Raw genomic sequence first — 115,079 nt, forward strand, 5'->3', positions numbered from 1 at the left:
AGTAGTCATTACTTTAGTTAATAGTTTAGTATTTTATTTTGTCATATAATATAAGTAGCCATTACTTTAGTTAAAAATTTAATATTTCCCTTCCCCAATAAAAATAATTAGCTATTACTTTAGTTAAACGTTTAATAATTATTTTTGTCACTCAAGATAAGTAGCCATTACTTTAGTTAAACTTTTAGAATTTCCTTTTCCATTCAGTAAATTATGTATTTCTGTATTTTTTCCGTTTAAATTTGAAATAGTACAACGGATATTGGAATATCGTTAAATAGTCTCATAGACACTCATTTTACGACTTTCTTTATTCTATTTCAAAATTAGATTTTGGTTATATATTCTTATTTTAATCGCAATATGTACATTAATTCGCAAGAAAGAACTATGAAATTGTCTTCCATGCTTTTCAAAACTATTTAGCAAAAACAATTATAATAACTAAATTCAATGAAATATGAACACAACAAAAACATTCATGTACATATTTTAAATTCCAAAACTAAAATATGTTTAACATTAAAGACATAGAAACACATGAAAGTGTACTAATCCAAAAAAACAGATTACCCTACTAATCCAAAACGCATAAACTCCTTATATTTGACTAATCAGAACATATCAAAAACTAATCTATTTACCTCCATCAAAACATGCATCCAAAAAATGTGCCCCATAATTGTTTTCTCTTCTTCCTAAATCAACCTACATAACACATTAAAACACATGTCACTTTTATTATGAACAAAAAGTTTAAAGGATGTATTTACTAACAAACATATTATATATAGTGGACATACCAAAAATATTTCATATATATATATATATAATAATTACCTTCATCATCAAATGTTGATTTCCACGCATGCCAAAAGTATGTAGCATGTGGTATTGAGATGTTTCAAACTATGTAACGAATTACTAATCTAACAATTTAAATTAGTTTGTTAATTAAGAGCCTACCCGAATGATTGCATAAATTTGTGCCACTTTCCCTGGGTGAGGGAAAACTCACCGGACATGGATACACCTGAGTTATCATATATCCTCATTAATATTGCCAACTGCTCACTCATTGCATTCATTTTTTGGTCACACTCTTTATTCTCTTTCGTAAGAATTTCTTGTTTGACCTTTAAGTTCCCAATCTCTTCGTCTTGAGCGGTTATCCGTTCCTTGTGAGCTTTAATTTTCTCTTCTTGAGCTACAACTTTCACTTCTTATGTTGCAATTAAAGCTTCTTTCTCTTCATTCCATGTCTTCAGTTGGAAAACCTCCAAAGAAAGTTCAGTGTTTGATGGACCCGAGCTCCAACTTCTGTTTTTCCCACAAAACTTAGTCCAAACACTCTTTCATTTGTGGGAACTCCAGACGCTTCAATCCAAAGATCATAATCGCTTTTTCGTTCTCTTTCTGACAGTGATTCTTGAATTTGTTTCACTTGCTCAAAATTTTCCTAAATCCAATAATTTTCAGAAAAAATAATTAGTGATGTTATTCTTTTATGTATTAGTAAATTAATCGACATTTAATAATAACTTTGTGAATACAAACCACCAACTCTTCTGCTCTTTTACCACTCTAACCCCCAATTTTCTTTTGAAATGTCTTTCGGAAGACCTTTAAGACAGTGGGATGTCTTTTAAGTTGAATAGACTATATTTTAGTAAATAAATGTATATATAAAGTGAAATCACCATAAACCTTAAATATAGTGAATGAACTGTTTTAGTTACCAACCAATCTTTTCCGATGCTCATTGGCATTTATTGATCCCCACAGTATGCAACTCCACCTTCTTTGGTGTACTTCAATCTATGAGTCTGCACCTTTGTACACTTCTTCATGTACTCATTTTCCATGAAATTAACTTTTATTAAATCTCAATCTTCGATTGTCACGTGTGAGGGCTTCTTCATTTTTTTCTTTGCTCGATTCACAAAGTTTCTAATCTTGGCACTTGCTTTTTTTCGAAATAGTTTATTGACAAATTGTTCCATGGCTGGTTCCCACCGAAAAGTGTTCTATAAATGTAGTGAACAGGGATAATAAACGAGTGGTTCATACAATTTTGTATGTAACTGTTATTAATCGAAATAAGGTTTTTTGACATACCGCAAAATGTCTCCACCAAACATCTTTAATGTCTTGGGGGACCTGGTTCCAATTGAAATAAGCACCCCTCCATAAATATGTAATAATTCGATTTATATCTCGGGTGATGTCTGGCTCAAAGCTGCATTTTGAAGAAAAAAAATTGTAAGTTCATAATTCAAACAATGAAATAATGAAATGGTAGTCTTCCTACTCACTTATCTCCCTCTATAGAAATAAGAGGTTGGAATAATTTAGGCTTATATAATTCGAGTTTATGTAATTCTGACGAACTCCTACTCCCAATTGGGCTAACATTCAAGATTAAATAATTCTTAGATTTCTGTTAAATATGATTTTAATAATAATAGGACACCAGAACATTAAAATTAGCCACACACAAGAACTACAACATTATATTCAGCCACATCATTCACCCCTGCAATTGTTAATACATCATAAACTAAAATATCACCAAAAATATACTGTTAATGTATTACTGGATTAATCACTATGTACTCATAAGTCATTCAACTAAACTTATTTTGTGACATGAATTAAATAATCGCATAATCATCAAACAAATATTATCTCAATGTCACTAATCATATAGCATTCAAAAGTAAGTGGAAATTTGAAAAGTTACGATTGAATAGGTAATGTTATAAACATTATTTGTCGCTATATTCATAGAAGATTTACTATTAAAATTAATTAATCAAAAAATGGGGATAAATATTATAAATTTAATTTAATAACGTCTTTAACAATATTTTATATTTTTTTCAATGTAATCAATTTGAAGCTGAAAATCTAATCGCAACATTTCCAACAATGTTATTATCCAACAATCATTTTATTCTTATCAAGTAAATTTACCCATATTCGTAATTTAATCGATAAAATGTATCGCAAATCAAACTTTTTTGTTGATATATATATATATATATATATATATATATATATATATATTGAGATGCAGAATGTAATAGAAAAAAAAAGGTCAAGAAGCCTTACATAGGATGACTTTCTTGATCTTTGAAGGGCTGGCCAAAATCCCCTTAATCAAGAAACTTTTGACACAAACCTAACTAGTTTGGTGTTCTTGCTTAAGGTTGATGATGGTAAAGCACTTGGGAAGCCTAAGGGCAAGAGGGAATGAAAAAGAAGGGGTTGTGCAAGTGTTCTAGGTTAGTTTATATAGGGAATACTAAAAAATCCTAAAAGTCCAAGTCCCATTTAAAATCATTGAGAGTTTGTTATCTATTTGAATTTCTTGGAGGTGGAGACTTGGCTCCCTCCTTCACATTACATCAAAGTATTGTTTTTAATGCTTTTTCCTCTTGACAGGTCAAGAAATGAGGTGTGATGACATTTTTGGCCAATAGAAATCAAGCATTTCTTGGTTATGATGTCATTAGTTATCCATTTAAATTTTGAACCAATGACAAGTATTTCCCTCATTCCTTCATGACTCACATAGAAGGTGAAGATCCATGTGCTCTTCTTGGTTGGATCTTGGGTCGGGTCACCGGTTAGGTCCCTTGGCTGGATCCATGCCTTGACTTTACATTGACTTTAATTTCAAAAATGGCACGCCCTTTCTTAAGTAGATCTTGGCCTTTTCTTTTGATCTTGAAATGGATCTTAGTCTTTTCTTTTGATCATGAAATGGATCTTGGCATTTTCTTTTGATCTTGAAATGGATCTTGGCATTTTCTTTTGATCTTGAAATGAATCTTGGGCTTTCTTGATCTTTAACATAGATCTTAACCTTCTTCCACCCATGATTCTCCATATTTTGGTTTCTTTAAAATTCCCTACAAAAAAACAAAAAAAAAGAACAATATTATTTATAAAATTAATTATGAAATTAAATTAACTCTTAACTAATCTAATTAATTTTATAAGAAAACTAATTAACTTTCTAAAATACATACTAACTAACTTTCCAAAGTAAAAAGTAAAAGCTAACTAACTTTCTTAAAAAACCAACTAACTTTACAAAATTAGAAGCCAACTAACTTTCTAAAAGTTAAAAATAACTAACTTTTTAATTAAACAAAAAGTAAAATAGAAAGAATAAAACCAAGTCTTATACCCTTAACATTTATAATTTAATTAATTAATTAATAAATAAAATTTATATATATACAATGATGCTTAATTTTAAAAGTGTCTGGATTGCTGGGTCGAGAGTTGTGGTTAATTTGGATATATATGTGAGAGTAAATAGATACTTGGGTCGGATTGTGGGTTGACTCGCCCATAAACATTTTTACCGTAATATTTTTTTCACGGTTTTTATATTATTACTCATGCAAATGCACGAGATACATGTTAGTTAAACTAACTATAATTAATACCAATATTTCTAAGTTGAAAAACAATAGACCTAGTTTTATATCTATATAAGCACTAAAATTTTATATACCCATTTTATAAATTTTAAAATGATTATTTTAAATAAATAAATTTTAAATAATAAAAATAATTTGGGATAAATAATTATATTCATTTTATCTTAAATTAATTTTAAAATAATCAAAGGATTAAAATAAATAATTTATGATAAATGTTGTTATCCATTTTATCTCAAATAAATTATTTATTATAATCCACAAATATACAAAATATAAAATAAATTGGCAAAATAAATGTCATATTTATTAAAAATATTTTGAATATTTTATGGATAAAAAATAAAGCTAAAGGGATAAAAGAAAAATCAAGTTTCAAACAAACTCTTAGGTTGAAAATGGAGCATGATCCTGTGTGGCCGAAATCTGGACGGATCGCTAAAGCAGAAGCCACAGCCTTCGAATGAGCGTTGGATCATCATCTAATGCCCAAGAGCCATCCGCGTAGCCCGCTGCAACAAAAGTGAGACGTTTTCGTGCAGTAGGGGATTAGCAGACGGACTCCTCCAACGGCGTCAGCCCAGACCATGCAGGTCACTCATTGCCAACTGAGCGCTAACAGAACGTCCAACGTCCGCGCTTAGGCCTGAAACGTCGTCATTTTAGCCTTCCCTTGATGCTCAAACACAGAAGCTCAAAACAACGTCGTTTCACCCTGCGTCTTCGTCTTCTTCGCAACAACGAACAAATAAGAGCGATAACCATCTTTGATCTTTCAAAAATGGAACTTTATTGTTTCTCCACATTTTGACTTCGTTCAAAATGTGAAATGATCACCCTACTCTGGTGATCATTTTCCCTACACTTAGGAGCATCATCGATGCATATATCGATAATTGACCGGAGAACAACCAAAATTCCATCAATGACTATTTGACTTATTCCGATCCACTTACTTCACAAACTGACTTCGGGAGGCTATAAATAGCCTTTCTTGAGAAAACCGAAGGCAAGAGATCCACTCTCAAGCCCTCAATCAAGTTTTGGAAAAATCCGCCATTAAAGCTTTAAACATTTTTCTGGAATTTTGGAATTTTTAAACAAGGCCTCGAAATTCCTTGAAACTCTAATTCAAGCAGTCATGAAGTTTTCTTAAGAGTTAAGGAGTATTCTCCAACTTTCAATAAGTTTCCAATCACCCTCTGTTTTGAATTACCAGTTTATATTGAAATTTTTATGTTTCAATTTTTCCAATTTCAAATATTACATGCTTGTTCGATTTCTTAATTGAGAAACGGTCATAGGATCATTTATAAACTTTCTATTGAAGTCAAACCTGATCAATCAACCTAAATCAAAAACCCTAAATTTGAATTTAAAAATTGGGTTTTCTATTCTTGAGTTATTTCTCAAGAGCAGCACCCCAAAAAGCTTTCCAACATGTTTTTAATTATATTAGGAACCTATTTTGACTAGTTCCAATCCAACTCGATCATGTTTGATCAAAAATTAATTTTTTTATAAATAATAGAAATTACAGTTCTTGAATTGGTCAGAATGAACAGTCCGGACCCAAACAAAATCACCAAACCTGCAATTTGGTGTTCTTGAGGAGCGAGAAATCTAGCCCAGGTTTAGCCTCAACCGAAGGAGTTTGACCGATGATTCTAACACCACGACTAAGAATCTTCGAACCTCGACCTAGGGATCCGACCAAGGACTTCAGCACCTCGACCGAGAATTCTCAAACCTCAACTGAGGACTTCATCACCCCAACTGAGAATCCTCAAACCTCGACCGAAGGGGTTCCAACCCAAGACCAAGGACCGATAGCACCAGTCCTAGAGTCGGTTTAGTTCTACTTTTTAATTTTCAAATTATTTTTATAATTTTGAAAACCTAACCATTTTCTAAAAATGACATATTTTCATAATTTTTTTTATAAGAGATTATTTAGATTTATTTTTAAACCCTAATGACTTTAAAACTGATATTCAGATACATTCTTCTTCAATAATCGTAATTAGCTACATATACCAATATTTAAATATTGTTGTTAAAAGTTAAAATACACGAAAATTTGTGAATGTTTAAGACTAAATGAATAATTGGTTAAAACAAAACATTATACAACAAAATTTCCCAAAGCCATGATTTTATAAAGTAGAGATAGTTTTCTAACGGGTACAGAGGATATAACGCAAAAGTCTTTCTCGAGTATTATTAAACTACGAACCAAAATGAAACTCTGGTTAAAAATATGTTTGTATATATATTTATGAGATAAATAATTTTTTTAATTAATTATTTCTAATTAATTTAAATACAGATTTATTTGAAGATCATATTTTAATTTAATTATTCTAAATTTAAAAAATTATTTAAAATTTGACCATAAATTAATTATTGTTATTACTAATTTAAAAAATTCAGCACATATTTTATAAATCTTTAAAATTAATAATTTTAAAAAAAAAAATCTGACACACAAAATTAAATTAAAATTTCTCGAATTTCGAACTTTTCCGTAACATGAATTTTTCGGGAGTTACAATCCCAAAAAAATTTATTTTTTAATTAATATAGGTTGTTAATAAACTAACTAATCTAATTAAAATTAATTATATATATGCATATAAAATCTGAATTATATATATATATATATTATCATTTTTAACATTTAAAATAATTTTAATTAATTAAAACCTTAAATATCTTAAATATAATAAAAGTCATAGTATTTTTAACTTAGAAACTTAATTACTTCAAAATTAATTGATAATTTTGGAAATATAAACTATAAAATTTAGATGAGAAATGAGTGTCTATATTATTGATTTTGTTTTTATAGAATGTAATTTAATTCAATTAACATATTATAGATTTAATGATGGAAAACACCCTTTAAAAAAAATGGTGGAAAAAACAAGTAAGCTAATAAATGACAAGATGAATTAAATATTTGATAGTGGGATTTCGGGTCCAAAGCTCATTAAATTCTTGCGGGGACCCGGCGGGACTTCTCCACCTGCCCTTCATCAAGCTACTTAATATTGAGTATATTTCCAAAATATTTTGTTTATTTTATATATACATATATTTATTTAAAAATATAATTAATATATTATAAAAAAAACAACTCTTTTGTCTCTTTTAAAGTACAAAATTAATTTATATTTAAAAAATGAACCCAATACTATTATATTTAAAAATGACATTTCCTCATCTAGATGTTGCTTCTTTTTTAAGTACAAAACACACAGTTTCTCTATTTCTCTCTTCAGGATCGTGGCTATAATATAATATGACAACCCCAGTAGCGGCTACCGATGTGGGTCTGGGATATGGGATCGCCATTGCCATCATGATTCTGATCCTCATATCAACAATTACTCTCACTTCTTACGCTTGCTTCCGGGCATATGGAGTTGCTGGTCATGGTGCTGGTGAATCCGGCCGTGTCCTCCCTCTGGAGCTGACTACTGCAGTTGATAATGTTCATGTGGTGGGAGAGAGCATGAGACTTCCTCCGGCAGCGGCAGTGAAGGAAGGGCCTTGTTCGATTTGCCTCGCCGATTACCGTCCCCTGGACACAGTACGCTGCATTCCAGACTGCAACCATTGCTTCCACGCAAACTGCGTCGACCACTGGCTTCGACTGAGCTTCACCTGTCCCCTCTGCCGGAACTCCCCTGATCCTTTAACACTAGTGTCTCCACCTCACTTTTAATTTCTCTAACTACTTTCATTTATTATTCTCATCAATTGCTAAAGAAAATAGTTCACCATTCTAGGGGACAAGAAAGAGTATCCAATTAGAAGAGCCAAAAAGAAACATTTGCATGCATTAACAAATTAAGTATGGATAAGAAGGAAATGAAGATTGCAAAATAGTAAGTGGATATCAAGAATTAAAACCTACTTAGTGACCAAACTATAATATAAGAAACAAAATGACCAAATTAGAGTACTTAGACACAAACATACATACATCGAAGAATGAATCATTTTTTTTCTTAAATAAGTGATGTAGCATACACCCATTTCAACTTAAAGCGTTTTAAGTGAGAATCGAATCTGTGATATTTGATATTAGATTATCTAGGTGGGAGGAGTTTCGAATAGTAATATTTGATCTGATGTATTATGGGTTTTATAATTTTCAGGCAGGTAATCATATTTTATAATTAAAGTTGAGGCTAGTTGCAGATATTTATGAAATATAAATATAATAAACATATGGTAGTTTGATGAGACTAAAATATAGGAGGAGGGAGGCAGCTAAATCATCTCCATCACCCCCTCTCATCTTTCTCCTCCTTCCAAATGTCCGTTCTGTTAGTAGATTTAGGAGTCAAACTCGGCATTCAACAACCAACCATGGTTTGTTCAATCTTTCGCTGACGCAAAAAGAAACAAAAGAAACAAAAATCATGAGTAAAAACCCCATTCTTTTCTTCCATTCCCACCACCTTCTTCTGCTTTGCCACCACCAATCCCTAACATCATTCATCTTCAATTCCATAAACAAATCACGGTCGGCCTGATTTCAAATGGGTCTTGATCTTGTCTAAGAAAAAAAAAAAGGATTATTATGTCAGCAGAGCTGTTTTTTCAGGCGGAGAATGAGCAAAGAGCCGGTCGGCATTCCAAAGGCGTGGGAATTAACAGTAAGAAAATCACAAGAAGCTGCAAAAAACAGAACAAACAAACAACAATCTCCTCCAACAATAATGTCCGACGACTTATCACCAATGAAGGCCTTATCTAATGGCGACCTTTACAGCGGCCAGTTATCGGACAACTTACCCCACGGGCAAGGCAAATACCTTTGGACTGACGGTTGCATGTACGTCGGCGAATGGAGCAAAGGAAAGATCATGGGTAGAGGAAGATTCAGCTGGCCCTCAGGCGCCACATACGAGGGTGATTTCAAATCAGGCTTTATGGACGGAAATGGAACTTATACAGGAGGAGAAGGAACGTATAAAGGGAACTGGATAAAGAACCTTAAACAGGGTAAAGGTACTAAGAACTACGCCAATGGCGATTATTACGACGGGGAATGGAGAAAAGGTGTTCAAGAAGGACAGGGGAGGTACCATTGGGGGAACAACGGTAACCATTACATCGGCCAATGGAAAGGAGGAAACATGAACGGAGACGAAGGTACGATGATCTGGTCGAATGGGAATCGATTTGATGGCAGTTGGGAAGATGGTTTTCCCAAAGGGAACGGTACGTTTAAGTTTGCAGACGGGAGTTTGTACTTGGGAGTTTGGAATAAGGATCCCAAAGAACAGAGTGGGACGTTCTATCCTTCCACTGCATCCGATTCGGGTAACCAGAATTGGGATCCGCAGAGCATTTTCACCAACGATTTGAACGGATGCACGGTTTGCCAAGCCGAGAAAGTTTACATCTTTCCTTGTCAGAAGACGATTAGTTGGCCGGGTGTTGACGCGGTTAAGGAGGCCAAACCTAGGAGAATGTCGGTTGATGGGAGGGTCAACGGTAATTTACACGGTTTCAACAATGTCGATGGAGAAGGCGGCGATTTGGGATTGGAAGAATCGGATTTGTCGAAACGAACACCTTTGCATCCCTTAAAATTCAAGGCGGCTAAGAGACAGGGTCAGACAATATCAAAAGGACATAAGAATTACGATCTTATGCTTAATCTGCAACTTGGAATAAGGTTGTATTCTTTTTTGTTCTTTACAAAGTAAAGGGTTTTGATTAATTCTGTTGATGTGTGTTTTGTTTGCAGACATTCGGTTGGAAGACCAGCTCCATCTACATCGCTCGATTTGAAGTCATCGGCTTTCGATCCAAAGGAGAAAGTATGGACAAAGTTTCCGCCTGAAGGATCAAAACATACTCCGCCTCATCAATCTTGCGATTTCAGATGGAAGGATTACTGTCCGTTGGTTTTCAGGACTCTGAGGAAACTGTTCAAAGTAGATGCAGCAGATTACATGCTCTCCATCTGCGGAAATGACGCCCTCAGGGAGCTTTCATCGCCTGGAAAAAGCGGAAGCTTCTTTTATTTGACGAACGATGACAAGTACATGATCAAAACCATGAAGAAAGCCGAATGTAAGGTGAGACATGCAGACTACATCTTCAAAACCAATACAAATTCTTTCATTCTGCGTTTTCCCTATCTTACTTACGGATGACAGGTTCTTATAAGGATGCTCCCCGCTTACTATAAGCACGTTAGATCGTTCGAGAATACTTTAGTAACAAGATTCTTCGGTCTTCATTGCGTCAAACTAACAGGTCCTGCCCAGAAGAAGGTAATAAATAACAATGTGAAGATGTTTGGACACTAAGTTTTTGGACCTGTGTATGTAATAACGTTTAGCAAATGGCAGGTTCGGTTTGTTATAATGGGTAACCTGTTCTGCACCGACTATCCTATCCACAGACGGTTTGATTTGAAAGGGTCTTCTCTTGGGCGTATAACGGATAAACCCGAATCTGAAATCGATGCAAACACCACTCTTAAGGATCTTGATCTCAACTATATCTTCCGACTTCAGAAAGCCTGGTACCAAGAGTTATGCAAGTAAGAATTTGATTCAGAGCATTTTACCTTCTTTAGAAATTGGATGTATAATGATTGGATTGGATCGAATTTGCAGGCAAGTGGACAGAGATTGCGAACTTCTAGAGAATGAGAGAATTATGGATTATAGTCTTTTAGTCGGCCTACATTTCCGCGGTGTCACTCCATCCATTGAGCAGCCTCGAACGTCTGGCTTTCGTACTCCAACAGGTTTTTCACTAGCAGTTTCTCTTTATTACACAATATTCATTTGTACTAACTTCTTAGTTCTTATCAGGATCTGAAAATGGAGGACAAACCCCACCTCGTCTTTCGAGAGTAGACATGGATCATTTGCTTTTGGAGCCCACAAGGTAACACACATCTTAGTTTCTCTTTACTCAGGATCAAAATTGTGGATTTTCTTAACTTTGTTGATTGTGCAGACGGCCACCGGTGAGCTTAGGTATTAACATGCCAGGGCGAGCAGAAAAGACAGTAAGAAAAAATGAAGGTGAGGCTCAGCTAATCGGAGAACCGACAGGAGAGTATTACGAAGTCATTATGTTTTTCGGTATTATAGATATTCTTCAGGATTACGATATAAGCAAGAAACTGGAACATGCTTACAAGTCTTTCCAGTACGACCCAACTTCAATCTCAGCCGTGGATCCAAAACTGTATGCGAAACGTTTCAGGGATTTCATTTACAAAGTGTTCTTGGCGGATGAGAGTTAAAAAGAAGAAGTTGTCTTCTTGGCTGCTGCATGCCAGTAAGATCAGATCATCGCCCATTTGATTCATAGGTATATAGATAGATAGATATACGGACAGACATATAGACAAGACAGGCGAGGTCAAATTGTAAATGATGATGATTTATGTATTCTTTTTTACCTGGTCGGACCTTGTGTCTGCAATTTTGGTGATGAATAAACTTGAATGTACAGTACAAGGTGTAAAATTGATAAAGATTACTTTTTTTGACTTGAAGATTAAAAAGAACAAATGTTTCACTTACAAGGTAGACTCAATCTTTCCTCGTCTTCTTCACCCTCGTCCAGGTCTAACATTGGAAGCTCACTAACATTAGAACCGTGATCAATCCTCCTGCTTTTGAGAATAACATAAGATTTCTTCATCAGGGAAATGTATTTCTTCCTCACATTCGAAAGAGGATGAGCTTCTATAGCTGATTTATCGCGATATGCTTCTTTTAGAATCACTGTGCAGGTTTTGTTCCTCAATGATAAGTAGAATATATGGGGATGTCTCTCATATGCTTTATGAACTTTCTGAGGCAACCCCATGTACTTTTTAAGCAATAGTATTCTCTTCCTCTCAACAGCATTTTCCACAAACAGAGTTTGTAATTCGTGAAGAACAGCCACAATTCGTTTCTCTGATAAATCACTGTCGGTTCTCATGTCTGAGTAATCCTCGTATGGTGATACGTATGGAAGCTTCTGAAACTCATTCAGCCAGTCTTCAATCTTAGTCCTCAATCTCATTCCCTTAGATGGGAACAGGGGAAATGCAATTGTCTCCGATGAACCTCTTTTTATAGCGTTTTTCTGTAATGTTGAAAGAATTTTACCATCGTTTTCAACCGCTAATCCCTTCAATCCATCTTCTATTTCCACAATCTTAAAAGAACCGTCGAGATTCTCTTCTGGGTTTTGAAGAAATTCGTCGGGTAGACCTAAGTACCATTGAAAACCCTTAATAATCTTGAAAGGAAGCCTCTTGTCGCGGCTCATCAGAATGAACTTCTTCAACCTTTCAAGAATGTCAGCCTTGAATGTCCTATAAATATCTGTCTCTTGTCGATCGAGCTCGATGGCTTCTGGAGTGAGACGAAACCAGGGGTGATTGTATTGGGGGCCGACGAACTCCTCGAACACAGATGGGTATTGTCTGAGGAATCTAGCGACCTTAACAGGAACATCTAATTCATATACACGTTTGGAAACGTCGGAGATAGGGATGCAGCCGTCGGAAGAGGCGGTAATGCAGTTCTTGAGAGAAATCAAGGGCTTCAACACGTCGGACTTGTGGATGGATTCAATTGAGTCGTAGAAAGGATCCTTCTTCCATTTCATGTAGACATCTACATAGTTGCATTTGTGGGTGTAGTTGTAAGCGGGTCGATCTTTGCTTAGGTGATAGAGAATTGATGGTTCGGAATATGATAATTTACAAAGATTTTTCGCTCTGAATCGTCTAATGGCCATAGTCATCGTCACCAACACACCAACAGCTGAGAGAGATTCTAGGGTTTGTTAAATGCCCAAAGGTTCAAACTTTAAATATTTCCCGGTTCATAACAAATAAAAAAAATCATAAATAAGATACTTTTAAAGTAAATAAAAAAAAAAAAATCTTATTTATGAATTTTTTTAAAACCGGTTCGGCCTGTCAGTTTCACCGAATCGAGCCAAACTTCAGATCGGAAATGCACTCACAGCTAACCGGAATCGGGGTTTCTTTAACTTGTCGTGGCCCTCTAAGTTATTATTATTTAAAATAATTATTTTGGTTGAAATGATTTTGTTACTGGTTAAAATACTTGTGTTATTTATGATTTTATAAATTTGTTTGAAGTTTAAAATTTGATGAAATTAGATGAATTTGATAAAAAGAATTTTGTTAGATTTTTCAATCTTATGCAATTTTAAAAAATTAATTTTTATAAAATTCATATTATATATTATATATAGGTTCTTGAAAATTTGTGAAATAGAAACCGGGTCTGAATCATGCGGTTCTGGTTTTGAACATGCGGTTTAACTGTCGACCCTTAATTTAGTGACCCGATACCTTTACTAAGTCGAGCACCGGTTTTAAAACACTGTTTTAAACTATACTTTTTTTTTATCTGAAAACTTTCCTTTAAATATTTTTTCTAACCCTATCATTTCTATTCTTTAAATTCAAAGTTTAACTAGTGGAAAATAAATTATATTTATTTATTTTGAATTCTTTGAATTTAAGAAGATATTCAATAACATACAAAAATGAATTATTGATTGAATTGAATGCAATCTTTTCTAAATTGCTTTTTCAAACACATCCATTAACAATTGAAAGAAGGGTAAATATCTCAAACACACAAAAAAAGGTTTTTCAATTACAAGTTGAATAATTTATATTATTTTATTTGTTTTCAGTATATAGCAAAATGTTAGGTGATTAAGAAGAGTTATTGTGTTAGAGTAACACATTCAAGTTCAATTTCCAGCACTCCCCTCTCTACATTCTGCAACCGGAGCGCGATTTCTTGCTTCACTCTCCCATCCACAACGCTGATCGCCCCGTCTCTCACCGTCGCATTCTCTTTACTCGCCGCCGTGAATTTCTCCAGCTGTATCGGCACCATCTCCGACGTACTCTCCGATGCTTTAGCAGCTGCCAACAGTGGTTGCAGGTCTATTTCCGCCTCCCCCATAAAGTCGTCTGCTTTAAACGTATCTTTATCGTACACAAGCTGAAAAAATAAACAAAACTCATTTACAATTAAGAACAAATCAGTTTTACCCTCCTCTTTATTTCAATCACTTACCACTTTCAGGGGAGGAATGTGCTCAGGAATCGACAACATTAGCTGTTCATTCCAGACGGGATTTAGGTTATTCTTAATCACTCGAGTCTTCACAGACTGCACAGGGTTATTGGTTATTCATTACTCTGTTTAAATCTGCAAATTAAGAGAATTTCCTTACTTGTCCTCCCAAAGAGATGATAACATATGGATCACTGGTCATTACGTCCCTGACTGCTAAGTTGGTGCCGCGAACGACATTAACCTTTATCAATCCGACGAATTCCACCATGCCTGCCTGTAATAACATGATTAAAATATGTATATATATGACAGACTCATACAAGTTAATTATTACCATTGACATTGACATTGAGTTGGATTTCCTCTTGTGTTCAGGATCTTTCCTTCTCCAGCTGTTGCGAAAGACATGTCCGATTCCATGAATACCTTTACCTGTCGATTGTTTCTCCAAATTCTTCTTATTATTATCTGAAGGATCTGATTTGTTGTTGCTGCTAGACGTTGATGAACATGCGCCAGTAGGTGGGAATGGGCACGACATGGGCTCTTCTTCATCCGAGCCTGCGAATTGTTGAGACTCGTATTTTCTCCTGAGGTTTCAAAACCATATATAATAAGATGGGTTTAAACCATATCAAAATTCCACAAAGAGAAAGTCCTGACCTGATGAAATCAAAACGCTCTTCTATAAGGGCATCTGGTTTTGGTTTCGTGAGATAATCTGGAACGGAAGCTTCATACTTTGTGTTCATTACATCGTTTCCACCCATGGCTATTAAATCATCAACTTGTTCGTCTGTCCATTCGTCTAGCTTCACCGAGAAAACCTGCCATAAAGAGATATTATCAAAGATGATAGATTATAAACAATTGGAATATGAGAATTATAGGAGTAGTTTGTAATTGTACCTTGGAGATATGAACTCCTAGGCTTCTGTGTACTCCAGAACATTTTATGCATATAAACACTCCCAGATTCAATGACCTGTTTTTGGTTGTTTTGATGACCGAAAATTATGAAAAAAATTGAAGAACAAAACAATGGATAAGATGATGAAAGATACTTACACCCATTTGGGATCTGGAGAGCCACAATCTGCACAGACCTTATTGCCTGGTTCAGCCAACAAATTCTCAAGTCTCCTTTGTGGAGCTGAAACAAAAATGGATTAATTTCAAACCAAAACCAAAACCAAAATCAAAATCAAAATCAATCTAACATTTGTATTAAACCTGGAAAATATATCTGTCTTTCCCGTTGGCAGCAGCTTTGAGTCCTGGCAGTGTCCTCACATAAGAGGTCAAAGAGACACGAAGCTGACCCTAAAAAAAATGTTTTCATTGAAGCAAATAATCAAACAGGTGGTGTGCATATGAGATCGAATGAAGAAAAGAAACACCATTGATGATTAAAAGCACCAATTTGAAGAGAAATATTACCAGAAGAAGAAGAATTTAAATCCGGGTCCTGTTCACAAATAGACATTTTATCTCTTAAAATGTCATACCCAGAACAAGACCAACTATAGTTTCAATTCAACCATATAAATTCAGGGCTTTCCTGCAATTAACAATATAGAATCAAGTAATTTGAAAAACCAATTGAACCACAGAGAAATAGAGATGATGATGATTACCTTTTTTGGCTAGTAAATGCCAGAAATGTAGATTTTGAGATTGAACGTGATTTACAATATATATATATATAATGGAGCTTTCTTTATTATAGAAACACAGACAACAGAGATAGATAGATTACAATAGAATGATGATGGAAAGAGATGAAGCCATGGACGTGGGGGAAGAAATTATAGCTTGGATTGTTGGTTATCCCTAAATGAATATTTAGCTATCTTCTTCCTCTCTCACCCCCCTTCCTTCCTCTTTCTCTCTCTCTCTCTTTCTCAATTTGATTCAAAACCCAAGAAAAAAAAGCCAAAGAGGTGGATGATCCGAATGTCAAAAGATGTTTGTTTTAGGTATAATTAGTTGGGCAGAATCATTTTACGCTAATTCAGCCATATCATATGTGTTTGTGTTTCTCTCTCTCTCCCTCTCTCTCTTCGTGGAAAAATCAAGAAATATCTTTGATGCCTTTGGCCCTATACATACGTGTACAATTATATGATAAACTATTCATGTGAATTGTTTTTTAACATTTTCTGTTTGTCGCATAAGTGTGTTGTCACAATTATATGACTTTTTTTTTTATTTAAAAAATATTGCATAAACTAATTTTGAAGAAACAAAATAATTCATGAATTGCAAATGTGTAATGGGATAGAAATGTTGTAACTTAAATGTTTAATATGAATATCTGAAAAAAAATATATGTGGCATTAAAAATGAAAATAAGGTGAACAAAGAGTGATCAAATTTAATATTGGTGTTTACATATTGTTGTTAGGACAACCTATAACAACCCAAATTTTTATAAGTTATAACATGAATTATTCAAATATTAAACATCAAAAGCACATTCAATCAAACTAAAAAAAATACTAAAATCACAACATAATGATACATATATGGATAAAGATGAAGTCAATCAACCAAAAATGAATTAGCAATCAACAAATATCTTGTAAAATTATGATAGAAAATATGTACTCACCAAAACAAAACAAAAATATGAAAAAAAAGTAAACGCTACACATCATGCCTGACTTGCAATGCAGATGAAAATCATTTGTTGGATAATATGTATTACAAATTTGTGTTTAAATTATAAAAAAAATCATAATCACTAAGATAGTTTATGGGGTAAAGTGTTTTGTAAGAGACAAAATTTATGATTATGTTTAAAAATACCTTAAGTTAAAATCAATGTCATGGGAGTGAAAATCATTATATTATTCTTTAATAGAAAAACAAGTGAAAAGTAATTCATAAATAGCAATATCAAGAATTTTATGATTATGTTATCTTCTTATATTAATAAATAACATTCATTATGCTAAATACAATCAAATTCAAACGTTTTTATGCAACTAACTGCATTCTAATGCATACTACCACTAATTATAATTTTCTTTTTTAATTATTCAATCAAATCAATGCTTCTTCAAATCTTCATTGTTTGAATTCTCAAATCAAATTAACAACTTTCAAATCTTAATATATATATATACATAAATAATTGAATTCAAAATAATTGATGTGGTATAAATAATGATAGAAAAAATGAATTTGGGAAGGAATGAAATTGTAAAAAAAAAAATCTCATTTTTCTTTCTTCACACCTTTTTTAATCATTCTCTCTCATATTTCCCTTCTCCTATTCTGAGTTAAATATTTTCATAAACATAATCTTGTTTTAAATTGATTCTTATACATTTATTTTTGTTTGAAACTGTTTTTTTATATTTATTTTGTTTAAAATTGTTCTTTATTATATTTATTTTTGTTTAAAATAGTTTGAATATTTTAAATAATACAAATAAAGAACCTAACTTGAAATATAAACAATTATTATTTTTTTTTTCAAAATTTAAATACTTTTGATAACTAATTCAAACAATTGATTGCATCAATTCAAATTATGTTGTGTTTTTTAGATTTGGATTAAAAATTATTTTGACTAGTAAACTGATTTCGTCTTCAAATAAAATTACATTTATTCTCACCTTCAATTCATTATCACTGAGATGTTCATCATGTCTAACTGACCGATTCAACCATAATTTTATATTACGATATCATATTTTATATCTTTCAATATTTATCGTATTATTTACATTTTAATTATTTAATTATCGTACATCTTTCTCTTATTCAAAATCAATATTTTTTATCGCTTAGATGATTTTTGGAGCACAACACAAATGACGAATGAGTAACAACCTCGTTGTCTAAAAATATAACATAATAGATGTGTCGGTATTTGAGAATTGAGTTGAAAAATTATCTCAAGACGAAATTGAAATTTTTTATCACAATATGATTTAGAAATTTCTATATATTTTAAACACAAATTAACGAATTTATAATATTTTAAATGGTTCTAGATATTTACAATTTTAAATAAGAATCGATTCGAAACATTATTAGGAAGATATTTAAAAATTAATTGAAAGTATTAACCCAAAACTTTTGTTTATAAAAATGAAAAAAAGTCAAGTTAGTTTATATTTGATTATTGAGAAGAATAATTAAGATATTTACAAGTTTATCCATCTCAATTCTCAATGTGAAAGAGGCGGGAGAGTCGTCTTCCAGAGATCAGAAATCCGCCATTGTTATGGACCTATGGTGATAGAGAAACAGTAGTTCATTTCTCAACTCTCATCAAACATCAATGGATTCCTTGATTCTTCAACTCCACGACATTTCCGCTGTCAAATTTGGTAATTTCAAGCTCAAATCCGGCATCATTTCCCCAATCTACATCGATCTCCGTCTCATAGTCTCCTATCCTACTCTCCTCCGCAATATCTCCCAATCTTTAATCTCCACAGCCCCTCCTTCCACTTCCTATGACCTTGTCTGCGGCGTTCCCTACACCGCACTCCCCATTGCCACATCCGTCTCCGCCGTCTCCGGCGTTCCCATGGTCATGCGCCGAAAAGAGGTCAAGGATTACGGTACATCTAAAGCAATCGAAGGTGCGTTCAAGCATGACCAGTCTTGCTTGATAATCGAAGATCTCGTTACGAGCGGCACGTCTGTGATCGAAACGGCGCGGCCGCTTCGAGCGGCGGGAATGAGGGTTACTGATGCAGTTGTAATGATTGATCGTGAACAGGGAGGAAGAGAGAATCTGGCTGATAACGGGATTAAGCTTCACGCAATGGTGACATTGACGGAACTGGTGAGGATTCTGAGCGATGAGGGGAGAGTTTCGAAAGAGATGCAAAAACTAGTGATTCAGTTTTTGAATGAGAATCGGAAGGTTCCAATTCCTGCAATTCCGGCAAGGAGAGTGAGAATTTCGTATGGAGAAAGGGCAAAGGTTGCTAAGAATCCGGTAGGGAAGAAGCTATTTGAGGTGATGATGCAGAAGAAGAGTAATTTGTGTTTTTCTGCAGATGTAGCTTCTGCATCTGAATTGCTCGACCTAGCTGATAAGGTCAGACAGAGTTCAAATCATTTCCATTTGGATCTTGCTTTTAAATGTGCTTAGTTTAGCTGATCATAGCTGATGAACTCAAATGTATTTCCTTGAATTGTGTTCTTTATGCTGCAATAGGTTGGTCCTGAAATCTGCTTGTTGAAGACCCATGTCGATATATTACCTGATTTTACACCAGAATTTGGTCCTAAGCTCCGAATGGTATTCCTTGATTCATTATTTGCCAATGCAATGAAAGGAATATGATCATCTGCTATAGTTTAACATAGATATATTTCTTGTAGATTGCTGAAAAACATAATTTTCTTATATTTGAAGACCGGAAATTTGCTGATATTGGGAATACAAGTGCAATGCAGTATGAAAGGTGGGATAGATTGCACTTTCATTTGTTAAACCAGTTTGATCACACTCTTGATTCTGTGCTTGTGTGTGTGTGTTTGTTATTTTTCCAGTGGCATACACCGAATATTGGATTGGGCAGATATTGTAAACGCGCACATAATCTCTGGTCCTGGAATCGTGGATGGATTGAAATTAAAGGTTCTTCATCTCAATTCTCGTATGTATTATATATATTATATGCATTCAAACATCTGAAACTGAAATGTTATGAAATTAGGGGTTGCCTCATGGAAGGGGTTTGCTCCTGATTGCTGAAATGAGTTCTGCTGGTAATCTTGCTAGGGATGAGTATACATCTGCGGCTGTTAAAATTGGGAAAGAACATTCAGATTTCGTGGCTGGCTTCATTTCTGTGAATCCAGCATCATGGCCTGATGATGATGGAATAGGGAACCCGGAATTCATTCATGCAACTCCTGGAGTTCAGATGGCGAAAGGTGAAGACAACTTGGGTCAACAATACAACACTCCTTACTCTGTAAGTCTTAAATTTTGGTGATGGCTAGATTTTTTTTCTCTTATCAGTTAATGTAATAAGAAAAATGTGGGGTAAATGAACATCGTCTCAGGTGATCTCGGAAAGAGGCAGCGACATAATAATTGTTGGACGGGGAATCATAAACGCAGAAAATCCTGTGGAGGCAGCAAGGGAGTATAGGGTTCAAGGATGGGATGCTTATTTAGCCAGGTTGAAATGAAACAACAATTGTTGTTTTCATGCTCTTTTCTACACTTTTCATATCTTAATGGGAATGAAAATGAAATGAATTGAATGATGATGGTAAAAATCTTATATTGGTGAGCTATTCCTTCATTTTTTTTCATTTTGTTTTGAATAAGTGAGAATATTTTTCGATATTGGTTTAGATTCACGATGTATTCGGTTAAAATAGTAATATTTTGGTTAATAATTAGAATATTTATTTAGAATTTATTATGATTTTAAAGTGACATCAATTTACACTGCTGTTGTTTGGTACCCAATATTTTTGAAAAGGAAAGGTATAAAAGAACAGGAAGACTTGCAATTTATTAAGGCCAAATCATTAAACTATGACCTAATGTTTTACATTATATTTGGACATTAAATCTAAAATTGCAATAGATTACATTAAAACCTAATTTAAATATTCCAATTGAAAGCAAAAACATGTCCCAATTATTAGAAATGAACAGCCGAGGAAATCAATTTTTTTTCAGAAAAAAACTAGTCCAAGTGACTATATTGTAAGTTAGGGATGGATTTATTGTCAATATTCTAATTTAACACTTTTTTATTATTGGTATAATTGTTTATAATTGTGGAGACTCATATCTTAATGATGATAAAGTCAATAATTCACGTTTTCATGGTCATGACTCACGAGTTCAAGTCTTTACATCTGGACAATTTAAAAAATCGAAGAATTGTATAGATGATTCACACATTGAAGTGTAATGTCGGTTTCATTTGATTGCTCACATTTGATTCTCTACTTTGTTTGTAATGAACATTTGAATAACTTCATATTTCATTCTCTATTTTGTTTGTAATGTTGATTTTAAATTTTTATGTTCATTATAATAGAAATTATTTTTATTCTTAAATTTTATTCAAATTTATAATTTAACGTGAATTTTCCGTCTCTCTCGAGTTTGTCTCAATTAATCACTTTAATTTAAGACGTTTTTAATATAATATATATATTTTTTTTAATTCTTAAAGAAAAAAATTTACTCAGTGTAAACAAACGTTCTATTAAAAAATATGGTTTTTTCTTACATTAGATTCAATTTAAAATTGTACTAATTTCATGTCTCAATTTCAAATTTTAACTTGACAAAATATGAAATATCAGTCTTTGTTAAAACCAGCCATGTTTAATAATTTTATATTTTGAGTCAACACCAAGACACTAATTATTTAAACGTTTTAAAACAGAAACATGGTACCCATAAAGTTATATAACAGAATATTTTTTAAAGGCTATATATATATATATATATATATATATATATATATATATTTATATTTAATTAAAAAAATTACACATGACCCTAAAATAATGTCCTAATTTTAATTTAAAATATTTTTAGTAAAAATAGAACTAGTAATCTTTAGTTAACCCTTTTCATTTGAAATTAATGAGACCGTCCATACAAAGTTTTAATATCTCAATGACATTGATTTATTTTCTCTTTATTTACACGAAAAAAATATATAAATGTTCAAATATAAGATGTATTAAAAATCTTAATTTGTAACATAATACCCATTCTAATTATCAAAGATTTTCTATAAATGTAATAGACGATTATTAATGGTTTATAATTAATCACGTCCACAACATCCAACAATTCATAGGTATCGAAGGTATTATTATTATTATTTTTTTATTTTAAAAAATCAATATAAATAGAGGTGGTACAAAACAAAAGGTTAACATACCCCACGTAATGTCCGCCCTATTATAAAATATCTTCGAGGCTTACAGCTATAAATTAATTCACTAAGTATTTTTGTTATTATTTAAAACTAAGTATTTTGTTCTTGTGATGTAAATGTTTTTTTTATTATATAAAATACTATGTTATAGTATAATATTAATTTTCAAATCTTATTTACTCAATTTATAGGTAAATATAAGTAAATTGGCAAACTTATTTAAAATGAATTTTTATATAAGTTATGGCATAAGTATGATCTCATTAGAAATTTATTTAAATTTAAATTAACCAAATTTGGTGTAATGTACACAATCGAGTTTATAGTTACTGTAATGTATATTTGTTATTTGAGTAATCTTAATTTTTTTTATAAACATTCAAGCATATTAAATAAATTTATCCGTTTAATTAATCAAAATATTATTTGAGAATTTTGACATTAATTCTTGAATTGTGGTTGACAGAACTATTTAGAGTTATATAGTTCGTTTTAAGATCATTGAAAAATATATTAAGATTGGGACTATGATTTTAGATATAAATATATTAATAGAAATTATTTTAAAAAAAATCATGTCTATTATTAAAAATATGAAGAAAAAAAACTTTAAAAAATTAAAATGGCCATTTATCATTTTTTTTAAAGATGAAATCATTTCACTAAACTCATTTTGTCTAAGCAAAAATATTCAACAAAAAAAGGGAACAAAACGAATTACATCTATAAATAAAAAGATAATAAAAAAGAATTTCAAATTTGTTAAGTTATTACTCATGTTCTGATAAAAAAATAAACTAATATTAAAATTGACTGTCTTAACTTTTTTTTTCCACAGTTTTAGTATACTATTTTATATTAATCAAATTACTATTTGTATTTCATATTTTTGTTCTATCTTTATTACTAATAAATACAGATAATTTCCTCTTATTGAAACTAATTAATTGGTATATATAAATATATTAAAAATAGATTCCAAAACAATTAATAATTTACTTTAATCATTAATGGATAGAGATTGAATTTAAGAATATGTTTATAATATTTAATTATTAACCTTTAATCTTGTAATATTCTAAGAATATTATAACCAATTTATTTCAATTTATTATATATGGTTAAATAAATTTAGTAACATGGGTCAATGGTTTGAATTGTACTCATTTATGGTATAACTATTTGTACAAATGGTAATAATTCATTAGGAAAATAATCTTACAAGTCTAGTCCATACAATTAGCAATGAACTCAAACAAGTCCTAATTTTAATAGGAACAAAGGAGAGCATATCCTTAGAAAGTCAAATTAAAGCTATATAAATCCCTATAATTGTACATAACTAAATATTCTCTTTTTCTTTTGACAAATAGCAAAAGAAAAATCCTCATATCAAAATGGTGGTTCCTATTAGTTGGGATCGAGCATTCATCAGCGTTTTAATAATCTCGATTTATTCTTATCACGCATTAGGTTTGTCTTTCGAGATTAAAAAATCAGAGGCAGCTCATCGCGACCACACAGCGATATCAGAGTTTCGATTAGTCAACAGAAGAGAGCTTCGTCAGTGTAATGACCCGAACCCCTATCTTGAAATAACTGTGGGCCCGAATTCGAAACTTGCTGACGAACAATTCATCTCGGTCACGGTTAGTGGTGTCTTGTTTCCCAATAATCAAGATTGGATTGGCATGATTTCTCCCTCAAGTTCCAAGTAAGATTATTTTTATATTTTGTGCATGTTACTAATTCCAAGCATAGTTTATTTGAATTATTTGTTAGTTCAATCCTCATTTGATTGTATTTAAGTGGGTTACTTTAGAATATTTGCAAATAAATTATAAAATATTTAACTATTTCTATAACATTTTAAAATATTAAATAATTACCTAATTTAATTATTTTAGTCAAATAAGTGGTCCCCATTGATGTTTGTGCGGGCCACTCATTTATTTTATATCTATCTATTTATCCTTTTAAATATGTCAATTAAATATAGTTTTGAATTTAATACATATTATAACAATTTATTTAGCTAAATAGGATAATTTGATATGTTAATTATTGTTGGTTGATTAATGTATTTTCTTTTTAAGAAATGCATAATTATAAGGGCTTGTTTGGTTTTGCAGCATTTCGACTTGTCTTCTTAGTAAATTACAGTATGCCCAAACGGGTGACCTAAGTAACCTCCCTCTTCTCTGTCATTATCCTGTTAAGGTACACTATCTCATTTATTAATAAAATTTAAGTATTACCCTAATTATATGTTACATATTTAATACATTTATTTCAATATAATGAAATGAAACTATACACAAATTGTAGGCACAATTTGTAAGTAAAGATCCAGACTATTTAAGCTGTAAAAATAAAGTATGCCAAAGAGGCAATATCAATAAGAATTGCCTGGTCAGAACATGCAACGGGACGGTGTCGTTTCACGTCGTAAACATCAGAACCGACATCGAATTCGTCTTCTTTGGCTCGGGCTTCACCACGCCATGTATACTCAAACGATCGTCTCCATTGAGCTTTGCCAATCCAAACAAGCCCTTGTATCCACATCTATCTAGCCTTGATTCATCCGCTACTAAAGTCAGTAAACTAAATTATATATATTTTCTATACTTTAATTACTTGGAAAATTAAATAAAATAATTATATTGTATTGTATTATATAGATGAGATTAACATGGGTGAGTGGAGATAATAAACCTCAGCAAGTTCTGTACGGTAAAAACAACTTAAAAGCCATTTCACAAGTTACCACATTTTCAAAGAACGATATGTGTAAGTTTTTTTTACATTTACCTTTCCGGGTTTTTATCGTTGGGCCGAGCCAGGCCGGGTCTATAATGTTTTTTTTTTAATAAAAAAAATAGGTTCGTCGGCATTGGCAAGCCCGGCGAAAGATTTTGGGTGGCATGAACCGGGATTCATCCATACGGCGGTTATGAACGGGCTAACTCCGTCGACCGCCAACAGCTACAAATTTGGCGGTGATTCGGTTGGGTGGAGTGAAACAATCAAATTCAAAACACCACCAGCAGGAGGATCATCGGAGTTGAAATTTCTTGCATATGGAGACATGGGTAAGACTCCTTTGGATGAATCGGTGGAGCATTATATTCAACCAGGGGCGGTTTCTGTGGTGAAAGCAATGGTGGAATTAGAATCGGAAAATGTGGATTCAGTATTCCATATTGGTGATATAAGTTATGCTACTGGTTTTCTTGTTGAATGGGATTTCTTTCTCAGCCAAATCACTCCTTTGGCTTCTAAACGATCTTACATGACTGCAATCGGTAATCATGAAAGAGACTACGCCTCCTCCGGTTCAGTATACCAAACTCCCGACTCCGGAGGTGAATGCGGCGTTGCTTATGAAACTTATTTCCCTATGCCGACTCCGGGTAAGGATAAACCTTGGTATTCAATTGAACAAGGCCCTGTTCATTTCACAGTCATATCCACCGAGCATAATTGGAACCAGTCTTCAGAGCAGGTCAGTTTAAGTGTTTTCATTCATCCATTTTATTCAAGAAATCAATGTTTTTACTTTTATGAATTATTTATTACAGTATAACTGGATGAAAAACGACATGGCGGCTGTGAATAGATCTAGAACACCTTGGTTAATTTTCACCGGGTAATTAGTTTTTATGTTTTTTTTTCTTAATTTTTACCTTAAACTAATGAAATATATAAAAAAAATCTAATACAGGCACCGACCCATGTATTCTTCTACTCCTGGAATCTTGGGTTTAGCAGTAGATCAGCATTTTGTCAATACCGTGGAACCTCTCCTATTGAATGCCAAGGTATATGATTACCGGCGCATATAAAAACCCTTACCGGCTTAAGTTTATGCGTCGCCAAAACGAGCTTTCACAAGTTTAGCGTCGGTAATACATACGGCGACGCATATATGTGCCGAAAAGGAATTTTCTAACTTTGTAGCCAAATTTGTTTCAATGATCTTAATTGATTGGTGAAAAATGGGGTACTTAGGTTGATTTGGCGTTGTGGGGTCACGTGCATAACTACGAGAGAACATGTGCGGTTTATGAGAAAGTGTGCAAAGCGATGCCGAAGAAAGACAGACAAGGCGTGGACGTTTACAATGGCTTCACCTACACAGCTCCTGTTCACGCTGTTATCGGAATGGCAGGATTCAATCTCGACTCTTCCTCTGCTTCTGTAAGTTTTTTTTCCGTCTAATTCAATGTTTTTCTTCTTCTTATTTTTTATGTTTAATTAGTCATGTGTGTTGTTCTTTATATATAGGGTGCAGGGTGGAGTTTGGTAAGAAAATCTAAATATGGTTACTCAAGAGTGCATGCTACAAAAACAGATTTAACCCTAGAGGTTTGGTTTACTTCTTTGCTGTTTAAATGATTTTATAATAGCAAGCATTTTTGAGTTTATATGTTTTCTTTGTGGTATTTTGCAGTATGTGAATGCAATCACGCGAAAAGACGAAGATATATTTCGGATCACAAAAAATCGCAACTAAGTTAGAGGTTGAAACATACAAATACAAGTATAGTGGGAAAAAATCATTTAAGAAGTATTTGAGTTGTTTCTTCTATAGAATTAGAGATTAAACTTCTCTTATTATGTTGTAGTGTTTTTTTAGAAACAATAATATGTTATTTCTAAATAAAAATACAACATTATTTATCAAATTGTCTCATAGTTTGATTCCCCTTATAAACAAGATTAAGCTGTGATTTTGTAATAAATTGTTACAAGAATTATAGTGAATAAGCTATCACAAATAAATAAAATATAGACATTTTTCGAATAAGGGAACAAATAATATGGATCAACTGAAAAGATTAAGCAAATTAATGTGTTACCAATTTAAAAAAGCTGAATACAATCAAAAACACATTTGAGTGTACTGAATCAATCTAATTCATAAGATAATTAAAACTCAACTACAAATAGGTCAAGCATTCTCAAACAAGCTTTTATATTGAATACCATTCAAATGACACATTACACTAATTATGATGGTCAATTCATTTAATTTTCTAGCTTATTTAGAGGCATGTTTGATAACTTTGGAATTGGTATTGAAATTGAAATTGAGAAATTAATTCTAATTCTTAAAATTGGTAGACACTTTAATATTAAGAATTAGAATTGAAATTAGAATTCCAGTGAAATTCAATTTAGTTAAATTTTATAGTCAATTCCACTATTTTTAGTTAGAAAATCAATTCTTTTTTAATATATATGAAGTTAACATGTTAAATCGATATTTTTTTTATTATTAAAAATCGAAATTTAAAAAAAATATTGACACTTGAGATATAATAGTTGGTTGTGTCAAACCAATATTTTAATAAAATAAATAATATATATTAAAAATATTTTTATTATATTCTTTTTTTTAAAATATAAGAATTGCGATTAAATTATAATTATATAGTTTTCCAAATATATAAATTATTTGTAATTCAATATACAATTCTCATGGAATTGGAATTTGAACTTCCCTTCTCCAAACATATAAGTTTATGTATGTTAATTTGATTTAAGTTATATAAGTTACATAAACTTTTTATTCGCTCAACTTATCTATCTTATTTGTTCTAGATTAACTTGCTTATTAATCAAGTGCTCAAGTAAGTTTAACTTTTTTATTTGCAATAGCTTACTCACTAAAATTATTACAGCAACTTATTACGCAAATATGACATATTAAAACGTTATGAACTGAATCAAACTAATTGTATATCAAACAATCTATACATATATCAACAATCTTGCCTTCTCAAAAATCAAATTTTGACCAACACAATATTCAAGTTTTATGATCTTTTATGATTACAGCTTAGTGTGTATAAATCAATTTATAGAGACCAAATACATATATATCAATTACAATTCCTTTCAATATAATTGTTTTTAATTAAAAATGAAGTCCCTCAAACAGTTTAATTAATATGAGTTTTGTCTATTCGTTCATATTTATTTCTAATTAAAAACGTCTTAGGTTATAGGGAAATGTATTATATTAGCTTCTTACATTAAAATAAAATATGACGCTCAATCTATAATGGGGTAATTGATTGAAAATCAACACTAAATTGGGAAGAAAGTCACGATTAAGGCTTAGGTAGTTAATTATTTAAATAGATGGTGTAAAAATGGGGTAAGAATGTATTTTGATCATGATACATTACACTTAATTTGAAATATCTTTCTTATACACTAATTTATTTGATAAAACTCTTTGTACATAAATACAAACAAATATTATTATTGTTTTTTTAAAATTTAAGTATAAATCTTTAATTTTCTTACCCTTACCTCTTTAATCTATAATAATCTATTAGAGTGTGTTTGATAACCCTGAAATTGGTATTGGAATTGGAATTGGAATTGGAGGATCCAATTCCAATTCTTATGTTTGTTACACTTTAATATTAAGAATTGGAATTGAAATTAGAATTCCAATGGAATTCAATATAGTGTAATTTGATAGTTCTCAATTCCTATCTTTTTAGGTCGGAATTGTAATTCCAAATTAACACGTTTTTCATGTTTTTGACATGTTTAATACGTTTTTCACACATTAAACACGTTTTAACACATTTTTTACATGTTTAACATATTTTCATATTTTGGCACGTTTAACACGTTTTTGGCACGTTTAACACGTTTTTGGCACGTTTAACACGTTTTTGACACATTTAACACGTTTTTCACGTCCTTGACACGTCTAACAAGTTTTTGACACGTTTAACATGATTTTTTGTTAGAATTAAGCTAATTCCATTAATAAATGGAAATAAGATTGTGAATAAATAAAATAAAATTCACACAAATTCAAACGTGAATTAACGGTGAATTTAATCCAAATTATAATTAAATATTAATTATTTAATTAATATTTAATGCCTAATTAGAAAATTAAAGTATAATGTTATGATAAACATTTAACTTTAATTGCCTATCAATTGACTAACGTTTAGACTTTTCAATTTGTTAGCATTGAATGTCTAACATTGTACTTCAACAAATTAACGTATAGACAACGATGTTAATTAGTTACGGACTAATTGGCAAATTAATGAGCAATATTCATTGCTAATAAACGTTTTGGATGGTTTTATTTCAAGGTTTAATTCTCAGCAATATATACCCATTCATTATTCATTTCACATCACAACTTCGTTTTCATCTTTCTCACTCTAGAATTCCAAAAGCCTTCTTCTTGTTTTGTGAGTGTTCTTCGAGTTCTTCGCTCGATATTTTTCGTTGAAACCCGGTGATAATTCAGGTACTTTATCAAGCTCGTTGTGTAGTGATTCCGGTGCTGAATCACTACTAGATTCGTTGTACCCTGGGAGACAGCCATCTGTGACAAGCTCTAGCACACGGGGAGACGGTGAAACTGTTTTAAGGGAAATGTGTTTAACACATGCCTCGAATCAACCATCAAATACGGTGATATCGTTCTTCGTATATCTTATTTTATTTTTATTTATTTGTAACATCGTATATATATATATATATTTTTGTTATTCAAGACAAGATATCTAACATTTTTCACGTTTTTAACACGTTTAACACGTTTTTGGCACGTTTAACATGTTTTTGTCACGTTTAACATGTTTTTGACACGTTTAACACGTTTGGACACATTTAATACGTTTTTCACGTCCTTGACATGTTTAACACGTTTAACATGATTTTCACGTTTAACACGTTTTTGACACGTTTAACACATTTTTTATATTTTGGCACATTTTGCACATTTTGGCACGTTTAACAAGTTTTTCACATATTTAACACGTTTTTGACGCGTTTAACACGTTTTTGACACATTTAACACGTTTTTTTTACGTTTTTGACATGTTTAACGCGTTTTCACGTTTTTGACACATTTAACACGTTTTTTTACATTTTTGACACGTTTACCACATTTTTGACACGTTTTACACGTTTTGGCACGTTTAACAAGTTTTTCAAATATTTAACACGTTTTTGACACGTTTAACACGTTTTCACGTTTTTGACACATTTAACACATTTTTTTTTACGTTTTTGACACGTTTACCATATTTTTGACACGTTTAACACGTTTTGGCACGTTTAACAAGTTTTTCACATATTTAACACGTTCAACACGTTTTCACGTTTTTGACACATTTAACACATTTTCTTACGTTTTTGACACATTTAACATGTTTTCACGTTTTTAACACATTTAACATTTTTTTTACGTTTTTGACACGTTTACCACATTTTTGACACGTTTAACACGTTTTTCACGTTTTGGCATGTTTAACAAATTTTTCACATGTTTAGAATGTTTAACACGTTTTTGACACGTTTTCATGTTTTTAACACTTTTAAAACGTTTTTAACACGTTTAACACGTTGTTGACACATTTCACATGTTTTTTACGTTTTTGACACGTTTGACATATTTTTAACACATTTAACACGTTTAACACGTTTTAACACGTTTAACACGTTTTTCACGTTTTGGCACGTTTAACAAGTTTTTCACTTATTTGACACATTTAACACATTTTTGATACGTTTAACACGTTTTTACAATTTTGATAGGTTTAACACGTTTTAAACTTATCAAAATGTGTGAAAAACATGTTAAACATATTAAAAATGTCAAAAACATGTTAAATGTGCCAAAAATGCGAAAAACGTGTGAAAAAATGTAAAAACGTGTTAAAACGTGTAAAAAACGTGTGAAAACGTGTGAAAAATGTGAAAAACGTGTTAAAACGTGTGAAAATGTGTAAAAAAACATGAAAGATGTGTGAAAACGTGAAAAACTTGTTAAAACGTGTGAAAAACGTGTTAAAACGTGAAAATGTTTGAAAACGTGAAAAACGTGTTAAAACGTGTGAAAAACGTGAAAACGTGAAAACGTGTAAAAAACGTGAATTATGTGTGAAAAACGTGTTAAAATGTGTGAAAAACGTGAAAACGTATTAAAACATGTAAAAAACATGAAAACGTGTGAAAATGTGTAAAAAACGTGTTAAAACGTGTGAAAAACGTGAAAAATGTGTGAAAAACGTGTGAAAAATGGAAAAACGTGAAAAACGTGAAAAACGTGTGAAAATGTGAAAAACGTGTTAAAACGTGTGAAAAACGTGTGAATAATGTGAAAAAATGTTAAAAACGTATTAAACGTGCCAAAACGTGAAAACATATTTTAAAAGTTAACATTTTGAACCGATATTTTATTTTACAAACATTGGAATTAGAATTGAATTACAATTCTATCATTTTCCTAAACATAAGAATTGGAATTGAATTATAATTATATAATTTTTCCAAACATAGGAATTGAATTGTAATTTAATGCCAATTCTAATGGAATTGGAATTGGAATTAAAATTTAATGCCAATTCCAATTCCAATTCCCCCTCATCAAACACACCCTTAGAGTTTTAATTTTAATAAATAAAATACGTATATATGACATAATAAATTTTAAGGCGTGTTACAAAAATATAGAGGATAAAGAAAGAAGAGGAAGGGTTTATATTTAAATTAAAATAAAATATTTAATAATATTTTGTTTGTAATTAAAAATATGTGCACTGTTATCTAAGTACACCGTTTGTCTACCGTTTGTCTACCGTTTGTCTATGTATAAAAATTGTTACTGTATAAATGATAAATAAACAAAATTAAATAGCAATAAATCTACCAAGTTTTATCAAACAAATTAGTGTACAGGGAGATATTTCAAACTAAGTGCAATGTATGGGAGTAAAATACTTATTACCTCTGAAACAATTATTACTATGTGATTTTGAGAAAATAAGTTTTATTTAAAAAAGTTTAAAATATATTAATATATAATGATATTTTTTTTAAAAAATAAAGAATATTTTAATAATATGATGATAAGAGTTCTTCTAAAAAATGATGTTGGAATAAGTTGAAGAGAATTAATAGGGAAGCGACCTCCTTATGTTAAACTGTCTTGTCATGTTCTCAAAATTGTGTTGTCATGTTCCCACATTGTTGTTTTGAGAACATTAGAAGGGGAAGTTGCTCCCCTATATTTCTCTAGGTTGAATCAAATCATAAGTTTAATATTTTTTCCGTATTATATTAAATAAACAAAAAAAAATTATGATAATTTTGTATTAATGTAACCCAAAATACATTATTGGTACTAGGATGGATATATACTTTATTTATTTTTTTATCTACATTTTAAACCTTATCAAACAACACGAAACGTCAGTCACTAACGGAATGTTGTGCCTAGATGCGCATTCGCGTTTTGGTTCAAAACGACAACGTTTTCATCCTGACTTGTCTTCTTCCTCATGATGAACTAGATAAACATCGACCAAAACTTTTGATTTTTCAAAAATAGAACTCGAATACTCAACCAAACAGAGTGATTCAAATGCTGAAATAATCACCATAACATGGTGATCATTTCTCCTAGCTGCGATCATAGGCACAATCATGACCTGATTGGATAAGAACGATCAAATAAAGACAAAAGTCATTAATGACATTTTGTTTGGAATTCGATCCACTTGATCATTCAACCAACTTTAGTTGACTACAAACAACCCTCATTAGCCAAGACGAAGGCAATGATCAAAATCCTAAGCCTTTAATCTAACTTCCATAGATCCACCATTAATTTTTTTTTAAGTTTTTGAAAATTTTGTGTAAGTCTCTAAGACTCGTTTATGGACCATTACAAAGATTCATAAAGAGTTCAAGAGTGTTTTCCAACTCACTATAAGTTTTAATTCACATTGTAATTCAAGTTACAGATTCAAATTGAAATTTTTACATTTTAGTTCTATCCATTTTTAATATTGCTTGACTATCCGTTTTCTTGATTTGAATTCGATCTTAAGATTATTTCAAAGCTTTCTGCTGAAATCAATTTGAACGAATCAAGCTTAATCGAAAACACTCAAACTCAATTTTAAAAATTTTAAAAATCAGATTTTTGTTCTCTAACGGTTTAAAAAGGGCTTCCTATCATCTTTTAAAAGATATTATGAGTAATTTTGGATTAACTCCAACTGGTTTAAGGTATGTTTACACAAAAATCAAACTTTTCAAAAAATTGGAAAATTTAGTTCTTGAATTGGTTAAAACTGACCACCATTGTTAATTATTTGGTATTATTTGGTTCTAATATGTATAAAGAAGTTATTGGTAAAGTCCTATCATTAAATTAGAATCTTAAAATCGAAAATTAAATTTTTAACCAAAAACTGCTCATACTAATTTGATCCTCTCCTAGTTAATTGATGCCTCTAGATGATGATAATCATGTTCTACATGTGGAGAGAAAGCTCCCCATGTCCTTGGATCGACGAATAGAAGTCCCCGTTGAATTCTAAAAACCTGCACATACCCTGATGCTGGAGATTGAAGATGACCACCTATTTTTGCCTTGACGTTGGGTTTTTACCGAGAAAACCAATCACTCTCCGCGTCCGACCGAGAATTTATGCATGTGACCGAAGTATTTTCCTTGGCTTGATTTTTGACCGAGAAAACCAAATAGCACCTAGCGAGCGATCGATGATTTCAGCCTAGTTTGGTTTTCGACCGAAAAAATCAACCAAGCACGGTTTTTGACCAAGGAGCAGCACGCGCGATCGAGAAATCAACCTTTGCGTTGACCGGGCGCCTAAATCCATTGACCCCAGACTGGATCCAGACCAAACACCCGAATCCGACCCAATTCGCGACGCGAACACCTGCCTAAGTACATTTTTATAAAAAAATATTTTAATAAAGGTCTGTTTGAATTTATTTTTAAATTCTAACACCTTAAATTGATATTTTTCAGATACCTTCCTCAATAGTTCTCGACATCAATCGCAGGTACTCATTAAAATATTATTATATAATTTAAAGGTAAGAAAACCAATAAATGTCTAGAATTTTAAAAATAATTGGTTAAATAAAATGTAATAAAACAAAATTTTAAATAAATAAAATTTTAAATAAATTTAAAATAAAGACTTCTTTTAATCAAATCAAATTTTGATTATTTTAAATTTAAAAATTATTTAAATTTGATTATAAAAAATAATTACTATTCTAAGTCATTTTGAAATAACAAAAATACTTTTTTTTAATAAATATTTTAAATAAAATTTAAGTAACCCTTAAAAAAGTTTTCCGGACAAAAAATTTTCATGCCTTACAAACATTATTTATCAAAATTGTCACAAAGTTTGATTATGTTTATAAATACGATTAAGTCGCGATTGCGCAATAAATTGTTACAATAATTCTAGCGAGTTACAATAATTCTAGCGAATAAGCTGAATAATCTAGAAAAATAAGATGGATAAATTAGAACAATGAAACATATTAATTATACATCCAATTCCAATCTATATATATATAATGATGCTTAATTTTTAAAGTGTCCGGATTGCCGGGTCGAGAGCTGTGATTAATTTGGATACTTGGGTCGGATTGTGGGTTGACCCGTTTTTAAATTTAAAACGGTTAAAAGTAAAATTAAAAATGCTAGAGGTATGTTTCGAATTTGCAACCTAACAAAAACAAGTACAACTTTTTAACCAACTAGGCTACAAAGACTTTATATTTTAAATTCAACACCAAATTTGATAAACGCGGGACGTTTTAATATTAATATAAGTTCAACTTTTTAACTAACTAATCTATCTATATATATAATGATGCTTAATTTTTAAAGTGTCCGGATTGCCGGGTCGAGAGCTGTGATTAATTTGGATACTTGGGTCGGATTGTGGGTTGACCCGTTTTTAAATTTAAAACGGTTAAAAATAAAATTAAAAATGCTAGAGGTATGTTTCGAACTTGCAACCTAACAAAATCTATATATATATATAATGATGCTTAATTTTTAAAGTGTCCGGATTGCCGGGTCGAGAGCTGTGATTAATTTGGATACTTGGGTCGGATTGTGGGTTGACCCGTTTTTAAATTTAAAATGGTTAAAAATAAAATTAAAAATGCTAGAGGTATGTTTCGAACTTGCAACCTAACAAAATAAGTACAACTCTTTAACCAACTAGGCTACAAAGACTTTATATTTTAAATTCAACACCAAATTTGATAAACGCGGGACGTTTTAATATTAATATAAGTTCAACTTTTTAACTAACTAATCTATATATATATATAATGATGCTTAATTTTTAAAGTGTCCGGATTGCCGGATCGAGAGCTGTGGTTAATTTGGATACTTGGGTCGGATTGTGGGTTGACCCGTTTTAAAATTTAAAACGGTTAAAAATAAAATTAAAAATGCTAGAGGTATGTTTTGAACTTGCAACCTAACAAAACAAATACAACTCTTTAACCAACTAGGCTACAAAGACTTTATATTTTAAATTCAACACCAAATTTGATAAACGCGGGACGTTTTAATATTAATATAAGTTCAACTTTTTAATTAACTAATATATAATGATTGTGGGTTGACTCACCCATAAACTTAAAATGGTTAAAAATAAAATAAAAAATGTTATTCGTAATTTTTTTTCACGATTTTTATATTATTACTCGTGCAAATGCACGGGTTAAATGCTAGTTGAATTAGTAATTCGAATAAGATAAATACAATTAATATTTAGCCAATAAGCAGAATAAAACTAGTTCATAATATAATCAATACTAACTTCAAATAGACACCATGCATTCTTAAACAATCTTTCATATTCAATACCACTCAAATGATACATACACTTTTTTCTAATTTTTATCCAGCTTATTCTCTAAGCAATTATGTGTGTTTGATTTAAGTTATATACGCTATTTATTTGCTAAAACTATTGTAGCATTATATTAGGCAATGGCCACTTATTAGCGATTATAAGTCGAATAAACTAGTTTTTAATCACTCCAGCTTATCTATCTTATTTTCTCTAGATTAACTCCATTATTCATCAATGCTCAAGTAAGTTTAACTTTATTTATTTCTCCTAGCTTATTCGCTAAAACTGTTATAGCAATTTATTATGCAATTGATATGAACTGAATCAAACTATCCTCCCTCCATATATCAACAATCTTGCATTTCTCAAAAATCAACTTTTGACCAACACATATTCAATTTTATGATCTTTTGTGATTACAGTTTAGCGTGTAGAATCAATTTATAGAGACCAAATACATATATACCAATTACAATTCCTTTCAAGTTAACTGTTTTTAATTAAAAGTTAAGTCAATCAAATAGTTCTAAGTTTTGTAAAAATACTTCAAGTTTTAATTCTCATTAAAAACGTCTTAAGTAAATCAAATATACCGTTTTAGCTTCTTAAATTAAAAAGTAAAATATGACACTCAAGTAATATTCTATCACAAACACAAGTAATTAGATGGAAATCAACACCAATTTGGGAAGAAATATCATGATTAAGACTTAGCTAGTTAATTATTTAAATAGTTTTTTTTTGTTATTTAAAAAATTATTTTTAATAGTGATTTTAAGGAAATGAGTTTTTTTAAGACTTAAAATGTATTAATATATAATAATAAAATAATTTTTTATTTTTTAAAATAAATAATATTTTAGTTAATAAATTGAATTATGTGATATATAAGAATAGATTGAATGAATCCTCAATTTAAAATTTAACCTATTAAATTAAATGTAATTAAGTATTAAAGGTTTTCAAATAAACAATTTAAATGAGAAGGAAATAAACTTACAAAAAATTAGTTCATTCATTCTGACAATCGATCGATCTAGTTAAAAAATTTGTGAATCTAATTTCTGAAATGAAAATAAAAGTATAATATTTATAAGTTAATTATTTATTTTCTTATAAATATTTTATATATTTTTAATTTATAAATTTTATTGATACACTAAAATTTTGAAAATCTTATACCTTTAGTTTGTCCAATAATTTCGATATCGGTACCATACCTTATCCCTTTTTAAGTTTACCGTAAAAATCAATATTTTGTGGTACAATATTTTCGATATACCGATAATATCGATAATTTTCCACACCTAATTGTTAAATTTTCTAAACTTAACCAGTTAAAATAACAAATTTACATAAGATTGTTAATTATTTAGAAATTTATAAAATTAAAATTTTATTTAAAACAAATATAATTATATATAATGAATATAAGAAAAAATAATAAACAAATCCCTTAAAAACAAGTCATAATAACAAAATTAATTTTATTTATTTATTTATTTGAATGAGATCAATTTTTTAATTATTAATATAATTTTTTTTTTTATAAAATCGTAATAGTTTACCCAAATTAAATTCAGTATTCTAATTTAAAATCATAAATTAGCAAGTAAGATTTTAAAGGTGAAATCGAAATTTTAATTAACTTTACATATCACACTATTACAAAAATACGAGTTCATTATTTAAGGATTATGCTATTGGTGCATGATTAAAATTTTCAAATTTGTAAGCAAAATTTTAATATGTGATTAATTAATTTTTATAAATATCAACATATATTCTATAATATTAGTTTATTAGTTTAATTAATCAAAAAGTTCTTTGAGAATTTAGACATTGAATCTTGAATTGTGTCTATCGAAACTTTATTATTCCTTAGTTTTAAGGTTCAAAATGAGTTGAAATTGTTCCTTTGTAAATTTCTCCAAAGTTTTTATGTTTATACAGGGAGGTGTGACAGAAGTATTGAGGATATAAGAGAAGACTCTATGAAGACTTTTATTAATATATATATAGATTAATTTTAAGAATATGCTTATAATATTTAACCTTTATTTAGTAGTATCATAAAGATATTACAACCATATTATTTAAATTTACTGTATGTGTTTGGTATGGGGTAATAAAAGATATAACACTATTGTTATATATATATATATATATATATATATATATATCTATATATATAATGATACTTAATTTTCAAAATGTTTGGATTGTCGGGTCGAGTGTTGTGACTAATTTGAATATATATGTGAGAGTAAATTAAAAATGCTATCACATTTTTACCGTAATTTTTTTCTAATTTTTATATCATTACTCATGCAAATGCACATGCTATATTCTAATATATATTAATTTATCTTGAATTTTTAGTATAGTCGCAAAAAGATATGGATATCCCTTGTCTTTCTAAGGTACTGGGTTTGAGCTCGCCTAATTAAATTAGTTGAATGTGTTTAATTCATCGAAATTATTTGCATCCTGAAAGAATTGCAGAAGGCAATGTTGTAATTACACAATTCTAGATTGAGGCGACTTATATGACATGTAACATATTTGAGTTCTCATCCTGATTGGTGAATTATATAATTGGATAGAAATTGTCGAACATTTAATGACTGTAGTCGTTCGATGCGTATGTTCATAATGTTATTATTACGACGCTTGTAAAATTTGTTCTAAAAAATTGATAGAGTCGGTCAGGGAGTTAAATTTATTTTTAGGACCTACGAGTTCGTTAACTTATTGGGCAACGTGTTTGTATTTTGTTTTTATATTTTATGATTTTTTTTATGTCATATTTTATTTTTTTTGCTTCAAGTTATAAAAAAAACAAAAAATATTTGTATGAATAATATTTATAATTATAATTCAAAAATAATCTCATCCATACAAGCAACAACTTTGTTTTAAATTTTATTAGAATAGGATTGTAAAATATTATTTTTATAAAATGAAAAGTGAAAATTAAAGTTTTGTTTGGATAAAAAAATATTATTAGAAAATGTTGATTGGGGTGATTTTGAGAAGTTTGTTTTTTATTAATATATAACGATGAAAACAAAATTATTATTTAAAACAAGTATTATTTTAGTTAATTATTTAAATAATATGATCGATGAGGAGTGAATAAAATAATATTTTACTATGATTGAATTATAAAAAGGTTATAGAACCAATTACTCAAACAAGTCCTAATTTTAAAAGTGATCTATTTATTGTCCATTACCAAAATATGTTGTTATATATAATAGAGACTAAGGTGTGTTGATAATTATATTATTAATCAATTAACAAAAAATGGTGGTTCCTAGTAGTTGGAGTTGGGAATTCATAGGAATTCTATTTTGGTTAATATTCTCAATTCTCTTTTGTGACACATTTTGTTTATCACCAATGATGAAAAAATCAGATATGGCTCATCGCAACTACACATCAATATCGGATTTTCGTGTTCTTAATCGAAGAGAGCTCCGTGAATGCACTATTCCGAACTCACATATTGAAATCAATGTCAGTCCGAATACGAAACTTGGGGACGACCAAATCATTTCGGTCACCGTAACTGGTGTCATGTTTCCCGACGACGATGATTGGATTGGCATGATCTCCCCTACTAGTTCTGAGTAAGTCAATTTTATTTATTATATAACTAAGTTTCACAAATTCAAATAAATGCCTAACTATTATTAGGACTTGTTTGGTTTCGCAGAATTTCGACTTGTTTTAGTAACAAGTTAAAATATGCCCAAACGGGTGACCTCAGTAGCCTCCCTCTTCTATGTCATTATCCTATTAAGGTAATTATTAATTGAATTTGCTTTTTTCATATATATGAATTATTTTATAAACTATATGAAATGAAAAAAATTATATGCATATTGTAGGCTAAATTCCTTAATAAAGATCCAGACTACTTGCATTGTAAAAAGAAAGGATGCAGACACCACATAGGAAGTAAATGCTTGGTAAGAACATGTGAAGGGACGGTGCAATTTCACGTCATAAACATAAGAACCGACATCGAATTCGTCTTCTTTGGCTCGGGCTTCTCCACGCCATGCGTACTCCATCGATCGGCTCCGTTGAGCTTTGCCAATCCAAACAAGCCCTTATACCCACATTTATCCAGCCCTGATTCATCCGCTACTAATGTCAGTAAATTTAAAGTTTATATATTTTCTACACTTTAATTACTTGGAAAATTATATTAATTATTATACTATATAGATGAGATTAACATGGGTGAGTGGAGATAATAAACCTCAGCAAGTTCTGTATGGAAAAAACAACTTAAAAGTCATTTCACAAGTTACCACATTTACACAAAACGATATGTGCAGTAAGTTTTTACATTTACCTATGTCATGGCTTGCCGGGTTTTATTCCTTGTGTCGGGGGTCGGGTCTGACATATAATGAAAATTTTCTAAAATTAGGTTCGGAGAGATTGCCAAGCCCGGCTAAAGATTTTGGGTGGCATGATCCGGGTTTCATCCATACTGCGGTTATGAACGAGTTAACTCCGTCGACTCACTTCCGGTACAAATTCGGCGATGATTCGGTTGGGTGGAGTGAAACACTTAAATTCAAGACACCGCCGGCGGGAGGATCATCGGAGTTGAAATTTCTTGCATATGGAGACATGGGTAAGACTCCTTTGGATGAATCGGTGGAGCATTATATTCAACCAGGGGCGGTTTCTGTGGTGAAAGCAATGGTGGAATTAGAATCGGAAAATGTGGATTCAATATTTCATATTGGTGATTTAAGCTATGCTACTGGGTTTCTTGTTGAATGGGATTTCTTTCTTAGCCAGATCACTCCTTTGGCTTCTAAACGATCTTACATGACTGCAATCGGTAATCATGAAAGAGATTACTCCCATTCCGGTTCTGTATACGAAACTGCCGACTCCGGCGGTGAATGCGGCGTTGTTTATGAAACTTATTTCCCAATGCCAACTTTGGCCAAGGATAAACCTTGGTATTCAATTGAACAAGGCCCTGTTCATTTCACTGTCATCTCCACCGAGCATAACTGGTCCCCGGCTTCAGAGCAGGTCAATTTCATTGTTTCCATTTCTTCATTTAGTAGTGCCAAGGTCGAGTTCTGGTTCACGGGTTTAGGTTAACGAGCTAACTCGAACCTCGTCCCGATAATTAATTTTTGGTCAACCCGATTTTGACACGTTTATTAATTCGGTTGATCTTATCTACCCGAATTCAAAAATACATTACCTTGATTTCTTTCGTGTTCAGTTTGTGTTTATGTTTCGGGTCAGAAATTGCCTGCCAATCTTCATTCATTGTAAAAACGTTTTTCTCTTATGAATTATTACAGTATAACTGGATGAAAAACGATATGGCGGCCGTTAATAGGTCCAAAACCCCTTGGTTGATTTTCACAGGGTAATTACTAATTCCTTTTATCTTACATTTAAATTAAGTTATATTGAAATTGTGAACTAATGAATTTTTTTTTTTTTTTAAATAATTACAGACATAGACCCATGTATTCTTCTAGAATTGGAATCTTGGGTACAACAAGTGTAGATGACAGTTTTTTGGAGGCGGTCGAGCCTCTCCTATTGAATGCCAAGGTCTATAAATATTTACCGGCTCAAATATATACGTCGCTAAATGCACTTGTTATCGCCGGCAATACATCTAGCGGCGCATATATGTGCCGGAAATGATTTTTCTAAACGTGGGTAAAAGCCAAATTTATAACAATGATCTTAATTGAATTATGAAAATGACGTACGTAGGTTGATTTGGCGTTGTGGGGTCACGTGCATAACTACGAGAGAACGTGTGCGGTTTATGAGAAATCATGCAAAGCCATGCCGAAGAAAGATGGACAAGGCGTGGACGTTTATGATGGCTCCACATACACTGCCCCTGTTCATGCTGTTATCGGAATGGCAGGCTTCAATCTCGACCATTCCATTGATATTGTAAGTTCTGTTTCTCCCCCGACAAGTTCTTTTTTTTTATTGTGTTTAATTTGTCATTTGTGTAGGCTGAGGATTGGAGTTTGATAAGAAAATCAAATTATGGTTACACAAGAGTGCATGCTACAAAAACCGATTTAACCCTAGAGGTTTGGCTGACTTCTTTGCTATTTAAAATTATTTTAAAATTGCGAGCATTTAGAGTTTATATGTTTTCTCTTGTGGTATTTTGCAGTTTATGAATGCAATCTCGCGAAAGGAGGAAGATAAATTTCGGATGACCAAAATACGCAACTAAGTTATTGGCATACAAATACATGTATTTGATTTATTTGATCTAATTAACTATAAGATCAAAAATCAAACTCCAATAATGACATTCATAAACACATTGAATAACATTCAAATGATCCAAGTAGAATAAGAACTTTTCACTAAGATGGTGTAGGAGGATTCATATATGTAGTACTTGTTTCCATTTGTCAAGTCTTCTTGACAAACAAATTCTATGTCTTTCTGTCAACTGCCCCAAATCAGCCGAAAAATATTGCGACTGGCAGTGCTGCCAATCGCCCCATTACTCTGCCGCCTCAGCATATCTTCTTGACCTGCAAGATCTCCGTCCTATTTTTTTATATGAGAAACAAGTCATATCTTAAGTTCATTCCTTTTTTGCATCAAAGCTTACCAATGTATCTAAAAAATGAAAAACAACTCACAATGAGCTCATACGCCCGAGCTATAGATACTACGGTTGGGTATAAATCCAGAACAGCAATTGCAACCTCCTCTGTCACTTGTGGTATCTGTTTAATTAAAATCTCCCCCAATTACATCACCAATCAAAGATTTGAACTGTTTTATATCAACATGTTAAGATGGGAACTGAATCTCAGTTGCTAAACCAAAGAAAAATGATACCTGCATTAGTTGGACACCGAATAAGTCGCTGACTGTCATCTTATCCAAGTTGTGACACCTCTTTATAAATTCAGAATAAAGAGGACAGACACCAGAAGAGGTCTTGTGCTCATCCGGTAGTTTTCTTTTGTAGTATTCAGCTATGGCACGAGTTAGATGCCCATATTTCCTTAGAGTCTCACCCAAACCGCTTGTTCTCTGCACATCAAAGCCTTCCGAAATCTCCGTTGTAAAGCAACTGCTTGCATCCATATCATTAAGGGGAAAATTGGAAATTGGACACTGTTAGCAAACCAATCAAATGCCTATGCAGAGTGCAAGCAGGCTCAGCTGGAACACATTCCTAACCCGAGTCTGAACACAATGGGCCTGGATAGTTACTTTGGTCCCATACCCGTCACTTAGGGGGTCCCAAAACACCCAAACCTCATATATGACTCAAATGGATATGAGATCAAGCTAAAACCACTGTATGAAGAAATTCCAAAACAAAATTTTGAACACAGTAATGGCTTGTATCATTATGGAGATTTGAGTTTTGGGTTCAAATTTTGTGATAAAAATATTATGAAATAAAATATAAAAGTATTTAGATTATAAGTGTTTTTGGATCATTAATCTTAAAAATGAATCAAAATTATTAGAAGTCAAAACAAGATTAATTCTTAAAAGTGAATTTGGAGAACCCACGTCAGGAACTGAAAAATATGTTTTAGAACAAAGCCGGTTTCAGCTTTATCACAGTAGGTCAACCCAACAAGTTTTAAGAAAGTAAGTCCATCTTCGTCTTTGAACCGGGTTTAGAGTCCGCATATCTACCATGCATTGGTTCCAATCCTCAAGAAGAAAGTTTTGATGTAAGTGTTAACAAGAAATGGAAAAGCCCAAGAAGCAGCAGCAGAAGGAAAATGTTTATTCTTCAAAATAATCACAAGTTCAAATAATGGAAAAGAATCTTACGCTGTCTTGATACTGTCAGAAGCTTCAGAAGCATTTGGATCTCCTTCCACAACATATATCACCTTCTTGAGCCCGCATCTCTTGTAAAAAAAAGAATTTAAGCATACTTCTTCACGACATATACCAAATGCATATTTTAAACCAAATGAATTCAGGAAAAGATCACCATCAGTACAAAATAAGAATGAAAAAGATCAACTCAGGAACAAAAGAATGGAAAAGATCAATTCAGGAACTTATTGGCTCCATACTAACACAATTAAGAGAAAATAAAGTCTTGCATGACATGAATAAGCCCATAAAACTTCTTAAGAAATTATCACTGACTGATAAGGAAAATTAAAAATCAAATTAAATGCTTTATTGATAGTTAATTTTTTTGAGAATTGAGATTAAGTGCAAAATAAGTGTTAGTACCAAAAGTCGCAGCTTCTGGTCACGGTAACGGTTATCTCTTATGGAGCTGCGCAAATCCTCCACATTCTTCCTCTCAACAATAAAATCAAGAATGTATTCATCTTTACGACGTTTATGACGAGCTACCCAGATTGCGTCACCAACTGGCAAACGTGCCACCTATGAACACATTATTTCACGAAATATTATGAGAAGAAAAAGACTTAACAGGTTGCGTTTATACGTCGCATAAAAATGTCTAACTGAAAATATTGTAGTTTCTTTTTTGGAGGGAGCAGAGGGAGATGTGGCTTTGATAGATTTTTATTTTTCCCTTTTTGTATCACAATGCTTTCATTTTCTAGGGGTGGAATTAGTTGAAATTGCTTTATCTGTTTAGCAACTTCCTAAGATAATTACATTAGCATTTTCTCAAAAAAAAAAAAAAGAAAGAATGATAATTACATTAGTTGGGAATAAAAACAATTGATGGAAGATAGGAGAGAAAAGGTTTGAGTCTCACTCACCATCCATGGGAATGTGTTTTTTGTATTATTTTTCATTCACTAAGAGACCAAAAACAATAACATTTGAAATGACATAAAGAACAAACTAAAGAAGAAGATCAACTCGCTTATTTTTTATCCTACTTCTTTAGAAGACCTGGAAAGAAACCTTATAATCATGACAATAAGGTAAACAGGCCTTTTGATTGATATGTTTGAGTTGTGATGTTGAGATAATTATGTGAATCCACGATTAACAAGAAATACACTGTTTGCATAAAACTAATTATAGCAGACAAATGGAATTACATTACTTACCTTTATTTCGATGCCAAATTCAGTTTTAATTCTCGCTATACTACTACTATGCTTAGACCTGAATCCATAAAATGTTAATATTCTTCAGTATAAAAATATTCTAGAAAATTATTCAATAAAACAAGCAACTTGTACAACTTCATTTTCAAGAACCACAAAGAAAGTGTAAAAAACAATAACTCGCGGAAATATGTAATGAGAAAACACTATGATGTTGTTCTACCATGGACCTTGCATAACCTTCTTGAAAATAGAGCCATCAAATCAAAACTGTAGAAGATTCTCATTACATCAAATACATAAGATATTTGTGAATTAGAAGTGTGAATACATCAGGAATATTATAAAGACAAAGTTCCACATGTAAAAAAATTAGTGAACCATCTCCAGTGCTTTATGTTGACAATCATAAGATTCATTACAAGGAGAGTAGAACTTACCCTGGACCTGCAAACTTCTCTCTATCATCCAATATCAATATTACTTCATAAGCATCATCAAAGTTCTCTCCAACTCTCAAAGGTGGTATTGATAAATAATTCATATTATCCACCAAGGCAACCGTGTTTGGATCATGCAATGAAGGACTCTGAAAAACCAAGAAAAAAATTAGCACCAAATTAAACGAGCATGGCATAAGAGATAAGTATAACAGTGTCCAGAAAAGCAAACAAAAAATAAACAAAACCTTAAAACCCTTTCCATTAGAATGTGGCTCAAAATAATAGTTAAAAGATTAAAACAACTAGCAGCAATGATCTATAAATGAGAACATAAAAACATGGTATTTCAAATCAAAACACAAATTATAGCTATATGCAACAATTGGTTTCCTGCTAAGGAACTCAAGAAAAGAAACAATTGCCTCTAGAACAACCTAACACGTAAGGAAATGGGTTCATGTTGAAATTATAAATGTTAATGTCCTTCAAAGAAACTATGCTGTAAAAGGGCCTGCAGCATAAGAAAAAAAATGAATGCACAAGGGAAGCTAAGGCATTGATGACAGCCACCATAAAATCACTAATTTGGTTGGTACGTACACTTGTTGAACAAGCTCTCAAGGTGAAAGGAGCATCAGTAGAACAAGCAGACATTATGTTTTGTGAAGGAACACAAAAACTAGATTCAGGGTGAGTATTCTTCTTGGCGGCACCTCCCACTTGACCTGGTCCAAAAACGAAGATTAAAGCATTAACTAATGCACGATCTGTAGAATTGTAGTCAAAATAATTTAGTTACCAGCATCCACCATTATCTTGTCCATCGGTGGGACACCATAAACTTGCTCTTGTTTAAGGCAACAGAGAACAGCTGGCCAGAGAGACGATAATTCCGCTTTCCCAGAAGTCTCCATTACTTCAGAAAAGGCACGACTAATTTGTTCCTTAGAGAACCCCATGGGTCCAAACTATGGAATCACGATTAAATTAGTGGATAGCTTCTTCAAACAAAATATAACATATAGCAGACAACTTATAGATGCACAAATCAAGTGAAGAGTTCTTGATATCAGTTCAATTACTGGGGTGCTTTGAGGGGACTGGAAATTCTTAATGTTGTATTATAAGAAATATGTTTCAAAATACTAAACACTTCTCTATCCTAGCTATGATCTTATAGAACTATGTTTAATGCTCTAAGTATCACTCAATCTATAGAAAATCAACACTTCTTCTACTAAGCTGGTTTTGATAACAAAAGTGAATTAAGTAGATCTGAATAAGTGCTGAATTTTTAAGTCAAAACAACTTAATTTGCTTAAATATACTTACAATTAGATCTAGAGTTTATATTTCCTAATATTTTATTTCATTTACTTAATATATTCGTGCTCAATTTCATTATTTAATTTGAGTACTTCAATTTTCAATTATATCAGCAAAACGAGTATATCTAGATTGTATCCTAATTAGGAGGATAACCAATTTTTTCAATGAATTATTGAGAGAATTACTCATCCACGGTCATATAGTATAAGTGATGAAGAAAATCCATTTTCTTCCTTCCTAATTGTCCTACATATGAAGTATAATATAAAACCCTTCCAACTTAGCCTTCCTTTTCTTCATATTTATACCATTTAAAGTACATGTAATTCATTTTATGCAGTGTTATACCTTCTCAAGAAACTCGTCAGGAACATTAGTTTTATTATGTCTTCTAGGACCAGAATTAGTCTTCACCACTTTTACAGGTGAATCGGCACAAACAAGCTCTGGCTCTGACACGTTACTCAAATCAACATTTAGGATCTCTGTGGTTGATAAATTTACACTTGATTCAGCAAGACCAGATCTAGAGAGACATTCACTAGCCACTTCTTGTCCCTCTGGCGATAGCATGAACCTGTAAAAAGAACAATAGTAAAACACCACATCATTCAGTATTGAGAACTTATGGAACACCTGAACACATCTCAATTCAGTTAACACAGGGAAACAACATAAGAAAGAGAATATATTTCACCAGAAAGTGAAGAAAAATCCAGACATGTGAATATAATTGACCCTCACATGCTAAAATCAATGCAAGTCTTTTGGTGCAAAATTAAACTTAATAATTGAGCAAAAGCTTTTGTTGTATACTGCAATAACCTACCCCTCAAAGTTCAATCTAACTCCACCTACCGTGTGCCTCACCATTTAGAGGAGTAAGCTTAATATAAGATGGAAGGGCAGATATGCATCTAACACTTTTCTTTTCATTAGAATAAAAATAATCTAGTTTGAGATTTGGGGAATACACATTATGGACCTTCAAGGTGATACCTTGCAGGACAAACGGAATAGAAATAGTCGTATACACAAAAAAGGGTCACTATAAAATTTGCACAACGAAAGTTTTGTGCGCCAAAGATTTTGTATTTGAATGCATCAAGCAATTGCACTCACTAAACAACTCCAAGCGATATGTGTGGAGAAAGAGATAAACAGCTCAATTGTTTCTGAAAATTATGCAGTTCACCATGTCAAAAGAGAGGATATAAAAAAATAAGCAGCAATCCTAGAAAGAGCTAACTGAAAAAATCCAACAAATTACCAATCATTTGACCATGTATTCATACTTTGCAGGGTTACTTGACTTCACAACCAGTCCTTTATCTATCAAAGTTTTCATGCAACTCCATCCACTATACCACTCCCTTGGTGATCTTCCCATTTGTCCAGGCTTTCCTTTTCCCAGTTCTGGCCTAGAAGCATAAAAAGGAGTTCATCATAATTATGATGACAGTCTCTAGAGAAAATAATCAGTACAAGACATCAAGAGAAAGCAACAAGTAGAAGTATCAAAGATTCATACCGTATAGGCGCCCGAGAAAATCCACTAGCTTCAGCAGCATCGATAAGCTCTTGTTTATGCATAAAGTCACGGCCTTTTGTTGTCTCCCTGTGCAGAAGTACTGCCTCTTAATGCCGTTTCTAAAGATTATAACCTATTTTTTCAAACAAAAAAATAATCCTAACTCTCATTCTACCTGTAAAGAGTAAGCAATAATGCATAGGCCACAGATTGCTTCTGGGGAATGTAACGCCTTGTTCCTTTAGTTTTCTTTCCTACAAAACAAAGAAAAACTATAGATCAAAAACTGATGATGGTGAAAATAGAAAATGCTAAAGAAAAACTATATGTACCTTTTCCTTTACCATCAAGGTCAGACATCTCACAATCACTAGCAAAAAATCCTTTCATGATGCCCAATATCCATTTACCTACGCCCCTAACAAGCAAAAAAAATGGAGAAGATGATAAAAGTAGGACATAGATTCTATGAACTTGATACTATACATAATATGTAATCATGTGAATCTTCATTATTCTCAAACCAACCTCACCAAGAAAATTAAAAATCATTAGAGAAACACCCGTGTTTTTGGTCCTTCATTCATTTTCAATTCTTGACATACAATTCAAAGAACAAGAAAGGAGGATATTCTACAGTTCAATAGATTAATACGCGATCTATACAAGACATGGGTATTTCTTAATCGTAAAATACTGTGCAGACAGCTATATCATATAAGAATTGAAACCGGTATCCCTTCATTAAAAAACTATATGTAGTATTCAGGTGTTTCCAGAAAAGAAACTGAAGAAACCCTTTATGGGTCTGTTCCAACTTGAATCAGGATTAATTGGAGTGTTTCCGGAAACGGGATTAAACCGGAAAAGGAGAAGAAAATGCTTTCTTTATAACACCATTGGTCTAGCAGTAAACTTATTTTAACTATTTATCAAACTACAAAGCAACGAAAACCGAACCCTATGTATGAATATTATTGGAATCCATCCAATGTCGAAGTTAGATAAACAAAAGCAGATCAAAACCCTCGAATCAAATTTCCTGGAAAATCAAACAACACGTTTTCTTGGCCAATACTCACTTAACCTGCGACAAATCCTTGAGAGTGGTGATCGGCACCTTGGAGAGACAGACATTGGAATAAGCTTTGTTGAGACTTCTTTCGATGTTTTCAGAAAGACCTCTCGGCGTCTCTGTCATCTCTTGACGCTTCTGCATTATGAATGTCACCAGCCCCTCGTTCTCAGGGCACACTACCCTCTTCTGCCAGTTCATTTCTCTGAAAATCTCAAAAGATATTCAAAGATAAATTCACTAAAGGGTGAATATGCAATCATGAACTGAATTAGATATAGAAGAACTGTAGAGATATTCCGAGCAAAATCCGCGCCACGAACTTCATTCCTTCCGATGTGTTTGAAAATAAACCCTCTCTCCTTGTTCTTGTTTGTGTTCCTGAATAATAACACTTTGGATTATTAAAAAAGTGATGTTCTTTTTTATTTATTTATTTTTAAATTTTCTTTTAATTAAATTTTTATAAAAATCAATCAGTTCATATAATTTATTTTAAAATAAATTGTTTCTTAATTTAACTAATTTATTTTTAAATATATAATAGAGACGTTGAATATTAATTCAAACATAAACCTCTAAAACTTGTTGAGATCATCCGAGTTCAGTGGACCTGAGATTTCGAGGCCTGAGGCGAGCACAAAACTTAGTGCCCTCAAAGTTTAATATTCATACATATATTTTTTATCAATTTAAATATAATAGTATTTGTAACATGAATTCTAGAAATAAAATATCATCAAAATAATATGTCATAAGTAAATACTAAAAAAAATAAAGAAGATCCAAACAAAATATAAAATTCATGTTCCGAACTAGTACATAGTCACTTGAATATTACTCGTCTCGCATTTTTTGAAGCGAAAGTATTGATAAAGTTTGCATAATCAATTTCTCAATAATTTTTTTCTCGATAGATAACATAGCTAACCCATTTAGTCACTTCTTGCGACATAGTTGATCGAAGATAAGTTTTAATCAACTTCAATTTGGAAAAACTCATTTCCGCAGATGCAACAATAACTGGTATAGTCACCATCCATTGTTTTCAAATAATTCAGCACATCAATCACTCTTTTTGTTTCTCCGGGTAATGAATATCTTAACAACTTTAGTTCTAGAAATAAATCAGATTCATCAACATCGGAGTGCCCATCATGTGTTAAAGAATTTGAAGATTGACGCATGAGCTCAAGAGACCATCATCATCAATAGACTTCAACTTCTCCTAACTAAATAAAAACCCAAAGGTTTCTTCGTACTTTTGAAATTGCTCAAACCGAGTTTGAAGTGAAGAAAGAGTTTGATCAATTATAAATAAGAAGTAATTAACTCGAAAAGATTTTTTAGGAGATTGAGTTACCTCTTCACTATTGATATCATCAAATTGTCTCTTTCTCCGAATGATGCGTTTTTCTCGGAAAATAGGTTCAATTCTCATTTTACTTGCAATATGTTCGGCTTCAACCAAGGCTTGATCAAATCCAGATTCTCTAAACTCTTGGAGAAAAGAAATAAGTCCCTTTAACTGTCTGATAGCAACATCAATATCCATTTTTTCTGATTGGAGAAACTTACTGACAATGTTAATCTCATATAATAACTTGTACCAAATTATCATTCCGGTTAGGAATTCAAAATTCTCAAGTTCAAATGATGTCTAGCCCTCAACTTCACTCTTTATTTTTAAGTCATAAGAAGTGTTTGCGAAGTTCATTTAATTCACCATGTTCCCGATTATTCAACTTATCATCGATGTCATTCTGGTTCACTTACTCAACTATTTGATCGCTTTTGAAATACTTATTAAGGCTTCCTACTTGGATTTGAATTAAAGCATCTTCCTTTTGTTTTTGTTTTTTTTTTCTGCCCCAGACAATTGTTTTCTTATAGGAGGCATCAAGCATGCTTGATAAAACTCTAAATGCTAATCTGCATTAAAAATTTATAGATTAACCAGCATTCTATGAATCTATGATTAACCACAATGTTGCACTTCCGTTATGCAATAATGCAAGATACAGATTGTGAATCCACCATTCAACCAGACAAGTCATCAACAACCAAAAATAATCAAGTAAATCGAACCAAAATCTCACCGAAATCGGAGGAAGAACTCTAGTGGGCAATGGCGCAGTGCCGAGAAACAAGGCTGGAATGAGCGAAAAAGGCCCAAGAGCTCGGGGAAGGAGACGACCGAGTTTTCTGCTCCGATTTCGGCAAGCTGGAGGATCGACGACGGGCTTGAGGTTTGGGGGAAGTGTTTCCTTTTCTTTTTCCAGAATGTTTGTTCTTATTTTTTTTTCCTTGATTTTGTTGATAAATGAGAATCGTGCGATTCTTTTCTTCAAGTAAGATAGTATTTTTATTTTTATTTTTTTGGATACAAATTAAGTTAGGGCTTATCATTTATAGGTTATCAATTATTATTTATGACTTTTAAAAATAAGTCCATTAACATATCATTATAAATTATTATTTTTAGATTTTGTTGTCCCAAAAATATTTGGGCCTGAGGCAATTGCATCATTTATTACACAGCAGGTCCGAGCCTGTCCGAATTATTTTAAAACAAAGACAATAGTATTAAAAAAAGATTAAATTTCAATTTAACACAGTATAAAACCCTTCAAAAGAATAGTTCATTTATGAATAAATGAGAAATAATATGAAAGAAAAAATATTTATTTTGAATTTTAAATTTTAATAATAAAATAAATAAATATATTATAAAGCAACTTGTCACGGACTAACTTTCGAATGCTTGATTTTCCTCGTCCCGTGCGGTCCTAGATTAGTATTGCCACAATGCTAACTAGTCAACCTGTTTAAAAGTGCAAGAAGGAAACTTTAGAGTGAGAGTGAGAGCTTGGAGAATATGATTTGTATTCAATTACTTGGTGCTTGGCTTAATGACCAAGACTTGTTTATATACAAGGGAGGAGATCATTCTAGATACTCCTTTATCTTAGGTCTTTCTAGAGACTTCTAATATTTAATTACATTTAGTAAGTTCTAGAGAATTCTAGACACATCTTTGGACTATTTACATTAAGTACTTCCTAAAGAATTCTAGAGAAATCCTTGGAAGGAAAAACCTGGACACTTCTAGAATATTCTAGAGATCTTTCTAGATATTTTTCCTTTGTGGGTTGATTTTTTCATCCAACTTAAGTAGGCCGTGACAAACTGCTTGCATCCATATCATTAAGGGGAAAATGGAAATTGGACATTGTTAGCCTTCCAAAATCTCGGATGATGATGAAGTTGAATTGTTTAAGAAAATTGAAAAAAATGAAAAGAATGATTTTCATTATTATTTAATATAATGTAAAGATACTGTGCAACTTTTGTTTGTAAATCAGTCTTTTCACATTAAAAAATAAAATAATAACAATAATAGAAGTACAGTTATGGTTACATATATTGAGATATATTGAGTTTGAATTATTTAAATAAATTATTTAAAGTAATGGTACGAACAGTGATTTTGAGTATATTTTTTTTATAAAACACTTAAAAAAAATATATTTATATATATATAATAATAATAAATAAAATTATTTTAGTTAGAGATAACAATATGACGATTAACAGAATTCAGTCTTAAAAATTACTATCTGATCCTGTTTCTAAACCCGATAGGATCCTGTTTCGTGAGAATCCAAAATCCAACGGATAACCAAAGTCCGACTATAGCTAATTAATAATTTTACACATTCACAATAGTATTTTTATATTTATATTAGAAGTAGTGTCTTTCGGGGACAACTACAGATAGACAAGTGTAGTTGTATAATATATATGCATTTTATGAAGGCATATGTGAATTTTAAATTTAGAAAACAGATACGAAATAACATGAGTAAGAAAAAAATAATAATAAGAGAGATGGATATAAAATAAATATCTAATTAATTATGGAGTACAAATTTACAATAATAAATTAATCTAAATATTTTAATGGTTTATAAAGAGATCATAGAGAATATATATTATTTTTTTTATTTTTTTGGGATGGTTTTGGAGACTAATCAATTATTATTTATCCCACTCTGAACTATATACTGATTTCATTCTCGATTTCTCATATGTAGGTTTTATTTAGTTGAGTTATTCTAATAACTTAAAATATTAAATATTTTATACATCAAATTAATTAATTTATTTTTATTTTTTATTTATTTATATATATATCAATACCATTTAAGTTTTATATTAAAAATAAATTATTATCACTCCCTCAAAATTATCATCGATATAAATTATTTGAATAACTTGAAACCGAACTTACCTTTGTCTTTGTCCATTACCTTGACCTGGGAATACCGACTGCCCACATAATTAAGATTATTATGTACCTGTGTACATTTTGATTCCTAATTCATCTATTAGAGGATAAGTGGGTGGATGTAATGATATTTAGTTATTATATTTAAAAAATAAACAAATAAAATTTTAAGAATATTAATATATATTGATACAATAATATTTTTAATATAAATATAAAATATAATATTTGTAATATAAATATAAAATATTTTAATATTTAGTTAATAAACTGAATGATTTTATTTATGAAGTTGGTTTATAATTATGATTGGACTTGGAAAAAAAATGAATATCATCTTACTTATGTTTATAAAATTTAAATTTTAAATAAATAAATATTTCAAACAATTCATTTATTGTGAAACAATACTTATTTTTTTAAATTCCAATATAGTTAAACACTCAAAATAAATCTAATAATAATTAATTACTTAATTTTATTATTGCTAAAACATCATTTTTTTATGAAAGCAATCCAAAATTAATTTGATGTTGGTAAGTTGGTGAATATTAAAGTGCTTGCTTGAAAATAATAGCATATGGGATCTAGTATCTCATAAGGAATTGAAAATAAAAAAATATAAACAGAATAAGTTTTTTTTTCAAATAATCACGAAATGTTTTTATCATAATATACAGTAAAACCTCGATAAATTAATACTCTCGATTAATCAATAATTTTTTGTAATCCCAACTCCCAACTCGAGACCATTAGATAAATTAATAATTCGCTAAATTTATAAGATAATATATTTTTATTAATACATACAAGTCTCATATAATATATAAATTAATAATTACATATTACATCAAAATTATAGATATTTATTCTAAGACGTACTTTTATAATAAGACTTAAATGTAATTTACTTCCTTTTCCTTTTGAAATTGATGTCTCATTGTACTTCATCTTGAATCATTCTTAATGCATTATAGAGCTGTAGCGTATTATGTTCATATTACAAGAGAAAATTACGCAATGTAATTGTTGTTTGAAGGACATTATTTCGTGAGACCGACTCCAACTCTGTACTGTCATATTCTGCTTCATCTTCTTTCACATTTTTCATAACACTGCTAATAATTTGTTGATCATTCAAAAATTATGCAGCAGCTTCATTTTTACTAGGATAATCAATAACCTTTTCAACATTCATTTGTATCACGATACAACACTGATGGATATTTTCAGCATCCATACAACACTAATTGGATATTGCTATACTTTTTGTTTTTTACTTATATAATATTATATAGTATACTATAAATATGTCATATGTTTATTTAATTATTATTTATATTCATTAACTTAGTTTAAATTCATGAATAAATTAGGTTTAGTAATATTCATGAATTATTTAATTTATTTAAATTCATGCATTTATAATTTATTTAAATTCATGCATTTATAATTTAATTAAATTCATGCATTTATAATTTAATTACGTTCAGGAATTTCGATAAATTAATAATTTATTAATTAATTAATATTTCGATTAATTAATAAATTTTCTCAATCCCAGGTATTAATTTATCGAGATTTTAATGTATAAAAGAGAATGGTTTTACATATTATTTGGCCAGATCACACGCAACATTGCCTCCACTCAGTGCCCGAATGCGATTACCAGAATTTTTTTTCAATATAAATTTCCAATCTAATTAATTAATTTAAAGAGACTAAGAGAGAGAGATTAAAAATGATTAAGATGCTTTGCATGAAGGGAGGAAATGGGGACACTAGTTATGCCAACAATTCGTTACTTCAGGTACTAATCTAAAATAATTGATGTAAATATTATATACTTCAGGTTAATCTTTATTCATTACTTAATCAATTTTGTTTAATAATTAATTGTCATGTAGAAACAAGTTATCACCATAACGATGCCGGTGATTCAAGCCGCCATGACAAACATGCATCGCAACATGAGTTTTCCAGTAACCAAAATACTTTGTATGGCGGACTTGGGGTGCTCTTCCGGACCAAACACCATTTTCATCATGTCGGAGTTGGTTAGAACCATTTACGAAACTTGTGAGGTTTCTGGGCATAAGTCGCCTGAATTTCAAATTTACTTGAATGATTTACCGGGAAATGACTTCAATACCCTCTTCAAGTCTTTGCAAGGATCTCTTGAAAAGATGGTACAAGTTATGGGAACATGTCTTGGCCCATGTTTCTTCATGGGAACACCTGGTTCATTCTATGGCCGTTTATTTCCATCTAAAAGCCTCAATTTTGTGCATTCTTCTTATAGTCTCATGTGGCTTTCTCAGGTTATTATAACTTCTATTTATGTTCATTAATTCAATATCCCACTTATTATTATTTTTACTTAATTCTATAACAAAATATATAAAAAAAAAACAAGAGAATAAAGTATTATCACTAGCTAACAAAAATATTTGATTAGGTTCCACAAGGGATAGAGAATAATAAGGAAAACATATGCATAGGCAGCACAAGCCCACCTAATGTGTTGGAAGCATACTATAAGCAGTTTCAAAAGGATTTTTCTCTATTTCTTCGATGTTCCGAGGAAATTATGGCAGGTGGTCAAATGGTTATGACCATTATGGGCAGGAAAAACGAAGATCGGTCTAGCATAGAAGGCATCTACACTTGGGAACTCCTAGCCATGGCCCTCAATCAAATGGTCTCCGAGGTACTGCGGAGATCGATCGATCTATAACAAGCTCCCTAACCCACACTTTGTTTAATTTTTTCTTTTATTCTATTTCTTAACTAAACAAATATAAATTTTTTTAATATTTGATCACAATTAAAGGAGATAATAGAAAAGAAGAAAATGGAAGCATTTAACGTCCCACTATACACCCCATCCACGGGAGAAGTGAAGTTGGAAGTTGAGAAAGAAGGCTCATTCATTATCGACTACCTCGAGGTTAGCCAAGTCGAGTGGAGTGCTTGCAATTGGGGGCTATCAACTAATGACACAAACGGTTATCAATATGACCTGGCTCAATGCATGAGGGCTGTTGCGGAGCCCATGCTAGCCGGCCATTTCGGTGAGTCGATCATTGACCAATTTTTTCATAGCTATGATAACATATTGTGCGACCGCATTATTAAGGAGAACCCTAAACTCTATAATGTTACGGTTGTGATGGTTAAAAAGTAGTGAATATTATTGATACAATAGTTTTAATTTTCCTTTTCTGTAGGGAATTATGTTTTTCCTTTCAGTTTGTGTGGTTTTCATCAATATTTTGCTTGTGTGATCATAAATATACTTATGGATTCTGAATTAAGCTTCAATTTAGATTAATTAAATAAATGTTTAATTATTATTGCATAACTTGTATTATTTTGGATTGTTTTGTATAGAATTTTATGTCAGATTATGAATGAAGAGTTTTTAATTTAATATCTAATAGATCCGTACACATAGATACTAATTATTTCAATCAAAGCCTAAAATTAAGTTTTTTTATCATCAAAATTTATTATGCAAGCAATCTAACATGACTCCACATTTGTAATGATTGATGATCCAGCACATTGGAATCAGATTGAATAATTATTTAACCATTAACATTATAAATTAGCTCCTACAACTCAACAATGACAATTTAATTATGATTTGTACAAATTAATGGGTTAGTTTGTATGGTGTTTTAAGTTTATTTGTTTCACATGATTTAACTTATTTTAATTACTTGGATAGATATGTATGATACACTTAAATTCAACTATTTTTTTTATATTTGTAGATATATTTAATGATTAATATTATATATATATATATATATATATATTTAGATATTTATTTGTTTAAGTATTAATCAATTTTCTTTTTGCAATAATTGATTTTAAATCATCGGTTAATATATATAACTTACTACTCAACTTAAAATAATTTTGAATTTTTTGTTAGCTTAATTTTAAATATTATAAATTATTTAAATTAAAAAAATATTTATTTTAAAATAAATTATTTTAATAGATTAGTTTTTATAAATTTTTATTTAAATAAAATCTTTATTAACATAAATATTGATAATAATAATAAAATATAAATTGGTCAACTAGTTAAATTGGGGTTTATAAAACGCGGTTGTTTTAACCTGTCAAATTAAAAAAATTGATAGTCAAAATTTTAAATTTGTTAAAATTCGATACTTAAATTAGTAATTAAATTAGTGACATTAATATTTTCTTTATTTACAAATATTACGTAGATAATAAATTGACTGTATTTGAAAACAAAATATTTTTAAATATAAATTTAACAATAAATAGCTCAAAATTATGAGCTTTAAAATAACAAGTCTATTATCAAAATTCATGAAGCCAAAATTCAACAATTTAGTCGGTGTATACAGATATATTTCAGAAAATACAGCTTAATCGCAAATATTTTATTGTATTTTTAAAGTTAGATCTAATATATTTGCATACAAAAATTTGATTCAACTTATATAAATTAAAAAAGTATTATAATAGTGTTATATATAATAACTTCATATTTAAGTACATTATAAATATTATATATATTTATACTAAAATATAAATCTATATTATTATAATAAATTAATGATTAAATAAAATTATATTAATTATAAACTTACTTTCAGAGCTAAATCTATAAATTCATCTTTTCACACTAATGTCATCTTCAACTCAAATACATTAAACAATAATTTATATACAACTAAAAAAAATGTCAATTAAAAAAAACTATGATTACACATCAAAAATCATTAATCATTAGTTTAGTAATCTGAATGTTTGTTTTTCAATTTCATAATTTGTAACCGATTATTATTTTTTATTTTTTTATCTTTGTGTTTATTTTAATAAAAAATTATTTTTGTTGTTAATTTTTTAACTTTGATAGCCACCTAAATAATTTGTCTTTTTTTCAATTTCGTAATTTGTAACCGATTATTATTATTATTTTTTTTTTGTTTTATTTTAATCAAAGTATTTTTGTTGTTAATTTTTAACATTTTATCAAATTTTCTCATTATTATAAATTTATTATATTTTAATATATTAATAAAATAATAAAATATATAAGATAAAAAAAGTTAAACATATAAAAAAATTATATAAAAACAAAATATATAAAATTAACTTAAATTAAAATTTGAAGGACCAAATTTTAACAAAGTACATGAGTTTGTAATGAGATTGTCAATGTGATGTGATGGGTTGGAGTTATTAAACCTAATTTGAGCATATATTTTAATTATAAACAATGACTTTTGGCATTTGAGATAAGCCAGCTGAATCAAATCAATCAGAACCTTGGAAAAACGTAGCCCAATGAAAAAGAAAACGGTAAAATAGTCAAGCCAACCTGTAATATAAGATATTAAAGAAGAAGAAGAAATTATCAGAAACCTCTCGGCAGCTTCCTTCAATTACTTATCAGAAACCTCGAATTGTTAATCCTTCAGTACTTTAATCTCTACGAATTTGTAATCAAGGTAATCAATCAAATCTCTCTTTCCTTTCTGTAATATTATTTGATTCTAGATAGATTCACAATAATACTAGACGTATTTCCGATGCGATTCGTTGCCTTACTCAGATCTATGCTTTACTGAGGAAGAATCATCATCATCCTAGATTGATTCATTGATTGATATACTGTTTCATTTCTTTTAGCCGATTGAGATCCGAATTTCCAGATCTGACATTTTAGAGCAATTACGCTTCTTCAAAATGTTTGACTCTAGATTTTTTCTTCATTTTTGTAGTCATAGGTCTATTTTTGCAACTGTTTTTGTTTTTGACCTTTGATCTTACATTTGAATTCATTCAATCGGTATATAAAAGGAGATGTAGACATGATTGATGACTTATTTCAATTTTTGAAAGAAAAAAGGAGAATGAAAACTCCAGTTCATGGGGGAGCAAAGATGTCGAGATTTAGATCGACACAAATATCTCAATGCTATGGTCTTCGAAATCAAGACCATTTGTTGATCTATGGAAGTTCGAACGCTTCTCTTTCGGCCTTTGACTTGAATTTCTACTTTTCTAAGCTTTTCCCAAAGGTTTTATACAACTTGCTCATTTATGTAATTTACATCTTCATTTTCATGGATATTTTATTTACTCGATTACAGCTTTTGATTGAGAATGAGCCGTCCACAAAATCCCCAGAGACCATCGTTTCCATTTGGGAATCCGTTCAAGTTGATATTACCAAACAGTTCTTCTGTGTCTCCAAGGCATGCTACTTTACTTACCAATTTCGAACTGTCCTTGGCTGAAAGACTGGAGAAGCTTAATCCAAAGAATGGAGAAGATGTTCTTGCCTTGTCATGGATGGTATCTGCTATAGTTTCTGTTTGTGAAACTCATGCCTATATAAAAACCTTCATTTCCGATCTTGAACTATCCGTTTATGATTGGGATGCAAAATGGATTGATTTATATCTAGACGATAGTTTGAAGCTACTGGACATATGCATCTCTTTTAGTTCTGAACTCGCACATTTCTCACAAGGTCATCTCTTACTTCAGTGTATAATGCACAACATGGAAGCAAACCCTACAAAAGCATCAGAACAAGCCAATTCATTCATTAATGACTGGAATAGACATATAAGTTCCAGGAATCCAAGATTAGAGGTTTGTTCTAGTATCATAGATGATCTTACTGCAACTACAAACTTGCCTAAGATTAAGAACTCGTCAAAAGGGAAAGTTCTAGTGAAGGCTATGTACGGTGTTAAAGTCCATACTTTATTTGTCCTTGGTATTTTCCTTGCTGCTTTTTCAGGCTCAGCAAAGTTAACGAGCTTCCAGGTTCCAGATATCTGCATTTGGTCTCATGCTTTTGAAAATCTCCAGAATCGTTTGCAAAAGGAGGTAAAAGACAGGTCATCTAAGGGGGGAAGGTTTAGTCTTGTAAAAGAGTTAAATTCAGTTGATACTATTGTCGGGAAGTTGCATCCTATTGTGCAGGATGAGTCAGGATCTGCTAAAATGCAAGCATTTGGAGATGATACTTGTGATTTAAAAGATAGAGCCGAGAAACTTTCACTTGGTCTGGATAGTCTTACTAAAGGAGTTGAAGGCTTCTTTCAGATTCTTCTTAGTGGACGTGATGCTCTGCTTTCAAAGTTCAGAACTGCATTAAAAGTCGAGGATCCAATGCAAAAAAGAATTGGCGTTCGTTGATTACCACCACAATACAATCTGTGAAGGTGCAAAATTGTAAAATCAAAACTCTTTATCATATCTGTACATACATGGTTTTGGTATGTATGAAGTTCTCTGTTTGCTTCATGTGTATCGATTGTTGTCATGTGGTTTGATTTATACGAGGTATACTATTTGTATTAGAGGCATGAAATGAAAGCCCAAGCTAGTCAGTATGTCTATATAATGATGTATTTCTCTATATCAATTCAAACTCCAGTTTTATTTGCTTGCAATTTGAAGAATTTTACTAACCCTCCTAACAATTAAGCTGAATCAAATAGGATTGATATTTTCTTGGATGCTAAGATTATTACAGGATTTAAGAACATGACATTGTGATAGATTGGGTAAAACTAGGTTAAATGTGAATAAGAACATGTCTGAAGCTGCAGATTCTCAATGGGTAGAGATTCTTGTGGGAAATTGCAGATATCAACAGCTTTATCCGGTCCTTGATCCGGCAATAAGGCGCAAGGTGTTGGACTAACACCACTAGTGATCCCTTCAATATCAGTGCATGTCCAAGGCGCCTTCTTTGTCTTTCTCATACTTATTGTAACATTCGAGATGCAGATTCCGGTGAAGGGATCGCCGGAGATTCCCTCCAGCCTAGCAGCCGTCGTGACGTTAACCGCCACCACGTCGCGGTAATTAATCCCTTGGATGACCGGTAGTGCGTTGGGATCGTAATGGGTGTCTGCATGAGACCCGTAGTTACCCGTCATCCAAAAAGCCCATTTCATGGTGTGCAGAGTCATTCCTTTGACGTACACGTTTCTAACGTAACCACCCCGCCCAACAGCCGTCTTGATCCTGATTCCCGACTCGGTGTTGAGCGCGTAGACGTCCTCGATTCTAACGTCTTCGATCCCGCCTGACATCTCGCTCCCCAATGCGACAGTGGCGCTGTAAGGGGAGATGCATGTGAGACGACGTATGATGAGCTGTTTTGTTGGCATTGCGAAAGCTATGCCGTATTCGTCCCAACCGCTCTTGACGGCGACACAGTCGTCGCCTGAGACAATGTAACAGTCCTCGATTCTCGTGTTGGTGCACGAATCGGGATTGATTCCATCCGTGTTTGGGGACGTGACCGGAGCTATAATTGTGATGGCTTGTATTATAATGTTGCTACTGTAAACTGGATGGACGTTCCAGGAAGGAGAGTTTAGAAGGGTTAGATTCGAAATCTGAATATTTTCAGAATACATGATTTCAATCAAGTAAGGCCGGGTGTATTTTAGCTTCTTGCCGTGAAATTTCTGCCACCAAAGTGCACCCTGACCGTCAATAGTGCCATTGTCACCTGCAGAGAATAATATATATGTTACAACAAATTGATTAATTAATTAAAGCAGATTTAATTCTGATACAAATCCGCACCTGTTATAACAACGTCAGTGAGATTAGTCCCGAATATAAGACTAATGTATCGTCCTCCAACAGCGTCTCTTCCTCGGCCATAGGATGGCAAAGGATCGATCACAGACCATTCATTTATATCCTGAGAAGCAACAAGAACAGCATCTTTGTGGAGAAAGAGAGAAAAAAAGCTGGTGAGATTGAAGGGACCAGTTAACCATCTGCCGGAGGGAACAAAGAGCTGAGCACCTCCTTGAGACGCGTATTGGCTGAGATCATTGACAGCGTCTTGAAACGCCTTTGTGTTGAGAGTCTTGCCGTCGCCAACGCCCCCGTAGTCGAGTATGGAGGCGCTGTGAGACCTGCAACTCATGGCCGGGTAGTCGAAACTGGCTGATTCCAACATCCTAACTGTTTTTCTACACTCAACACCTCCGCCACCGTTCCAACTAACCCACGACGAGGGCGCCACCATTACTATTACCATTACCACCACCCAAATCATCCTCCACAACCGTCCCATTGTTGGTGATGTGATGAGAGGTGGAGATATAATTATATGTTGGGTGAATGAATATAGATAGATAGATAGAGGGTGACAAAATGGGAGGATAATTATTTATAGAGATAGATAGATGCCTTAGGAATTGCAATTATTTTTTTATTTCAAAAAAGTTATTATGATTTATGTAATATAAATTAAGACCCTAGCTAGTCATGAATGTTTAATTTGAGGGTGATGAATAATAATAATAATTACATGCATAATTGAAGGGGACACGATCTTTACATCTTACCCAATCTAATTAATTTAATTATTTAGCTTAAGATCCACTTGATCAAGAGCTTGAAATTCCATTTAATTTAATTATTTACCTTAAGATCCACTTGATCAAGAGCTTGAAATTCCATTTATTTTATTTTATTATTATATATATAGTTATGGCAGTTTTGTGAGTACTGAAAAAGTAGTTTGTTTATTAGTGAAGGACCAGACAAAATAACACAGGGTCACGAGCTAGGTGAAATGCATGCTAGTAATTTCCTACTCCAATTTTTTATTTATTTATTATTTTTGAAGGGGCTCACTGGTCATTGTAATATAAATCAATAAAAATAATATAAAATCTAACTAGTTATATAAATAAATAAATAAATTATAAAGAAGATCTCAAATCCAATTTAAAAGTAAATTATATTTGAAGTAGTCATTAATTTTATCCAATTGAATTAAAACTAACCGTAGTATGGGATTGGAATTGGGAGGACCACTAACTATCATGCCTTTGTATTTATTATTATTATTTATGAAAATTCCTCAATTATTTATATATTATTGAATTTCCGATATTTATATATATAAAAGTCGCTCGTGACCTAACATACCACTATTGCCGCCGACCCACTTCTTCACGGGTGTATGCCTCTTCTCTCTCCATAAATATATTATTTATTTATTTATTTATTTATTAATTAATTAATGTGCCATTACTAATCCGAAAACTAATTAAGTAACACATGATTTATTATCTCTATAAATTAATATGGAAACATTACTTATACACGGACTAATCATGAAGCCAATAAGTGTTCATTCTTGTCTTGGCGCAGTAACTATCAATCATTTCTTGTTTCTAATAGACATGATACCTAGTTTTTTTAATATATTTTTTTTTAAATTAAAGAAGAACTAGCATAATACGTACCCACAATAATAACCCCGTTTAAACCAAAACGATTTTAGATGAAATTGAACACGTGATTTTCTAGTCTCTTAAGTCAACTCTTATCATTGGCTACCTTGGTGGGTTAAATGGATAACGTATTAAACATATAACTCGCAAATACACTTAATCATTTAACCAGACGTAAAATTTATCGTTTGACGGGCACAAAGCAGGACCTTAGGTCATCTCTTAATAATTTTACTTATTATTATATTAGGATAGTTAAGTAAAAATAAATTTTGTTATAGCTTCAATTCTTAATAACATCATAAAAATCATGATTTTAGAGAAGATGATGGTAGCTATAGAAAAAAGAAGAAGCTCAATAATAATATTAGATAGAGTATATATAAATAGGTAATAAACGCATGCATATTGGAGTGCCATTATTATTATTATTATTATTATTATTATTATTATTGTTAAGCGTGGGATTACATTAGAAAAGCGAGTCAGAAATGATAGATAAATAGATTAGATTAAATAGATAGATAGGGGTTGAGAAAAAGGAGTTTCAAATTGCTTGTTCTTAGTGGAGGTGGATGGGTGGGTGGCTATTGTGAATTGCAATATATAATTATTCTTAGGATTAATGAACTTTGTAAAAAGGTGGACACATAACATTTCTCTATTAATATTTGGTTGGCTTCAATTCTTATTTGAGGTCATTGGGTCGGTTTTATCAAACAAGATTCAAAATTTAAATGGTGACACTAGACTCAAATTATCAAAATTTTATTCATTTGAAAATTTTCCCAAATGAAACAAGACATCCGTCATCTTATTTTAAAATATTATTTTTGTTTTTCTAATTAATATGTCACGTTTTTAAATTAAATGTTATTTAGAAATATTTTTAAAGTATTTTTTTTTAAATTACTATTGTTTTTGAGATTTACATATTATAATCTATAGACTAAAAGAATATGTAAAATGGAAGAAAGATTTAAGAAAATTTAAATAGAGATAGCTTTTGTATTTATTTTTATAAAAAATTATAGGACATAAGTTTATGTACTGTACAGTCTACTAATTTATACATATTTGTGTTTGAAATTGAATTTTTTTTCCTGAAATATACCCATTCAAAACTGCTGAATAAAGTTTTAAAATATCTTAAAAAATGTGTAATACGTTGGAATAATTGAAAAGGTTGAAAAAAATAGAATTGTAATTTTGTGTTTACATATCTGATCAATTAGTTAAAGAAAAAAATATAGACGTACTTTTTTTTTTAAGAAATATTTAAATGACTAATACTTTAATAAATGAAGTCTCTATTCAAATTTGAAGCACAAATAATAATTCAACCTTAATTTTTTACATTAGTACTCAAATTACCCTTAATTGAAGTTGAGACAAAAAAAAAAAAAAAAAACTGCTTTTAAATCAATTTTCTTTTTATTATAATTAGCATTAACAAATTGTTAAGACAATTGTGGGAATGATTTATGTATATTTTCCAACAGATTTTATATTAGTTTTTTGGGTTTATTGATTTTGTATGTATCATAATGGCTTAATTTGATTTTATCTATTATTTTATGTGCATTATTTATCTTATCTTAGTTGGTTTATGGAATGTAAAATATATTAATTTTTTATTATATTTTTTTAGTTCTACTTAAACAATGTTTTTGTTAATTACTATATAAGGCGTGAAATAACTTGTTTCTTTAAAATAAATAATAAAGAAAGTAGATAATTACTTTATTTTATATTCCATTTTTTTTTTTAAAGAGGTTGCTTCTCTCTCTATATTTTTGTACTGTTTTTTATTATTGCATCCAAATATTTTGGGAAATTGGACTAAATGACCATAAAGATAGGGGTATTTGCGTCCGTGGTCACTGATAATTAAATTTGATCTGGTGACCACTTTATTTTTTTTGGACGAAATTACCCTTTTCGCGTAACGCGAAGTAACTTCGCGAAACGCGAAGTGAATTAGGTTAATATAAATACTTAAAATTTTCATTTCCTTCATTTTGCTTCTCTCTCTTTCTCTCTCTTCTCTCTCTTCTCTCTCTCTGTTCTTGTTCGTCGGCCGGCGACGGCGAAAACTTTGGCGACGAGGACTACGATTATGCCCCATTAATCTACAAAGATAAGAAAACCTTAACCTGAATCGATGTTTATAATACAGATTTATGTTCTTATTTCAATACCTTCATTTCAAACCCTAACTCTAACCCAAATCGATTTATGTTTATGTTTCCAGCATCTCCATCTGAAAACCTTAAATCAATTAAATCTGTTCATATTGGTTCATACTGGTTCATATTGATTCATATTGATTCATTTTTTTGTTCATCTTATTGTTCTTATGTCGATGATGATATTTGCAGATCATATGGGTTCTGTTTCGCGAAGTACTTCTCGTTACGCGAAGGGCTTCTCGTTACGCGAAGGGCTTCTCGTTACGCGAAGGGCTTCTCGTTACGCGAAGGGCTTCTCGTTACGCGAAAGGCTTCTCGTTTCGCGAAGGGCATACTACATAAGCACTACGAATACTAAAGGGTTGATCGTCATGCAAACCGGTAATACTACATACACCCTTGGTGCTTTCATTTGAATTCTTAGTTTTAAATTGTTAAACAAACAAAAGAATTGGAATTGTACCTCTCCCAAACACAGTTAGTGTTTTTTAATCTGAATTTCAGTTTGTGCATTTTGATATGAATGCTTCTAATGTTCACCCCCATCATGTGTAGGGAAAAATCCCGTGAAAAGGGAAGAAATAGAGAGGGTGATAGGGAGAAATCTCGCGAGCGATCTTATGAGAAGCCAAAGGATCGTGAGGAACCGGAGGATGAAGTGGAGGGATTGTATGAACATGAATGTCGTCGACGAGGACAAAGAAAATCAGACAATCATAATAATGGGCGTGGTGGTGCGCAATATGAACAACTAGAACATATTGACGAGGACAAAGAAAATATTAGGTGAATGAGAACAATTTTTCATTTCCATAATAGACTACCACCAATATCCAAAGAAAGATATATCTTATTTGTTCAAATAATAACTAGACTGGTCCTCCATTTTTTGTTTTTTTATAGCTTTATATATGATAACTCTCTAGTCTAGTTTGAAACTTCTTGGTGAGTATGAATGATAAAAACATTACATTTTGGTGAGTTTTGTCTTAAATTTCTATCCCAAATGTAAATAACAAAAATATGTTTATCATTTGATTTTTTTAGGTGACAAGATGAAAGTACAAAATTACATTAATAATTAGAAAAACTTTATATATATCTGATTAAAAAAATAAAACAGACAAAAGAAATGAAGCCTCATTTTAATTAGAGAATTTGAGTAAATGAAGCTTATTTTAATGTCCATTAGGATTAAGTTTAATAATGCAAATTGGATTAAAGTCCCTTAATATGAAAGGGAAGTTTATCCAAGTCCAATCTCAATTTCTCTATGTCTCCCCCTTTTCAAAATGCAATTCTATAAATAAACCCTTTAACATATAATTATAGAACACCTAAATGAAAACAACTCAATTGTATTGACTATTGAGAAAATCCTTCATCTATAACGTCGACACTTAGCCGGTTTCCGTCTTGCTGTAAGTACTTCTTCACTGAATCCAGACCCATATGACGAAACATAAAGCCCTTCGCGAAATGAGAAACCCTTCGCGAAACGAGAAGCCCTTCGCGTAACGAGAAGCCCTTCGCGTAACGAGAAGCCCTTCGCGTAACGAGAAGCACTTCGCGAAACAGAACCTATATGATCTGCAAATATCATCATCGACATAAGAACAATAAGATGAACAAAAAAATGAATCAATATGAATCAATATGAACCAGTATGAACCAATATGAACAGATTTAATTGATTTAAGGTTTTCAGATGGAGACGCTGGAAACATGAACATAAATCGATTTGGGTTAGAGTTAGGGTTTGAAATGAAGGTATTGAAATAAGAACATAAATCTGTATTATAAACATCGATTCAGGTTAAGGTTTTCTTATCTTTGTAGATTCATGGGGCATAATCGTAGTCCTCGTCGCCAAAGTTTTCGCCGTCGCCGGCCGACGAACAAGAACAGAGAGAGAAGAGAGAGAAGAGAGAGAAAGAGAGAGAAGCAAAATGAAGGAAATGAAAATTTTAAGTATTTATATTAACCTAATTCACTTCGCGTTTCGCGAAGTCACTTCGCGTTACGCGAAAAGGGTAATTTCGTAAAAAAAAAATAAAGTGGTCACCAGATCAAATTTAATTATCAGTGACCACGGACGCAAATACCCCAATCTTTAGGGTCATTTAGTCCAATTTCCCAATATTTTTGTATTTATTCCTTTCCTAATTTGATAAATAAATGCTCTAAATACACAATTATTAAATTTGAAAAGAAACTAATATTGCTTTTAGTTCTCATAATCATCCTTTTTTAATATTGTTTCATCCCGTATGAACATCAATAATTATCAATTTATCATACAATTATTCACCTTGAACCAAATGTCAATTTTCTATATATTTATTTAGCTTGAATCCAATTTTAATTTTCAACATCAAGAAAGTCTCTTTCACCTATACACAATAACATTAAATCATCTTGGAACAAATTTTGAGAATCAAATCAACTTCCATAAATTTTAAAGGTAATAATTTTTTTAATATGAGGTTTTTTAAGGGATCATTTTTTCTTTTTAAAACTCAATAAGTTGTTGCGTATGTGAAAAAGATTTTGCTATTAGACCGACCAAGCTTAGTGGTTTTGTGTTGCCGAAATATATTCGAAAAACCTATTACCTTAAAGACAAACTCTAGTTTTAATTTTCAAGTTAATGGTTTCAAATATTTATTTTGATTGATCAAATAATGTCTACAGCACATTTGGCAACATAAGGACAGCCCCATATATTTTGCTTAAAAGAGCCAACATGTGATAGTCAGAAAGAATCCTATAAGCAAATACCAACAAAAATAAGTTACTTTTTTACTGAGCCTATAATGTATATATACTGTTATGTCAAAACAAATTAAACAATCATGCAATCTACAACTATATACTAATATAATATTGGAGAGAAAATGCATGGGAGAAATTATTAATAAAAAGTCATTGTTCATCAAAAACTCACATGAACAAGAATGTTGATAATGAATATTATTATTTGTCCACCATGCCCTGCAACAAAATGACATTTGTAAACAATCATTCAATAATATGCATGGAGGTTGAGAAACTAAGTCTAAACCTTTCATAATAACACTATATAATATGCAAATACATTTTCTAAACATGATTGCATGCCACCATTATAATACAAGTGTAACATTCAATTCAATTCAATTCAATATATATTGCATACACACAAAACCTGAATTACCAACCAAATTGCGCGCATTATCAATCTTCCAAAATGCCTTAGCCTTACGCCTTGTAGTCTTTATTATTATTATTGTTGTTGTAATCATCTTCATCCTCTCTTATTTGGGGAATTGACGATGATATTTCCTTATAATCCTTTCTTAAATTCCAAAGAGCCTCCACGCACCTCTGCATATTCGGCCTAGTTCTCCTATTGTTTCCCAAGCATCGCAATGCCAACTCAAAAATCTTTCCCATTGCAAAATTGTTAGCATCGTTTTTCTCCAGATTCGGGTCCATAACTTCAAGTGCCTCTCCATCCATAAACTTCTTCATTGCCTGCAATTCAAGTCCATAGTTAATTTCTTCCTCTGTTTTGATTTACCTCAACAATATTTGGATAGATCATAGATAGAAGAATATACCCATTTTGCTGTTATACGCTCTTCCTTTCTCTTTTTCGCTTCAATTGGGCGCCTACCCGTCATTAGTTCCACTAGTAACACTCCGAATGAATAAACATCGCTCTTGTCTGTTAACTGGTAGGTCATTAAGTATTCCGGGTCTAAGTAACCTGCTGTTCCTTTAACTTGTGTGGATACATGAGTGGCACTTGAATTTCTGTCAGGTGCTAACCGAGCAAAACCAAAATCAGCCACCTTTGCCCTGAGTTTTTCGGTTAGCAGAATGTTTGAAGACTTTATGTCCCTATGAATTATTGGGTGATCTACCGAACAATAAGAAGAAAGATTAATTAGCAAAATGTCATTTGCTACTGAAAAGAAGAATACTTACCCGTATAAGTATGCAAATAAGTAATGGCGTGAGCGACATCTATGGCAATCTCAAGCCGGCTGGCTAGGCTAAGAATTTCCATGTGCATACCTACAAGAAAGTATAATATTTTTCAAGATGAAAATGAACCAAACTCTCAAATGGGACACTCACAGTCTAAGTGTTCTCTAAGGTTTCCATTGGAGACATACTCCACAACAATAATCCTTTCATCTTCATGTTTCAAGAAACCGAAACATTTCACCAAATTATGATGTTCTATTTGCGAAAGAGTTTTAACTTCGTTTTCAAATTCCGCACCCAATTGCCTGTCGTAAATAATCTGCACAATTGGAATCGAGTTAGGAGCAGGGGAGGGGGGACAAATTGATAGTTCGAACTTCGAAAGACCTTTTTAGCGCGTTTAATGGCGACGAATGTTCCATCTGTAAGCTGTCCTTTGTAGACCGTCCCGAAACCACCTTGTCCGATTTTGAGGGATGAAGAGAAGTTTTTAGTCGCTTTGAGTATTTCATTCAAGCTGAATTTTACGCTACCTGGCTCTACTGTACACATGATTTGTTCATTTGAACCAGTGGTTTGAAATGAACGCCGGGAAGGACGTCTACCAGCCATATTGCCACCTCTGCTCGAGCCGTCTGATTTGACTAAGCAATTAACAAGTGGTTAGAAAATAGTAGTTATTAATGCTGTACAACATTGAACACCAAACAACGCGTTCTTAATGAAACAAACGATTGAAATCCTACGATCGTCATCTAAGGAAATATCAAAACGGAAATAATACGATCCAGAAGACTAATCTCGTATTGATTTACTAATTTTGTTGTCGGTAGATCATGATGAATTCGATTTAGAAGAGATTAATTACCGGAAATTGCTTTGAATTCGTCGGAATCTCCCAAGTCTTTGAAGGTTTTTGGTTCGGACGTCGGAGTGAAACACTTTGTAAAAGCTCCGGTAAAGGTCGTGAAAGCGTCCTTGACGACGGTGTTTCTTCTTCTTGAAGTCGATTTCTGGAGAAAAGGACTGGGAGAAGAGTAATTAGGTAACCGCTCCGGCGTGCGTAGGCCGCCGGACCTGGACGTCCGACTACTGTACGGAGAACTCCAGCTGCTCATTCTGTAGAGAGAGAGAGAGAGAGAGGCGCGGGGCAGTTGGATCCAGCCAAAATTGAAAAAGACGCTCACTCAATTTTCTTAGTATTCATTATAATTAATATTGGATAATTTTTAATTAGAGTTGTTTTTATATATATAAATAATTATTTTAATTCAGATATATAAAAATAAAAACAAGAAAACAATACTAAACATGTTATTCAATGAGTTTGGTATGAGTTACCGAACTCGTAAATTCTTAAAAAAATTAAATAATTTTCGGACATACTCATCGACTTTCCAAAACGAATATCAGAAAATGTAATAATCATTGTGGAATTCTAACGTATGATATGTCCATGAAAAAATGTTATATTATGGTTAGTAGTATATATGTCACAAAGAGATTGAATCGACAACTCATTTATTTTTGTATTGTCGAGGGGTGACTAATATTTAGAGTTTTTTATATAGTATTATTAGAATTCATTGGGTGATGTCCGAGTATTTGGGTAGTGCTTAAAAGTTTGAATTGATGTGACTAATATGACAGACCTACATAGTTAGGTTACCATCCCAATTATTTTTTGGTGGATTATCTGGTTGGAGAGATATTGTCGAACTTTCAATGATTGTAGTCATCCGATGCGTATCATTCACAATATTATTATTAGGACGTTTTTTGAGTTTCGTTTAGAAAAGTCATTAAAGTCTGTAAGGGGCGTTTTCTCAAAGATTTATAAGTTCGATAGTTTATTAAGTGCCGTTTTTTTTTTCTTTTACTTTTTTTCATTATGTTTAAACAATTTATTTTATTTTTAATATAATTGACACGTCATAATAATTATAAATATACGTACCGTACGACCATAAACTAATTTTCATTTTTTTATCAAAATAATATTAGACTAAAGAATTAAGTGCATCATGATCAACTATATAAACAAAATTAGTTTGACCACAAAAATGACAAAAATTTTTTTATAAATTCTTGAAATTTGACTGTTTCACTTGATAAGTCATTTAAATGAAAAATAATAATGGCAATAATTGTAAATAGTGGAGCCATCGGGCCATTGTTGATCTAGCCAGCTATTCTATTCTAAATGCAAAGGGTGGTGACAGTTGGAACAATACATCCAAATTCTATTATATATAAAATTAAATTAAAATTGGATGGGGGACAATAATAAACAAACTAAATATGAGTTAGTTGTTAAAGTCAATACCATCCAAATTTGGGTATTTTATTTTCCAATAATCTAGTTTTGGTTGGAAAAAAAGTGACAGTTAAATTTGGAAAGAAAATGTAAATGAAAAAAACTCGAAAAATATAGAAGAAGGTTTAACAACACAGGAGTCAATATATGAACAATCCATCAATAATTTATGGACATGCAATACGTAAGGTGGTAAAATATTGAGATTTCTCGATTTGTTGAATTTGTTTTATATCAAGAAAATAAAAAAATAATAATTCAATGATGTTATTGTAGTAAAACCAGAACAATTGAGATTTTGTGAAAGAAAAAATCATATCAGTACTGTAAGATAGGTATCGGAGTGATTTCTAAAAGAATAAAGAAATCAGGAATTTAATTCACATTTAAAAGGTAATAAATTAAAATGGGTGTTATGATTATAAGAATAATACAAGTTTATTAGTTACACACAAAAAAATATCATTATGCTACATAATTAATATATTAAAAGATTTTATAGAGTTTGATTGAGGAAAGGGTTATTAGGGTAATTAATATTTATTCTGTGTATTTGCACGAGTAATATAAAAAATCATGGAAAAAAAAAATATTACGGTAAAAATGTGATAGCATTTTTAATTTTATTTTTAACCGTTTTAAGTTTATGAGCGGGTCAACCCACAATCTGACTCAAGTATCCATTTACTCTCACATTGCAGAACGATCTCTAAAACAATTGATACACTTTGATTCCTCAACTCAATTAGTTTGACCTCTAGAGTCCATTTATTCCTCATACTACGAGTGAAAGGGAAAATGTAAAGACTACAATTAAATTAGTCCAGACGAGTCTTACTATATCCATATGAATTATGTCTCATATCTCTATAAATATGACGGAATTATTCCATTATTGCTCACTAATAATAGTGAAATCTATAATACAGAGTCAAAAGAGAATTATGATTGATTAAAAACTATTGATGAACCACCGCGTTCATCAAATTTGGTGTTGAATTTAAAATATAAATTGTTATTAGCCTAGTTGGTTAAAGAGTTGTTTTTATTTTATTAGTTTGCAAGTTCGAACCATACCTATATCATTTTTAATTTCATTTTTAACCGTTTTAAGTTTATGAGCGGGTCAACCCACAATCCGACCCAAGTATCCATTTACTCGCACATGTATATCAAAATTAACCATAGCTCTCGATCCGGCAATCCAGACACTTTAAAAATTAAGCATCATTATATATATATATATATATATATATAGTAGATTGGTTAGTTAAAAAGTTGAACTTATATTGTTAAAATGTCTCATGTTCATCAAATTTGGTGTTGAATTGAAAATATAAAGTGTTATTAGTTTAGTTGGTTAAAAAGTTAAACTTGTTTTGTTAGGTTGCAAGTTCGAACCATATCTGTAGCATTTTTAATTTTATTTTTAACCGTTTTAAGTTTATGTACGAGTCAACCCACAATCCGACCCAAGTATTAATTTATTCTCACATATATATCCAAATTAATCACAGCTCTCGACCCGACAATTCGGACACTTTAAAAATTAAACATCATTATATATATATATATATATATATTAGTTAGTTAAAAAGCTGAACATTGTTAAAATATTCCGTGTTCATTAAATTTGGTGTTGAATTGAAAATATAAAGTGTTATTAGCTTAGTTGGTTAAAGGATAAAACTTGTTTAGTTAGGTTGCAAGTTTGAACCATACCTATAACATTCGACAATCCGAACACTTTAAAAATCATACCTATATATACACAAGGATTTGTTTAAAAAAAGAAAACCTCTGTTGGATCAAATTAGGAAAAAACTTACATTTTTAATTTCTTTTTTCAGTTTTACCCTTTATAATAATGTACTTTTTTTTCACTTTTTATTTCTTCAGTTTTTCATTTATAATGGATGTGTTTATATAATATGGTTAGAGTTACAATTATTTTTGAAAAATTACATTATAATATTTTTTATTTTATTAAATTAAAAAAATATGAACTTAAATTAATTAATATATATTTTAGAATTATAGTTTATAGTTAGTTTATATATAAAAAATGTTAGAATAAATTTCTTTATAAATATTTAATTTAGTTGAAGTATATTTATAAATAAATTAATATTTGTTAGTTAAATATATATGAATTTTATTTTTTAATATAATTATTTATTTATTTGAATTATTTAAAATTTAAATGTTATATTAGATAATATAATATTTTATAGTTAGATTTATATTGGGTTTTAATTTTTATTTAAAGTAATTAATAAAAATAATATTAAATTTAGTTAGAGAGTAGTTTGAATATTTAAATGATAAAATTAGTTGATAAGATGTTTGGATTTTAAAATAAAAACTTGATTTTATCCAAAAAAAAAAAAAAAAAAAAAAAAAAAAACTCTTTATCAAACGAGGCATTCAGAGATCATAATTCAATCACAGTAATTTTAAAAAAAAATATCAAGTTAACCACTAAACAATTAAAACTATTTTTAAATGTTTTGGGTACATACAAAATTATAGATAATAATTTTTTTTTTTTGGTATATGACAAAAACAATAAACATATGAATTTCAAAGTTATTAGATACTAGATTATCTAGATAGTCTTCAATATCAAAACTTGAGAGGGAGATGTAAAAAATATAAACTTTGATATCAAAATTAAATCTAAAGATAGTTCATATTTAAAACTAAAATATAGACTAAGGATTAAATAATTTACACAACCCTCACTCTAAATTTTCAATTAAGATGAAATAAACAACAACCTTTTCCCAAAATCCATTGCCATAGGTAGGCCATGCATTAAACTTTACTTTGAGTCAAATATTCACTATAAAATTAGTAATTCAATAATTTAATCAATGTTAAAATTATTTTAATTTTAATATTTATAATTATTTAATCTCAAAAGTCACGTTTGAAATACCAAATCAAAGAAGTGAAGAACAACGACCCTGCATTTATTATTTCACTATATATATATACATATCAATTACGACTTTTCACCTCATTTCATTGCATCATATGAGAATTGAAACTATATATTAGTATTAATATATGGCCCCATCTATTCATTATTCTTAACTGCATGTCCATTTTTATTATCTTTTTATATAATAAAAAGATCCGTAAACAAACAATGAGCTCACTTAAATATAAATTTATATCAGACCCTATTAAATTGATTATATTATATTTGTCTTTGTATTCAACTTATATGATGTATTTGAGTAAAGATTCAATTTTTATTTCGGTAAAGTGAAATTGAATTGCGTGAAAATTGTTAATTTTGGCTGATGGGTGATGGGTATGGATTTTGGATCAAAAATTCACTTATTTGACCTCCAATTTCCGCTTATCCACAAAAGAGTCCCTCCAATGCCAAAAACAAGAGCCGGAAACGGCACGTATTGGAGGCCTTTCAACCCAACTCAGAATCAAACTCTTCTCAGGCGAGGAAATTGATTCTACTGGTTAATTTCCATCAAATTCTTGGTCGAGTGAATGTTTAGGTAAGTTAGAGAAGCTTCTTGTTAGTAAATTGTTATGTTAATTGGTTTCTTTTACTCTCTGTTTATAGATACTTTGCTTGTTCTAGTGATTTTGAGCCAATATTGATGAATATGCAGATTGATCATCACAATTGAAGGGTAGTGAAGTGGGTTCTTTGTAATTACATATGAATATAAAGAGGGAAGTTTCTGAATTTTAGGGATTTTCTAGTCAAAAGATAAGCACAAAATCTGGGATTTGAAGATATTTATTACAGATTCTACAAGATCTATTTATTTTTAACAAATAGCATCAAAACTGAAGTGGCTGAGAGAGATTTTACTGGTAGAGATGGGAGGCTGCTGTTGTTCTTCAAGAAAACCTCAGTTGCTGCATGGAACACCTGTGTATTACTATGTATGTAATTGGTTTCATTCCATTCAGTTTTTCAGTTGGATTCTTCTGATTCATGTTTCTGCATTACTTTTTATCTATTCCAGTTTCCAACAATGGTTTTGGAAGAAGATAATGAGTTTCAATCAGCAAACACCAGTCCGGACATGGTACTTACTAGGAGACTACACCCTTTTGATCTGAATTTGGACATGTCAACACCCGATACATATCGGACTCCACCAGCACCCATTCCTTACGATGCTCTTTTTGGGTGTGGATCGTCGTCAGATTCAGAATCTCTTAGAGAAACAATTAGCTGCAGTAGTTTTGAGACAATAATATCAACAGCTTTGGATCTTAAAGAAGCGGAAACCAGTTCAATGGAGTCGCCAAGAAAGTCCAAAGTGGAACCTCTAAAACCAGATGAATTTGTTGATAATTTGGTAACAGAAGAAGAGGATGTTTGTCCCATTTGTCTTGAAGGTTGCACATCTCATGCTTTTTTTTCATATTAATAATATGTAATGTAAAGGAAAATTTTAATATCTTGAAAATTACAGAATACATTGAAGAGGATCCAAAGATTTTGACAAGATGCAAGCATCATTTTCACCTTGAGTGCATTCTGGAGTGGATGGAAAGAAGTGATGTCTGCCCTATATGCAATCAGGTTTTGCCCATTGCTGTTATTATTATGAAAAGTAGTCTTTATCTAAATCTAATTCTAATAGTTGGTTCTGTATTGCAGGAAACAGAACTTGAAGATCTCAATTGTTGATACAACATGAATAAGTGTATAAAGGTTGTAGCTTTTGGGGATTGAACATTTATTTGATCTGTACAGATTCATCTGTTTTTTAGTTCTGTATTAGCTAGATGTATATGTTATTGCATTTGGGATCTCTGTCTGTATGTAAGAAGAACATATAAAGGTCTTTGTTAGTTGTTATACATACTCTCAGCCTTATGTATATATATTTATACAGCAGCTCTTGGAAAGTTATCATTAGTGTAAGCAGTTTCTAAAATTGTATTTACCTTTACTGTGTGGGAATTTACTAGCTTTGTTAGTATCGTCTGATTATTCAAATAATTGTTAACATCGCGTGACGATTCAAATAAAACCAATATCATGAGCGAAAATCTTCCCACCTCAGCCACTCCCCCATTGTTATGTCTCTACTTACCGCGATTTATGTTAAGATGTAGGAGTTTCGACGACAAATATCCACCAATACTGACAAAATTGATTAATGGTCTCGAGATTCTTATACATATTTAAATAAAATGATCATCATGATATTTAATATAATTAGCTACATTAAGTTAACCAACACAAAATAATGTAACAAAACATAAAAAATTCCGACCTGCCGGATTCGAACCAGCGACCTAAGGATAACAGCATACATCACAACTACAGTCCTCCGCTCTACCAACTGAGCTAAGGTCGGTTTTGATTAAGTTAAATAAATAATTATAAATAAACTTTAAATATCAAAAATAAATGATTAAAAGTAAAATATATATATCTTCTTCTATACATAATTTTTCTTTTTTCATCAACCCATTATCATTAACTCAAGTTTAAGGTTGAATTTAAAGTGATTTTCAAACAGCCCTAATAATATGATAATTTTGATAAATTATATTTCAATAATTTTTATTACTCTCATCCATACATTTGTACTATTATTCTAAGTGGATGAATAATAAGAAACTCTTAAATACACTTCTTTTATATAAAAGTAATAATATGTTGACATTAATTTTTAATGAATTTATCTTCTTAATTTAAAAAAAAAACAAAAAAAAACAAAGAAATAATGAAATTCGTTGATAAATATTGCAGTTGAATTTTAAATATTTTATATTAATTTTATAAATTAATATATATAAGTTGAAAAAAAAGTAAAATAATAGAAATATAAATAAATTAAAATAAAATATGTTATCCGTATCTACATGACCGGACACCCACTATTCCGGTCATTTTAAATTTCTTCTCTATATTCCCGTACAAATCTCTTTCTCTCTCTATCGCGTTTGCTTAATCATAGGGGATTCTTCGCCATAACCGCTGATCTTCATCGTTCATTTCTGTATGTTCTTAGTTTCTATCAGATGATTCATTAATATTCATCCTGCTTATTGTTAAATATCTTATGATTACGAGCCGCTATATATATTGCACCGCTCTGATTTCTAATTCGTAAACAGACCAAGAAACTGCTAAATATGCTTCCAGATAGTTGATTGTTGATCGCCGATCGCGAATTATGTTCTTTTTTATGTCTCTGTTTTTGTTGATTGGTTAGGATTCTGCTTGTAATTGTTACTCATCCTTTTGTTGTTGATTGAAACGTAAACAGAAGTCTAATCTGATTATACTGGTAGCTAGGTCCAATTTATTCATATTGTATGAACTTCAAAGAAGTAAGAACTCAGAATTTATGTTCTTAGGTCTATGATTCACTTTTCTTGGTTGAGTTGATACATGTTTTGCAATTGGTAACTCTTTGATTGTATATCTTACTGTAATTTGATTTTGTTGTTTATTTTGGGACTCAACTCTTTGTTTTGTTTTATCTTTTGTGTCTTGAATGATTTGTCGTTTTAAATTGAAGATTCAGACTGTTGCCAAAACACTTTTAGATGGCAGATGATGCAGCAAAAGAGGTGAATTCATCTCATGGTACTGAATGGGAGGTTGTTTCGTTAACAGCATCAGCATATGCCTCATCTCCTAGTCCTAAACAAGTGGAAGTAACTGATGAAGTTGAGGCAGATCAAGCTGAAACATCTGAGGCTATGTTTTTGTCTGGCCACTTTGTCTTTCCACCAAATCAGCTCGAGAGTTTGCCCGTGGAACTGGGAGATGTTGAAATTCAAAATGAACAGCTGGAGGGTACAGATAACATACCTCAGATGATTTCAGATCAAGGGGGTAGATCAGATGTGAAGGATGAGGATAACTGGAATCTGAAGGGATTAGTTGTTTCGGACGAGATTTATGGAATGTCATTATCTGATGCGAAGGTTAACAAATTATCTGTCCATAGTTCTAACTTTGAAGAAGATGTAACATTGCAAGGGCTTAATTTGGTTGACAAAGAGTTGCCTAGCATTTACAGTTGTATAGTTTACGATGAAAATGATGAGACTGAAGTGACACCAGAACGAGTAATTGATATGTCTGAAGAAGGCCAAAGTGGAGGTACTCCTCCATTTCCACAGTCTCTCGAGCATATGAAGGATGATGATGACGACACGAATGGCAATCCGGAGCTCCCTGGTGATGAAGCTTGGTGGAAAAGACAAGCCATCTCCTTTTATAGCCACGCAAAAGAAGCAAATGCATTTTGGTCTGTTTTCCTCGCAGCAACTGTAATGGGGATTGTCATTCTTGGGCAGCATTGGCAACATGAAAGGTGGCAGGCTTTGCAACTTAAGTTGAAGTTCAATATAAATGATGAGGTACACTTAAACTTAAAACATGAACACTTACATTATTTTGAAGTGAATTCAAATATGAGTTAATTTCTTATGTTGACAGAAGATGGGAAGGATGCTAGGTCCGATATCTCGATTCAAAGACATGATTGTGGGTGGGAACCGACGTGGTTCTTTCATCAAAGACCGTTCATCAGTGCAGCGTGAAATATGATGATGTGGCTGAACAATAATGCGTGTTTGTTGGATCTTGATAAAAAAAAAAGCTTTGATTTGTGTTAATAGTTTGTAATTTGTGTTGTCGATGTAACTTTTGTATGCTAATGTCCTTTTATTCTCCGAAAGATTTCAACAAATATATGTTATTCTGTTTTTCTCTAAACATTTGTATAGTATAATTTCAATAATATTTCCTACGGAATTGAGAACAATTCAAATTAAATTTTTAAATAATTCAACGTTTATTTAAATAAACTTCATACTTAACATATTATAATAAGGATATATTTGTTGGATAATTCTGGATAAAGTTTATATATTGAATAAAATTATAAAAATAATGAAATTACGTGTCTGAAGAAAAAAGAGGATTTTACCAAAAATGTGTAGAGAGAGAGAGTCTAGAGAGAGAAGGTAGATGTCCTTCATTCTCCTCCTTCCGGCCCCTATCTTTTCCAGCCGCACAGAAACACTGAAAATCATTTCCCTCTCTTTTACCCATTTTTGGTTTCCGCCGCCGTCAGCCGCCGCTTCCGCCGCCTAATCTTTCCACACACACCGCCTCTCTGTCTCTTTCTCTCTGTCAAGGTACAGTCTTCACGCCGTTTCTTAAAGTCATTACGGTTCTTTCAGGTTTCTGTGATTCCTTCTTGTTCCTACACCAAACTGACCAAATTCTACTTCTCGGATCTATTTTTCCTATCTCTAAGTGAATTCCGAAACCCATTTTGCTTCACCTATTTTTTATTCTTTACTTGGATGTTACTATTTTTGTTTCGGATTTGATACAATTGATTTCAAGAAATGACTTGCCGTGGGGTCCATACTGTTTCAGTTCATCGTTTTCTGTTCGTTGTTGCAATTCTTGTCCTCATTTTCTTATCAAATTGTATGTTGTAGATGAACTTCTCTTATCCTTCCCTTGATTTGAAGTATTGATATACATAGCCTAGTATCAGTGAATTGGAGATGTATTTACTAGTATATCCATGATGGGTTGTTGTAATTAGTAAATGAATGTTAGTGGAGGAAAAGAGACTGTTTGATTGGATCGTATTGATACAGATATCTAGAGTGATCAGTCATAACACATACTTGGAGCTGCATAAAATGAAAATTAGCTCATCTTGGTTGTATATATTTGTGTCTTCATTTATAAGATGAAGCTTACTATTGCAAAGGACCCTACATTATATGTGTTCAAGAAATTGTACAAGTATGTTTTTTTCACACTTGGTGAGATACAATAGATTTATCTACAAGTTATATAAAAAGTATTTTGGAGACTTATGAGGGGACGCTAGGGTGGAGTTTTCTTATGTTAATGGGTCTTAGATCACATAGATTCTTCTTCTTCTTTAGATTGAAATTGATTTTTTTTAATGTCTGGAACGGAGGTGTTTTGGGGGGAAATTTCTCAATTATGAGTTCTTGTGGAGTGCACAGGTCTCAAATGATTGGATTGACAAAAGAGTGGCATGAGTTGGATTGGATTGGATTTTGCATCAAGTCTTCTATAACTCTGTTTCAAAGGTAGTACAGTGCCTGCCTGAAGTATCATAGATTTTAAGTGTCTGACAATGCTGTTCATTCTGATAATCAGCACTAACCGTAAAACAAAGATAATTTATGTACTTAAGTCCAGATTCTTAGATCATCACTTGATGGACATTTTTATGGGTAGGTTTTCTTCAAGTTGGATTTGGATCCATGAATGGACATGTTAATTGATATTCTTTCTATGCCTGCATCCTTGATGCTAACTTAAAAAAAAAATATTCACAGCAGAATCACGGCTCTTGGTTGTGCTGACACTAATGTGACTGAGCTACTCAACACAATAATATTTAATGATCATGTCCAATTTAAGTTTGATATATAAAGAAATTATGTAAAATTTGGCCTCAGTAACATTTTAGAGAGAATTATAGGTTCAAGGCTTTGTCATTTGATCAACCTATTTAATCGGTCCTATTAACAAGTGGAGGTGATTAGAGTGATTTTTTACACTCTTTCAGGGTTTTTATCTTTAGTGCTTGAGTGGTCCTTTAAAATTGGATAAAGCAATCTGTATCTGACTATCTGCTATACATGAAAGAGTCCGTCCACTTTTGAATTTTTTCTGCACGCAGCAATACTTAGTGATGATGTGTCTTTTGCCTATAGTAAGTTGTAAAATTGTCATTTAAGGTTGATGATAAATTAAACATTTAACTTGATTATATTTATATGCTGCTCCAGTTTTAGGGTGCAGTAAGGTGTTGAACGTAGCTCTGGTATCTCTTGAATCTATCAGCAATGTCCAACAGTGATAGAGAAATAATAAAACCCGAGGTACGTTGTGCATGGAAGCTGGTAAAAGGCTGTTTGTGTTTCAATGATGTACACACATTATATTTCTATGTTTGCTATCTCTGGTACTCTTATTTTTCCGTTCTTATTGTTGCTTTGATTAGTCATACATTTCTTCTACTTTGTTAACCTAAAAGAATCAGGAAGTAATTAGTGTATCAGTTAATCACCTTAGTCTAGCACAAGAAGATGTAAAATTCTGGTTGTTTTTAATGGGTACATGCTATGTATAGTGCAATCAGATGGGAAATTTGGTTCATTATCATGCAAAGATGAATAGGTCACATAATGACCCATTAGATATTTTATTGATTCATGTCAACTTCAGTATGCGTGCATTTTAATTCATTATGGAATCTCCTTTAGTGTTGTTTTAGACTTATACCCTCTTGTTTTACTGCGGCATTCTCATATTTCTGGGCTAACTGTGCCACTTTTACATGTTTTGGCAGATGATGAAGTCATATATATGGCTTCAAACTGCTGATGGTTCAGTCCAACAAGTAGAACAGGAGGTTGCAATGTTCTGCCCTTTGATATGTCGTGAATTACACACAGGAGTGGGATCATCAAAGAACCACCCTGTATCTCTTCCACCCCGAGTCAACCCTGCTATGTTGAGCTTAGTCCTTGATTATTGTAGATTTCACCAATTAGCTGGTCACTCGAACAAGGTAATTTCCGTTTATTTATCCTCTAAATGCACACACAAATGCATCAATGTTTTAATTGATGATAGAATGAGTCAGAATGACATAAGTAAGCTTAAGTCTTCTTTGTTGACAAATAAGGCTGAATATTGACACTTCCATTTTGCAGGAGCGGAAGTCCTTTGATGAGAAGTTCATCAGAATGGATACCAAAAGGCTTTGTGAGTTAACATCTGCTGCAGATAGCCTTCAGCTGAAACCTTTGGTTGATCTCACTAGTCGCGCCTTAGCACGGATGATAGAAGGGAAAACTCCAGAGGAGATACGTGAGACATTCCATTTGCCTGATGATCTTACAGAGGTATTTTGTGTTTCCAACTAGTGTATATGATTTAATGTTATTTAAGATTTTGTTGCAAATAACCTTGAGATCCCTTTCTCCCCTTTTATGAGATCCTTAAGGATTTGGGGTGAGTTTTAACTTTTAAGGAAGGGGTGGTATGAAATCACTTTTGACCAAATTTCCCTTAAAGGTAAACAAAGAGTATAGGAAATGTAGTAATAATTATGAAGATGCTGTTTGATATTGGGATAGATGAGAGCATTTTTTATGGAAAAAGTGAAATAGTAGATAAGGTTTATTGGGAGATTGTGTTGTTTTAAAAGTAAATGAATTGACCCAAGAGATCAAAGAATGAGACTTTTCAAAATTAAAGATCCTATAAAATGAACTCATGGAGTATATTTGTTGATGCATATCTATATTTTCAGGAAGAGAAATTGGAGCCTCTAAGAAACATGACAGATGACCCTCGAATTCGTCTTTTGAATAGATTGTATGCAAGAAAGAGGAAAGAACTACGAGAGAGAGAAAGATTGAAGGTAATTATGGTGTTGTATTTTTAGTGTATTTGAACTATCCATTCTGCTTATCCTTGTGTCTTCCCAGTATTTGAGTGTCAAGTTATTGAGTTGTCTTAATAGCTGAAAATTATGATGATACTTGATTCTATTTTCCAGAATGCTGAGATTGAAGAGGAACGTGTTGATGATCGTTCTGTTGATGACCTTTTATCATTCATTAATGGAGAAGATGGAGGTATTCTGATGTTGCATTCTTTTGTTTGATTTAATTACATCGCTTTTCCTTCTAGTTGGGAGGAACAATCATTAATCATCTGAATCAATATACATATTTCCTGATCTTGGATCGTGTAAATGTACTTTGTATAGGTAATCACTTGATGTGGAAGTAGGCATTGAACTAACCTGCAATCTATTGACTAGCAGGAGTTTCATAAAGGATAAAAACTCATTTTGCTCATGAACTTGGCAGGAGTTTCAAATTTGATACCGAATCTTGAAAATACCAAACATTAATGTTGCACTTCGGTAAAGTTGCCTAGTTTTACATATTCACGTTACTACATTATATCGCAAAATGCCTTTGTGGCAAAACCAATACAAAAATTAACCCAAAGACCTAATTCTCCACTTCTCCTTCCTTATTTTAAGATATATATATATATATATATATATTCTACTTTAGAGAGACAAAACTAACATATGAGAACCTAGCCTTTTTGTTAACCCCCTTCAAGCAGCCCCTTAGAGGGGTTGATGCAAATCTTGATTTGAAGGACACAACCAACATAAGAAGGACGAAGACTGGCTAACATTACAAAGCTTGAGCCAAAGTACTCCAAGACACCAAAAGTAGTTCCATTCATTTTCCATTACTAGTTTTAAAATAAACCCAACTCCACAGTACTTTCTCGAAGCTTATATTTTGTAAACTCGATTGGTTGACTATCAATTTGCCTTCAAAAGACAAAGGTATTGTCTAATTTACAGTTCAGCATTGCATTTAGACTAGTTGGCAGAATTCCTGTTTACTTTGCTTTCCACAGTTCAAAGAAGGCACAAATTTTCCGTGTTTATGTACAATTTTTAGGATTCTAATAAAAATTCTGATAATTCATGCTTCCTGCTTATAGAGGTTTGAAATTGTGGTAGTTATGTCCAAGATAATTTTTCTATGTTCTAGACTTACTGCCACCACGGTCTCTGCATTATATTTGTTAGATAAGTTATTTCCTTATGATGTTATAGTTGGGAAATTCTATCACATTGTAGTTATATTAGAACATTTTAATTCTTAATATCTTTGAATCTGTAAGTTGCTAATTTCATGCCTCCTTACATGGGATAAGCTCGTTGAAAGAGTATACATTCTTCTTGCAGATTCAAAGGTTGTCAAACCTAAAAATAAAAAGAAAAATCGAAGAAGGAAAGAGCAACAAAGAAATGATTCTTCCAATGGCTGTGCTTTGGATAGTGCCTCCTCTTCTAAGGACTGTACTATGATGAATAAGGAGGTCAGTGGTTGCATCTTCTTATTCTAGGGGTCATCTCTTACAATACACACCCCCTTCATATTGTTGACTGGTTTATTTTTCTATTAAATAAAGCACATAAGTTAAACAATATTTTCTCAACATGCTACAGGAATCCAATGATCTTGACCTTGTTTACCACAAGGATAGAATTAACAATGGTATTCATGTTAATGATAGAGACTTGATGAAGTTCCTAGATCTTGAAGATGGTGAATTTGGAGCCGAAGGTGAATTTGATGACGGTGACATAGATGACATAGATCCTGCAATTAAGGAAGAAATTGATAGGTGAGTGCAGTCAGATTTTGGGGATAAACTTGTTGATGTATATACTGGCCAAGAGATCGCAGTTTTCTTTGTTAATGATTGTGGTATAGATATATGCAAGTTCACTCCCTTTAACTTTTTCTTTCTTGCTTTTATTTATTAGGGAGGTGGAGGATTTTGCGAGGAGATTGAATTCAGATTGGCCAGAAAGAATGCAAGAAATTCTATGTTTAGGCCAAGAAAGAAGGCAAGTCCAATTCCTATTGAAATAGTTAGTTAGTTCCATGTGTTCCCCTTTTTAAGTATTATTTATGGAATCAAACTCATCTTGAAGCTGTTATACATATTTAAGTTTCATACAACATCAGATCCATAGAAGTGACATATAGTGGCATGATTGTGTAGATATGAAGTTGAATTAGGTGTTCTGGATGTTTGGTTATTTTTTCTTACATCTGAATGTGATGTTGATTTTTGGGGCAATGATTTGTAATTCAGTAACATAAATAGCTATTTCTGTTGGTAGGACTAGGACTTGACTTGAGTCGAAACTCCAAATTCAGTTATGGAAGATTCCTCGGCCAAAGAAAAGAGCTGCCAGAACTTTTGTTGCCTGCGAATTAACTCACACACCCAGGAGATTACTATGGCACATCTTTGTAGGGCAGAATCATGTCAATGTAGATCCATCCTTGTGCACCTCTTTGAACGTTTTTTTTTGTTTTAATGTTTGTTGGTAGTATACAGGCAATTTTGATATTTATGTTTGTTGTATACCCATGGGAAAACATAAATGGAAGGGATTGTTTAGTTGAGAGAAAAAGTGTGTTTTTTTACATCCTCTCTATGAGATTCAATGGTGGTAATAATACAAGAAAACATTTTATAGTGTTTCGGAATGTTACATTTTTTTGGATGCACGATAGTTTGTGTTATTGCATGTCTGTGGGTTTCGTAGTAGCTTTTTTGAAGTTAATGATTAAAATATTTGTTTGTAAATTACAAGAAGAATACTGGAATGTTGCAAATCATTCAATAAACAATGAAAAACATATTTTGTTTAAATAGATTATGACTTCCTATTAATCTCATAAATGATGAATACTACCAAAAAGATAATTTTACATAGAAAAAATATATCTCAAATTCATTGTTATTGTTTTTTATATCTCAAAATATTCAATTAATATTTATCATAGATGAAAATTACAACAAACATTGAAGTATTTTCCAAGGTGAGAAACAATAAATAGTTAATTCTTATGCAATAAATAATATGGATATATCTCCCTGAGTTTGATTCTTCAAAAGGATGTGTCCAGAAAAGTGAGCTTAATTATACAACAAACAAGTAATTAAGACATGAATAATCTATAAAAACTTAAAAGCTAGCATAGATTCTCCTCAAGCAAAACCCTATCAAAATCAATACCACCCTTTGGAAAGATCTGTCTTCTGATTTCCTCAACATTTTCCAACAACATTTGATAGTGCTTGTTTTATCATCCTTGTTGATGCAACTGCTGCTCCTCGAACCTGTCATAGATTTTCAAAGAAAAAAAAGATTATTTGAAATTATTCAATGAAATGAAATCTCCCTTCACCTTATATATATTGTATACCTTGGATTGAAGAGTCATGGTGAGAATTCCACCAGCATTTGATGACTGAAGTGAATAAGCATCTAGATGGAGATTGTTCATTGCATCTATTATATCCAACATTAAGTATTCTCTCCAAGGGCATCTCATCTCTATAAGGACTTCTTCCTCTTTTACACTCACCTTCATCTCCAGACTGGATTCTGTTTCATCAATGTCATTAGCCTTCCTCTTGTTTATACTAGTCTTCTTATTATCATAGTTGTCAGATATCTGTTCTACCATGTCCTGATGTCTTTTTCTTCTAGCTCTTGCTTCAGAATCAGTTAGGTCAATGCAAGATTCCAGTTCTTCCACTCTTGCCTCAAGCTCTTTCAAGTACTCTATGGTGTCACCAAGAACTGATGATCTGTCAATCTGCAAAAGAATTTAATGTTTTTTTTTAACAATCTTCAAGAAACTATTGAAATACTTGAGCAATAACTTTACCTCCTTAATAGATGGAACCATGGACTTGAGGAGGGATAATTTTTCATTCTCGATTCTCTTATCAGGATAAGCAAGACGTATGAACTGGTCTCTTTTTCCTATTTCTTTTTGGGAGTTAATTGAGCATGATTCGTGCATAAGAGGAACCTCAACTAGAATCTTCTTCAACAAATTCTGTTGTACCTTTGGTGGATGGGTTTCAACCACTTGCCCTCTCTTCCAGCTCACGAATCCCGATTTGTTATTGCAGCTTCCTGCTAAAAGATTGGCGAGAAACTTGTTGGAATTTCCTAGAACAACTGACAGAGTTCTTCTGTAATGAAGATCATCTTCATTTCCCAAGTCCAAGGAGCTAAGCTTTGTGGCATTGTTTCTATGGAGATCCTTCAAATTGTTTTCATTAGATTTGTCACAAGTTATATCCTCTGGTTCCATAGAATCTTGTAAGTAGTTCCCTATATCATGCAGCCCATCATCATCATCAACATTGTCCAATAGGAAAGAGTCTTCTTCAGTCTGCTGGTCGTGTTCATATCTGTTTTCTTCCATATTTCCATCCAATTCACCACCAAAACTTTCTTGACTACCAACAATGTTAATGTCTTGCAGAGAATAGAAATCTTCTAAAGCCATCACACTGTTCATGATCTCATTATCTATTTTAATACAGACACAGTCATTTCCATCCTTGGAATGGGATGCTGAAATAACATTCTCAGAGCAGACAGGTTTTGAGAGCTCCAGTAAAGAAGCCTTGATGTGATGAATGAGATTAAGATCTTCCCGCACCTTCATAAATTAAAAGAAAATATATATAAGGGGAAACCATCAAACTTGAATCCGACAAAGAGAAAATGCTACAACTCAATTACCAGGTCCGTCACACCTAGTTCAATGACACCACCGAAATGAGGAAAGCATACGACAGTCTGTAAAAAAATAAACAAGACATTTTTTTTGTTTTTGTTTAGTTACCCTTTTCATATTTTGTTCTTGTTTTACAGTATTATGAATCAGTACGATAAGGAGATATGCTTGCCTGAATGGATGCACTCTGGAGTATATGAAACATGCAAGAAGGCAGAAAGTTGCAGTCAGTCAACTTAATCCAGAGGTATATTCCTAACCAAAACTGTGTTAAATTGATTATAACATAGGTATATACCTTAGCGAGAAGTGATCTCGAGAACACTTTACTATCAGCAGAATCAGCATTACATAACCATATGGTTTGACCATTTGCTAATGTGCCCCCTGGTAAACTGCATACAAATGGGGTTAATTTATTGTAATTGAATTAAAAAAGAGTGTATTGAATTGACTTACCCCTGGCCAGGATTGAACACAAAGGACATACAGACTAGGTAATACCACTCTGCATCTGATAGATCGTCTGGATTCAGTGCAGCACAAGGCCTTTCGGTTTGCTGTTCGCTTTCTCCTTCTAAAAGTGATTCATACAGCTCTCTTAGTTGCTCACTCCTCTGCAAACCTATTTTATCTGCTTTAAGTTCCATGGATAGAACTGTTTTCCTTGTCTTAATGTCCCCATTATAGTATCCTTCACCCCATTCAAGTATCCTTAACCATAACAAGAAATGTAAGGCTAGACAAAAAGTACAGTTACAAAACTTAGTAAAAATAGTGAAAGATTTGATGAGAATTATTAAATACCCTTGTTGTGTAGTTGAGGGTTGCCAGAAAATTGCATAGCTCCATTGAACACTCCTAACAGCAACAGCAAGTTGCCTTCTAAGATCTCCAGGAATCTTCTGTCTGGTTTCTTCTCCATTAGACATTTCCATGAAGAACACAACCAACTAACCCTGAAATTAAAGAGAGACCAAAACTGCTTTACTTTATGTGAAATGAAAAGTAAATTCATCAATATTCATTCATTGCCACCTAGAACTGGTAGCAATTAATTCAAATTTAAGACCCAGCCAAAGAAATGGCATCTGTAGGTATTATTGGGTACGAACAGATAATTGCCAAGAATAGACATTACCCACATGGAGAAAGAACAACTGTAAGGTGAAAAAACTGCTTATAGTAAAACCCTACAAAGATTCTTTCTTACTCTGAGGCTTCTTCTTCTTCCTTCCTTCCTTCCTTCAATTGTGGATCAACTTATAAAGGTGAAAGATTTGTTTACTGGGTTCAGAGAAATAGGATAGAATTACATGAACTAGTTTATTACTGCCCCTCCCCATTTTATCAGCTTGTAAATAACTTATCTTGTCTTGAAGCACTTTAATGCAAAGTCAGGTCAACTGTAGTATCCCTTCATATTTATCTCAACCCACTTGTCTGAAGTTAAGTTTAATTATATTATTTTTAACAATTATAAAGTTATAGTGGTACTGTTAATTCATGTGATTATTAGCTATTCCAATCATAGGATTGGTAAACAGATTACAAGAGAATCCTAGGGTATCTATTTGCCACGTGCCTAACTGACCTTGCTAAAAGGGTATCAAGTAGGTTTTGGTCAGACCCTAATTCTATGTGTTATTTGAATGACACCTAACACTATTCAAATAATATGATTTCTTATAATTATTGAATTTAGTTTGGGTTTAATTGGGGTTATTTGAATAATTTAGAGGTAGAAAAAAGTAATAATGGTCGATAATTTTGAAGAAATAATAATTATTTTTGATAAAAAGATTTAAGGTATTGTTTTATTTAAATAAAATAAAAAATAATAATTTAAAATAGAAAGTATTTTAATATTTTGATTAATAAAATGAGTGATGTAATTAATGATAAGTGATTGATTGAAAAATTAATTTAATAAAGATTAAATAAAAAACTTAACAAGAAAGGTCTTAGGGCTTGTTTCATACAAGGTTATTTGATTTTTTTTTTTAAACCACTTTATCAGACCAAAGTGTGGGTTATTTTGAGTTTTTAATTTTTTAAATTATTATAATGTTTTTTTTTTTGTATTTAAAGTTTATAAAAATAAAGTAAATGTATTTTAGTAATTTAATTAATAAAATGAATGATTTTATTATTATAATGAAATTAAAGTGATACAAAAGTAATTTATAAAAAAAAATCTTAAAAGTACATATCAAACTGGCTCCATTGTTCAATAATTATAATGTAGGCCATACTCTGTTTTGTTTGCTATAAAGTTTTTTCCTATATTTTCAGCCAAATCAAATAATTTGAAAATAATTGGTAACAATTATATAATATTTTCATTAAAGTAATTATATGTTTGTTCTAAAATAACATATTTCATTACCCCATAAATGCACATGAAATTGTTATATTTGTATGCTAAAAAATTATAGAGATGTTGGAAATGGTTTTATGTTTATTTATTTGGAAATGCTTGAAACAAAACAAAATATTATAAAATTTATTAATATACATATATATAATTAAGATATATTTTAAAATATTATTTTATTTAAATAAATATATTCATATAATTTGTTTTGTTTGTTGTTCAAACTCAAATATAATATTTAGGACTGGTTTGATCTTTCGTTATTGAAGTTTTTTTTGGATTTTATTCTAAAAAAATCTTGTTTGATTAATTTTGAAAAAATTAGTTTTTAAAGTTAAAAATTAAAAATATTCTTTAATTTTAAATATAAATTAATTTTATATAATTAAATAAAGAATAATTTTGATATTTAAAAATATAAATGATTAATAGTTGAAATAATAAATAAAAGGATGTTTGGATTTTATGATAAAATCTTGAAAAAAAAAAGTTCATAAATTAAAAAAAAATAGTAATCTTCCCAATAATAAATTATTGTATATCTTTTAATATTTTGAAACTAAAATATTTATATAAAAATGTATCCCACCAAATCATACATAATTATTAATATGCTGTAACTAATTAATTACCGCATGTGCAACATTTAAACCAACCAATAGTTTGTTTTCTCAATGCCCTAAGCACTTTAAGATTTTTTTATTCTTAATTATGGAATCATGATTTAAAATTCATTATGACTTTGAGAGTGTTACATCAATTTATTTATTAAAAAATATCCAAAACTTAATAGAATAAAAAAAAAATATTACTTACTAATCAAAACTTTTTTTAAAAAAAAAAAAAAATCCAACAAACTCACTATTAAAAAAAAAAAAAAAAAAAATTCTCACCCAAAAAATCTCAGATCTAGACTTTTAGGTGTTTGACTTCTAATAATGGAAACTTTGTAAATTGTGAAATAAACCCAGACCAGATCCACATCTTCTTCTTGTTGTTCTTTTGCATTATTTTCAATTAAGATCTAACAAACTAATTTTCTTAATTAGTGGCACATTAACCATTAATTCAACACTAACCCATTATAATAATTTAAAATAAAAATAACCTTGTATAAGTGATTAAAAGTATTATGTTTAGAACATGTAAAAAAAATGAATAAATTTTGTAAGTCTCCTGGATAAATAAGTGAATGAGAAGATAAGATTAGATCACGGGTGCATGTTTCTTATTCATTCTTGCACAATAGACAAATATACAATATTTTATAAACAAAAATACTTGTCTCCTTAATAAAGTATTCATGCTCACCACAATAGACAAATGATAAATTGATAGGAGAACAATATATTTTGTTTTAATTTTAACTTGTTTATGTCTTGTCTATTTGGGGGACTTTTTATACTTGTTTGTACCTATTTTGTGTGTAAGTAGTAAGCTTAATGTTGAATGAATATTTCTCTATATTCACTTTCAAGAGCTAAATATTTCACAGGGCCCACTTTGTAAGAGTTCTAAAATTTTCAATTTTTTTTTTCTCACAATATAGTATTATTAATTAAATAATAAATATATATTATAAATCAAATAATATATTTATGTATATATTTTAATAATGAGACTGTGAGAGCTAACATTTTTGCAGTTAATTAAAAATATTAATTTCTCAATCTTTTTTATATTAATAATTTATTTTCTTTTTTCTCATTAATAATTTCTCTTTGCCTATTAATTTATCATTATACATTTATTTATATATATATATTAGAGTAATAATAGATAAATTGATCAAACTAATAAATAATAAAATATATATGTTTTAAAATATATAATATATTTTTTTAGAGTAAGAAATAAATCAAATTAAACATTGAAGCAATTTAGAAAGAATATTGCAAATAAAATAAGTTGGATTCATTTCTTTCAATTTCATCATTAATTATTGTTATAAGATGCATTTTTTTATTTTTCTCTATAGTGGGGTTCAAATCTCTCTCTAACCGCGAAGTCATAAGTTCTTTTTGTTAAGTTTTTTTTTTTTTAATATATAAGGAATTCACTCTCCTTCGATTTATCTTGTATGAAGTAAAAAATATACATTCTTTCTCTTTTTTAAAGATTTAACATCAACGAGTTGCACAGAAACAAAAAGGAGAATATAGAAAAACCTTCATTTTGACGATACAACCGAGGGTTAAGGCAGGGGAGGACAAATCCATTTTTTCCAGTTCAAATCTGGGTGTTACCTCCATCCCATTCTGTCCTATTCACTTATTAAAGAAATGACTATCAGATAATCATTTCTTTTTTTCTCTCATTTTCCTTTTTCTAAGAGTAATTAGGACCAATTTAGTCACATTTTCATCTATTTGGAATCTAGCTCTTCTACCTCAACTTTATTTTTATTTACTTTACTTATTTATAACTAGTTATTTATTTAGAGAAAATTGTGCACTAACACAATATATTAAAATTGTTTTAAAATGAATTAAAAATATTATTATTTTGTAATATCTCAATAATAAAAGAAAAATAAATAACTTTTATATTTAAATACTAGGACTAAATTTTGTAATGCCTATGTTTTAATTTGTATTTTTGTTGAATTTTGTGGGCCTATATGGGGACTCTAATTCTCAGAGAGACGACCTCCAACTCCTTTCGTCCTGTAGTGTACAAAATAAAGTTGGTAAATTAAGTTTCGCCATAGACAAATGAAATGCTATAATCCTTGTTCCATTGTTGTTCTTTTGACGACCATTGTTAGTAGGCTCAAAAAAGTCATGCCTAACAACACCCCACCCGAACGCCCCACTCTCTAACAATAATGCATTTATAAAAAAAAAACACATTTTTGGCGTGAGTGGTCAAAATATTTGTTTGGTTTGTTCGGTTTATATTATTTTATCGTTGAGTGTTATTGAACTCAAATTATTTTGTCTTTATAATCGATCTTAAAAGATTATATAATCGCTAAATCTTTTTTATTGTGATTTGTATTATTTTTTAAATTGTTCATCCAATTTAACTAGGGATGGGTCGGTATATCTTAATATTTTATCCATACATTATACCTTACCTAAAATTTCGGTATGCAAAAAATGCATACCTTTACCTTACTTTGATTTCGGTATACCTTGTTTCGATATACCTTAATTTCGGTATAAAAAAAATTCATACATTTACCTTACCTTAATTTTGGTATATCTTATTTTCGGTACGGTATCAGTATTATACCTTTGATACCTAATAAATATATTAATTTTAAAAAAAATTAATCACATCGATAAGATAGAGATTGCATATATTGAATAATATTTTAGTATAATTATATTTTGATATTATTCAAAAATTATATTTCTATAATTAAATTATTTTTAAATCTATTTAATTATTTCCTTATAAGTATTATATATATATTTATATATATATTAACTTATAAATACTATTTCGGTATATCTCGATATATCAAAATTTAAAAATCTCATATATTTACCGTACCAATAATTACGGTATCGGTATCATACCTTACCTTTTTTTCGGTATACCTTAAAAGTCGATATTTTCAATATATTACGGTACGGTATTTTCGATATACCTTTAATATCGGTAATTTTCCCGTCCCTAAATTTAATATTTAAATTTTTGTTTATTTATGATTTTGTAAATATTATTAATATAATTTATAATTTTTTTTTTTTGTTATGTAATTGATTAGTTGAGTTATGAGATATAACTTCTCAAAAAGAAAAGAAGGTAGTGTGATTTTTTTTTGTAATTTTAGTTATTTTTTAAAATATTATTCATTTATTATTATTATTTTAATTTAATTGTGTTTTGTAACCTATACTATTTTTTATACTAATTTGATTTGTTTTTAGTTATATTGTATCATATTATATATATTTTAAATCACGAGGGTCCTTTTTAATTTTAATTAATAATTTTACTTTTACAGTATAATTTACATTGTTGTCCCATTTTTTAATTTTTTTTTTTTTACTTTTACTGGACTTTAGCTATTGGCTCAGTAATGTGGACCACTGTCAGTAATTTGGACCACTGTAGGGCCACACCAATTAAGTGGAAATGCCCAAAAAAATTTTAAAAAAAAATTGCATTATTGTTTATGAAACCAACACAAGTTTGAAAGATAATTTTCTTTCACCTCAAACAACTATAAATGATGAAATTACAAGGTATTTTTGTTCTGTGCAAATAATAATTAAGGATAAAAGGACAAAAATGTAACTATAGATAGATGTTGATGAAAAAACCCTCAAATATAAGAAAAAATATCCAAAAAAATGAAAATTCGTACACAAATCAACACAACAAGACCCACAAAAATCATCTACATACATTAAAACAAAACACTTTTTAGAACAAAATATCATAATCAAACATAAAATAATTCAAATAAAAAATTGTACTTAAAAAATATATGATTCACATCCATAAAACCTTAAATTGAAGTAAAAGATCATTATTATATAAAAATGTGCTACCTTATTTAAAAGAAATAAAATATAATTTAAAAAACAAAAAAAACTTCAAATAGTGTTCCCCCTTAATAAGAGACATCGAATCATGTTTGCAATGTAACTCCTATAATAATAATACTTCTCAAATATTTTTCAACTTTCAAACATACTGTATATAACAAATTGTCTTAAAAAGTATGAAAAAGTATGAAGAGTTGACATATTAGTAAAATTTGAATATCAAATTAAAATATAAAACCATATGTAATATTTACACATTATTTTGTTACACCACCAATAACAGAGTCAACCTTAAATTTTGGGCTGCCCTAATTAGAGATGGTAATAATACCCGTATACCTCATAGATGTGGGTACCCGATAATTGAGTTAGAGTATTTTAAATTGGGTTCGGACAGAGGAGGGAGAGAGAAGGTACCTAATTGAATTTGGATTTGAGTTCGGGGATGGGTTGTATGCGAAACCCAAACACAAATCTCGAAACCTGTTTATATTAATTTTATAAATAAAATATATTTTTTTAATTAAGAAATAAGGTGTCTTTTCACATGCCTAATAATGACAAATATCATAATAAATACATAATTTATTTTGATCTTATCAACCCTCCACTCAACTTTATATATATAAAATAATAATAATAATAATAATGCTTACTTTCAAAGTGTTCGGATTGCCGGGTCGAGAGTTGTGATTAATTTTGATATTTATGTGAGAGTAAATGAATATTTGAGTCAGATTGTGGGTTGACCCGCCCATAAACTTAAAATGATTAAAAATAAAATTAAAAATGATATACATATGTTTTGAGTTTGCAACCTAACAAAATAAGTACAACCATTTAACCAACTATGCTAATAAAACTTTATATTTAAAATTCAACACCAAATTTGATTAACGTAAGACATTCTTAACAACAAAAGTTCAACTTACTAATATATATATTAATGCTTAATTTCAAAGTGTCCGAATTGTCGGGTCGATAACTTAAAATCTAATAAAACAAGTATAACAATTTAACCAACTAGGCTAATACGACTTAATTTATATTTTAATTTCAACACCAAATTTGATGAATGTGGAACATTTTTAATAGTATAAATATAAGTTCAACTTTGTAACTAACTAATCTATATATATAATAATGCTTAATTTCAAAGTATTCAGATTGTCGGGTCGAGAGTTGTGGTTAATTTAAATATATGTGTGAGAGTAAATTGATATTTGAGTCAAATTATGGGTTGACCCGTGCATAAATATAAAACGGTTAAAATAAAATAAAAAATGTTTTATGTATGTTTCAAACTTGTAACTTAACAAACAAGTACAACTTTTTAACAAACCCTTTAATTCATTCATATATATATATATATATATAATATTTAGGTCGAATTGTGGTTGACCCGTTCATAAACTTAAAACGATTAAAAATAAAATTAAAAATGCTATATGTATGTATTTAAAATAATAATAAAAAATCAACATTAATAGTATAATAATAATTCATTCATATATATATATAATAAACCTTAGTGAAAAAATTAATAAATTTGAAAAATAAAAATTAATTTTAAATATATTAAAATAATAAATATTTATTAAATATTAAAAAAATACAAATATCATATATATTAGTATTTTTTAATTGTTAGTCATATAAATTATATATGTATATACAAAATTATAAATATAAATGAACAATCTTAAGTGGTGTAGTGATTGAAGTGTTAATGCTACATGATGGAGACAATGTTTCAAATCCCGTTAGGCACAAATTTTAAACTATTAAAAAACATTAATGGTTAATATATGAGATAAAAATGTTGATTTATCGAAGTGAGGAGATGGTTGGAGGCAAATGATATTGATTAAAATTTGCGATAAAATTTGTGGGTGGGTAAATGACATTCACAAAATTAGAGGTCGATTGGGATGGATGGTTAAAATATGCGATGAAATTTGTGGTTAGGTAAATGACATTCACAATATGGAAGGAGATGGTTTGTCGTTTGTTGGTTTGACTAAAGTGAAAGTGTAAGGTCACAAGATTAGAGGACAATTGAGATGGATAAAAATATGGAATGAGATGGTTGGTTATTCGAAGTGAGTATGTCACACGATGAAAGGTCGACTAGGTCAATTGAGGTGTATAAAAATATGGAATGGGATGGTTGTCGAAGGGAGTATACCACATGGTGAAAGGTCGATTAAGGATTGGTGAGCCAAAGTGAGGATAAAAGAGATTGGTAATTATGTACCAAAGTGAAAGTTTAAGGTCACAATATGAGATGTCCGATTATGGTGGATAAATGTGAAATGAGATGGACTGGTCATTCGAAGTGAGGTTAAGTAAGTTGGATTGTTTATTATAAAATATATAAGGAGATGAATTGTTTAATCGAAATAAAATTAAAGTCTCGAAATGAGAAGTCGATTGAGATTAGTGGGATAAAAATATGGAATGAGACTGTTTTGGTTAATCGAAGTAAGTAAGGTATAAGAGGTCGATTGGAGGATTAATGGGTCAAAGTGAGGGTAAAAGAGATTGGTAACATTGGTGATGTTAGAGATGGTTGATTTGACCGTAGTGAAAGTATAAGGTCACATATGAGAGGTCGATTATTAGGGTGGATAAATGTGAAATAAGATGGATGGTTAGTCGAACTAAGGATAAAGAAGGTCGGATTGTATATTATAAAATATGTTAAGAGATGAGTTGTTTGACGAAGTGAAAGCAAGGTCTCGAGATGAGAGGTCGATCATGAATTGATGAATAAATGTGGAATGAGACGGTTAATTAGTCAAAGTGAAAGTAAGGTAACGAGATGAGAGGTCAATTGAGATGGATAAATGTGGAATGAGATGTATGGTTAGCCGAAGTGAAGATAAGAATGTCGGGTTGTATATTATATATGTGAGAAGATGCGTTGTGAAAACTATCACCCGAAGAATAAAAAACGGAAAAATAGAAATCGTAATGGTTGTAGAACAATAACATAAAAGTAAATAATAAATAGAATAACGACACAAGAGTTTACCCAGGTTCGGACTAACAATGTCTTACGTCCTACTTTCAGAGAATCGATTCAATAGAGTTATAATTACAAAGTCTAACTCTCTGTATGTTCTAAGTTTTAGTCTTACTATGCTCTACAACTCGTTTACAATGTAAATATATATAGTCTTTTAGAATTCATAATTAGGAAATAATCATTCTCTCTCTATATATTATATTAAATAATATATATATATATATATATTCTTTCCCTTTTAAAATATATCATTCTTTCTCCATATAATATAATATATATGGATTCTTTCCTTCTTTTGTACATAACATTTTTTGTACATAACATTGAGTCACACTAAATTGAACCTCAAAATCCTAGGTCCAATTCTATAAATCTCCACATTGCCTCTATGTTCATTATCAAACGAATGAGCCTCATCACTAAGAACATCTTAGAATCAATCATATTACTTCTCTAATTATGTTTCAAACTTTATGACGTGAATCAAGTTGTAACATTTTCAAAACTTGATTCCTGTCACCACATTCGTGGCCATATCTACGGGATTTTCATCCGTGTGAATCTTCTCCACAACTACTGCAAGTAATGCAAATGCTACCAAATCGGAGTAGCCAAATCTCTTCGGATCTCGGGTTGTCCTACGGACTATATCTCGTGCTAACTGATATGAGTTAAGGTTCTCTTTTAGATCCGTACCTTCCTCCTCTACCTGACCGTCTGTTTCATCCTCTTCATTAGCCTCCTCCATGTCTACCGAATCTTTAGTAATTCCTCCTAGAAACTCCACTTCAAATTCAGTCATCTCTTTAGCGACTTTACTAGCTTCGACTAACTGTGTTGCTCCATAATAGAACTCGGTTTCTTTAAAGACCACTTCACGGCTAATGATACACTTAGACGTTTCTTCGTCCTTGTAAAAGAGTTTCCAACCCTTTACTCCCTTAGGGTATCCAACCAACATACACTTCTTCGCTCTCGGACCAAGCTTTCCATCCTGTTGGTGCATGTAATCCACACACCCAAATACCTTCAGGTTGTCGAGTTTTGGAGGAGCGTCATTCCAAACTTCTTCTAGTGTCTTGCATTCCAATGTCGTCGATGGACAAAGATTGATAAAACAAGTCGTAGTGTTAACCGCCTCACCCCAAAACTGCTTCGGTAGACCAGCCTCAAACAACATACACTGGACACACTCAAGTAGCGTTCTGTTTATTCGCTCCGCCAAACCATTCTGTTACGGTGTTTGTCGGACGGTTTTGTGATGAACCATCCTTTCTTCCTTGATGAACTGATTGAACTCATCGCCTAGGTACTCCAACCCATTATCTGTTCAGAGCTTTTTAACATTTCTCGGTCTGAGTCTCTACCATTTTCTTCCACTCCTTAAATTTAACAAATGCCTCATCCTTGTGCTTCAAGATGTATACTCAAATCTTGCGCGAACAATCATCAATGAAGGTGATAAAATACCGACATCCACCTGGAGTTGCGGTCCTTGCTGCCCCCCACAAGTCTGAGTGAACATAACTGAGTGTCTTCTGAGTCACCTCAACTGATTGCCCAAACTTCACCATCGTAGCTTTACCGTATATGTAGTTCTCGCAAAACTCTAAATCATCAAGTTTCTCTTTGCCAAAATAGCCTCTTTTACTTAACTCCTTCAAACCCTTCCCACTCACATGCCCCAATCTTTTATGACATAGACTTGTGGACGATACATCTCGAGATTTTGCCACTACCGCCATATCACCAACCAAGGTGCTGTCTTGAAGGACGTAAAGACTTTTATCTCACAGACCCTTCATTATCACTAGCGACCACTTTGTGACTCTTAATATGTTTTTCTCGTCCTTCCATGCAAAACAAAGTTGGTCTAGTGAGACAAGAGATATTAAACAAAGTGTCGTACTTTCGTCAATACCTTCTCGATTCTATCATGCGTCTTCAAACGCACTGTTCCGATCCCCATCACCCTACAAGACTTGTTGTTACCTAACAAAACTTCGCCCAGCGAAGTCTTCTCATAGGTCTCGAACCAACTCTCGTTAGGTGTCATATGGAACGAACACCCAAATCCACAATCCAATGCGTATTGGACTGATTAGTGGAGATAATGAGAACATCCGCACTTTTGTACCCATTCTCGACCTCTTGAACAACTATCATTTCTCCACTCTTATTCCTATCGTTACTCAAATCTAGACAATCTCGCTTAAAGTGCCCCTCATTGTCACAATTGTAGCACTTAGTAGATTTCTTTCTGAGAGACTTCGAATGCCTCTTCTTCTTGCTTTTATTGTCTTTTTTCGTGATTCTCCCTCGAACCAAGAGTCCATCTCCACTCACATTGCTCGCTTCATTCTTCTTCTTTTGATCCTTCGATCTCAACACACTCATTACATCATCGAGAGTAAGCTCCTCCCTCCCATGCTCGAGTATGTCTACGAACATCTCATGCGACTTCAGTAAAAAATTCAAAAGCATTAGTGCTTTATCCTCATTCTTTTACTTCTCCCTGATGTTTTCTAAATCAAGGAGAATCTTGACATAATCGTCGAGATGCGTCTGTAAATCCTTCTCCTTAGTCATTCTAAACTTGAAGAATTTCTGCTTGATGTAGATCCGAGACGCCCGTGTCTTAGTCATATACAAAGATTCCAACTGAAGCCACACCTCTATTGTCACTAAGACTAAGAATCAAGGTGTTATAGGCCTTTTCCAACACCTCCATCTTTTTCTCTGCGTCCATCGAGGCTGGTAATTTCAATTCCCCCTCGATTGCTTTAATGACTCCCTTGTTGTCTAGGTGTGCCCTCATCTTCATCTTCCATAACCCAAAATCCTTTGTCCCGTCGAACTTCTCGATATCCACACTAGAAGTCAACCTCATCTCAAGTCAAGGAAATTAAACAGTGACCGCCTTAGACAAACCTCGTTCTAATATCAGTTTATTGTGAAAACTATTGCCCGAAGAATGAAAAAAGAAAAAATAGCAATCGTAGTGGATGTAGACAATAACGTAAAAACAAAGAATAAATAGAATAACGACACAATAATTTTATCCAGGTTCGGACCAACAATGTCCTACGTCTTGTTTTCGGAGAATCGATTCAATAGAGCTATAATTACAAATTATAACTCTCTGTATGTTCTAGGTTTTAGTCTCATCACCCTCTACAACTCATTTACAATGTAAATATATATAGGTTTTTAAAATTCATAATTAAGAAATAATCATTCTCTCTGTATATTATATTATATTATAATATATATATTCTTTCCCTTTTAGAATATATCATTTTCTCTCCATATAATATAATATATATATATATATATATATATATGAATTCTTTCCTTCTTTTTTACCTAACATTGAGACACACTAAATTGAGCTTCAAAACCCTAGGCCCAATTCCATAAGATGAGTTGTTTGATGAAGTAAAAGTAAGGTCTTTAAGAGAATAGATGTCAATTGTGACTGTGGATAAATATGGAATGAAATGATTTTTGATTAGTCGAAGTGAAGTCGATTGAGAAAGAAATTGATATTGGTGGTTAAAATATGCGAGAAAATTAGTTGGTTAAAATACGCGAAAAGATTTTTGAGATGCGAAGTCCAATTTAAATTGGTAGATAAATGTGAAATGAGATGTCTGGTTAGTCTGAGTGCTTTAAGGTCACAAGATGTGAGATCGATTGAGGATTGATGGGCCTAATATAAGGGTAGAAAAGAGATTGATAATGTTTGAGATTTTTTATTCGACCAAAGTGAAAGTGTAAGGTCACGAGATAAGATGTTAATTGGAAAAAAAAAATATGTGATGAAATATGTGAAAAAATGAGTTGTTTTTATCGAAGTGAATAAAATATGAAATGATAGTGTTCTATTTTTTATTTTAATATATTATTCGTGATTTATTAAGATTTTTAAACATTGAAATACATATTATTATAATTCTTTTTTTATATTTTTATCCCTATGAATCGCACGAGAATCTTCATATTTTTGTAATATTCCCAATCAGATTTTTTTATCTCTCTCATAAGTTATTAATCTTATAATCTTTACTTTTTTTAATAAAAAATCGTTATTTCTCTTTCTCTTATTTCATCTTAAAAAAACGTATTTATCTCTTCTCATTTTTTATCTTCAAAAATCTCTTTAACTTTTTTTTTAACATTCATTTTAAAGTTTTTCTTCAGTTATAGTAACAAGAAAATTGTTATTTCTTCACGATTTATTATCAAGTATGTTATGTCTTTTTTTTTCATCAACATTCTCAAAGTTATGTTTTTTTCTCTTAAATCTCTACAATCATATAAATATTTAATTGGATAATGGGTACCCGTCAGGGATCGGGTACCCGATAAATTGGGGATGGGGACGGATACTTCACTACCCGGCGGGTAGGGTACCCGTTGCCATCCCTAGCCTCAGCCGGGGTAAAAAAATATCGATATTTCTTTTGTTACTTTAGGTCTAGTTAAAAAAATTAATAAAACAAAATAGTTTTAGTGAATTTGAACTCATAACCAAATAAAATTTCTAAATTTTATCTTAAATTACTGAGCTACCACGTTTTGTTTTTAAAATTATAATATGTTTAACTAAATATCTTAGTATTTTAATAAATGGGTTGTCAGGGAGCAAGTTGTCCTATCCAATGTGCTTTTCGGGCTTATCTAGGCCCGACCGCTGGCCACTAATATTTAACCTGGTTGGTAATCTTTCTTAGAGATCAACTCAACATGAAAATGATTAGTAATAACATTCAATAACAAGTTAGAGTTGCTTAAATATTTCTTTTTGGCAACTTAAAAATAATAATTGTTTACTTTAGAAGTTCAAACAATCATATGATTGAATTATAATTGGATGTTTATCCACTACATATGTTGATATTATATATCATCAGTTCAAATTAATGCATATTTTGATTTAAAGATCATAACTTAACTTGTTCAGTATTTATAAAAATAGTAATAATAGGTTAATAAACGGTTAATTTTTAATATTTGTTAGTTAGTTTTATTAATTGTAATATATATATAATGATGCTTAAATTTCAAAGTGTTCGAATTATCGGATCGAAAACTGTATTAATTTAGATATATATGTGAGAATAAATGGATACTTGAGATTATGGATAGACTCAGAACTTAATTTGTTCCGGATTTGTAAAAATAGTAATAATAGTTTAATAAATTGTTAAATAAATTAAAACTGTTAATTAGTTTTAATACTTGTTTTTGTTGGTTTTATTAATTGTAACTATTATTAAAACTCCTATATAATTGAAGATCGTAATTGTTTGAACTATAACTTGAATAATACAGTTTCAGTTTACATCTAATTTAACATGTAAAATGTAACAAAGCACCAAAGTTAAGGATCTTGGAGAGTTTTTAGCTGCCTTTGTTGTCGGAGTGACGAAAAGCTTTATTTTATATTCTATTATTGTTAGAGAAAGAAGATTTGAGAGTAATTTTAACGAAGAGATCGTGGTCGACCACTAAATGCATGAGATGTTGCTAATGATACACAAACGATCGATGTTGAGGGAGGGTAAGGAGCCTAGATCGATTTGGATCCTTCTTGTGTGAACGTGGTGGCGATTTGGATCCTTCTTGTGTGAACTTGGTGGCTGTTCTTGAACAAATTGTGTTGAAGAATGATACTGTTGTAGTTCCTGTGGTGTCTTTATTCTTAGACCGAAAAATGTTCATTCCATTGTTTAATGAAGAAGTGGAACAAAAGTTATCTGCCCACTTATTCTCTTTCTGATGGGGAGAAGCCTGATGATTGAGATGAAGAAGAAGATGGCCAATGGACTACCCAACTATTCTTATTCCCGAGTACAATGGTTCATGGAAGCAGAAGGGAATCAAGAATGACCCAGATCTCTATTTTTTCCTTCAAGAAGGGCATGCAGCTTTCTCCTCGGCTGAAATGGCTCTGGACTCTGTTTAATTTCTTGAGACCATTATATTCTTTTTGAAGCCTTACTTAGTTGCTTCTTCAATTGCTCCTGAGAATCGTTGTTCTCCTTTAAGATTTGCTTTTGCAGTGCATGAACACGTCCTTTGGATACAGCAAGTTCTTGGACAGCTTTCTGAAAGCATAGAAAGGGAGAAAAGATATTTGAATATTGAGCTGCTCTTGTTTTATTCCAAGCTTTCAGTTTCCAGAATAAGTGCATAGGCAAGAAATGTCAAGAAAGAATCACAATTGCTAAAGAGGTTTGTAATACTATACCGAAAAGAATACTAAATTCACTTTTTTATTATGTTTACAAATCGACAAACCTTTTTTACACAACGATTACAAAGAATCTTACTCTACTGCTTGAAGAATATAAAAACTCATTTTGATTCCACAAAATCATCTTGCATCGACAAATATTTTTCGAAAGAAGTCAATTTAGCATTCTTTCCTTTTCTAACCCGACTAATTCAGGTTGGTTCACTGGTTAAGCTATCAATATAGACATCCCAAACTCCTCAACAGTATTTAAAAATATTTTATTAAAAACCAATTTGTAAATCATTTTTGTTATTAATATTATATTTTTTTTATCCTACCAAGTAGCATAGTAGTATGAGTCGGTTTAAAAAATCTAAATGTTACGAGTTCGATTATATTTAAAAATTTTAAATATAATGGGAGAATATGGATGCATGGGCATGGTGATAGTTCATCTTAATTAAAAATAAGATTTTACTTTTGTAAAATAGAAATATAAAATTGTTTAATTTATTATATTTTCAATAAATTAGAAAAATTAAATGGGTTCATTATTTATGTTTTTTTTATCTAATACGAATGTCATGTTTAAAAGATTCATTATTTATTTTTTAATTATATATGAATTATTTAAAAAATAAATAAATTAATATTAAATAAGAAAAGAGTTTTGACTAAAATAATTTTTTTTAAATTAAAATGATTCTACACTATTATTGTCCATCACTTTAATTAATATATTTTAATGAAAATTAAACTCTAAATTTTTATTCTTTTATACAAACTCTTATGTTTAAACTATTTTAATTAATTATTTATTTCACCATTTATTTAATAAGATCATATTAAATAACAAAGAAAATCACAAATTTAAATATTTCAGAATAAAATAACTACATAAATTCTAATTTTAAAATTTTATATCATAATTAATAATATAAGTAGGGCCCAGATTCCAGGAAGCCTATTTCAACTTTTATTCTTTTAATTCCTATAAACCATTTTTAATATTTTAATGTTAATTTATTTTAATAATAATAATAATTTATCTTAGTTAGTTAGAAACAAATTTTCAAGTGGACCTATGCTAATAAAGGTTGTTGTTACCCTAAAGTCAATATTAGTGGATCACCTAAAATTTTTAAAATACAAAGTTTAGTTGTATTTTCAATTTAGTTAATGATATAATTTTGACAATAAATTTCCTATTAATAGAATAGTTATTATGATTGAATTTAGCAAATAATTCAAATGAAAATATCTTATTTAATAGGTTAAATTTCCAAAACAAATTTTTATTATTATTTAAATTGGAGTCTATAAAGGTGATAATCATGATAAATTCTTAAAAAAGAATAAAAAAAAAGTTATTATGATTCTAATACGAGATATAGCTAATGAATATTATTGATTATATTGGTGCAAAATGATCTGATTTGATTAGATTTGATTTCTTAACTGATTGAAAAATAGATAGTTAACCGTCTTCGTCTTCGGCCAGCTCAGTCCATGCGAGATTGCGAGTCGACCTTCCTTTTGCCTTTCAATCTTAAACACGCCGGCGACGGCGACGGCGACGGAAGGAAACTGAATAATAGTATGGATATGGAAGAAGGTGAGTCACGGTGAACGGAAATTCCTTTTTTCTCTTAATGTTATCAATGCCTGCGCTTCATCTATCTGTCTCACTCTTTCTTCTCGGTTTGAAGTGATCGAGTTCCTAGATAACGTTCCTCTGCTTCAGACGCTACCGAGATCTTCTCTGCTTAAAATTGCGGAACACGTGAATGCTAAGCGTTTCGGTAAGTTAAAAAGTTGAATGTTGATGCGATCATTTGTTATTTCTGTTTTTTTGAATTGTTGGCGCTTGCTTAGATCAGTTGTTGTGGTATTAACATATTCTAGAAAAAGGAGATTATGTCGTTCGTGAAGGGGGAGCAGGGGACGGAATTTTCTTCATATGGGAGGGAGAAGTGAGTTATAATTTGTTTTTTATTCCGTGACATCTAGTTGAATGTTGACGGTTCTCTTCATTTACAGGCCGAAGTAACTGACTCGGTGAATCGTCGTATCGATAGCCGATCTGAGTACCAGTTGAAACGATTTGATTATTTTGGTAATGCTAGCTGCTGATTGACTTCATTTCAATGCATTTTAATCTGACTGTGTATGATTGCACAGAGAACTGATTGATTCCCCAAATCCTCAATGGATCAGTTGTTTTGCTTCTGATTATGCTTTGTTTATAAAAGAAGTTTAATAGTCATTGGCTAAAGTAGGTTACATACAATTTTGCAGGGCTTTCACCTTCTCAGCCAGCAGACATAATTGCATTATCAAAGGTTCAATAATCTTATTCTCATTACTTCTGCGTTTGATCAAATTCAGATTTTTGTAAACAAAAAGTACATTCAAATATATGATAAGAGAGAAGCAATTATGTGTTTTATTACTATGTTTGGTTACAGCTGACCTGCTTAATTTTGGCTCAAGAATATTGTGAACTCCTGAAGCCAAAGTCCATATGGAATGCAGATAGATGCGAGGGAACCGCACTTATAGAGAAGATATTGCACTTGAAACCATTGAATGTATGCAAGCATTTTTCTCTTCTCAACATATACCTGCATGCTGCTACATGTTATGTTCTTTTGGTATCTCTATTACATCAATCTTCCTCATGTTTTTCCTTTACTATTTATCTCTTTGTTCAGGACAACATCTTTCAGGGAATCACTGTGCCAGAAGCTCCAAGATATGGAAGGATTTTTGGAGGACAGATCATGGGACAGGTATTCAACTTACCAGAAAAAATAAAACTCATACACTTCAACATGTTAGTTTTAAGTGCTGTTGTTGAACTTTTAATAAATGAATTTAAGTTAAAATGAGTTCCAGCCTCCATTACAGTAGACTTCAACCTAATTTAAGGCTTACCTTGTTTTCTACTTCTCTTTATGTGAATTATCGTGAATTATGTAGTTGTTTTTCATGAGCATAAAAGCAAGAACAAATACTTACTTCTAAACATCAAGTCACTTGCTATAAAGGATGGGGGAGTGAATGACAATGCATGTCTAACCTGTTGAGTTTATTACTTCATCTTTGTGAGATTCTTCTTCATGACATGCAGGCTTTGGCAGCAGCAACAAAAACAGTTGACTGTCTCAAGCTTGTCCATAGCCTGCACGCCTACTTCCTTCTTGTTGGGGATGTTGATTGTAAGAATTTGATTTATTATGAAGTTAATAATATTTTCAATATCAAAAATACACTTTTAAAATCTCATTAAAAGCTTAAACAATTTAATTTCTTTATTAGTGCCAATTATGTATGAAGTTTATCAAGTTCGTGATGGAAAAAGTTTTGCCACCCGAAAGGTAGATGCAATACAGAAGGGAAACGTAATTTTCTCTTTGCTTGCTTCATTTCAGGTACGTTCATATTTCTTACTCCAAGCACTTGACTTGTTGTTATTGTAGTAAATGCTTCATCTGAATTACCTGTCTAATTTTATTGATTTGAATATCTGGTAGAAAGAGGAAAAGGGATTTGAGCACCAGGATGCAATAATGCCCACGGTGCCTGAACCTGAAACTGTAATCCCATTAGTAAATTGATTATTATTTTTGGGAAATGGTCATTCGATTAATGCTTTGGCATGTCTTTAACTTGATGTCCTTTTGCAGCTTCTATTGTTGGAAGAGCTGCGGCAGAGATATATAATTGACCCTAGATTTCCCATGTAAGAGTAAGACCATCTCTGTTTTTGTGCCAGCCTAAATTATGTTGCTTTAATATCAAAGCTAACTCACCTTCAATACAATTTTAGACGCTATTTTTTTCATTTGTTTCTTGAAATGAATATGAATTTGCAACGGTTACTTACATTGAAGGGACTTTAATTAGTTGTGTTGTAACAGTGCAAATAGAAACAAGGCAGCTCTGTTTGACTACATACCATGGCCAATGGACATAAAGATTTGTGAGCCCAAAGACAGAACAACAGATCAGACCAAAGGCCCTTCAATGTAAGCCATGCATTCATATTGCATACAACATTTCAATTATAAGTTTAAAAGAGAAATGGATTGTAACTGTAATAGAATTACATATACTGCAGCTTTAGATATTGGTTCAAATCAAAGGGGAAGCTTTCTGATGACCCAGCTTTACACATGTGAGGAATCTGATCTTTTACTTATTTTTGTAATTCCTAATCTCATGAATGTGTGATGGAATGGAAAGGGGATTTTAATTTGCAGGTGTGTGGTAGCCTATGCATCGGATATGATGCTTACTTCTGTGAGCACAATTCCTCATAAGAAGAAAGGTTTGACAATTACTCAAACCAGTCTGGATCACTCGTAAGCATCATCGTTCCATTGTCTTTTCTGTGTTTGTCGTTGATGTAATGATCTTAACTGTTAATGTGTTACCAGAATGTGGTTCCATAGGCAGTTTAGAGCGGATGAGTGGATATTATACTCGGTTAAGTCTAAAATTAACATTCTTAATTCTATACATCTTTTCTTCCTCTTTGGAAAACAAACTTCTTATAATCATGTTGCCTTCACTATATCTATTATTCCAGATGACAAGTCCCACTGCCATAAACGCACGCGGTTTATGTATTGGCCAAATGTTCAACAGAAAAGGGGAGGTACATAAACCTAATTGCCTTAAAAACTTGTTACTTTTGTGTATTCTCTATTCAATTAAATGTTTCTTCCTGCAGCTTATTGTTTCATTGATTCAAGAGGGCTTAATCAGACGGCCAACCATACCAAAAACCATCCGTTCCACGTCGTCAAAGCTTTAAAAATACTCAAAATGGCATTGCTGCTGCAAACGTATTGCTGCATGAATTAGATTGAATCTCATTTGTAGGCTATTTATTTCAATATTTTAGTAACTGCAAAAAATAATAATTCATTTGAACTGCATTTTATTTATAGAGTAAACTCATATGTTAGGGCATGACTCTGGCGAATATACCTTTTTTTGTGTGTGTGTGTTCATTGATTGGATTTTGAAAATATTGTGTCAAAACACATTGAGCCTATGTTATCACTATTTGTTTTTCTCTCCATTTTAAAATACAACTTTACACAAACAAAACTTATCTATCCACCACCATATTGAGTCTTTCTCATAACAAAACTCAAAAAATTCCAAAAATATAAATAAACATTTGTAACTGCAACTAAGATAAAAGCTATACAACAGAAATTGGAGTGAACAAGCATAACTATTCAGTAAGTCGTTGTTTAGACAACAACAAAGCGAGACATACATTGTGTTGTAAGAAAACAATCTCAAAAGCAACCTAGAAGAGACATACAATGCAGCAAATTGAATACAGACACCGGACAGACAAACATCATTGACTTAAAAGCAGCACATAAATTACATGTACAAGTCGAAAATTGTCAAGTAAAGCTAGCTCCCTCCGTCGTAGTCTTCTTCTTTCTAAATGCAGGATGAATGAAACCCAGCCTTGTTTCTTCTAACTTGTCTATTCTGGCCATACATTCTTTCATTCTTTTCATAACCACTGGCATGCTTGACAAATTTTTCGAGTTCTTCCTTTTAACCAGTTCTGCTTTCTCTAATATCTCTTTATCTTCTTCAACTAAACCCCCCTCCTCATTTCCCTCTTCGTTAGGTCCACCTGATTTACATTATAACATCGGTATATACCCACCACCAGCCATATACAAATTAGAAAACAATAACCAGAATTCTGTAACCTATGAATGAAGCAAATCACTGATGAACTAACAGTGTGATAACAAGTATAGAACTGCTTCAGTCAATTAGCAATCACTCTTATAATCATCATCATTAAGAGTAACATGATACATATCATAAAGAAGAAGTATCCAAGATAAATCAATAGCTAGGAAAGTAGTCTTTGGGGTAAGGATCCAAGATCATACAAAAAACATGATGATCAAAATTAAGTTTGAAAAGATCAAGAAGTAGTTAAATTTGAGTGATAAAGCAGATAAAAATGAAGATATGAAAGAGTTCCATGAACCCAATACTTAGTCCAAGTGGTTAGAGCCTTAGTCCTACTAAAAAGGGTTTAAGTGTCGAAATCTGAAGACATCAAGAAGACCTAAAGAGAGAACACATACCATGAGAGGAGGGTTCCGCCGCTGCTGATCTTTCGAGAAGAAGGTTTGGTGCCGGCATGAAGGGTCTCTGAGCAGACAGTGTGGACTCTAGAGCTCTCTTGAACTGTTCCGGCATTGTGGTCCGGTACTCGAGTATTCTCTGTGCCATTTCCTTCACCTCTGCTTCCAGATTCTCCAGCTCTTCTTCTTCTTGGTCTTCTTCTTCTTCCAGCTCGCTGTCTCCGGTGTGTGCAATTGTGGAGATTAGGGTTTGGGGTAGGAGTTGATTGGACATTAGGGTTTATCTTCTTCCAAGTTGATTTCTGGGTTCACTTCAGAAAGCTAAATCTCTGATGTTCTCAAGCGAAGGACGAATTCGAACTCTGTTTAGATCCCCGATGAATACACGTATCCGTTACACACACGAAGAGAGAGAAGAGAGAGGAGGAGGAGCAAGCGAGATTAACTTATTTGAACTTCAGCTAATTTACTTCCCAAAAGAAGAAGAAAGGCTGTAAATATTTTTTTTTTTGCCAAATGAAAAGAAAAAAGATTTCATCAAGCTTAATGAAACTATTATACAAAATATAAATAAATTAAAATTTAATATTTTGTGACAAATATAATCACATTTCATAATTGGCAAAATAAATAGTGAATGTCTGTTTATATTTAATATAAAATATATTAATGAAATAAATAAAAAAAAAAACAAGTAAAAATTTGATGAAAATATGAACAGTGAATGACAAAAACATTTTTTTTATCATAAAACTTATTTATATCATGTTATAGTTTTTTTTCTTATTTAAAATTCATTTTCCAAAAAAAAATTTGTTCTAAGTTTTTGTCATTTTAAAAAATCTTACTTAATACAACATCTTGTTTTTTTTATTCATTTACATATTTAAAAGAATAATATACCATAAATATAAACCAATAATATTATTTGTTAAATAATTTTGTGTGCTGTAACCTCAGGAATCACTCCCGTAGTCAAGTGTCGTCCAAAAAAGTACAAGTAATATTGCAGGCTGATTCGAGATTCTTTAACCTTAATTTGCGTGATAGGTAATCTTCGTTTTAAAATAAAATATTATTTTAAAATATTTTTGAAAATATCTAGGAGTATTATAAATTAATTATAAAAATAATTAACTTTATTCAAAATTTAAAAATATGGATCAAATAACAATTTGATTAAACATAATTAATTTAAAATTTATTTATTTAAAAACAGAATTGTCAAATGATTTTAGAAAAATAACTAATAAAAAAGTGTACGTGTACAAGCGTATTTTACACCAGAGTTTCTATAAAGGGTTCGGTTTTTGGTTACTCTCGGGAAAGGACTTTCGCGCCCGTCAAATGACGGTTTTATTTTATTAAAACAAAGTCGGACTATTATAAGATTTATTTATAACATTTTTTTAATTAGTAGTCCGGGAATTCTAAACAATGATAAGTTTAGATTACGTAAATAATTATACAAAATTATTTAAACGAGTATACTTGTGATTGCGTTAATATAAAATTAAGTAAAAAAACCCTGAATAATATCATAAAGGTATTAGAATTTAAAAATAAATTCCAAATGGGGCTTTAGCCAAAATATTTGTTTAGGAAATATCCCGAAAATATTTAAATATCATTTTCTGACATTTCGGGATTGTTTGAAAATGAATTTGAATCCCAAAATTACAAAAATAATTTTGGATTATGAAAAGTGGAACCAAACCAGCCTTAAGACCAGAGTCCGAGGGTCTGGGTTCGGTTTTGCCGATCTGGGCTCAAACGGGCTCAGTTTAGACCGGGGTGGTCTAGATTAGGGCTCGAGAGCGTGGGTCTAGAGGGCTCGGTCATGGTTCGAGAGGCTCAGTCTTAGGGTTTAAGAGGCTCGGTCCTGAACTCAGGATATTCGGTCCTAGGTTTAGGAGGCTCGGTCCTAGATCTAGGATTTCTCAGTCGTGGACCTAAGAGGCTCGGTCCTATGTCAGACCTCTCGGTCCGAGGTTACAAACTTCAGTCAGATTCCTTGGTCCTAGCTCAAGAACATTGGTCTTAAGTCTTAGTTCTAGCTTAAGAACACCGGTCATCGGTCTCAGTCCTGACTCAAGAACACTAGTCATCGATCTCGGTCTGGGCCGAAACTTTTCGGTCCTATAGGACTTGGTCGTCGGGGACTGAGTGTTCTTGAATTAGTCAAGAATTGCATGTGCTATAACTTTTGATACAGATCATGGAATCATGAACTGTATGTAAGTTCCAATCTACTCATATGATTGTAGAGAATAGTAGCCCTAACCTTAATCACGATCAATCGATCTTTAGAAAGATCAATTTCTCAAAGCCGTTTTTAGGTCAAAATTTGGAATCTTTTGAATTAGGCAATTTCAAGGCCTGATTTTTGTTCCATTAGCTTTGAAATGATGAATATAGTCGAACACAACCAAAACAAGAACATCATTTAAGCTTTGTAACAATTTTTGAAAATGAAATTCAAATTCATTTTTTCCAAAATTTCAATTTGATCAAACATGATTGGAATGATGTTACAATGATCTGGAAATTATCCTAACATGTTTATAAACATGTTTAGTAACTATTTGAATCAAAAAATCAAGATTAAAGCTCAAGAACATGAATTTTAAAAATCCAAAATTTCAATTCGAATAAGGTTGATTTAATCAAAACTCTTTTAACATAAAGTTCATATAGCATCTAGGGATTGATTCTAAACAAAGAAATTACACAATTGAACCCTATAAAAGATCAAACTTAGAAAAATATAATTTTCAATCACAAATTGAAATTAAATGGATCTGAAAGCATACCAACAGCTATAGAACACTCTAAGGAGTTGTTGGAAACTTCCCCAAATCCTGGATCAAAGTTGTGATCACTGGAGAAGATTTTACAAAAATTTGTTCTTGGCCGGAATTTGATTTCTTCAATTTGAACTGTAATATGTGATGTGTGTTTGATGGATTGGTAGAGGATCACCTAAGAACTATTTATATTAATTTAGGTCGGTCGAGGAGGATGAATTCAAGTTCAATTTGATCATCAAATATCTTATCCCTAAATTCGATCTCATTATTGGCAGCCTAGTTCCAAGGGAAGATAAGGTCAATATATATGTATATGGTTAATGATGGCGAGGATAAGGCGATCACGTGGGAGGAAAAATGGAAGGATAAGGTCGACTAACGAAGGAGATAATCCTTCTAGAAGATCGTCGGAGTTCGTCGCGGCTATCTGGAATTCGCGAAGAAGACGATCAAAACGACGTCGTTTTGATTAGTTCAAAACGCGTCGTTGGCGTTCCATGGCGTTCCTTTTGCGTCTGGGCGGTTGGGTTAACGGGTGTCAACGTATCGTTAGTTGATTCCATGCGGCTCGGGCACGCTTTGGCTTCTTTACATCCGGTTAGGTGGATGATCCCTGAGCGCTGAATGAAATCCGATGACTGATATTCTGATTGCAATAATTAAATATAATTTCGGCTACACTATATTATCAATTTATATTTTAATAAAAGGGTTACATGAAATCGAATTTTAATCTATTTTTTTTGCATTTTCTTTTCACCAAATTTTCATAAAAATATTTCTGGAAACATAATAAAAATTATGTTTATTATTTTTATTTTTAGGTATTTATTTAATTGTTTTAAAACATAAATTATACTTAATTTATGCTTAAATCATAATTAAAATAATTTTAAATTATTTTTAATTTTAATTTGGGTAAAATAAATACAATATTTTAAATTATTTTTTTTTTGAATTTTTATTTAATTGTTCTAATTATGGTTTAATTATCACAATAATTAACTCTAATTTGATCTTAAAATTATTTTTTAAGTTATTTTAAATTTAGAAATTCAAAATATTATTTTAATATTATTA

At 31.2% G+C, this 115,079-nt stretch overlaps 18 protein-coding genes and 1 non-coding gene across 29 annotated transcripts; 11 read left to right on the top strand and 8 right to left on the bottom strand.

Moving 5' to 3' along the window:
- Window positions 1-7,761: 7,761 nt before the first annotated feature.
- On the top strand, window positions 7,762-8,230 carry LOC124925431 (putative RING-H2 finger protein ATL69). Its single transcript, XM_047465429.1, has one exon. The coding sequence runs from the start codon at window positions 7,762-7,764 to the stop codon at window positions 8,185-8,187; it is 426 nt and encodes a 141-aa protein (XP_047321385.1). The 3' UTR covers window positions 8,188-8,230.
- On the bottom strand, window positions 8,111-13,288 carry LOC124925430 (protein WHAT'S THIS FACTOR 9, mitochondrial). 2 transcript variants are annotated; one of them, XM_047465428.1, is made up of 2 exons: window positions 12,032-13,288; window positions 8,111-8,247 (listed from the first exon to the last, which is right to left on the bottom strand). In XM_047465428.1, coding segments are annotated over exons 1-2 (1,221 nt in total). In that variant the 5' UTR covers window positions 13,251-13,288; the 3' UTR covers window positions 8,111-8,245. The 2 variants fall into 2 exon arrangements, with proteins under 2 accessions (XP_047321384.1, XP_047321383.1); XM_047465427.1 differs by lacking the exon at window positions 8,111-8,247 and adding an exon at window positions 11,871-11,924.
- Window positions 8,964-11,748, top strand: LOC124925429 (phosphatidylinositol 4-phosphate 5-kinase 6-like). The gene is made up of 7 exons (XM_047465426.1): window positions 8,964-10,155; window positions 10,228-10,561; window positions 10,643-10,759; window positions 10,838-11,031; window positions 11,108-11,241; window positions 11,309-11,384; window positions 11,457-11,748. Exons 1-7 carry the CDS (start codon window positions 9,083-9,085, stop codon window positions 11,746-11,748), a joined length of 2,220 nt encoding a protein of 739 aa, XP_047321382.1. The 5' UTR covers window positions 8,964-9,082.
- An 825-nt stretch (window positions 13,289-14,113) lies between the features above and the next one.
- On the bottom strand, window positions 14,114-16,645 carry LOC124925946 (probable ADP-ribosylation factor GTPase-activating protein AGD11). The gene is made up of 10 exons (XM_047466090.1): window positions 16,213-16,645; window positions 16,016-16,136; window positions 15,809-15,898; window positions 15,644-15,728; window positions 15,485-15,560; window positions 15,239-15,402; window positions 14,910-15,165; window positions 14,733-14,849; window positions 14,573-14,668; window positions 14,114-14,497 (listed from the first exon to the last, which is right to left on the bottom strand). Exons 2-10 carry the CDS (start codon window positions 16,059-16,061, stop codon window positions 14,213-14,215), a joined length of 1,215 nt encoding a protein of 404 aa, XP_047322046.1. The 5' UTR covers window positions 16,062-16,136; window positions 16,213-16,645; the 3' UTR covers window positions 14,114-14,212.
- Window positions 16,646-18,744: 2,099 nt separating this feature from the next.
- On the top strand, window positions 18,745-20,962 carry LOC124925944 (uridine 5'-monophosphate synthase-like). The gene is made up of 6 exons (XM_047466089.1): window positions 18,745-19,643; window positions 19,764-19,847; window positions 19,931-20,013; window positions 20,102-20,189; window positions 20,269-20,529; window positions 20,621-20,962. Exons 1-6 carry the CDS (start codon window positions 18,873-18,875, stop codon window positions 20,747-20,749), a joined length of 1,416 nt encoding a protein of 471 aa, XP_047322045.1. The 5' UTR covers window positions 18,745-18,872; the 3' UTR covers window positions 20,750-20,962.
- A 2,911-nt stretch (window positions 20,963-23,873) lies between these two features.
- On the top strand, window positions 23,874-27,115 carry LOC124924856 (probable inactive purple acid phosphatase 27). The gene is made up of 9 exons (XM_047464845.1): window positions 23,874-24,190; window positions 24,609-24,696; window positions 24,805-25,074; window positions 25,161-25,269; window positions 25,362-25,984; window positions 26,061-26,128; window positions 26,204-26,300; window positions 26,491-26,679; window positions 26,767-27,115. Exons 1-9 carry the CDS (start codon window positions 23,874-23,876, stop codon window positions 26,875-26,877), a joined length of 1,872 nt encoding a protein of 623 aa, XP_047320801.1. The 3' UTR covers window positions 26,878-27,115.
- Window positions 27,116-39,608: 12,493 nt separating this feature from the next.
- On the top strand, window positions 39,609-42,447 carry LOC124924857 (nucleotide pyrophosphatase/phosphodiesterase-like). Its single transcript, XM_047464846.1, has 10 exons — window positions 39,609-39,820; window positions 39,907-39,994; window positions 40,082-40,348; window positions 40,425-40,536; window positions 40,633-41,255; window positions 41,537-41,604; window positions 41,696-41,795; window positions 41,964-42,152; window positions 42,218-42,298; window positions 42,385-42,447. The coding sequence occupies exons 1-10, from the start codon at window positions 39,609-39,611 to the stop codon at window positions 42,445-42,447; spliced, it is 1,803 nt and encodes a 600-aa protein (XP_047320802.1).
- Window positions 42,448-42,495: 48 nt separating this feature from the next.
- LOC124926658 (crossover junction endonuclease MUS81) lies at window positions 42,496-49,991 on the bottom strand. The gene is made up of 15 exons (XM_047466934.1): window positions 49,636-49,991; window positions 48,886-48,971; window positions 48,729-48,807; window positions 48,554-48,640; window positions 48,318-48,443; window positions 47,371-47,599; window positions 46,493-46,661; window positions 46,294-46,418; window positions 45,691-45,839; window positions 45,251-45,308; window positions 44,448-44,606; window positions 44,031-44,110; window positions 43,071-43,308; window positions 42,869-42,955; window positions 42,496-42,773 (listed from the first exon to the last, which is right to left on the bottom strand). The coding sequence occupies exons 1-15, from the start codon at window positions 49,827-49,829 to the stop codon at window positions 42,669-42,671; spliced, it is 1,971 nt and encodes a 656-aa protein (XP_047322890.1). The 5' UTR covers window positions 49,830-49,991; the 3' UTR covers window positions 42,496-42,668.
- A 4,894-nt stretch (window positions 49,992-54,885) lies between these two features.
- Window positions 54,886-57,130, top strand: LOC124924858 (S-adenosyl-L-methionine:benzoic acid/salicylic acid carboxyl methyltransferase 1-like). The gene is made up of 5 exons (XM_047464847.1): window positions 54,886-54,941; window positions 55,648-55,729; window positions 55,827-56,240; window positions 56,378-56,629; window positions 56,753-57,130. Exons 1-5 carry the CDS (start codon window positions 54,886-54,888, stop codon window positions 57,104-57,106), a joined length of 1,158 nt encoding a protein of 385 aa, XP_047320803.1. The 3' UTR covers window positions 57,107-57,130.
- Window positions 57,131-59,265: 2,135 nt separating this feature from the next.
- LOC124923915 (protein BPS1, chloroplastic-like) lies at window positions 59,266-61,162 on the top strand. 2 transcript variants are annotated; one of them, XM_047463915.1, is made up of 2 exons: window positions 59,266-59,420; window positions 60,066-61,162. In XM_047463915.1, the coding sequence occupies exon 2, from the start codon at window positions 60,079-60,081 to the stop codon at window positions 61,123-61,125; it is 1,047 nt and encodes a 348-aa protein (XP_047319871.1). In that variant the 5' UTR covers window positions 59,266-59,420; window positions 60,066-60,078; the 3' UTR covers window positions 61,126-61,162. The 2 variants fall into 2 exon arrangements, with proteins under 2 accessions (XP_047319871.1, XP_047319872.1); XM_047463916.1 differs by lacking the exon at window positions 59,266-59,420 and adding an exon at window positions 59,657-59,993.
- Window positions 61,163-61,412: 250 nt separating this feature from the next.
- On the bottom strand, window positions 61,413-63,098 carry LOC124923914 (probable polygalacturonase). Its single transcript, XM_047463914.1, has 2 exons — window positions 62,533-63,098; window positions 61,413-62,455 (listed from the first exon to the last, which is right to left on the bottom strand). The coding sequence occupies exons 1-2, from the start codon at window positions 63,032-63,034 to the stop codon at window positions 61,503-61,505; spliced, it is 1,455 nt and encodes a 484-aa protein (XP_047319870.1). The 5' UTR covers window positions 63,035-63,098; the 3' UTR covers window positions 61,413-61,502.
- A 6,333-nt stretch (window positions 63,099-69,431) lies between these two features.
- Window positions 69,432-71,547, bottom strand: LOC124923889 (calmodulin-binding receptor-like cytoplasmic kinase 2). Of its 2 annotated transcripts, none has more exons than XM_047463874.1 (6): window positions 71,241-71,547; window positions 70,760-71,007; window positions 70,523-70,691; window positions 70,370-70,459; window positions 70,000-70,301; window positions 69,432-69,913 (listed from the first exon to the last, which is right to left on the bottom strand). In XM_047463874.1, exons 1-6 carry the CDS (start codon window positions 71,488-71,490, stop codon window positions 69,638-69,640), a joined length of 1,335 nt encoding a protein of 444 aa, XP_047319830.1. In that variant the 5' UTR covers window positions 71,491-71,547; the 3' UTR covers window positions 69,432-69,637. The 2 variants fall into 2 exon arrangements, with proteins under 2 accessions (XP_047319830.1, XP_047319829.1); XM_047463873.1 differs by having other exon boundaries at window positions 70,760-71,016.
- A 4,473-nt stretch (window positions 71,548-76,020) lies between these two features.
- LOC124923892 (probable E3 ubiquitin-protein ligase RHB1A) lies at window positions 76,021-77,601 on the top strand. The gene is made up of 5 exons (XM_047463880.1): window positions 76,021-76,216; window positions 76,334-76,613; window positions 76,697-77,075; window positions 77,153-77,262; window positions 77,341-77,601. Exons 2-5 carry the CDS (start codon window positions 76,548-76,550, stop codon window positions 77,368-77,370), a joined length of 585 nt encoding a protein of 194 aa, XP_047319836.1. The 5' UTR covers window positions 76,021-76,216; window positions 76,334-76,547; the 3' UTR covers window positions 77,371-77,601.
- Window positions 77,602-77,956: 355 nt separating this feature from the next.
- On the bottom strand, window positions 77,957-78,046 carry TRNAY-GUA. The gene is given in 2 exon segments: window positions 77,957-77,992; window positions 78,010-78,046. It is a non-coding gene; the product is annotated as a tRNA-Tyr (tRNA).
- Window positions 78,047-78,562: 516 nt separating this feature from the next.
- On the top strand, window positions 78,563-80,427 carry LOC124923891 (ATG8-interacting protein 2-like). 4 transcript variants are annotated; one of them, XM_047463877.1, is made up of 3 exons: window positions 78,563-78,694; window positions 79,248-80,069; window positions 80,149-80,427. In XM_047463877.1, exons 2-3 carry the CDS (start codon window positions 79,248-79,250, stop codon window positions 80,257-80,259), a joined length of 933 nt encoding a protein of 310 aa, XP_047319833.1. In that variant the 5' UTR covers window positions 78,563-78,694; the 3' UTR covers window positions 80,260-80,427. The 4 variants fall into 4 exon arrangements, with proteins under 4 accessions (XP_047319833.1, XP_047319832.1, XP_047319835.1 ...); XM_047463876.1 differs by having other exon boundaries at window positions 78,570-78,694; window positions 79,220-80,069; XM_047463879.1 differs by lacking the exon at window positions 78,563-78,694 and having other exon boundaries at window positions 78,844-80,069; window positions 80,152-80,427.
- Window positions 80,428-80,624: 197 nt separating this feature from the next.
- Window positions 80,625-86,827, top strand: LOC124927732 (SKP1-like protein 21). Of its 3 annotated transcripts, XM_047468191.1 has the most exons (11): window positions 80,625-80,852; window positions 81,711-81,797; window positions 82,506-82,598; window positions 83,069-83,290; window positions 83,436-83,627; window positions 84,038-84,148; window positions 84,287-84,365; window positions 85,511-85,644; window positions 85,775-85,953; window positions 86,096-86,179; window positions 86,459-86,827. In XM_047468191.1, the coding sequence occupies exons 3-11, from the start codon at window positions 82,563-82,565 to the stop codon at window positions 86,469-86,471; spliced, it is 1,050 nt and encodes a 349-aa protein (XP_047324147.1). In that variant the 5' UTR covers window positions 80,625-80,852; window positions 81,711-81,797; window positions 82,506-82,562; the 3' UTR covers window positions 86,472-86,827. The 3 variants fall into 3 exon arrangements, with proteins under 3 accessions (XP_047324147.1, XP_047324149.1, XP_047324148.1); XM_047468193.1 differs by lacking the exon at window positions 81,711-81,797 and having other exon boundaries at window positions 80,625-80,897; XM_047468192.1 differs by lacking the exon at window positions 81,711-81,797.
- Window positions 86,828-87,208: 381 nt separating this feature from the next.
- Window positions 87,209-90,249, bottom strand: LOC124927216 (transcription factor MYC1-like). Of its 3 annotated transcripts, none has more exons than XM_047467585.1 (9): window positions 90,103-90,249; window positions 89,697-89,848; window positions 89,349-89,603; window positions 89,188-89,284; window positions 89,062-89,076; window positions 88,895-88,951; window positions 88,023-88,811; window positions 87,555-87,950; window positions 87,209-87,468 (listed from the first exon to the last, which is right to left on the bottom strand). In XM_047467585.1, the coding sequence occupies exons 2-9, from the start codon at window positions 89,825-89,827 to the stop codon at window positions 87,397-87,399; spliced, it is 1,812 nt and encodes a 603-aa protein (XP_047323541.1). In that variant the 5' UTR covers window positions 89,828-89,848; window positions 90,103-90,249; the 3' UTR covers window positions 87,209-87,396. The 3 variants fall into 3 exon arrangements, with proteins under 3 accessions (XP_047323541.1, XP_047323543.1, XP_047323542.1); XM_047467587.1 differs by lacking the exon at window positions 90,103-90,249 and adding an exon at window positions 89,928-89,943; XM_047467586.1 differs by lacking the exon at window positions 90,103-90,249 and having other exon boundaries at window positions 89,697-89,912.
- A 16,396-nt stretch (window positions 90,250-106,645) lies between these two features.
- On the top strand, window positions 106,646-110,021 carry LOC124927772 (acyl-CoA hydrolase 2-like). The gene is made up of 17 exons (XM_047468244.1): window positions 106,646-106,661; window positions 106,756-106,848; window positions 106,952-107,019; window positions 107,087-107,171; window positions 107,345-107,388; window positions 107,515-107,637; window positions 107,761-107,838; window positions 108,180-108,267; window positions 108,368-108,480; window positions 108,583-108,645; window positions 108,736-108,791; window positions 108,970-109,077; window positions 109,170-109,226; window positions 109,312-109,413; window positions 109,489-109,537; window positions 109,641-109,709; window positions 109,785-110,021. Exons 1-17 carry the CDS (start codon window positions 106,646-106,648, stop codon window positions 109,866-109,868), a joined length of 1,296 nt encoding a protein of 431 aa, XP_047324200.1. The 3' UTR covers window positions 109,869-110,021.
- Window positions 110,022-110,278: 257 nt separating this feature from the next.
- Window positions 110,279-111,639, bottom strand: LOC124926907. The gene is made up of 2 exons (XM_047467231.1): window positions 111,190-111,639; window positions 110,279-110,720 (listed from the first exon to the last, which is right to left on the bottom strand). Exons 1-2 carry the CDS (start codon window positions 111,461-111,463, stop codon window positions 110,479-110,481), a joined length of 516 nt encoding a protein of 171 aa, XP_047323187.1. The 5' UTR covers window positions 111,464-111,639; the 3' UTR covers window positions 110,279-110,478.
- Window positions 111,640-115,079: the final 3,440 nt, after the last annotated feature.

Source organism: Impatiens glandulifera, chromosome 2, assembly GCF_907164915.1.
Source record: "Impatiens glandulifera chromosome 2, dImpGla2.1, whole genome shotgun sequence".
Taxonomy (NCBI): domain Eukaryota; kingdom Viridiplantae; phylum Streptophyta; class Magnoliopsida; order Ericales; family Balsaminaceae; genus Impatiens; species Impatiens glandulifera.

Excerpts from the sequence above, each read along its gene's own strand:
- LOC124925946 (XM_047466090.1), bottom strand. The coding sequence starts at position 16,061 with ATGTCTATTTGTGAACAGGACCCGGATTTAAATTCTTCTTCTTCTG. Across the intron at positions 15,729-15,808 it reads AAGACAGATATATTTTCCAG|CTCCACAAAGGAGACTTGAG; the intron begins GTTTAATACAAA and ends TTTTTGTTTCAG. Across the intron at positions 14,850-14,909 it reads ACTCAATGTCAATGTCAATG|GCAGGCATGGTGGAATTCGT; the intron begins GTAATAATTAAC and ends ATGTTATTACAG.
- LOC124925944 (XM_047466089.1), top strand. The coding sequence starts at position 18,873 with ATGGATTCCTTGATTCTTCAACTCCACGACATTTCCGCTGTCAAATTT. Across the intron at positions 19,848-19,930 it reads TTGGTCCTAAGCTCCGAATG|ATTGCTGAAAAACATAATTT; the intron begins GTATTCCTTGAT and ends TATTTCTTGTAG. Across the intron at positions 20,530-20,620 it reads AATACAACACTCCTTACTCT|GTGATCTCGGAAAGAGGCAG; the intron begins GTAAGTCTTAAA and ends ACATCGTCTCAG.
- LOC124925430 (XM_047465427.1), bottom strand. The coding sequence starts at position 13,250 with ATGACTATGGCCATTAGACGATTCAGAGCGAAAAATCTTTGTAAATTA. Across the intron at positions 11,925-12,031 it reads GGAAAGATTGAGTCTACCTT|ACACAAGGTCCGACCAGGTA; the intron begins GTAAGTGAAACA and ends CCAAAATTGCAG.
- LOC124923892 (XM_047463880.1), top strand. The coding sequence starts at position 76,548 with ATGGGAGGCTGCTGTTGTTCTTCAAGAAAACCTCAGTTGCTGCATGGA. Across the intron at positions 77,076-77,152 it reads TTGTCCCATTTGTCTTGAAG|AATACATTGAAGAGGATCCA; the intron begins GTTGCACATCTC and ends TGAAAATTACAG. Across the intron at positions 77,263-77,340 it reads TCTGCCCTATATGCAATCAG|GAAACAGAACTTGAAGATCT; the intron begins GTTTTGCCCATT and ends TCTGTATTGCAG.
- LOC124925431 (XM_047465429.1), top strand. The coding sequence starts at position 7,762 with ATGACAACCCCAGTAGCGGCTACCGATGTGGGTCTGGGATATGGGATC.
- LOC124924858 (XM_047464847.1), top strand. The coding sequence starts at position 54,886 with ATGCATTATAGAGCTGTAGCGTATTATGTTCATATTACAAGAGAAAAT. Across the intron at positions 55,730-55,826 it reads CCAACAATTCGTTACTTCAG|AAACAAGTTATCACCATAAC; the intron begins GTACTAATCTAA and ends ATTGTCATGTAG. Across the intron at positions 56,630-56,752 it reads TCAATCAAATGGTCTCCGAG|GAGATAATAGAAAAGAAGAA; the intron begins GTACTGCGGAGA and ends TCACAATTAAAG.
- LOC124923915 (XM_047463915.1), top strand. The coding sequence starts at position 60,079 with ATGAGCCGTCCACAAAATCCCCAGAGACCATCGTTTCCATTTGGGAAT.
- LOC124926658 (XM_047466934.1), bottom strand. The coding sequence starts at position 49,829 with ATGAACTGGCAGAAGAGGGTAGTGTGCCCTGAGAACGAGGGGCTGGTG. Across the intron at positions 48,808-48,885 it reads CCTTGATGGTAAAGGAAAAG|GAAAGAAAACTAAAGGAACA; the intron begins GTACATATAGTT and ends TTTGTTTTGTAG. Across the intron at positions 48,641-48,728 it reads TTATTGCTTACTCTTTACAG|GGAGACAACAAAAGGCCGTG; the intron begins GTAGAATGAGAG and ends ACTTCTGCACAG.
- LOC124923914 (XM_047463914.1), bottom strand. The coding sequence starts at position 63,034 with ATGGGACGGTTGTGGAGGATGATTTGGGTGGTGGTAATGGTAATAGTA. Across the intron at positions 62,456-62,532 it reads CACTGACGTTGTTATAACAG|GTGACAATGGCACTATTGAC; the intron begins GTGCGGATTTGT and ends TATTCTCTGCAG.
- LOC124927216 (XM_047467585.1), bottom strand. The coding sequence starts at position 89,827 with ATGGAAATGTCTAATGGAGAAGAAACCAGACAGAAGATTCCTGGAGAT. Across the intron at positions 88,812-88,894 it reads AACTAGGTGTGACGGACCTG|GTGCGGGAAGATCTTAATCT; the intron begins GTAATTGAGTTG and ends TAATTTATGAAG. Across the intron at positions 87,469-87,554 it reads CCATGACTCTTCAATCCAAG|GTTCGAGGAGCAGCAGTTGC; the intron begins GTATACAATATA and ends AATCTATGACAG.
- LOC124927772 (XM_047468244.1), top strand. Across the intron at positions 107,020-107,086 it reads TCTTCATATGGGAGGGAGAA|GCCGAAGTAACTGACTCGGT; the intron begins GTGAGTTATAAT and ends CTTCATTTACAG. Across the intron at positions 107,638-107,760 it reads TGCACTTGAAACCATTGAAT|GACAACATCTTTCAGGGAAT; the intron begins GTATGCAAGCAT and ends CTCTTTGTTCAG.
- LOC124925429 (XM_047465426.1), top strand. The coding sequence starts at position 9,083 with ATGAGCAAAGAGCCGGTCGGCATTCCAAAGGCGTGGGAATTAACAGTA. Across the intron at positions 10,156-10,227 it reads AATCTGCAACTTGGAATAAG|ACATTCGGTTGGAAGACCAG; the intron begins GTTGTATTCTTT and ends TTTTGTTTGCAG. Across the intron at positions 10,562-10,642 it reads TGAAGAAAGCCGAATGTAAG|GTTCTTATAAGGATGCTCCC; the intron begins GTGAGACATGCA and ends TACGGATGACAG.
- LOC124924856 (XM_047464845.1), top strand. The coding sequence starts at position 23,874 with ATGGTGGTTCCTATTAGTTGGGATCGAGCATTCATCAGCGTTTTAATA. Across the intron at positions 24,191-24,608 it reads ATTTCTCCCTCAAGTTCCAA|CATTTCGACTTGTCTTCTTA; the intron begins GTAAGATTATTT and ends TTGGTTTTGCAG. Across the intron at positions 26,680-26,766 it reads TCGACTCTTCCTCTGCTTCT|GGTGCAGGGTGGAGTTTGGT; the intron begins GTAAGTTTTTTT and ends CTTTATATATAG.
- LOC124923891 (XM_047463877.1), top strand. The coding sequence starts at position 79,248 with ATGGCAGATGATGCAGCAAAAGAGGTGAATTCATCTCATGGTACTGAA. Across the intron at positions 80,070-80,148 it reads AGTTCAATATAAATGATGAG|AAGATGGGAAGGATGCTAGG; the intron begins GTACACTTAAAC and ends TTATGTTGACAG.
- LOC124927732 (XM_047468193.1), top strand. The coding sequence starts at position 82,563 with ATGTCCAACAGTGATAGAGAAATAATAAAACCCGAG. Across the intron at positions 85,645-85,774 it reads GTACTATGATGAATAAGGAG|GAATCCAATGATCTTGACCT; the intron begins GTCAGTGGTTGC and ends AACATGCTACAG. Across the intron at positions 85,954-86,095 it reads ATTAAGGAAGAAATTGATAG|GGAGGTGGAGGATTTTGCGA; the intron begins GTGAGTGCAGTC and ends TTTATTTATTAG.
- LOC124924857 (XM_047464846.1), top strand. The coding sequence starts at position 39,609 with ATGGCTCATCGCAACTACACATCAATATCGGATTTTCGTGTTCTTAAT. Across the intron at positions 39,995-40,081 it reads TATGTCATTATCCTATTAAG|GCTAAATTCCTTAATAAAGA; the intron begins GTAATTATTAAT and ends TGCATATTGTAG. Across the intron at positions 40,537-40,632 it reads TACACAAAACGATATGTGCA|GTTCGGAGAGATTGCCAAGC; the intron begins GTAAGTTTTTAC and ends TTCTAAAATTAG.
- LOC124923889 (XM_047463873.1), bottom strand. The coding sequence starts at position 71,490 with ATGAGCAGCTGGAGTTCTCCGTACAGTAGTCGGACGTCCAGGTCCGGC. Across the intron at positions 70,302-70,369 it reads TTATTTGCATACTTATACGG|ATCACCCAATAATTCATAGG; the intron begins GTAAGTATTCTT and ends ATTGTTCGGTAG. Across the intron at positions 69,914-69,999 it reads AGCGTATAACAGCAAAATGG|GCAATGAAGAAGTTTATGGA; the intron begins GTATATTCTTCT and ends CTTGAATTGCAG.
- LOC124926907 (XM_047467231.1), bottom strand. The coding sequence starts at position 111,463 with ATGTCCAATCAACTCCTACCCCAAACCCTAATCTCCACAATTGCACAC. Across the intron at positions 110,721-111,189 it reads GGCGGAACCCTCCTCTCATG|GTGGACCTAACGAAGAGGGA; the intron begins GTATGTGTTCTC and ends AATGTAAATCAG.